This window comes from Trachurus japonicus, chromosome 22 (genome assembly GCF_045865225.1).
Source record: "Trachurus japonicus isolate A0001 chromosome 22, Traja_1.0".
NCBI classification, from domain to species: domain Eukaryota; kingdom Metazoa; phylum Chordata; class Actinopteri; order Carangiformes; family Carangidae; genus Trachurus; species Trachurus japonicus.
The window spans coordinates 13,414,618-13,531,424 of record NC_140928.1 but is presented as its reverse complement, the minus strand read 5'-3'; the positions used below and the strand labels follow the sequence as shown (position 1 = coordinate 13,531,424).

Below are 116,807 nucleotides of genomic sequence, written 5' to 3'. Positions count from 1 at the left end.
CTCTCTGGCTGGTTATTTCCTACATTTCCCACAATAGTTTTTGGGCAAATCCAGAGAGCAAGCCTGGACATGTTGAACTGAGCTACATGGCTTTATGTGGAAGTGGAAGTGCAAAAGATCTTCATGGTTTTGAGTCCTGGTCCCTGCCTGCAACGTATTCAGCTCTTATTGGATAGTACTTACTATTCTTTGTCCATATTAATTACATTAATCATCTCAGTCATGTGGACTATATCTTCCTTTATACGACCACTGACGGAGCTGAAATGCCAGAATTAACCTGGAAAAAGTTTCACTTCTTACTTTTCTCTTGAACATGATCTCAATAACCCACTGAGGGACTTTCTTCAATTTGGCAAACTTTTACTTTTACTTGGACTCCATGGATGAACTGACTAGTCAAGGTAACTGTGACCTCCAAAAACATATTTCTTTAGCCATAACTCACTTATTCTTACTCTAATTACAAAACAATTTGACTCAATTGAGTATGAAGATGAAACGATAAAAAGATGACATTTCATATCCAGGTCATCAAAGGTCAACTTCACTGTGACATCATAATGTCCTGCAAAAACACTTCTGGTCATTATTCAGCGGTGGACCTCAGGAAGAGGAGATTGTGACCATGTTTCCTGCAGCTTGGCTGGATGGTGGAGGCAAACAACCATGAGCTGGTTTTAGACTGACTGTTTTCTGGGAAGTTGTCACTAGTGCTAACAACTTCATATACATTTTTATTATTATTTAGATAAAAAAAGTCATTAGGAGTCTCCGCCATTTAATTTGTTTCGTGATATGTAGTTGTTTTTAGACATCAGCATTTTTTTTAGATTCATAAGATACAATATTGATAGTGATGATGAAATATACTTTTTTTTTTCCATAGAAGACGTTCTGATAGGTCACAGTATGCCATTTAGCTCAGTGGGTTGAGCAGGCGCCCCATATTGGCCCTGGTTCGAATCCTGAATCCGGTGGCCCTTTGCTGCATGTCATTCTCCCCCTCTCTCTCTCTCAACTATCATATCAATTAAAGTCAAAAAGCCTTAATAAACACACTAATATATAGATTTGAATAATACAACCTGACTACACAGTCATTGTTAACGTGATTATAAAGTCTGGACTTTCCCTACTATAAGTCAAAATGTCTGGTGTGAAAAAAGCCTAATGTAAATCCTGAGTACTTGTCTCTTATTAAAGTAATTAATCAAGTGATGAGTCAAAGGAAACTAAAAATATCACCTGTTGTCAAAGTTCAACGTCTGCTACACTTGACTAACAGAAGTAAGGGCAGGCCTCAGCTTGTTTGTGGGATGTCATGAGTAAAAGTGGTTGAGAGTCATGGGTTAACACCGTCTCTTGCCTGTGTGGTTTAATCTGTCCTAAGTTCAGATGCAGGGAGGTGCTACCCTAACACACTGGTGCCTGTTTGGACCCTGGTACTCGTGAGCCTCAGCACTGATGCCTGACCTGAATTAGTGCTGTGAAGTCAACCATAGAAATGACTCAGTGGCACTTCAGGCTGTAGGAGGAGGAGGAGGAGGAGGAAGAGTAGGTGTGAGAGTGAGACAGAGGTCTCACTGCCCACAACAGGTGTGAAATACAAGAGACCGAGTGGGATGCTGAATGTGTTCATACATCCTGAGCTGTTGAGGTCGAGCTTACAGCCTGAAAATAACTCTCAAAATGGGGATTTACGTAATTTAGAGAGCTGATTCACATTGTCAACATTATACAAGCGTGATTGCAAAGTGACGATGTACTGTAGTTCCTGGATTTTAACAGAGATTTGATTTGCATAATTACCAAAATGCATGTAAGAGCAGGTGGGAGGTGTTTGTGCCATTGAACGAGCACATTCCACCTCACACCTATAAATTACCTGCAATGTGCTCGGGCACGCTGCAGTCTCTCATCCACAGACCCACAGCTCTCCCTATCTGATGTTCTCTGTCTCTGCTTCTCTATCAAGTAATCAGTTGATGTGGGCTGGAGGCTGTGATGAGAAATAACCTCACCAGTCAACAGTTACACACTGCTCTGAGCCTATGGTTTACCAGGGAGGTGAAAATACCCGAGTGCTGGAGTCCAAAACCCCAGCTCAAATTACTGTTGTTACATCAAACATCTCCTTTGGTCACGATAATAATAACCACAGCTCTGGGGGAAAACAAGGCCTGTGACGCTCAAAGAGTGCATGGAAACAGAGGGGCACAGAGCCCTGAAATATAACTCCCCCAGAAAAAAACTCATAGCTCATGGTTGACCATTTTAATCTCTCCCCCTCATTCATCAGATCCCCCACTATGTGGAGCTGCTGCCAGGGACCCTCACCGGCCCCCCCTCTTCACACAGTACCACAGACCCTGGGAAGCAGCCAGACCTGCAGTGAAGGGGGGGGGGGGGGGGTCGCTGGACGGTCAGAGCAGAAGTAGCCATGTTGCTTTTGTACATACATGGATAAACATTGAAAAGTCCACATCTGCAGGTGAAGGAAAATGGTGTTCCACAACAAAACACACTGATTTCAATCTGCAGTTTCTTGTCTTTTAATAACAAAACAATTGACAATATAAAAAAAGTATGTGATGACAACCATAATAAAATACTTAAACTGCTATAGCAACAAAAACATTCACACTTCTTTTGACTTCTGTCTTTTTTTATCTTTTAAACTATTTTAACTACACTCTGCAACCTAAATAAGAGAAATTAAATTTACGAGGCATCGAGCTACAGCACATAGCAATGTTTTCAATCTTAAGACAACCAAAACGAGGCCTCTGGAATGACAGAGGGAAACATCTTCTGCCCAGAAAAGCGAGGACGGTTTCAGTGGATTGACACTGTGCTTCTGAGTTGGTCGTCTGCCTTGTATAATATCTGGTTGTAGGTTGTGTGTACGTTTAGTAAAGAAGTTTCCAGTCGTTCCTCGACGTTCAGGCAGGGACACATAAATAGATGCTGGTTTCTGAAAGCAAACTCCACATGGGATCAAATACACTGAATCACTCCAAGTACCAAAAGTAATGCCATGCTTCTCTTTTAGAGGAGAATCCCACATTTATAAAGTTTCAGATAGATTATTACATTAGCATGTAATAATTGAGATTTATCACCAGCCCAGTGTTTGTAGTAGGTTCCACCTGTCTAGTGAAATGTAGGTATACTGTGTATATATATATATATTTATGTGTATATATATATATATAAATACACTAACATCCCAAACTAAAAGTCTGAGTGTGCTCCATTGAAAGAATCGTAATTCCACATTATAAATACAACCAGGAAATAAACTCTAGACGTGTGTTTTAGTTAAAAGGCAAAGAGGCAACGTTGTTTCTGGGATTTCCAAGATCTTTCACATACAGAGATATCAACAGTCCATGGGTGACCGAGGTCGTTTGGCAGGGACCATCTCAGACGCTGGGGGTCGGCTGCGCCTGCTGGGGGTTGCTGGCGGCCGTGGGAGTGGCCTGTCGGGGAATCGTGTACATGGGGCCGAGGAACTGGTCTGCGATGCGTCCGGCCTCGCGGAGCCCGCTGAGCAGGGCGCCGTGAACTGTGGCTGGGTAATTCCTGATGGTGTGCTCGCCAGCGAAGAACAAACGGGGGACAGGCTGAGAGGAAAGAGAGAGAGAGAGGAAAAAAAAAAAGAAAAAACACATTGAGATCGATGTGGGATTGTTCTGACATAATAAAGCACTTAAAGAAAATAGGGGGACTGGTGAGAGGAGGGGGGGGGGGGGAGTGTGGTAGTAAAGTGCCAGAAGTCATCAGCCAGCACATAAATATGACTTGTTCGCATCCATCAGCGCGGTGCATCAAAAGAGCCAAAAAAACATCTGTGTTGGGAATAAACTGCTCAGCTTTGGTTTGGGTGAATACTGTGGGCAGGCTGGGATGCCTTCTCTTCCTCAGTTTCTCACACACGCACACACACACACACACACACACACACACACACACTCACACACACACACACACACACACACCCCTGTGTGGTTTGATGAGCATCAACACTTTTCTCCTCTCTCTCTACATTTACCTGTGATGCTCCTGGTATAGCGGGGCCAGGTGTGATGGGCTGTGCCATGAGGTCGTAGTCGTTGCCCGAGGAACCTGCTGCGACGTACGAGTACGATCCCCGTGCCCAGGGGTCGGCGCGCCAACGGGTGACCACAGTTTCTTTGGGCTGCCATGACGACAAACAACAACAACACATACTTTTTAAGGAGTTTCCATGATGACATTAGAGGGGACCTGTAAACAGCTGGATGGCAAACAGTTACGACGCTGGCTCCCATGCATATGATTTTATCCTATTTGAAACCATAAGCAAATGATTTATAATGACGGGTGGTTTGGAAACGGCTCCACTTGCGAGTGCCTTTCACATATGCTCTCTGTGTAAAGCTGTGCTGGTTGTGGGGGTCAATTCAGCAACGAGTTTGACATTCCACTAAAAGTACTGGAAAAACCAGAGAAAGCTCTAATGACTGAGGTTTAAAAAAATAGAAAAATACAGTTCAGTACTACTTTTCTGTAAACAAACACAATGAAGTAGTCCTTGAATAAAACTTTGTCAACTTATTACGCAATCTGGTATGTGGATAAGTGAAAGAGGAACTGAAAGAGCGAGGTCAAGGAGTAAGTGTCATGAAGAACATAACATCTATGAATGTGAGAGCAAACAGTGTGGGTCTTTGTCTGTCATGGGTGATGTAGAAACGTTTGTACCTGCGGTACAGCGCTGCTTCCAAATATTCCTTTGAGAATGGCCAGACAGCGTCCAACAATAACGTCATCGCTGATGTTCTCCATGATGCCAGCGGCCTCACCAGCCATCAGGGCCAGCAGGATTGGGGCTGAGGGAAAAGTCACACTCTGTTACAGACTAGTGAGTTTTATTGGAGAGTAAAGGGGGCAAATATGACCAGAAAATGTATTTCAGCACCATCGGGTTATTGTTTAATCTTCAGGGAATCGTTGAGAATCAGTGAGAATCATGAAATATAAAAAATTATATCAAAATCAACAGCGTGACTGAAATAACAAGTGATCTCCTGTCACCTTTGTAGAGGTTCCAGAAGAGGAAGAGTTCGCCTCGACTTGCTGTGGTGGAGCCGACGTGACCAAACAGGTTGACACTTGGATCCCAGAACACACGGTCAAAGCACAGCACCACCTTTAGGCAGAGGGGAAAACAATATACGGTATATAAATAACAGGCAAAGACAACCATAGGAACTATTTTAGTCAAAAACTCAGTTGCCTGTGAAGTACATCTCATGTTCAGCACATTTAGTGCCAAAACTAGTGACTGTGGTGTGAACGGTAGAGCTCCCTCTGCTGGAAATGAAGCCTTAGTAGCAGCCCAAATTGCATAATCATGCAGTAGTCTTTGTGCTGCAGCAGAATTAGGAGCTAAACTACACTGCTGCAGACGATGCTCAGCTACAGAGAGCCAGAGTGAAGAGCTGGTGGGTCAGGAGTGACGCAGAATGAGCACTCTGATCCGATTACTGACAAAAAGCATCCTCCGTCAGCAAGCAACAAGCTCTGACTCACTGTCAGTCTCTGTCCCACCACTGTCCATGTTACATCCAAGCAGAGAACCAGGATGAAGCAATAAAAACCCTCTATTTATAGAACAGAGGGGAATCCTTCTCTCTGTTCTGCATGCTAACACCTAGACTCTTTTAACAGGAGGGAGGAAATCTGTTGAATACAAAGCAGGATCTGAGAGAACGTGCATGGAAAAATACCCAGCTAATTCTGAATGCTCATTGTGTTGTTGGCTGCAGGAGCCTTTGTAGAAGCTGAAGGTCGACTTATCAGCATGAGGACACTGCAGCATGAGATCTCCCTGAGGAACCAACCCAAAGACCGGCTGGAAACACACTAAACGACTGAAAACACGGTCCTGGTTTTGACATGGTGACTCATCTCAAAACTAGAATGAGTTGCACGTTGTTCTGTGCTGAACAGCAAACCTCTGCCCTCCCACTTGACTATCAGACAATGAATACAGTTTAGGATAAAATCTGGACAAATGGGAATGTGATCCACTGGTTTGATCTGGAAGGAATGAAGGAAGATTGTTCTGATAAAGCTTAAGCACCATATGGCAATGTAAGCTGAATTAGAAGTCCAACCTTGTTGAGGTTGCCAAAGCCCATCCTCTGTATGGCAGATGTTTTCCACTCGGGCAGCGGGGGCACAAACTGCACAGCGGGGGGCTGCTGCTTCAACACACCGAGGGGCAGGGTGCACAGCACAGCGTCGCACTTGTATATGAACGTCTGGGTTGTGGATCGAGTGTTGACTGCTATCACCTCACAGCCTGGAGTTCAAACAGACGAAGAACTGTTATGCACACATGGTGCGTCCATATAAAGACATGAAGTATGAAATTCATTATAGAAGATGCACTAACAATAGTGAGCACGTACCAGATGCTGTGTACCGGACCTGCCGCACTGCTGTGTTTAGTTTGATGTCCAAGCCTTCAGCCAGAGCCACGGGAACACAGGAGTAACCGTTCCTCACTGTCAGGTGGCTGCCAGTAAACTCAAAGTCATCATCCTGTGGACAAATTAACAACCTGTCAATCAGGTACCATAATGAACATAGTAATTTATAAAAACACGACAGCAGGAGTGTCCAAGTCAAACTTGCAGGAACACACAGGTGACAGTTAAAGACTTTTAACTCTTTGCTGTGCAAGACTATTGTCAGGATAACACGGTTATGACTTTTTTTAAATGGGTACATGTGTATACCTGATCCCAGTGCTTGAGAGAAAGGGTGGAGAGGGGCGTAGCGTTGGCAAACTCCAAGTTGGCAAAGTGCCAGTCCAGGATCTGCCGATCCCTGGATGACAGGTAAACATCACTGTGGGAAAAAAGGAAAGCAAAGAGACATGGTGATGTATCCAGACAGCTATTCAGACATCAGTGACAGGTTTGCTCATGCACAGGCCAGAAAAAAAAAACACTGCTCATGCGCAAACACAACAACACATAATAACACACTAAAATGACATAATACTAACTGAAAACAAAATGGCAAAAAAAGGCAACAGGACATAACAGGTAGAAATGTGCTACTAAAGGCTGTAGGGCTGTAGAAAGCAAGTTGTTCATGAGACGAGCCCAGATAAGCAATACTGCTTCAAAATACCCAGTCTAGTATTTTTAGCCTAGATAGCTCCTGATTAAAACGACTAATAAAAACTAGTAACTGTTACATCACAGGCAAATGCACTCAGCCAAATGTGATTCTAATAAAGGATAGCGGGCAGACATGTCTGAACAATTAATTAATGTGTAAGTAAACAAACATTTTAACTAATATGGTGCCAAACAGCGTAGAGAAGGAACAGCAGCTGTTGAAGGAGTGTTTATTGAAACTTCCTTGGGGTGAGTTACCTGGGTGGGTTGGCCTCCAGCTCCTGCAGCTTCTCCTCCATTTTGACCTGCATCTCCACTAACTCATCGTACTCCTACACAGACACAGCAGACAGCGAGGAGATTAGATTAGATATTTGCACAATTGCTCTACAGCAAGGAAATCTTGTTTGTTTTCTTGAAATAACAAACACTCATTGATTGTGATCATATATCAACAATTTGATGACAAGCACTTACATGACATGAGTGCATTAAAGCAGAAGTAAGTGATATATTTGTGTTAATATAAGTCTTAAATAGTTATATCTTCCGACAGCAATCACTTACATAGAGTGTTTGGTCTGAATCACGGGTCTGTCAGTCCCTCTGCTCTGCTCTGAGCCGAGGAGAAAACATTTATCGTATCCTACAGTTTTTATCCAATGAGGAGAGAGAACGGCATGCAGGGCTGTGTGTGCAGCCAAGGAACGCCGTGAATGTGGTGACGTAGGGACGAGGACTGTTATGGTGCGTTCAAGGAAACTCGTATTTTTCCGACCGTGAAGTGGTACCAGTTCGATCTGGTACGAGTTCACCGGTCAGAAGTTACGAGTGGCCGTTATAGTGACTTTCACCGGTAAAACAGGTCGGAAAAACACGAGTGGGTTGCCTGAAACGCTACAAAGTTGTAAGTTGTGACTTGAAGCTGTAATTTACGATTTCAAAAGCCTGCCTGGAACGCAGCATTAGCGAAAACGACCGGACCACTTACTTCTGCTTTAACATCTTTAACTATGGCTGAGATGGAAGTGGATTTCACTGTGTCCCAATATTACTAATGTTCCACTTCTTTAGCTTTATACATTCAAGCTAACTTCCAAAAATGCTCTTTAATGACTTGGAGACTAAAATAGGTGGTGACATCTTAAACCAGGTGAGAGTGTTATGGAATGCAAATGCATGTTTGGGTGTGTGTACACGGCACACACCCAGAGGGTTTCAGGTCATGTAGAAAGGACAAGCCATCTCTACAGAAAGGGCTGACTCAACCTGTTCATCAGTTCACCACAACAGATTCAACTATGACAGCAACGCGGTCCTGGCAGTACCACCTACCACGCCAGGCCCCGTGACTCAGGTACTCCGAGGCCGGTTTACAACATTCGACCCATATACAGCTATGTTTATTTAGAAACTGCTGCTACAGCCATGACTATACTTCACCTTCACCTTGTTACATGTTGTAGTCATGCACATAAATGTCCATTCTGTCTTCCTGCAAATGTGTGTGTGCATCTGTAGACATAAAGACAGTCAGACCGTGATTCAAGGCCTTGAAGTGGTTTCTCAGACGGCGGATGGGCTGCAGACAAAATGCAGTTCAGACACCAGCTGTGTTTAAACCAACGAAAACCTCCCTCTAAAATACACACATGGCCGTAGTGGAGGTGATTTGTCCGCACCAAAAATAAAACAGCGGTACTCGCTCTAATAATACATCCCACCGGGGCATTAAACCACTTAAACATAGCCTGTCTCGTTTACTTAGATAGCACGGCATTAAAATAAATTCTGCAAGGCACCCTGACCTAGTAGTCCATAAAACATCCCCTTTACATGCTCGTACGTTCAGCACAACACTCTTCTTACAAATGTTATTTTTCAGAGCAGAAACACTGACTCCTCCTGGAAATTGTGGCGGTTGACCCTCTGACCTTTTGATACACTTAATAATGAACCAAGGAAATCTAATACTGCTTCAAAGTTGCTTAAACTACAGCAACAACACACAGGCACTATGTATTACCCACAACGCCACAGTTGGAAATAGTTAGCTCTTAAACCTAACTGCTGTGACCAGATTATTTTAAGTCATGCAGCCGGAGATCTGAGAAAGTAATGACACTGCCACGCAGGAATCCGTTCTGGACAACAACCAGTCTAGATAGTGGCTCGCAGCTTGAACATATCAGTAGGGAGAAGTGTGAGCTCGATTGTAAACTCTTCAGCTTTGTTTTTCTGAAATAATAATTGAGCTCACTTTGCAGAGCGCGGTGAGGTCACGGTGCTTGCTCTTCACCAGGAACTCAGCTGTGATGTCTCTGGGTGGTTTGACTTCGCTGGCCTCTTTGTACTGCTGATGGAGCTCCTTAACCCGTTCCTTACAGGTCACCATCTGACGGGGAAAAGAAACGAAAAAGGAAGGGTGAAGGGAGGGAGAGGAAGATAGTTCATGAGTTGACGGAGGATAGCAGGAACGAAGGCAGAATTTTAACACTGGATAACAGGTTCACTGTACTCAGACAAAGGCTAATTGGTTTAAAACGAAAGCAATACAAAGAAAACTTGCTCTCACCTTGTTGAGAAGATCCCTCAGATCTTCCTGAGTCTTCACAATCTTCTTCCAGTGTTCTATCTGCTCATCTTTTACGTGCTTCTCCTGCAGCCTGCACACACACACACACACACACAATTAAAATCAGTACTTGTGTGTATCTGTATACATCTCTTCTTTGTTTCCACATGTGCCGGCAGATACATCCGTCCCCATCTCCTGTGTATAACCTCATGTAGTGCGCGGCACACTCACTGTATGACCACCTCCAGGGCCTGTCCCAGAGAAACAGGTTTGTTGTTGAGGAAGTTGAAGTCCAGCTGGTGGCTGAGGTAGGAGGTGGCTTCCAGCAGTCTGTTGAACTCTTGCTCCACCATTTCATCCTTTTCCTTTGGCACCTGGACACACATGTTCAACCATATGAATACACTGTTCTATCAGTAACACTAAAGAAAGCTGAGATTGAAGGTATAGAAAATGAAATACATGGACTGAAAATAAGAGTTCTATCACTAGATGAATAAACTGAATTTCACAAAAACATTGTTATGTTTCGTCTTGATAGAATATACAGTATATTTATATTTATATCTATACCAAGTCAACATTTTAACTAAGTTAAAATTTATATCATAGTGTATGCTTGTGTTTGAATCAGCAATTGACCATAGCACATAATCAGAAGAAGCATAAATACAGTCATTGCCCAAAAAGACACCAAATCCCACATCTGGAAGAACATGCAGGAACAGACTTCAGACATGCTTCCAAAATTAAAAACATCAGATATGGACAACATGCAACAGTCTGAAACACAAATCCACATTTGACGACCTTGGTTGATTTGAATAGATATTGTCATCTCTATAATTACAATTTAGGCACAATGGTGCTATCAGATAACTTGTACAGTATTTCCATTAGTACCACACGGTGGTATTTAGAATGGAAATGTCTTGTTTGCATTTCCTGAAAAGTGTAACATCAACATATTACGTGGACATTAATATATAATGAATGGTAAATCACATTTATTGTAATTGTCCTACTCTTTTTTTTAATCTCATACATGGAGGTGAAATGATGAGTAAAATGAAAATGAATGGCGGTGGTTTGGTGCCTTTAAGAACTGACTGGATATTAGGTAAAGAAGGTATTATGTAAATAAACCAATACATACACTTGTGCACCGTTCACCCTATAGTGGTTCACCAAAAGATGAACGTGGAGGGGGTTGAGAAAACAGGAGGGGAGGGGGGAGAGAGAGAGAGAAAGAAAAATATTAAGCAAACACAAGTTTAACCTCAAACAGGTTTGCACAAAGTAAAACATGTACATTTAATTTGCCTTTTCCTGTAGAGGAGGAAACCAATTACACATGATGTAAATGCCTGAAGAGCCCTGCTGATCTGTCTCTACTTCAATGGAAGTGTCCTGAACGTGAACCTAAACATCCTACTACTGTTGCTGCCACTTGACAGAGAGAACAAAAAAACTAAAAGGGAAGAGCACTGTTCATTTCTAAGCTAATGACATTAGGTTATATCTGTTTTCTGTTCTGCTCTGAAAGGAACAGGAGCCGTTGTTGACGACACACTGGGGTAAGCAGTTAAAGGCAGAGTGTATCTGTGCCCCATGGAAAGCCAGATCCCTGCCTCGGGACAAAAACAGGCTTGGAAAACAGCAATAAACCCGGACACAGAGCACTTTAGTATCAAGAGGAAACACTTGTATATATATAAACATCACCTATTGAAGGAAGTAAACAACACAAGGTCCTGGGTTAAAACATGTAGTTGGGATATATCTGAGGCAGATGTAACTGTGCTGCCCTAATGCATGCTTATTTCTGAGGTTAGCTGTTAGCGAACTTGATCTAATGCAGAGGTGAAAGCATCAGTGAGACTAAAGCAGACATGTATTTTTCAGGCATGAGCGAGCTAGATTAAAACACGTGCATGCCTCCGCTGCCATTAGCCTCTCGCCATCTTTCAAGCTGTGAGGTAAATTTCTGGATTTTATGAGAATACCTGTGATTTTAACAAATAACAGAAAATGAAGCCTTTTTACAATGACGGTAAACATTTAAATCACTTGAAAGGTATGTCAGGATTCCACTTGTTAAAATGAGAGGAAATTCTTAGGAGCTTGGCTACGGCGGGATAATGGATGAGAGGCGCAACTCAGTTAATTCATGAAGATATTTCGTGATACTCACAGCCTGGCCATTGGCTTCATACAGTGGACATTTCTGTTTGATCTTGGCCAGCTCCATGTTGACCTGCTTACTGATCACTGCCATGGGATTCCCTCCTGAACAAGCAACAACACACAAAGCTGACAGTGAAACAGCGTATACGTGGACAACGTCACCCTCTGTAGGTGGACATCAGTAATTACAGCATCTCCATTATGTGGCTCTGTTAAAGCAATGACCTCAAATCATGTGGTACTGAGAATAAAGTGCATGTTTCTGTTCCAGCCAAACATAACACAGAACTTATACTTCAAAGATCAGCTGATAGATTATCCATGTGGAAATGAAAATGTATTTTTTTTAAAAATTGGTCCCCATATGATACAGCTGGAGACTTCAGATTAAAATTTTGACTCAACATTCATACTAGTATGAAAAAAAAAAGAATCAGATTCATACCCAGGCCTGTCACCACCATTGCTCCAAGATCAGCAACATAATTGCCCTTCCTAAATGTCGCTACTCTGCCTCCAACGCGGTCCTGTGAGGAAAAATTAAGTTCAAATTTATAATAAAGTATAAAGAATTAGATGCTAAACCTGTGGCAGTTATAAAACGTTAAAAATCAAGGTAAATCTAAGTCAGCTGATCAACTTAACGTTTAGAAAACGCTATTAAACACCTACCCTGGCCTCCAATACTGTAACGTCCATCCCAAAACTCTGCAGCTGCCTGGCTGCAGCAAGGCCAGACACACCTCCACCAATAACTATAACCTTCCCAGTCTTCTTAGCTGTAATGACAAACACATTAATTAGGTATCATTACACTAGGTATGATGAAACGATTGTAAACATGTGTTTTTTTTGGGAGGGGGGAAACAAGATGTTTTTGCTTTCCAGCGGAAGAAACTTTTATTGTACTGACATTTGGTAAATGCCTTGATTTTTTGTTTTCTTTTTAACCAGTGGAATGAATGAAGAGAACTCACTGGGTAAGGGCTTGACCCTCTTGTAAATGCCAAAGTTTATGAGCCCATGTCTTTCTAAGTAGCTGTGTATCCTGTGGACCAGCACAGCATCACCTAAACAGGGAAGAAAAATACATTACAATTTTCATATGAATGTCATGTTCTTTAAAAAAAATATAAACAAAGAACAAAAAATGTGGAGAAGTACAAAGAAAATATTATGTTAAATCCAATGTCTTACTGTTGTATGGAGCTTCTAGCTGCTGTGCTGCAGCCTCGAAAGTCAGCTGGATCTTAGGGTTGTCCAGCCACAGTTGGAGCTGGATGAGATTAATATGAATTAGGACAGTGTAGTAAATATGCATAAAAACTAGTATTCCACAGTCTTTGAACAATGAACATGTGTTGAGATGTTAGAAATGACACTTACTGTACGGTTGCGGATATAGAGGAAGACCTTCTGAGTTTGCTGGGAGCCACTGATGATATCAGGGAAGCAAGCGGCCTCCTGAGATGTCATACGGTCGTGAGGAAGACGGCTCTGGAAAGCAGCTCCCTCTACACCTAAGAATAAATGTGCATACCGCTGTTATTAACACTGAGTGTAATGTAGGGTCAATTAAAGATCAAAAGCCAGAGAATAAACGTGAGTTAGAAATTAACATATCAGATACCTCCAGTTTCAGACTCACCAGATGGCTCTTCTGGTTCACTGTCATTCTCTTCCTCTGGTGGTGGAGCTGGAGGGGGGATGACCTGCTTCCTCTCTTTCTCTGCTTTGGCGTTTCTCTCCTCCTCCGAGTAATATTCGTCTTCCGACAGATTGGCCAGGCTCTCGTCCATCTCGCGGTACTCCACCTGCAACGGTAGGCACAATAAAAGCATCATTAAAACCAGCATTTTTGGTACGGGTTGGTTGCTGTTCTCCCACCTTATTTCAAAGTGTTGAATCCTTTCCGGGAATGAGAAAAATATATAGTGAATATCACACAGTAAAATCTCAAGAAATAACTTCTCTTTCTAATCTGTACAATGTATGTCAGTGAGAAAATGTGATTAAAGATACAGAATAATGTTGCACCTATCCCTATCTTATCCTCGCGTAGCGTGCAGAAACCTAAAATGTTTACTTTTGTTCGCTTTCTTCGACTCGTCCTGCGGACTTCCGCTGAGTCCTGATCTGCCCCACCAGGGCCGGCTTGGTGGGGCAGAGGGGCTCCCCCAGGTTCCCCACTAGGGGATGACCTCTCCTTCTTCTTTGCCTCCATAGCTCCTCCAGCTGAGGCTGAGGAGCCAGTCTGGGCGTCAGATATCGGGGCCCTATCACCTCCTGCTGCACCAGCAGAGGATGAAGAGGAGGAGGAAGAGGAGCCAGCATCTGACTTCTTGCTAGACAGCATTATGGAGGATGTTGGAGGCCTCTCCTGAACAAATGGGAAACAGGAGTGAGATGAAACACTTATAGATAAAACATTAGCAACAGCAGCCCAGGTTACAATTTTATGTGAAATGGCTCAAATTTTAATGTTCAAAAGGAATATTACAAAAATATTAGATGAAAATGGGTTGTGTGTACTAAGAAAAAACAAACAGAACAAAACAAACAAAACAATTGTCTACCGTTTGTGGTATTCCCAATTATGAAGACAAATGTGTATAAAAACTATAGAATAAATTAGTTACAATATAAAACCTAAAAATCCTGCTGATTTATTCATTCACTAGTGCTTTGTTTGTCAAATACAAATGAACAAATATCAGAGATATGAGATTAAAACCCCTTAGTCGTCTGGTCACTTTGCTGTTGGGGGCAGTGAACGCACCTGCTACAACAGACTAACAACCACAAAAGACTGTGCAACATTGGCATCACCCAAAAATGTCATTGAAGTTTCACTAGATGTTTTAAATCATTTTGACTGTGCATGAATGTCATGGTTTTATGAAATGAGGGCTCCATGGTACAGAAACCTTGTCTTGTTTTACCCATTTCTCCGTGCACCTGGTAATATCCATTCAAACACTGAGAAATGAAGACAGAACCAGAAATAGTGTTACGAACAGGACCAGCTGAACAAAACGTCGGTCTTTTACACATTACCGCGACTGAAATTAAACGTGGATAAACGCTTTAAAAACCCAATTAACTGATTAACTTACATTGATAGGACCTAATTAATCATAATGCTTCATCGGCGTCAATTGTGATATATATTTCCAACTAAGAGTGCTCATTCGTTGAAACCTGAAAATATGAATGTTAAAACCATTTGCTGTGCCCAGACCGATAGTATTTCTGTGATTGATTTGATTAAATTGATTAACCTACGTTAAGCAGTACAATGCTGTAGCTAACGTTAGCTTGCTTCAGCTAACGGTTGCTTTGTTCTCAACGAGCGACGAGCGTATGGGACTTTTTATAACAACGGCGCGGTACTTTAAAATCATTATAACAAAAACTATACTGCAAACATAGATCTGAATCCATTCTACACGCATCTCCATTCAAATTTCATCCAACGAGACCATGCTACGTTAGCTTCCACCGCTAACAATAGACCGTGGCTAGCACCAACAGTGGCACTGCAGCAGGTGCGACCTAGTGAAAATGGAGGCGCAGGCTTCACTTGCAAATCGACCTGTTCTCATAAACTGGACACTGGAAAACTTCGTTTAGTCCCTTACATTTATGGACAGTACTTTGGGGCGATAAAGCCGAGAATTAAAACATTGAAAATACTAATATTACCTCTCAATCCTCCGAAGATGTCAACACAAAGATGGCACAGTAGCAGGTCAGCCCCCCCTCTCAGTGAACTCGTTCGTGATTGGTTGCTCGAAAACGTTACCCAACACCATGCAGCCAAACGATTGGTCAATATAACTGTCAATCAAAGAAGGGGGCGTGGCCAGACTGCTCGATAGATTTCTTCTTTTTTCTTTTTTTTAACTTTCTGGTCGGTCTAACCTTGTACATCGTTGGTGAGAGAAATATATGTGTTATATAAAAAGTGGAAATGTATCTTGTTTGAATGGGCATTTTGTGACAGCGTGACCGCCCCACTTGTTTTATTACATTCACAGTTTGAGAAACAGACTGATCCCAGATCTGGGTATGTCTGCCTGATAGACAAACTGACGTCAGCCTGGAGGAAGAACAGGAGTGGAGGGGAAGGTGGGGGTGGACAGGTAAAGGTGATCTGTTCCGTCGCGCCTTCGACTCAGGGAAGCTCGCCGATGTTTTGTTGATTTCTTTGTTTTCCCTTTTAGAGCCGATTCTGTGTAAGTAAAGCCTCAAATCCTGATTTTCATCGATAATATGTGTGACTGTGCATCAATTGAACAATTTCTCTTAACCAGAGAATTTAAAAGTCAATCATTTGATCTGTGTTTTGGGCTTGGCTGATTTTGGGTGTTGCTGGTATTTGAGATCTCGAGGTTTGCATAATGCTATGGGGCCTTTTGGGTGGTTGGGTTTTGTTGGATTGTTTAAGTCAGATATGTGCTCATCACCCTGCATTTGATCAAAATGAGAGGAAGACACCAAAGAAGTGGGGAAGTTTAGTCTATACTAGGGAGGGTTTCACACGTTTGCTGTGACTGTGATATAAAACACTAAAAGTAAGGCACTGTACACACTGTAAACAAGTGCAAACTGTTCAATATTCTTCACAACAGAAACTAGAAAATGGTGAAGGAGCAGGAATCAACCAACCGGCCTGACAACACCGCCTTCACTCAGCAGAGGCTTCCGGCATGGCAGCCCATGCTCTCTGCTGGCATTGTCATTCCAGGATTTGTCCTGATAGGTCTGGCATTCATCGGCATTGGCGTCGCCCTCCTTGTGACTTCACGGAGCATCCAAGTGATGGAGGTATGGTTAACCACTGGCAGTCTAAATTTGTTATTTGTTATGCAAAGAATTAGGGGTCTGATGCCACCAGTTTGTCTGAATGTAAAATGAAGCTTCATTTTTGTACTGGACAGAACAGCAGCATTGCCTTGGGGCTCTATAGATATCACTAAATTTCAATAAATTCATGTTTTAAAATGAACAAATCAGTCTATATTAAAGTTAATTTTATTGCTATCCTGTAATGGAAACGGCCTGCAGAATAGCAGAGTAATAGTCGGGTAGTCAAGTCATAGTCAAGTTGAGCTGGTAAAGTGGAAACGTGGCAATACTGTAGACTTGATGTGTTTTCAGTGTTGGGACAATAATTTTGCACAGAGTTGTCACCTGTAGCTAAGTGATATGTGTTTGTGAGTTTAAATGTGTTATCTGTAGAATGGAAATCAATAATAATATTTCTTGTTCTTTGTTCTTACAGATAGACTACACAGGTGTTGAAAATGACTCACCGTGCTTCAAATGCAGTGATGATGAAATTACGAACTGCAAATGCGAAATGAGGTTCTCCATTGACACTCTCTTAAAGGTAGATCTTTAAGGCGGTGGAGCTTTGCTCAACTCCACACACGAAAAAGTACTTTAATAATTTGTTAAGCCGAATAATACACCTCCTCCTCACTCTTGGTCGTTTTTCTGATTCTGTTTTCCTTAACAGGGGCCTGTGTTCTTCTATTATGGTTTGTCTAACTACTTCCAGAACTACAGAAAGTATGGTGCATCTAAAGATTATAACCAGCTGTCTGGAGATGTATCGTACTTTACGGTGAGTTAACAACAATTACATTTTTTTCCACTGCCCATCTGTAATACAAACAAAGGTTTAAAATTACACTGTTTTATGTCTCCTTGAAGGACCCCGATGCCGAATGTGCTCCTTATCAATATGACAACAACAAAAATCCGATTGTACCATGTGGAGCCATTGCAAACAGCATGTTCAATGGTACGTAAAGCCATGACTGCAACAAATTTGAAAACAAATGTATTTTTAATGTCAAGGGAGTATGACATTTTTCATTTGTTGTGTTAAAGACACCTTCAAGCTGTATCAGATTGTCAATGGGACAAATAAACAGGTGCCCTTGGATGGAAAAGGGATTGCTTGGTGGACAGACTACAATGTGAAATACAGAAACCCCACTGTCACACCTCTGAAGAACGCCTTTAACGGTAGTAGCCTATCTTGTTCATTTTATTCTAACAGTTACTTGCTCTGTTGAAGTCACGATGCTGGTTGATTATGTTTTGATGAGGGGAGAGATGAGTGTTGATAAAACATTACTAAAGTGGAGAAGGGATTAAATAGTCGGCTTATTCAAAGTGTCCTTTAGGAAACATTACATGAAAACTTACATTGTGGTTATTATAGTCAGAATTAAATTATTGATCATTGAAAATTGTCTTTCAGGTACTGTGAAACCCATATTTTGGCCCAGGCCTGCCTATGAGTTGGACCCCAGTGAGCCTGCCAACAATGGCTTCATCAACCAAGATTTCCTGGTGTGGATGAGGAGGGCAGCCCTGCCAAATTTCAGGAAGTTGTATCGACGAATCAGTGAGGGCGACTTCGCACAAGGTCTTCCTGCTGGAAACTACTCCCTTGAAATTGCCTACAGTATCCTTTTGCATGTCACATATGCAGTGGTGAGTTAAAGAAAAGAACTGGGGACCAGAATCTCATGGTTATATGTATGACATACTCATGCTCGTAGCCATAGAAAGTCTGTGGGACATTAGGATATTTTTTGTAAGTTTAGATGATATAGCAATTGAAATAATAATTTTTACGTTAAGCTGTGGTTTGTTTAAATGTTTTTAATGGTTTCATCCACATTGGATCATATCAAGCCAAAGGAGTCAGGCATTGAACTGGCGTGTCATGTTACACCCACAGCGGCTTTGTCTGACTTGTTTTACCGGTTGGGTGGGGTTCTGTTTTTATGTGAACACAATGACTAAGGAGTTCCTTCAAGTGAGAAAAGAGAAGGCAAATTTTCCAACATAAGTAAATAAGTTAGGCAAATAGATATTCACAAGATTGATTGGAGTCTACCTGGGTAACCATGCCTATGTAAACTCCTCTTTTTGCTTATCTTTTACAATGCAAGCAATGCAGGTGTTGACTTTTATACAACTTGAAAAGTTTTAGGACTACTGATGCCAAATTAAGCACTGACATTAATGTAAATCAATTGATGGCTAGAAAAACATTGAAATGGTAAAAGTTCTTTGTGTATAGCCTATAATGCACTTTAGAAAAAGTATTGTTGTGAAACTGATCTTATTTTGTCTTCTATACATCTCTGTATTTCCCCTTTTGGTGTACTTCCTTAACATTTTGTCCCCCAGACTATCCTGTCCTGAGCTTCGATGGCAGGAAGACGGTGGTGTTCAGCAATGTCTCCTGGATGGGAGGCAAGAATGAGTTCCTGGGTATTGCCTATCTTGTGATTGGGTCAATGTGTGTTGTCATGTCCGTAGTCATGCTAATCGTTTATGCTAAATTCAAGTTCCCTGAAGAGGAATAACCCACTGCTTATGGACTGCAGATGATTAGGGGTTATCTACACCATCAAAAAACTGTCATTACTTTATTCTGGCCATTAAGATGTGTCCTAAGCTAAGCTACAGAGGAAACCTGACATTGTTTTGTGAGTCAATACTTTTTTCCACTGACTGCAAAATAGGATGAGGCTTTGTGAAAACTGGTATTATTTGCATTTTGTAAATGTACTTGTCTGTGGTTAGGCTCTCTGGAGTGTCAAAACACCACAAAGTAAACTACCATTCATTGCCAGCAGAATAGCTGTATAAGAATTGTTTCTTGCTGGTATGTCAGATTCCAGTCCAAAACTGTGTTACCAGTATATGCCAGATTTATTAATTTCTATCAACATGAAGCCATCACCATGAGTTCTTGAGATGAAGGTAGAAAAGTGAGGGCAGAACTGGTGTGCACTGACTGATTATTGACATATGGAGACGTATATTTTTCTAAGTGGAAATGAAAGCAGCTCGGTTTATGCAACTTTAGTTTATTGTTGTTTTCCAGGTGTTTTTCTCAGGCTTACAGAAGTATTGTACTGCCTTTCTTTAACTTCTTTCTTAAAACGAGCTGCATTGATCTTAGGCCAGTAATAAAATTAAAGCCATAAATTGCCTACTGGACAGGAAGTTACATTTTACTGTATGTGTGAATTGCAATGCTGTAAATAAATTGCTATTAGGCTATTTTGCTCTCAGGGATATGGTGTACGCTATTCAGATGTTTTCTAAATGATTTTTATCAGTTTTAAGTCTGATTGGTCTTTGTAACTTTGTAACTCTTCATGCTGATATTTATTTAATAAATCGACACCAAAAATTTTTTTGTCCATTTTTCCTTGTCTCATCAATGGACAACTGCATATGTGCCATGTTGGATTTGATTTGTAATAGCCCTTATACCCTGTGTTGGATTCTATGGAAATGCAAGACTTCCATCATCAATGTTTATTTATTTCATCAATATTCTCATAGATCTGGATGATTAGGTTCATATGTAAAAGTAATATACATAATATTTGTAATGCATATTAAATCTACATAATTAATAATTTATTGGCAGAATGAGTCAGCAAAACGTGTACTTGTTATGCTAATACCTACCAGTCAAGTTGCCCCAAAGATGAACGTTTTTATAGAAAATGTAGTTATGAACAAAGAGTTTGTCATCACTTTGCTGGAAAAGCTAGAAATAGTTTGGGGGGGATCAGATTCAGCCACATCATTGGAGACAACCTTCTTTTTACAGTCTATGGAGACAACTCCCTTTCTCCCCCTATCTGTGATGCAGGGTCAGAAACAAAGGGAGGAAAAAAAGATCAGTTGCATTATGGGCATTGTAGTTTAACGTGTGGATAGCTCATTCAAACGCGCCTCCTTAGGAACCACAAGTACCACAATCCATTGCGCCGATAAATCTGACTTCCACTGTTGCGGCGTTTTGACAGCAGCAGCAGCGGCAGTTAGCGTCTGACCAGCCCAGCTCAGCAGCCACCGCAGTCAGCTAACACAGCGTCAGTTTAGTTTGTTTCTTGGATCATCTTTCCGCTCCGCTAACAGGTCGTCGTTGAGCGGCTCGAAGCAGCATGTCCGACGGCGGGGGGACGGAGGAGAACTCCGGCACCATGGAGGTGTCCGCGGTCCAAACGGTCGCCGACCCGTTGGTGCTGCAGAAGCACATTCGGAAACTGGTACCGTTGCTCCTGGAAGATGGCGGCGAGGCCCCGGCCTCTCTGGAAACCGCCCTAGAGGAGAAGAGTGCCGTGGAGCAGATGAGGAAATTTCTGGCCGATCCCCAAATCCACACCGTCCTGGTCGAAAGAAGTGCACTCAAAGGTACACAACGTTACATACATTCAACAATATGATTATCCAGCTAATGTGACGCGAAAACCTGGACTTTTTTTGTTCAACGTTTCGTTATTATGAACGCAACGTGTCTCTAACTATGCATTTCCATCACCAGAAAGGCCTAAAAACAAACAGCATTAGCTAAATTAATCTTTTTATGGGTTAGTTTTATTTGACAACAGGTTAGAAAACTATACAAACCTAGCTTGGCTGCTATCTCCAGCCATCAGGAACATGAAAGGTAACTACGCCACACTGGGTGGGGAACGATAACACAAAGCAGGTGCTCAGTGTTTGGCTGTGTAATTATATGTTTTTATGATGCATGTCAACTCAAGCCATAGCTGATCAAATGTTTGGACATCATCCTTGCGTTTATGTCAAAAATCAGCTTATTAAATAAGCAAATCAAATTCATAATCAATAGTGTTCTGCAAAAGAGAATAAAACAAATACACAGCGCTAATGAAACATAAAACTCCTCATTTTGGAGATTAAGAGACGCCACAAGGATCAAAATCACATTCATCCAAAGAGAATGAATCCTTTGTGGCAACTACAAGTCATGTTGTATCCACCTTCCTGCGGTTCTGTCATGAGAATCAGCTTGTGTCAAAGAACACATTATCTTTAGTTTCCTGCAGGAAAATCCAGGCCTGTTTGCCCTTAGTCATGTTTTATGACCGCTAAACCTTGATCCCTTGAAACAGCACATGACCAGGCAGACACAGAGACGGAGCCTGTTGGTTTTGGATTCCCAGCCACAGCCTATTCATGTTTTTGTGCTAAGAATACTGATGCTGCAATGCAGAGAGAGTGCAGTATCTGCAGATATCTATCTCTTCCTACAACTCATGATGATGACCTCACTTGCAAAGGATGGTGGGGACACAGATGGATGGAAGCAGACCAGACAGTATAAATGCACTGTCATCCTGCAACACCATGGCACAAAATACATAAATGAACTCATCCCTTGTCAGCTTTCCCAATAATTTATTTTTACCATCAGCAGCAGAGTAATTTTGTTGGCCTTGAGCAATAAACTTACTTTCTGGTAAATGTCCCTAAATACTGTACATGGTGAACAGCGCACTTTTTCTGATGCTCTGGCTGAGTGATATGGTGATAATAAAACGTAGATGTGATATTACAATTAAGCAACTGCTAACATCCATTTAACCTGACTGAAATGGGGCCTCTGGAGTTTCTGTTGACTTGTTAAGACATTGTTTTTTTATTTATTTTTTCTTCACAGAGGATGTTGGAGATGAAGGAGAGGAGGAGAAAGAGTGCATCACTTACAACATCAGCATCGACATACACTATGGGCTCAAGTCCAACAGGTAATTTAAGCATCTAAGTGCAAAAAGGAGGTCAAAATTGCAATCATACCATAGCATGCAATTCCATTTGTAAAATAAAGAAAACACTCTTTATATGGGTTTATTACAGTGACCCGGAATGGCAATGGTTTTTCATTGATCTAAATTCTTAACCCTGAATATGTTCATCATCTATTCCCTTCAGCTTGGCTTTGATCAAGAGGACAGGGGTCATTGATGCAGACAAGCCCATATCAACACAAGTTCGAGTTCTGACCTTGAGCGAGGACTCTCCCTACGAGACGCTGCACTCTTTCATCAGCAATGCTGTTGCACCGTTTTTCAAGTCTTACATCCGCGAGTCGGGCAAAGCAGACAGGTAATTCTTAAAATTAGTTGTATCATTTTGATGGATTAAAAAAAGAAAAAAAACTTTTATAAATTGAGCATTTATTTGTTAAAAGTGACATTTATACAAACAAATTCCAAACCACTTAAAAAACTCTATCACCTTCTAGGGATGGGGATAAGATGGCTCCCTCCGTGGAGAAAAAGATTGCTGAGCTGGAGATGGGACTTCTCCACCTGCAGCAGAACATTGAGATCCCTGAGATCAGCCTGCTCATCCACCCCATCATCACAAACATTGCCAAGCAGTGCTATGAGCGCGGGGAGAAGCCCAAGGTCACTGACTTTGGTGACAAAGTGGAGGACCCAACCTTCCTTAACCAGCTGCAGTCTGGAGTAAACCGCTGGATTAGGGAGATCCAAAAGGTGCGAGGCAGTTTCTGAAATTTTAAACAAAACAGCGCTGTGGTAGTTGATATAATGGTTGTTTTGAAAATGGTTTACTCTCATGCTTGCTGTTGGATTTATTTGTCTCCGATACCCATCCTTTTTTATCAGGTGACAAAACTTGACCGTGACCCAGCTTCAGGCACGGCCTTGCAGGAGATCAGCTTTTGGTTGAACCTGGAAAGAGCCCTCAACAGGATCCAAGAAAAGAGAGAGAGCCCCGAGGTTCTGCTGACACTGGACATCCTCAAGCATGGCAAACGTTTCCATGCGACTGTCAGCTTCGACACTGACACTGGTGAGTAGCAGCCAGTCAAAACTTCTTTAGTCTTTGCCACTTGCAATCTCTTTGAACAACGAAAAACATTTGTTTTGCCTCCTCTACTTCTCACAGGTCTGAAACAGGCTGTGGAAACTGTCAATGACTACAACCCCCTGATGAAGGACTTCCCTCTCAACGACCTGCTCTCTGCCTCAGAGCTCGATAAGATCCGCCAGGCTCTGATGGCCATATTCACTCACCTGAAAAAGATTAGGAACACCAAGTACCCTATCCAGAGAGCACTGCGTCTAGTGGAGGCCATCTCCAGGGACTTGAGCTCCCAGCTCCTCAAGGTGTTGGGCACCAGGAAGCTCATGCATGTCGCCTATGAAGAATTTGAAAAGGTGGGCGTAGTTTTGTCTCTGAACACGTTTACTTTTAGCTGCTCAAAGTATAATACATCCTCCTAAATCATCCTTGTGTTTGTTTGTGCAGGTAATGGTGGCTTGCTTCGAGGTGTTCCAAACCTGGGAGGATGAGTACGAGAAGCTCCAGGTGCTTCTGAGGGACATTGTGAAGAGAAAGAGAGAGGAGAACCTGAAGATGGTGTGGCGTCTGAGCCCCGCCCACAGGAAGCTCCAATCCCGCCTGGACCACATGAGGCGTTTCAGAAGGCAGCATGAGCAGCTGAGGGCTGTCATCGTCCGTGTGCTCAGGCCCCAGGTGAACTGACAAGAATATTTTGCCAATATTAAGTCATTTTTAGTAGTAATTTTAATGCTCCTTTTTATATTAGAGTTGACTTTCTTATTTCATTTGCCTCTACTTTAAACTTTTTTCTTATAACTTTTTGCACCCAGGTTTCTGCTGTGCCACAGCATGCTCCTGGAGAGACAGTTGAGCCTCAAGACATGAAGGTAGCTGGAGTTCTCTTTGACGCAGCTGATGCCAACGCCATCGAGGAGGTCAACCTGGCTTACGAGAACGTCAAAGAGGTCGATGGTCTGGATGTGTCTAAGGAAGGCATGGAAGCGTGGGAAGCTGCCATGAAGCGCTACGACGAGCGCATCGACCGCGTGGAGACCCGTATCACCGCCCGTCTGCGCGATCAGCTGGGAACCGCCAAGAACGCCAACGAGATGTTCCGCATCTTCTCCCGCTTCAACGCCCTCTTTGTGCGCCCACACATCCGCGGTGCCATCCGGGAGTACCAGACGCAGCTCATCCAGCGCGTGAAAGACGACATCGAGTCGCTGCACGACAAGTTCAAAGTGCAGTATCCTCAGAGCCAGGCGTGTAAGATGAGCCACGTTCGTGACCTGCCGCCTGTGTCCGGCTCCATCATCTGGGCCAAGCAGATCGACCGTCAGCTGACTGCGTACATGAAGAGGGTGGAGGATGTTCTGGGAAAAGGCTGGGAGAACCACGTGGAGGGCCTGAAGCTGAAGCAGGATGGAGATAGCTTCAGAGCTAAACTCAACACCCAGGAGATATTTGATGACTGGGCTCGCAAGGTATGGAGTTCATGAAACTAGTTTGGTGTTTCTTGATGCTATCCATATTCAGAAAATGTTAAAGAATATATCTTTTTGTTGTTGTTGACTACATTTAAAATATTTGTCATCCCTCTCTGTCGCAAACCAGGTGCAGCAGCGTAACCTTGGCGTGTCTGGCCGCATCTTCACCATTGAGAGCACTCGTGCCCGTGGACGCACAGGAAACATGCTCAAGCTCAAAGTCAACTTCCTGCCAGAGATCATCACCTTGTCCAAAGAGGTCCGCAACCTCAAGTGGCTGAGCTTCCGCGTTCCTTTGGCCATCGTCAACAAGGCCCACCAAGCTAACCAGCTGTACCCGTTTGCCATCTCTTTGATCGAGAGCGTTCGCACCTATGAGCGCACTTGCGAGAAGGTGGAGGAGAGGTCTTCAATCTCCCTGCTGGTGGCTGGTCTAAAGAAAGAGGTGCAGGCTCTCGTTACTGAAGGTATCACTCTGGTCTGGGAGTCCTACAAGCTCGACCCGTATGTTCAGAGGTTGGCTGAGACGGTCTTCAACTTCCAAGAGAAGGTCAGTGGGAAGTTGCATACATCCAGTCTAAAAACAGACTCGCTTCAAGCTTTCATCTCAGAGTGAAATGATAGATATTTAATCATTCCAAACAAAATCTTTTTCTTTTTGTTTCCAGGTGGATGACCTCTTGCTGATTGAAGAGAAAATAGATCTGGAGGTTCGCTCTTTGGAGACTTGCATGTTTGAAAACAAGACCTTCTCTGACATCCTCAACCGAGTCCAAAAGGCAGTGGATGACCTGAATCTGCACTCGTATTCCAATCTGCCCATCTGGGTCAACAAGCTCGACATTGAGGTTGGTACCACAAACTAGCCATAAGACACGGATTGCTCTCATTCAGTTTAATTTAATGCAGTAAAACGCAGGGAAACTGCTCTGAAAATTGTAACCGTTTGTTTTATTCACACTGATTTTGCTTTGTTTCCTTAGATTGAACGCATCCTGGGAGTACGTCTGCAGGCTGGCCTCAAGGCCTGGACCCAGGTGCTCCGAGGCCAGGTAGAAGACAAGGCTGATGTGGACATGGACACAGAAGCTCCACAAGTGAGCCACAAACCAGGAGGCGAGCCCAAGATCAAGGTAAGCATTGCGACTAATGACTTTGTATTGCTCTGGGTCATGTTATTTCATGTTTATACATTACATATAAGTCCTGAGATACTTTGCGTACCCGGACAGATCTGACCATTTGATTACTTCTTATCCCCAGAATGTTGTGCATGAGCTGAGGATCACCAACCAGGTCATCTACCTGAACCCACCTATTGAAGACTGCCGCTTCAAGCTCTACCAGGAGATGTTTGCCTGGAAGATGGTTATCCTTTCCCTCCCTAGGATCCAGAGTCAGAGATACCAGGTAGAGACACTTAAAGTAGTAGGACACATCTAAATGGCTGGGGTTTGATATTCATATATAGAGAAATAAACGGTGGAAATGAGTTTGGATATGTAGTAGGCCTGCTGACATCTTTTGCCTCAGACATGATGTGTATATATGAGGGACAACACATGACACAAGTCTCCTCTCCGTCACCAGGTGGGCGTCCACTACGAGTTGTCAGAGGAGGAGAAGTTCTACAGACATGCTTTGACCAGAATGCCTGATGGCCCTTCAGCCTTGGAGGAAGCCTACAATGCTGTTGAAGACATTGTAAATGAAGTGGAGCAGTACGTCAAGGTAAGAGCCTCATTGGTCTTAGAGCACAATTAAAATGTGCTATTATTAGTTGCCCTGCTGGTTGGACAACTCGATGATTGTCAAACATTTTCTTTTTGTGCTTGCATTTTCCCTTTTCTTTTTATATGTACATACAGTTTTACATTTTCCTCCTTCAGTCATTGACTTCTCTTTATTGGAACAGGTGTGGCTGCAGTACCAGTGCTTATGGGACATGCAAGCAGAGAACATCTATAACCGTCTGGGTGAAGATCTCACCAAGTGGCAGGCTCTGCTGGTCCAGATCCGGAAAGCAAGAGGAACATTCGACAACGCAGAAACACGGAAAGAGTTTGGACCTGTGGTCATTGACTATGGCAAGGTAATGATGATGTGGCTCTTGTGTTTGAAAGCCATGTGTTTGAAAGCCATTAATCACAAGACAATCTTTTAGAGTTCTTACAAAAATGACAGCCCCATATAAAATCTTATACTTGTGTATTAAAACCACTTTTAGCAAATAGGGAGGTCTTCTCACAACCTGTTTGTTGTAAAAATTAAAATGCAATATTATTTCGATAATATTGTTGTATTAAAATGTTTATTTTTCCCTGACAACAGGTTCAGTCCAAGGTTAACTTGAAGTATGACTCCTGGCACAAAGAAGTCCTCAGCAAGTTTGGACAGATGCTTGGCCAGAACATGCAGGACTTCCATGCACAGATCTCCAAGGTAATGCATCATATAATGGAAAAATTAAAAACATTATTCTCAAAGACAGCAATGAGAAGATTAGTCTGTGAACTAAAGAATCTTTTCTTCTCAACTTTTTGTGTTTTCTCACTAGTCCCGTCAAGATTTGGAGCAACACTCAGTGGACACAGCCAGCACCTCAGATGCTGTTAACTTCATTACGTATGTCCAGACTCTGAAGCGCAAGATCAAACAGTTTGAGAAAAATGTGGATGTAAGTAGTATAAAGCATTCAGTATCCTCTCCCTCATGCATTTTGTATAACTGCATGCTTTAAGGACAGTTTTGGGTTCTAATCCGATTTTCCCTCTTCCTCCCTATAGTTGTTCCGTAATGGGCAGCGTTTGCTGGAGAAGCAGAGATTCCAGTTCCCTCCCTCTTGGCTGTACATTGACAATATTGAAGGCGAATGGGGCGCCTTCAGTGACATCATGAAGCGCAAAGACACTGCCATTCAGCAGCAGGTGGCCAACCTCCAGATGAAGATTGTCCAAGAGGACAAAGCTGTGGAAAACCGCACAACTGACTTGCTCAGTGACTGGGAGAAGACCAAACCAGTTGCTGTAAGTCGCACATGGAAGTGATGCATAGCTTTTGCATAGAACTGTTCATTTTTAAAGTACCTTCATATCACTGATAGTAACCTGAGATAAATTAATAAAATGTCTCCATCCGTTCCATCAGGGTAACCTTCGTCCTGAGGAGGCTCTTCAGTCTCTGACCATCTATGAAGGCAACTTCGGCCGTCTGAAGGTTGAAAGAGAGAAGTGTGCCCGTGCCAAAGAGGCTCTGGAGCTCACTGACACTGGCCTGCTCAGCGGCAGTGAGGAGAGGGTGCAGGTAATGCCCGTACACACTCGCACGAAAGTTCAAGTCATTCATTATGCATGCGTTTCAGCTCCAACTGTTATACTCCCTCCAAGACAAGAGATCACCAAGTAAATGCCTATTGGGCCCCCTCTTCTGTGTTTGTGATGACTTACAGGTGGCACTAGAGGAGCTGCATGACCTGAAGGAGGTGTGGTCCGAGCTGTCCAAGGTTTGGGAGCAAATCGATCAGATGAAAGAGCAGCCGTGGGTGTCTGTACAGCCTCGCAAGGTAAGACGCAACAGCAGTCATTCGGATTACTATGTCTCTCTTGTATATTTTTAAGATGATCTTGTGTATGACTCTCCACATGCCTGTGTTCTGTGTTCGTAGCTTCGTCAAAGCCTGGATGGTCTTCTGAACCAGCTGAAGAACTTCCAAGCAAGACTGAGACAGTATGCCTCCTATGAGTATGTCCAGAGGCTCCTTAAAGGATACCTGAAGGTCAGGCACTAAGTTTTTAGCATTCATTTATGTATAAATATGTGCTAAAGGGAGAAAATAAATATTACGTTTTTAAATTCTCTTCTTACTCCTTTTTCTTAACAGGTTAACATGTTGGTGATTGAGCTGAAATCAGAGGCTCTCAAGGACCGCCACTGGAAGCAGCTGATGAAGCGTTTGCATGTGAACTGGGTCCCGTCAGAGCTGACCCTGGGACAGATCTGGGATGTGGATCTGCAGAAAAATGAGATGGTGGTGAAGGATGTTCTCCTGGTCGCCCAGGGAGAGATGGCTTTGGAGGAGTTCCTGAAACAGGTGAAGAGGGAGGGACCTCAAGAGATTATGTGGTGTCGCTGTAGTGGTGTCGCTGTAATGCTTATGGCAGTTTATATTCTTCATCTAAAACTTGTTTGTCACGCTTAATAATAATTCTATTTTTTGTCTTCTCAGATCCGTGAAGTGTGGAACTCGTATGAGCTCGACCTGGTGAACTATCAGAACAAGTGTCGTCTGATCAGAGGCTGGGACGACCTCTTCAACAAAGTCAAAGAACACATCAACAGCGTGTCTGCCATGAAGTTGTCTCCATACTACAAGGTAAACGGTTTAATATTCTTTTCTTTGCAACAATGTTTTAAGGTTACACAAATGTTTTGTTTTTCAGAGCTCTGTAATCACTATGCTCTTTTTTTCTGCCAGGTGTTTGAGGAAGACGCTCTGAGCTGGGAGGACAAGCTGAATCGCATCATGGCTCTGTTTGATGTTTGGATTGATGTCCAGAGGCGCTGGGTGTACCTGGAGGGCATCTTCACAGGCAGCGCTGACATCAAACATCTGCTGCCCGTAGAAACACAGAGATTCCAGAGGTAAATAAACCTTTTATTCAAAACAAACCGGTTTTATTTATTAATTCCAGCAGGCAGTCAACATTTAAAGGATTTTATGAACAGGCTTGAGGAAACAAATTGGAACCCCCTTCGCTTACTACTGTTCTACAACCTTAATGTTATCTGTCTTTATTTCACAGTATCAGCACCGAGTTTTTGGCCCTGATGAAGAAGGTGACAAAGTCTCCATTGGTGATGGATGTGCTGAACATACAGGGAGTACAGAGGTCGCTGGAGCGACTGGCTGACCTTCTGGGGAAAATTCAGAAAGCTCTTGGAGAATACCTGGAGAGAGAGAGATCCTCATTCCCGAGGTATGTAGATGACAAATATGCATTGAAACTGAGAACAATGCATATGCTCTTAGTTTGCAATATGCCGATTCGTGCATTCATCTATTCTCTTTGTCCACAGGTTCTACTTCGTTGGAGATGAGGACCTGCTTGAGATCATTGGTAACAGCAAGAATGTGGCCAAACTACAGAAGCACTTCAAAAAAATGTTTGCTGGTGTGTCCAGCATCCTGCTCAACGAGGACAACACTGTGGTGCTGGGAATCTCCTCCCGGGAGGGCGAAGAAATTTTGTACAAGACGCCAGTTTCCATCACAGATCACCCCAAGATCAACGAGTGGCTGACGCTGGTAGAGAAGGAGATGAGGGTGACGCTGGCCAAGCTGCTAGCTGAGTCTGTTACAGAGGTCACAACCTTCAACAAGGGCACGGCCGTCGACTTGAGCCAGTACATCAACTGGATTGATCGTTACCAGGTGGGCATTGAGAGCATTGATTAGACATGTAAATCTGGCAACTGGTGTGCAATAATTTACTTAACAGTGTCTTCTTTCCACAGGCCCAGCTCGTGGTCCTGTCCACCCAGATTGCCTGGTCTGAGAACATCGAATCTGCATTGACCAACATCGCTGGTGGTGGGGACATGTCACTGATGCAGGGAGTTCTGTCAAACGTGGAGGCCACCCTCAATGTGTTGGCCGACACTGTGCTGATGGAGCAGCCCCCACTCCGCAGGAGGAAACTGGAGCATCTGGTCAGTGAGATGAAAAGCTGTTTTCTTTTCAAAGAATGTCAGTATGATGGAAACTGTCTGAAGTCCTTCCTCTGCCCCCTGTTAGATCACTGAGCTCGTGCACCAGCGTGATGTGACCAGGACGCTGATCAAGAACAAGATCGACAACCCCAAGTCCTTTGAGTGGCTCAGCCAGATGCGCTTCTACTTTGACCCCAAGCAGACAGACGTCCTGCAACAGCTCTCCATTCAGATGGCCAATGCCAAGTTTAACTATGGCTTTGAGTACTTGGGTGTCCAGGACAAACTCGTCCAGACTCCTCTGACAGACCGCTGCTATCTGACGATGACACAGGCTCTGGAAGCCCGCCTTGGAGGATCACCATTTGGTATGAAAACCTGGCGTGGCATATTTTATTGCACACAAAAAATTGAGAAATAACTAAGCGAAAGTACAGTTTTACGCTGGAAAAACAATGAATTTCTGTCTGAACGTTTTGCTTTGTCATGAAGGTCCTGCCGGCACAGGAAAGACTGAGTCAGTGAAAGCCCTTGGTCACCAGCTCGGACGCTTTGTCCTGGTCTTCAACTGTGATGAGACATTCGACTTCCAGGTACATGACTCATTTCAGATTCTTTATTCATAGGCTAGTTTATTGTCAAGATGCCACAATACCAATGAAGATCACTATAATACTGTTACTGTTTTGTTTTTACAGGATTTAGCTCTCATGTTGATAATTTAACTTACTTATCCCTTTTTTATTGATCTTCTCTTTTCGCAGGCCATGGGTCGTATCTTCGTGGGTCTGTGTCAGGTGGGAGCCTGGGGCTGCTTCGACGAGTTCAACCGTCTGGAGGAGAGAATGCTGTCTGCTGTGTCCCAGCAAGTCCAATACATCCAGGTTGCTTTGAGAGAGCACAGCAATCCCAACAGAGACAGAAGTATGTATATGCAGTAGGAAAACATTTTTAAGCATAAAATCCAGATGAGATGGTCCACTGTCTCACCAACGGTTATAATTTTGCACAAGACCTACAGAGTAAATAAGATGTCATCTGTCCCCCTCTCAGGTGTGCCCGTCATGACAGAGCTTCTGAACAAGCAGGTGAAGGTGAGCCCAGACATGGCCATCTTCATCACCATGAACCCTGGCTACGCCGGCCGCTCCAATCTTCCTGACAATCTGAAGAAGCTGTTCCGTAGTTTGGCCATGACCAAGCCCGACCGGCAGCTCATTGCACAGGTCATGCTCTACTCTCAAGGTTTCCGTACTGCTGAGATCCTCGCTAAGAAGATTGTACCCTTTTTCAAGTACGTATTACATGAAGTCGGAGTAGCTTTTACAGGATATTTCAGATTTTTGCTTCTGTGAATTTATCCCTTGTGCTCTTTTTTATTTTTTATTTCAGGCTGTGTGATGAGCAGCTGTCATCTCAGAGTCACTACGATTTTGGCCTGCGAGCTCTCAAGAGTGTGCTAATCAGTGCTGGCAACGTCAAGCGTGAACGCATCCAAAGGATCAAAAGGGAGAAGCATGAACGAGGAGAGAATGTAGATGAAAATGAAATTGCTGAAAACCTTCCTGAACAGGAGGTATGTAATTATAATTGATTGCACTTGGAGATTAAGTTTCTTTGTTTTTATCATTGCATCTCCAGAAGTTTGAGCTTGAATGTTCATTTCATCCATTGTGTCCTGTTTGCTTTAGATTCTGATCCAGAGTGTGTGTGAGACCATGGTTCCCAAGCTGGTGGCAGAGGACATCCCTCTGCTCTTCAGCCTGCTGTCAGATGTCTTCCCTGGAGTCCAGTACCATAGAGGAGAAATGACCGCTCTGAGGGAGGAGCTGAAGAAGGTCTGCGCAGAGATGTACCTCACCTATGGAGACGGTGATGATGTTGGCACCTTGTGGGTGGAGAAGGTACGTAGCTCAACCCAATCTTTGTTGAATGTATATCTATCTAGAGCTTCTAAATGGTTACAGCCCCCACACAAGTTCCCCAATAATAGGATCAAGTTCCACAGTGTCCAGGTGACTTCTCTTAAACTTTGTTGCTCAACCTCTCCCAGGTGCTCCAGCTGTACCAGATCACACAAATCAACCACGGCCTCATGATGGTGGGACCCTCGGGTAGTGGAAAGACCATGGCGTGGAGAGTGCTGCTCAAAGCTTTGGAAAGGCTGGAGGGCATTGAGGGTGTGGCCCACATCATTGACCCCAAGGCCATCAGCAAGGATCACCTGTACGGAACCCTGGACCCCAACACTCGTGAATGGACCGATGGCTTGTTCACACACGTTCTCAGGAAGTAAGTCTGTGAGCCGTTTGTTATTGAGGGTGTAAATCTACTCAGCTAATGTTCATTTTTCAAAACAAAGCTTTTTAGAAAATGGCTGATACTGATTCTGTTTTTTCCTCAATTTCAGGATCATTGACAATGTTCGTGGTGAACTGCAGAAACGCCAGTGGATCATCTTTGATGGCGATGTTGATCCTGAGTGGGTTGAAAATCTCAACTCTGTGCTGGATGACAACAAGCTGCTCACCCTGCCCAACGGAGAGCGTCTCAGCTTACCACCAAATGTAAAAGCACAGCGCTTCAAGCACAGATGTCTCAGTTTAATCTGATCTGGTGGGAGCGTCTTTGTCTTTTTAACCCTGAGTTTCTATTTATCTCTCTCTCCACAGGTGCGCGTGATGTTTGAGGTGCAGGACTTGAAGTACGCCACCCTGGCCACCGTGTCTCGCTGTGGTATGGTCTGGTTCAGTGAGGATGTCCTCAGCACTGACATGATCTTTAACAACTTCCTGGCTCGCATTCGTAGCATCCCATTGGATGAGGGAGAGGATGAAGCTCAGCGCAAGAGGAAGGGCACAGAGGACGAGGAGGAGACTGCATCACCAATGCTCCAGGTAAGTCGAGGAAAATACACTCGGATGTATAAAAACAAAATAAGACCAAACATTTCATTACCGACATGCTGCTGTGTGTTTCAGATCCAGCGTGACGTTGCAGCCACCCTGCAGCCTTACTTCACCTCCACAGGCCTGGTGATCAAGGCTTTAGAGCATGCCTCCAAGATGGAGCACATCATGGACTTCACCCGCCTGCGCTGCTTAGGTTCCCTGTTCTCAATGATGCACCAGGCCTGTCGTAATGTGGCTCTCTACAACAATAACCACCCTGACTTCCCCATGCCCATTGATCAGCTGGAGAAATACATGCAGGTAACGTCCTGGGTTCACTTAAAGAAGCATAGATGTCTGATCTTTACCGTCTACTCTATCTACATTTTCTAACAAGTGAAATTTTGTGACATTTTCTCTCTACAGAGGTATCTCATCTACGCCGTGCTGTGGTCCTTCTCTGGTGATGGACGGCTGAAGATGAGGGCTGAGCTTGGAGAATACATCCGTCGCATCACCACTGTACCCCTTCCCTCTGCTCCCAATGTCCCCATCATCGACTACGAGGTATACACTCATGATAAACAACTATCGATCCCTCTCTAAGTAAATTTACTTGAAAATGCCTCTTTTTTTGTAACTGAAGGTTATGGAAGTACTGGAAGTTAAATGTATTTCCTTTGCACTCAGGTGTGCATCTCAGGTGAATGGCAGTCCTGGCAGGGCAAAGTGCCACAGATTGAAGTAGAGACCCACAAGGTGGCGTCGCCCGACGTCGTCGTTCCCACCCTGGACACTGTCCGCCACGAGGCTTTGCTTTACACATGGCTGGCAGAGCACAAACCACTGGTGCTGTGTGGACCTCCAGGTTCTGGAAAGACCATGACTCTGTTCAGCGCCCTCAGGGCCTTGCCTGATATGGAGGTGAGAGACGGGACTGCACTAACTTGTTTATCTCGTTAGCATATGCTGAATACAAATAAAAACAAATAAACTTTTGTAATTGTCAACATTTGTAATTACCAAATTTCCTCCTGTTGCGTTCCAGGTTGTGGGTCTGAACTTCTCCAGCGCCACCACCCCAGAGCTGCTGCTGAAGACCTTCGACCACTACTGTGAATACCGCCGTACCCCCAATGGCGTGGTCCTCGCCCCCGTGCAGCTGGGCAAGTGGCTGGTGTTGTTCTGTGATGAGATCAATCTGCCAGACATGGACAAATACGGCACACAGAGGGTCATCTCTTTCATCAGACAGGTATGATGCATTGTTTGCAGGTGGCCACAACCTACCCTGATCCAAATAACTTTCCCATGTAGGTTGGTTGGTTTACTTTATTAATCCCTCTGAAGGGAAATTGATTGTCACTCTGTACGTACAACATCCAACACACAATACTACAACATGACAAGCATTGACAACTCAGGCAGTACAATAAGTGCAATGCAATGCAGGTGACTAGTCGCCGAGCAGGGCTGGCGCCATACGTAAGATGTATTGTTATGTTTTTTCCCTTGCAAGGTTATTATAGTTTTAAAAATGTCAAAAGTTTTTATTTTTATTTTGTTTTACTCTTAGTTTTAGTCAACTATAATAACCCTGTTCCCTTGTTTTGTGTCTTTATAGATGGTGGAACATGGAGGTTTCTATCGCACCTCAGACCAGACTTGGGTCAAATTGGAGAGGATCCAGTTTGTTGGTGCCTGTAATCCTCCTACTGACCCTGGCAGAAAGCCTCTTACACACAGGTACAATAAACAGGCTTAATTTCTGAGTAGAAAATACAGTGGTAAGATTTATATCAGGATATTGATATTATTTTTTATATTTTTAAATACACTGTTTGTAAGAAATCTAATGTTGCCATGATGTTTGTAGGTTCCTGCGTCATGTTCCTGTGGTCTACGTGGACTACCCTGGCCCAGCCTCCCTCACACAGATCTATGGTACCTTTAACCGTGCCATGCTGCGCCTTATCCCGTCTCTCCGTACCTATGCTGAGCCTCTTACTGCTGCTATGGTCGAGTTCTACACCATGTCTCAGGTAAAGGAGATGGCAGTGTATTTTTCAGTGCTATATAATAGTCTGATCACATAACCCTTCAGTGACCTAATTGATACAATATGACATATCATATCATTCCCCCTCAGGAGCGTTTCACCCAGGACACCCAACCCCATTACATCTACTCTCCCAGAGAGATGACCCGCTGGGTGAGGGGCATCTTTGAGGCCCTTCGGCCACTTGAGACTCTGCCTGTTGAGGGGCTCATCCGCATCTGGGCCCATGAGGCTCTCCGCCTCTTCCAGGACAGGTGAGTGTTGCTTACAGAGAGGCTGAGCTTTATCACTCTGTCATAGAGGCTGTGAATGTAGTTACACTTTTTTTGACCAATGATATTGCAGAGCTATCAAATGTAGTGACTCAATGGATGAACTTGCACTTTTCCAGGCTGGTTGGTGATGAAGAGAGAAGGTGGACTGATGAAAACATCGACATGGTTGCTCTCAAACATTTCCCCAACATCGATAAGGAGAAGGCTCTCAACAGACCAATCCTCTACAGCAACTGGCTCTCCAAGGTGAATTAGAGATTTGTTGTCTCTACTATGAATTTTGCTTTGGTGATGTTCTCCTCTGGTCATTGGCATTTTACTTTCATTTTTCATCGAGTTTCTTGTGTGTGCATGTGAATGCAGGACTACATCCCAGTGGAACAGGAGGAGCTGAGGGACTATGTGAAGGCCCGTCTGAAGGTCTTCTACGAAGAAGAGTTGGATGTCCCGCTGGTGCTCTTTAATGAGGTGCTTGACCATGTCCTGAGGATTGACCGGTGAGTAAAAGCCTCTTGAGTGTTTATGCCACACTGTTGCACATTGACTTCTAAGAACTGGCATACCGTATTTGTTTTTCGAGCAAGTTTGTAAAAGTTTATATCCTTGTGTAGTATCTTCCGTCAGCCTCAGGGCCATCTCCTGTTGATCGGTGTGAGTGGAGCAGGAAAGACCACTCTGTCTCGCTTTGTAGCCTGGATGAACGGACTTAGTGTCTACCAGATCAAGGTTGGTAAAACATTAAAAAGAATTTGATGGCATACGTGTTCATTCGCATGTATGTATTCATTGACTTTTTGTGTGTGTTTTTCAGGTACACAGGAAATATACTGGAGAGGACTTTGACGAGGACCTGCGTACAGTGCTGCGCCGCTCAGGCTGCAAGAACGAGAAGATTGCCTTCATCATGGACGAGTCCAACGTGCTGGATTCTGGTTTCCTTGAGAGAATGAACACACTGCTGGCCAATGGAGAGGTAACTTGCCAACATCAGAGTCTGTTGCATCGTGCCAGTTCTCTGTTCTCATTGTGAAGATTCCTGAAATAAATCCATCTGGCTACCATACACCTACTTTTCAGGTTCTCAGTATGTCACTGTTACCTATTGTTTGTAGGTTCCTGGCCTGTTCGAGGGAGATGAGTATGCCACCCTGATGACTCAGTGTAAGGAGGGAGCCCAGAAAGAGGGCCTGATGCTCGACACACATGAAGAGTTGTACAAGTGGTTCACCAGCCAAGTCATCAGAAACCTCCATGTGGTTTTCACCATGAATCCCTCATCAGAGGGCCTGAAGGACAGAGCAGCAACATCACCTGCTCTCTTCAACAGGTACATGGATGCTGCATATTATATAATAGCAAGAGTGAATTTAACTATTAAGGGAAAGGCAAAACAAAAACTCTTCTACTCTGTGCCAGGTGTGTGCTGAATTGGTTTGGAGACTGGTCCACAGAGGCCCTTTATCAGGTGGGCAAGGAGTTCACCAGCAAGATGGATCTGGAGAAACCAAACTACAAAGTGCCAGACTACATGCCCATCGTCTACGACAAACTGCCCCAGCCACCATCTCATCGCGAGGCTATTGTCAATGGCTGCGTGTTTGTCCACCAAACGCTTCACCAGGTAATGATGCATATTTTGCATTGACATTGTTCAATAAAGTGTACAATTCAATTTCCTAATGATACTTTATTTTAACCTTATCAATTCTTCTCAGGCCAACAACCGTCTGGCCAAGCGAGGTGGTCATACCATGGCTATCACTCCTCGCCACTACCTGGACTTCATCAACCAGTATGCCAACCTGTTCAATGAAAAACGCAGTGAGTTGGAGGAGCAGCAGATGCATCTCAACGTTGGTCTCCGCAAGATTAAGGAGACTGTAGATCAGGTAAATAAAAATTGTATTTCACTTAATATGTTTGCGTACATCTAGCACCAATTTATTCCATCCTTTTGTCAATGCTTGCTCTCAATCCAATTCCCTGATTGTACTTATGCCTTGTCGTCAAGGTGGAGGAGCTTCGTCGTGACCTGAGAATCAAGAGTCAGGAGTTGGAGACAAAGAATGCTGCTGCCAACGACAAGCTGAAGAAGATGGTCAAAGACCAGCAGGAGGCTGAGAAGAAAAAGGTAGACATTTTATCTCCTTTGAAAAGAATCAAAAGATGTCATCATGTTTTACGTGTATAGACAAAATCCCTTTATCCCTGTGTTGCAAGGACTTAGATTTATTAATGCATTTATTATCACTGTTGTGATTCCAGGTGATGAGCCAGGAGATCCAGGAATCTGTGTACAAGCAGCAGGAGAAGATCAAGGACAAACAGCTGAGTGTCAAAGAGGACCTGGACCAGGTGGAGCCTGCTGTTATTGAGGCTCAGAATGGTACAGTGACTTGTTTACTCACTTCTGTTTCAATAGTGTGTTTCACTGATATGTTGTCATGTAAAGATATTTTTTTATACACTTTGCGCACTAGAATAAATGTATTAATACAGCACAGCATAGCTGGAAGAGTATTTTTCTGGCTTTTAGTCCACTAGTTATTTAATCGTTTTATCTTCCTCTCTTCAATAGTTTTTGGCTTTTCCCTTTTTAAAAAAAAAATTAAGATGTTGTCACACACTCACTTCCGGTCTGATCTCCGCCTACATCCTCCCATCACTACCTCTTCCTTTTCATAACCCACCATCCTTGTTCGCCTGATAATAGCTGTTAAGTCCATTAAGAAGCAGCACCTGGTGGAGGTGCGTTCCATGGCCAATCCACCCGCAGCTGTGAAGCTTGCCCTGGAGTCCATCTGCTTGCTCCTGGGAGAGAGCACGACTGACTGGAAGCAGATCCGATCCATCATCATGAGGGAGAACTTCATCCCCACCATTGTTAACTTCTCTGCTGAGGAGATCAGGTGAAATAAGAGAGAATGCATTGTGCAATTGTTCACTAAAAAGCCCCCTCTCCCTCTTTTGTCTCCATCTTTCGAATTCCTCCCCCTCTTCTTCCCCCTAAATGCGCCCCTTCTCCCCTTCCTTACTACTTTCTTTCTTTCAAAAACATTCCTCCTTCCACTTAACTAGCGGTGAGTTCTATTAAGCGGCAGCACCTAGTAGAAGTGCGGGCTATGACCAATCCCCCAGCTGCAGTCAAACTGGCCCTGGAGTCTATCTGCCTTATGCTGGGCGAGGAGACCAATGACTGGAAAAAAATCAGACAAGTTATTATCAGGGACAATTTCATCAGCAGCATAGTCAACTTTTCCTCTGAGGAAATGAGGTACCAGTGTCGAAATATGTGTTAAGTCTTGTAATGAAAGATGAAATGATACCCAATCAGTATATTAATCAGACCACACCTGTGATTATCACTTGATTTTAGGCGTCTTGAACAGTCTCGTTGGTCAATGTTTCTTGAATCAGAAAAAGAACCGATGACAACTTGTGGTTGACTTAAATCCACCGTCAGTGTCATGATTTTGCATTTCTCACAGTAAAAATGGTAGAAATTACACCCCATCCCCCAATGCTTTTAAAGTCACGTTTAATTTTTGGTGATTTATGATAATTTCTCCACAGTTCACATAAAGTTGTTGGACTGTAAAAAGTCCTGCTGGATTCTTACAACTTGGATTCTTTCTCCTTTATCCAGTGACTCCATCCGTGAGAAGATGAAGAAGAACTATATGTCTAACCCAAGCTACAACTATGACCAAGTCAACAGGGCCTCTCTGGCCTGTGGGCCTATGGTGAAATGGGCAATTGCTCAGGTACGAAACCTCAAACAATTAAAAAATGGAGATGACAACTGGGTAAAAAGAATACTTCTTCTAATGTAATTTAATTACGTTCGTCCCCAAATCTAGCTCAATTATGCTGACATGCTGAAACGTGTGGAGCCTCTGCGTAATGAGCTGCAGAAGCTTGAGGATGATGCCACGGACAACAAGACCAAGGCAGAAGAGGTGGAGCAGATGATCCGAGACCTGGAGGCTAGCATCGCTCGCTACAAGGAAGAGTACGCCGTCCTCATCTCAGAGGCCCAGGCCATCAAGGCCGACCTGGCTGCAGTTGAAGCTAAGGTAATTAGTCGTCAAAGAAATGCTTTGCCCCGTTGTTATGGGTCTGTTTCATTCCACTTTAAAGTAAAGAGTCTTGCAGCATTTTAATGAACTCTTGATCTCTACTCTCAGGTGAACCGCAGCACAGCCCTTCTGAAGAGTCTGTCCGCTGAAAGGGAACGCTGGGAGAAGACCAGCGAGACTTTCAAGAACCAGATGTCCACCATCGCTGGAGACTGTCTGCTCTCTGCAGCATTCATTACCTATGCTGGCTACTTTGAACAGCAAATGAGACAGAACCTGTTCACTACTTGGTCTCACCACCTGCAGCAGGCCAACATTCAGGTATGTGAAGCTCTGATATGCATGGCCACTTTTGATCACCACATCTATACTGATACTATGAGATATAAAAGATCACTGAAGTATACATATTTGTTGATTGCTCAGGGCATTCATAAGATGTTTTAATCATAAAGAGGACACGCCATAGTTTAGTCTAATGTGACCAACCACATTTGTCGAACGTACAGTTTGCATCCCCTGTCATCTGATGTCAGGTCCCTAACTCCCTGAATTTCTCTCCCAGTTCCGTACAGACATTGCGAGAACTGAGTACTTGTCCAACGCTGATGAGAGGCTTCGCTGGCAAGCCAACTCCCTCCCAGCTGATGACCTCTGTACTGAGAATGCCATCATGCTCAACAGGTTCAACAGGTCAGTATCTTTCATCAGTATCAGTATCTTTCAGGCAATGTTTTTGTTTTTTTTTACAAGTGTTGCGATAATACTGAGCACAAATTGATTTATTATATATCATTGTGCTTTCTAGGTACCCGCTCATCATTGATCCATCAGGCCAAGCCACAGAGTTCATAATGAATGAGTACAAAGAGCGCAAGATCACCAGGACCAGTTTCCTGGATGATGCCTTCAGAAAGAACCTGGAGAGTGCTCTGCGTTTCGGAAACCCGCTGCTGGTCCAGGTAAGAACATGTACTTAGTCAGGGCCAACTATGTGATCATTCTCCACTGCCCTTGAATTTGTCATGGATTCAGGGATGCAAACAGCGCGCCGAAAAGCGAAACCCGCTTTTTTCATGACCAGTTAGGTGACTTGTGTGAATCGTTCAGATCCGAAGAGTTTTGGTTTTTGGGAGGGGGGAGGGGGGGGGGGGGGTCTCAGCGTCTCAGCTGGGGTCAGTAAAATGTTTTTCTAACAGGCAGACCGTGACAATCACGTGAAACTGAGGCGAACTCATTCATGGTTGTCTCTGATTATACTGATAGCAGCCTACCTCCAATGTAGACGCGACATGCGCGCTCGTTACCCAAAGCGTAGCCGCGTGCATTCGATGCGACGGTGACGTCGTTTTTTCCCCCCGTGCACGTGGAGCTGTGCGCCGTGGATGTGCATGGTTCCCTACGTTGCTGTGTCAGGCAGGTGTTTCCCACGGAGCTCTGCCCCGTTTCAGAGGAGAAGGAAGCTCTACGTGGAAAGACCTCGCCTCCGCGATGTAGAATGTGTTCAATTCAAAAAGTGAAACTAACACAAATATATGTCCATAACACACTGAATGAAACATCCCATGTCTTTATTTATTCTGTTTATTTTAATTAATTATTATGACTAACATTCAGTGAAGACCTAAAATTCAGTATCCAAAATTGAAATATTGCAAAGGATTTTTTTTTTTTTAAGCATTTTTAATATAGAAATGTTGGCCTTCTGAAAACTATATCCATCTATATGCACTCAATACTTGGTTGGGGTTGAACTACTGGAAATGGACTTTTCCATGAAATTGTAATGTAATTATTTGTTAATGGTGAGCCCCCCCCCCCCATGCCAGACAATTCCTCTCTTTTTTGGTCCTGACCCGTTTGCATCCCTGTGGATTAATTCACCTTTCTTTGCCCTGAAGGATGTAGAAAGTTACGACCCCATCCTGAACCCGGTGCTGAACAGAGAGGTCCGCAGGACTGGTGGACGTGTCCTCATTACCCTTGGAGACCAGGACATCGATCTGTCACCTTCATTTGTCATCTTCCTCTCAACACGAGATCCAACTGTGAGTAGATGATCATTCAGGTTTCATCTGTAAGCTATTATTTTATCTACTAACACAGTCAAGTCTAGTGTTGGACTGAAGTAGAGCATTTCCTTCTATAATTTCTTATGCAAAGTTAAGTTTATATATGCTGTCTCTTGTTTACACAGGTCGAGTTCCCACCAGACTTGTGTTCTCGTGTGACGTTTGTCAACTTCACGGTGACGCGCAGCAGCCTGCAGAGCCAGTGTCTCAACGAGGTCCTAAAGGCTGAGAGGCCTGACGTGGATGAGAAACGCTCTGACCTCCTCAAACTGCAAGGTGAGACACAAAGTGGCAGATGTACTAACACACTGACAGGACACAGCTGGGCACGATGGTGATAACGGTGACGTTGACGAACACTGACAGGGATACGAGACGAGCTAAAAGAGTTCAGTGAGAAATGAGAAATCCCATCAATCACACTCCTCCTCTCTCTCGTAGGCGAGTTCCAGCTGCGTCTGCGTCAGCTGGAAAAATCCCTGCTGCAGGCCCTCAATGAGGTCAAGGGTCGTATCCTTGATGACGACACCATCATCACCACACTGGAGAACTTGAAGAAGGAGGCGGCCGAGGTGACCAGAAAGGTGGAAGAGACGGATATCGTCATGGCTGAGGTGGAGGCCGTGTCACAGCAGTACCTGTCTCTGTCCTCTGCATGCAGCAGCATCTACTTCACCATGGAGGCTCTCAACCAGGTCTGGATACATCTGACTTGTTCAGTAACTCAATCCTAAACTTATTTCAATACCAAGCTAACTTTTTTTTGCACCTTGTTCCAGATGCACTTCCTGTACCAGTACTCTCTCCACTTTTTCCTGGACACCTACCACACTGTGCTGTATGAGAACGCCAACCTGAAGAACGCAACTGATCATTCACAAAGACTTGCTGTCATCACCAAGGACCTCTTCCAGGTTTGAACCACACGTTTTCAAAACAAGAGGCAAAATTTCTTTGGTGTTAACGACTTGAACGGGTATATATAACGTGTCATTTTCTCGACTGTAGGTGGCATTCAACAGGATAGCGAAGGGTATGCTTCACAATGACCACATCACCTTCGCCATGCTGCTGGCTAAGATCAGTCTGAAGGGCATGACCAGGTAAGATGCCAATGTGAAACCAAATCTATCAGCGAAAAGTAGTTCCAACATGAATCTGAAGCATCTAAATCCATCTCTTCCAGCGAGCCCTCGTATGATTCAGAGTTCCAGCACTTCCTCCGTGGCAAAGAGATCGTCCTGAAGGGCATGTCACTGCCCAAAGTGAAGGGTCTGACCACTGAACAGAGCGAGGCCATGGTCCGTCTCAACCGACTGCCAGCGTTCAAAGACCTGGTGTCCAAAGTTGAGGCTGATGAGGTGAGTACTGCTGGTCTTGAACCGCGGCACACTGAGGATCTGAGAGTACATTTAATAATATACCACAGCACTGTGTTTGAATATGAACTGAATAAGTGATCTCTATCTCTTGTTTTTGTTGCTTCAGCAATTCTTCATGTGGATTGAAAGCAACACTCCAGAGCTGGCTGTTCCTTACCTGTGGTCAGAGGAGAAGCAGTCCAGTGAGTATCATATTTTGTACTTTATTTTTTATAGAAAGAGAATAAACAACATACAGAAAAACATAGAACAAACAGTTCATCGCCTACACGTTCATACAAATGTTATACTTATGGAGATACAAGTCAGTTCATAGAGTAATGGCTCAGTGAACATCTCTTGTGGTCACAAACGCAATCCATTTTCCCCGTATTACAAACACTTATCCATCCGTAGACTTAATGAAAAGGTTGTCCTTTCCAGATTTTGAATATTAGTCACGACATCTATCCAGTCTGTCTCTGTTGGAGGTGTGGCCTGCAACCATTTTCGGGTTACAGCTTTCTTGTTGGCCACTAAAAATATTTTATAAAAGATATTTGTCTCGCACCAGTAAATGGGTCATTTTTGGGGTCATCATCCAAAAATATTTAGTTTACCTGTATAATCTGGAATTAAATACTTTTATGTGTGTATTTCCACCTCAGCTCAAATTGGCCAGGCAGTGCATCAGCTGCTGCTGATTCAAGCCTTCCGTCCCGACCGTATGCTGGCCATGTCGCACATTTTCGTCTCGATGGTGCTGGGAGAGAGCTTCATGAACATCGTTGAGCAGCCTCTTGACCTGGCTAACATTGTGGACAATGAGGTAGTGTCTAATATTTCTTGGATTATTTTCACTCCAGAGGCCTTTTTGTCATGTGAAGTCACCGCGGTGCTGAATCCTCCTCTTTGTGTCTGTAGGTGAAGCCCAGCACCCCAGTGTTGATGTGCTCTGTACCAGGTTACGATGCCAGCGGTCTGGTCAGAGATCTGGCTGCTGAGGAGAACAAACAGATCACTTCCATCTCTATTGGTAAGGAAATGATCCTCTCATAACTGCTGACAAAAGTCAAAGGCTTTAGTGAAGATGATGTAACTCTGTGTGTTCTTCCATTGTCCACAGGTTCAGCTGAGGGCTTCAACAAAGCCGACCGAGATATTAACACTGCTGTCAAGTCTGGCAGGTGAGTAATGTTGTTTATGAGTATTTGTGAGAATGAAGACTTTGTTTTGTTGTGCTTCATCCTGATTGTCTTCATCCTGCAGGTGGGTGATGTTGGAGAACGTCCACCTGGCTCCTGGGTGGCTGATGCAGCTGGAGAAGAAGCTCCACTCCATGCAGCCTCATGCCAGCTTCAGGCTTTTCCTGACAATGGAGATCAACCCCAAAGTAAATGTCACTCATACAGTTTTTACCAACAGTTCATTGGCAAATAATCCTCACTTCTCATTCCCAGAGTTCTTGTCCTTTTACCCTCTTCAAAGTCTCACCACTGTATTTTCCTTCCAGGTGCCAGTGAATCTGCTTCGTGCTGGTCGAATCTTCGTGTTTGAACCACCTCCTGGTGTCAAGGCCAACATGCTCAGGACCTTCAGCAGCATTCCTGTGGCTCGCATGTGCAAGGTGACTGGAGATTTACTTCACCAAATTAATCATTGTGCCTTTTCACATTTACTATCTGAATAACTTAATTTCTGTGTTTCTACAGGCTCCCAATGAGCGTGCTCGCCTCTACTTCCTGCTTGCTTGGTTCCATGCAGTTATTCAGGAGCGTCTGCGCTATGCACCACTGGGATGGTCCAAGAAATACGAGTTTGGAGAGTCTGACCTCCGCTCTGCCTGTGACACCGTTGACACCTGGCTGGATGACACTGCAAAGGTTTCCAGAATATTGCAGAAATAATGCACTTATATCATACAGCTGAGCTCTAAATATCTGATTTACTGAATCTATCGGGTGAAATGCTCTAGTAATAGTTTTGACGTAGTGTGTTAAACTTGTCGTGCTATGTCTCTACACGTGCAGGGACGTCAAAACATTGCACCTGACAAGATCCCGTGGGCAGCTTTGAAGACCCTGATGGCTCAGTCCATCTACGGCGGCCGCATCGACAATGAGTTCGATCAGCGCCTGCTCATCACCTTCCTGGATCGCATTTTCACCAAAGGAAGTTTCGACAGCGAGTTCAAACTGGCTCTCAAGGTTGACGGACACAAGGACATCAAGATGCCAGATGGCATTCGGTCAGTTAATTGCTTCTCTTTTAACATTGTCACAATCACCGTCACCCCGATGTCGTTGAATGTTGAAGGACTCATGATGCCTGCAACCGGTAATGTTTTCATTCTGCTCTGTTACAGACGTGAGGAGTTCATGCACTGGGTCGAGATGCTTCCAGACACTCAAACTCCCTCTTGGCTCGGGTTGCCTAGCAATGCCGAGAAGGTCCTGCTCACTACTCAGGGTATGCAGCAACTGGCCGTCCTCATCGTCTGTAGTCTGGTGTTTTGTCACAGTAACTGGAACACAGCACATCCTGTTTCTTCTTCCTGTTCAGGATGTCATTTATCCACAGGACCAATCATTAACCATGTCTTCCTCTTTTCTAGTGTCTTACCTTTTATTTTGACAGGCTGTACCAGTGCAGTGGAGTGGTCAAGAGCATCTGTGTGTGGTGGCATAAAATATGTTGAGGATACTCCTGCTAATCTTATCTTCTCATCAGTTCACATCAGCAGTTTTCTGTGGTTTCAGAAGTAGCCCCTAGTTTGTCTTGTGCATCATCCTACGGTTTAGCTGCGTATTTCATAGCCATCGTACTACAAAAGGTGGATGGGTGTGTGTCACCTCACCCTCCAGCAGCTGTATTTCACAGCCATCATGTCGCTTTGCTGAGATTTTATCCCCACACCGCCCTCAGATCAGGATATAAACATCCACACAGTTCCCCCTCCTGTTTGCACCCCATGATACCCCTTCCCGTTTTTTAGATTCCTCTCCACACCTTAAAATTCCCACAATCCCAGTGCCTGAAGCATCTACCCTTTGGACCACACTCCATCTCCCCTTCATCCTTACTCCCATCCCTTAGTTTCTCCCAAACCTTAAACCCTCTATTTGTTACCTTTATTCCTCTTACAGGTCCAGTCAGTCGAGAATGCAGTTAATTTATCCATTTTTCAAACTCTTGAATGGCTACGTTTGATGTAAATGTTGCCTTAAGCCTTGTGTGTCTTTTTTTCCTACCCACCGTACTCTTGATTTGTTTGTCTGTCTGCCACAAATTCCTTTTATGTTTGTTCTGTTATCAAAACATCCTTGGGGTAAGATATTTCTTTGTTCCACTATTAATTTCTTCTCCTCCCCACCTGCCACCATGGCCTTGTTTTCCCACCTCTCCTCCACCTCCCTCCCTCCCTGCTCACTCGCTTCCTCTGCCGGGCTGCATAGGCACTGACATGATGGGTAAGATGCTGAAAATGCAGATGTTGGAGGATGAGGATGACCTTGCCTATGAGACGGAGAAGAAGGAGCGCACTTCTTCCACATCTGACACCCAGCCGGCCTGGATGAGGACGCTCCACACCACCGCCTGCAACTGGCTGCAGCTCATGCCTCAAACAGTCAATCCACTCAAACGCACAGTGGAGAACATCAAGGTAATGGCAGAGATAAGAGTGAAAGGTGGTTGGTAAGCAGACTTCATGAGACAAACCAAAAATTTGTTGTTTTGTTTTACAAGAAGCTGCATAACAGCCTTTCTGTTATGGGTAAGGTTGTTGTGTTTGACCCAACAGAAAACAGGAGGTAAAATGAAAAGTAAAGAGGTTTGAATTCCAGTGGATGAATGTGTACTTGCTCTTCTGTATTTGATTTAATGTCTTCTTCATCCCAACACACAACCACCAGGACCCACTGTTCAGGTTCTTTGAGCGTGAGGTGAAGATGGGCGGCAAGATGCTGCAGGAGGTCCGTCAGGACCTGACTGATGTGGTGCACGTGTGTGAGGGCAAGAAGAAGCAGACCAACAACCTGCGCACACTCATCAGCGACCTTGTGAAAGGTAAACTTTTTCCTTCTTTTTTTTTTTGCATAGGTTTAGTTTTATTACTTGAGTACAAAAAAGTAGTTCACATTTGCTATTTCAACCAGCAAGATGCTGTTGAATTGATTATACTTAAAGTATGTTAAAAATCTGTCTGTGCAGGCATCCTCCCTCGCAGCTGGTGCCGCTACACAGTCCCAACCGCCATGACTGTGATCCAGTGGGTGGCAGACTTCAGTGAGAGGATCAAACAGCTGCAGAACATCTCCCAGGGTGCTGCCAGTGGGGGTGCAAAGGAACTGAAGGTAGTTTGGTTAGCTGTTTCTGTACAGCATCAACCACAACCTTTGCGTCTTAAACAGTGTGACAAGTTTCTCAAAAATCAAGCAAAGCAAGGCACTCATAGTACTATTATTTTCCCCTGCTCCAGAACATCCACGTGTGCCTCGGCAGCCTGTTTGTACCAGAGGCCTACATCACTGCAACCCGCCAGTATGTGGCTCAAGCAAACAGCTGGTCTCTGGAAGAGCTGTGTCTGGAGGTCAATGTCACCACCGCCCAGGGGGCCACACTGGACGCCTGCAGCTTCGGCATCAAAGGTCAGAGTTTGAAAGATATAATAAAACAGATGTTAAAGAAGTTACAAAACATGGGCAGAAAATCTTCCTTTAAAAAAAATGTTATAAAGCTAAAGAAAAGAAACCTCCCCCCAATACTATAGCTGTCAAACTGTGATAAACTGAGTTATTTTACAACAGAATATCGTATAAAGTTTAGTTTCATTATTTCTAATATCAAACCTGCTGCATGTTTCTTTCAGGCCTGAGACTGCAGGGAGCTACTTGTGCCAACAACAAGCTGTCTCTATCCACCTCTATCTCCACTGAGCTGCCTCTGACTCAGCTCCGCTGGATCAAGCAAGGCAACTCTGAGAAGAGACATGTGGTATGTATATGAATACACAATTGCACGTCTTCCTATGTAAAGATAAACATTTCCAGAGCAATAAAAAGCCACAAGACCATTAAGTTGAGTTTTACTGACCTCATCTTCTTTTGTTCTTCCCACCACAGGTCACTCTGCCCGTTTACCTGAACTTCACCAGGTCTGACCTCATCTTCACTGTTGACTTTGACATCGCCACCAAGGAAGATCCACACAGCTTCTATGAGCGTGGAGTTGCCATCCTGTGCACAGAGTAAATGAAACAAGTCATTCCTCAAGACCAGAGAGTCTTGACGATTTAACCACACGTAATCTCTTACATTCATTACACTATTAACCACCATTTTAAAAAGTAACATGTAGCCTGTTGCATTCCAGTATAAAACATAGCAAAGTTTGTGAGGTAGTAATTAACAAGTGAACAGTCGTAGTGTTTTTTGGAAAGTGTCTTAGAAGGTCTGGGGGATGTTGTCGAAAGGTAAATGATGAGGAAAATGAAATGTGGTAAAGGAAGGTTGAAAGAAAAGTGTGTTTTTAAAAAAAATGAAAGAAGCAGTATGTTTTTAGGTTGAATAAAGTCTGTTGGAAGAACGAAGATGAACTACATCAATGACTTCAGAGTGGTCTTTGTGTACTAATACATGTTTGGTTTAAAGTCACTCGCATACATGGTACCTGTAACTGCCCCATAGTAAAACCTGTAGTTTAGGTTTGCACACTTCTCACTATATCCTAATAATTTCATTGAGACTCCTACTTTCAATGCTGTAGTCATGTATTCTCAATCATTGTGTTACTATCGAGGACTTCTTGAGAGTAAACTCAAAAGAAAATCACAAATTTACTGACAAGATCAAAGAGGAGAGGATCATATTACATCTTACATTAAATTAAATTGACATGACGGGCAAAAATCTCTGAGGGGAATGACTCATCTATGAGTGTGGGGAAAACTGATATTCAACAATATTGCAGAGAATTTACCTATTGACTCATGTAATTCTGCAGATGAGATGGTGTGTTGCTCCCACCTGCTGGTTGGAGGGATAAACCTTTAGAAATAAAAATTAGAAATGAAACTCCATAACTGCAATTAGAAAAAAAAATAGAAAAGAAAATAAGGTTCTCCAATGCTTGTTGAGTGAATGTAAGGTTTAAGGTCATAAGGTCTGAAATATGGGGAAAACCATCTTGTATACCGAATACCATTGACACTTGTATCTTCTTCTAGACTGAAGAAAATTGAGTTAGTTGTGCAATTTTAATTTGTCACATGGATACTATATTGATTTCCAAGAGGAATTTGCATGGCCTATAAATGGACAGCACTGCAGCCTGGATGATCGCTAAGGATTTGTTTTCCAGCAAGACAACCCCAGCCAAAGCTATAGGACTGGCATACAAATGATGACTGAAACAGGTGAATACTGAAAAATACTTTTCTCATGCAGACTAGCTTGTTGAAAATACTTTTCTACAACTCATCAACTGAATGAAAATTACATTAAAGGGCACCTTGATTAAAATTCAAATGAGGAACTGTAGTTTCTGAATGCCACATTAAGTTCAGACTCCAACCGTGCAGTGCTAGATATTCATTGATATGCAGACTAGTGAGGATTAGTCAGACCGATGCGTTACGAACTGATGAAGCCCCGTGGATAAGAGGTGAAACGTCTTCCTCGACAAACAGAAGTCCAGATGCCTTTGATTTAATTGTTGCCCAAAGATTCATATGCAATAATAAAAAAATAAACTCTATCATGTTTGTTTTTCAATACAGGTTTGCTTTTATTGGGAAAATTTGATTTTTACATCACCAGGTTGTACATTTGTCAACCATGGGCAAGGTTGCTATTGTAATTCCTCCCAACAAAAAAATAAATCACTATTGTTCAAAAAGATGCAATCAGCACAAAGTGTGACACCTCTGAGACATTCAAAATAGCTGGAGGTAGAAAAATAAACCAAGGTGCATAAAGTAACTATTTACAGCATTTAATTCCACCTTAAATCAGGGCATTTAATATGACTGCAGTTCTTCATTTTGCCAGTCCACATGGCTTTAACATGATTCAATGCGCAGAGTCCCCTGCCTCTTGTATGTCGTTCGTGTTGACGACACACTGCCTCTTCCTTTGCCCCACCTCTGCTCCAGGGAGCCCCAGCTTCCTCTTGTAAAGAGACCCCAGGTTACACGGGCTGGGGGATTTCTCAGAAGAGCTGTCCAGGTTCCAGGATGAGCTCCCTCCCACTGGCGTGTGAGGTGTGGAGGATCTTGTGGCGTGCAAGCCTGAATCATCAAGCTGCAGTCCAGTATCCATGCTCAGAGTGTGCATTGTTGAATCATCAGCCATTTCTGCTGTGACGTCTCTACAACTCTCCTTGTCACTGTGGGAGGGCAGAGTGTCAAGCTCACAGACCCACAGCTCAGAGTCACTCCCACATTTCATCTGGACATCCAAAACATGTTGCTGCTCTGTTACAGGATCTCTTATCCCATTTTTCATCACCTCTCTGAGAGCAACAGAGGCAGGGTGATGAAGGATGAATCTCCTGCTCCGCCCGGAAAACCGACATCCTCCGCCTCCTCCTTGTCCCTGCTGCCTGGTTCTCCTGGAGACGCCAACATCGCTGTTTGAGTCGTCCGAATCTTCCGAGCTCCCATCATATGGGTCCAAAAACTACAGTCACATTGTAGTTATTAGTTCATTCATAAACACCTTGAAGAACATAAATGAAATGAAAACAGAATGCTTACCAGAGAATAACAGCCATGCCTTGCTGCAGGCTTCAGTGGTAGTGTGCGACGTAATGTCCCACGCTCTGGTGCACTGCTTGCACATCCCTGTTCAATGAGGAAATCAGTGATTTTTGCATTGACAAGATAGTAGTTGTTTTTTTAATTAAAAATGTCAATGCACACTGCAACTGAGATCATGGGTAGCCACTTTCTGTGGAAGAAATTCAATTGAATCCTGTTTCAAAACAAAATTTGGAGTGACATATAATGGAAAAAGTCCTGTACCTGGACCAACACCATACATACATACATATACTTGTCCTCTCTTGTGCTTATTGTTTCATTGTGTGTAAGGTTTACACAAAAACAATACCATAGTGCTGGTGTCCGACCATCTTGGACTGATTTCTGAGTCTGTATCTGTGCTGGACTCCACTTTACACATCTCCTGGCAGAAAAAACAGTTACTCAAGTCCACATTCACATGTCAAAGTTTTTAGGGAATATTCAGTTTGAAATATGATCATATAATGTGCTTAACCAATCTCACCATGTATTTGAAAGCAAGTTGGTCCACATTGTTTGGTATATGTCTCTCATTGTGACCTTAAGTGGAGGGAGAAAAAAAAAAACATATAGTGGGATATTTATGCAACCAAAAGAAAACAATATACCAAAACAAAAACAGCTGAGTTTGCAAAATATTTAACTATAATAAAGATTAGCAAAAGCTCCCTCATGTAAAAACACCAAGAAAATCAACCCCTCAACCACATGTTAAACAAAAATACTGATACCTACCTGGGTGTGAGCGTTGTCGTCTTCTTCTACATGCCATGACATTTGAGAGCCTGGAACTTCTCTGGACCACGAGGAAGTAAAAATAGTGAAATAATGTGTAGTAGTCGGGCCAACCTGCAGATTAATTACGCACCTGAGTTGCAGGTGCTTCGAGTGGTGGTGTGGCCTCGCGGGTGAGCAGCGCGTGGGCACGGGTAGTAGGGTACACGGCGGTGACACGGACACGGACTCAAAAGCGCCATGAGTTTGCTCATTTTCTTCATTTTAACAAAATAATACGTCCGGTGTTTTGTTTTTGTTTTTTCAAAATAAAACTCAAATTGTGGTGGTTGCTGCTGAATGACATCCTTGTTGAGTTTGTCCTATAGGCTAAATATTGTTAGTTTTACCTAATTCAGCATCACCAAAGCAGTACTATTTTACATGTTTTTTGTTATCTTTTATTTAAAAAATTAGTAAAAAGTAGAAGGGTTTATTGGATTTAGCCTATCTAACTTAACATTTAAGTTAGGAGGATACCCTGCTGCCTTGGTTTATGTTTCCAAATAAAACTATAAACACATGAAAACTAGTTAAATTGACAATGATATAATAATAATAATAACTTATTGTAAAGCAGCTACAACTACCCTCCTCCACCAGTTCCTCGGTAAACCGATGGGGGGAACGGGAGAGCAGGAATGCCCGCTCCCCTCCTCCGTGCGTGCCGTGGCCGTGCCGTGCAGTGCCGTGCCGTGCTACTATGCGTAAGATCCGGCCTGGCTGGGGGAAAGGGATGAATGTTAATTTCAAAGATGGCGGCGGAGGGAGGAGGGAAGGAGATGAACGAAATTAAAACTCAGTTCACTACTCGGGAAGGCGTCTACAAACTCCTCACTCACTCTGAATACAGCCGTCCCAACCGGGTGCCTTTCAACTCGCAGGGCTCCAACCCCGTCAAGGTTTCCTTCGTGAACGTCAACGACCAGTCGGGCAACGGCGACAGGATCTGTTTCAATGTGGGCCGTGAGCTCTACTTCTACATCTACAAAGGCGTTAGAAAGGTAGCGTAGCGTGTGGGGGGGCTAACGGTGGTGGTTGGTGGTGGTGGGGGGGCTAAATGTCAGCGGGGATTTCGTGATACGGGCGTGTTAAAATTACACCGCCGCCGTTTGAACTGTCGTTGAACTGGAGCCGTTAACTAACTCTGGCAGGTGCTTGACTTGACTTTCAAATTAGCTGGCAGCTAAGTTAGCTCGGAGCTATGATGGAGCTAGCACTACTACTAGTTAGCCAGTTAGCCAGTTAGCCACTTGCTAACGCCAGCGAGCCAGCCAGCAGCTAACTTACAGACAAACCAAAAAGGGCCGGGGGCTAAATTCAGCCCCCAGTCCGTGACACTGTTTGAGTTTTGCGGCTGCAGTCGGTGTTAGGTTGGGGAGGCTGTGGTTACGGGTTATTAGAGTGAAGTTGTGTGTGTGTGTGTTTTTTTAAGGTTTGATTTAAGTTGTCAGGTTTGGAAGTTGTTGTTGCTGTAACAACAACAACTGGACGGTGGATAGTGATACTTCTCCTACGTTGCCACTCACCCACAACACCTGTCGACGCCCTTTGACTGACAGGTGTGTCGACACATCGCAGTGATGTCGATTCAACAGTATACGGACGGTGTTTTCCTGCTAGCAGGCTAGCTGCTGCGGTCATCATGAAGTGCAGTCCAGACTGCCCCTAAATGGGGGCGTTGTTTTTTTGTTTTTTGCCCCTAAAATTTGAGACAGTGCAATTTTTTGCCCCTAAAATTTGAGACAGTGCAAGTACATTTTTCATCTATTTGCACATGTGCATGGGCCAGTAAATTTGATGTTTGTCTTTTTAACACTCAAATAGTCTGGAATCTGCCATTACAGGTGGCAGGCCAATAAGGTTTGCGAAGATCAGGAATGAAAAGGAAAATTGTACATTTTCTGTCTGTGCTCCTAAAAGTTTAAGTTAGGGGCCACTCTGCTCCCAGTAAAAAGTTAGTCCGGAGCCCTGAAGTGTGACAGTAGCACTCATTGCTTGGAGATGTGTCTGCTGGGCCAAATTTATGACATGGTCAAACTTAGCTAACCACCTCTGCTGCTGGGAATACACTGTAAATTATAGGTCATGATAGTCCATGAAGGATCTGTTTCTTTAACAGTATATTTCTGTGCTCCGTTCAGATGTTGAGTCACTTCACAAGTAAGTCATGCCATTGTTTCAGCTGACTGGACATCACAGGTTGACTCAAAGCAGCTGACTGTTTACTTGAAGCAATGTGTCATCATAGCCTTTTTAAATATTCACACCGAACCATGTCCTTATCATGTGTGTGGTCATTCTTGTGTAAATCAGCAACAGACCAGCTGAACGACTAAAGATTAGAGCAGCTGTACCACAGTTTGTAGAAAAAGACCAAACTAATAGGACCTGTATGCTTCTTAATTCTCACAATTTAATTTTGGCCTGATATAACGGTAAAAGGAAATTAGTCACGTATCAGTATCACATGACATTATTGTATTCATATTAGATAAACTATATGTCATGTTATTGATGATTTGTCCCATTAGTGAGGTGAATGAAAATGCTTGTTTCATTTCTCTGGTGAAGGCTTGTTGGAGCAGATACATGGCCCGAGGTTTAAAGTAAATAGAGAATAATGATTCTGTCGTATGCATTATGATTTGCAGTTAATAAAAATCCATTAGCTCACAATGACCTCATTACTTTTTGTGCATATACATCTGTAGCATTGCACCTTCAGTGCCTTCATACTACTGTGAGGCTCAAGTGCTGTGCTTTTGACTGGTCTCTTGATTTAAACTGTTTTGGCTTGGTATTTTGTCCCTGAAATGGGACATAAACAACTCAGTGTCATATCTACGAGTCCTGAAGGAACAACTGAGTCATCATCTTAGGATTTTCCATTCTGCCAGTAGTGTAAACTACAGATCATTAACAATGAAACTACTGTTACAGTGGTGCTCTACAGAATGTGCTCAGGTGTCACATCTGTAAAACACTGTTTCGATGACATAAAAATGAAACTGCATGTCAAACAGTATATGACAAGCATCTACAGAGGAAGGGCGTACATCTATATGCTCTTCCTCATTTTTGCTCGGTGACTGTAAGTTCATTGATATGCATCTAGATGTCACACAGGTATTTAAGTTCAAATGTCACTTCTTACACCATGGTTACAAGACACCTGACCTAAGGTCTTTTGTCCCTATCAGTGCAAATAACATTGTCACCCCAGCTCCTCTTAATTCAGTGTCACTGTTTGAGATAAAGCACAAGCAGGAAAAAAACTAAACAATATGTATGCAGCTCCAGTGGTTTTATTACTGACAGTTTGACAAACAATAGGACAAAACTCATTTTAGATAACCATGTGTGTGTTTGTTGTTTCTCCCATCAGGCTGCTGACCTGAGTAAGCCCATAGACAAGCGTATCTACAAGGGAACGCAGCCCACCTGTCATGACTTCAACCACCTCACAGCCACAGCGGAGAGCGTGTCCTTGCTGGTGGGTTTCTCTGCAGGACAGGTACAGCTCATTGACCCCATCAAGAAGGAGACGAGCAAGCTCTTCAATGAAGAGGTAGGCCTCCAAAGAACAAATTGTAGCTTCTGAACAGTAAAGTTAAAATCAGGAGAGGCTCAGAGTTTTACATTTAGTTTTACTGCACTGTTAAACTTTAGCCGTGTTTTCAGACAGACATCTGCATGTTATTTCTGCCTTTGTGAGTGAAAGGTCATTAATTTTTCTGTCTCACGCGATTCTACAAACAGATTGTGCTGTATAAATTGTAATTAATTCTTTACATAACCATATTACTCTTTTACATCTTTTTATGTATGATTAAAAGTATCTGAATGAAGAGACGTTCAGTCTGTTTAAAGGATTTTCCATAACCTGTCTGGTACTTTTAGCTTTTTCACTGCCAAGTGAACTTAAACAAGTAATGAGTAAAACATAATATTTGGTCTACAGGCACTGAGAATTGAACAGAGCATTCTTCTACAGTAGGTTAAATTGTCAGTGTTTCCTGATGATACTGTACTGACAACTTCCCCACCCCCTTTCTCCCTCTCCCTCTCTCCCTCTCTCCCTGTCTGCTTCTCAAACCTCACCCCTCCTTCTGTCCTTGCAGAGACTAATAGACAAGTCCAGAGTAACATGCGTGAAATGGGTGCCAGGCTCTGAGAGCCTGTTTCTGGTCTCTCATGCCAGTGGGAATATGTACCTGTACAATGTGGAGCACTCTTGTGGCACCACGGCACCACACTACCAGCTGCTCAAACAGGGAGAGAACTACTCTGTACACACTTGTAAGAGTAAATCTACGAGGAACCCTCTTCTTAAATGGACAGTGGGTGAGGGGGCTCTGAACGAGTTTGCCTTCTCTCCAGATGGGAAGTTCCTAGCCTGTGTAAGCCAAGACGGTTTCCTACGGGTGTTCAACTTCGATGCTGTTGAGCTCCACGGCACCATGAAGAGCTACTTTGGTGGCTTGTTGTGTGTCTGCTGGAGCCCCGATGGAAAGTATATAGTTGCCGGCGGAGAGGACGATCTAGTGACTGTGTGGTCCTTCATGGACTGCAGAGTCATCGCCCGAGGCCATGGGCACAAGTCGTGGGTGAGTGTGGTGGCGTTTGATCATTACACCACCAGCGTGGAAGAGAGCGACCCGATGGAGTTCAGCGGCAGCGACGAGGACTTCCAGGATCAGATGATCCATTTTGGACGAGACCGGGCCAACAGTACGCAGTCTCGACTCTCCAAGCGTAACTCCACGGACAGCCGGCCTGTTAGTGTGACATACCGGTTTGGCTCAGTGGGCCAGGACACTCAATTGTGCCTATGGGACCTCACTGAGGATATCCTTTTCCCGCATCTTCCACTCTCACGGACACGGACGCACACTAACGTGATGAATGCTACCAGCCCCCCTGCGGGCGCTACAATAATCACTAACACCTCTAGTAACACTACTAATGGAAACAACAGTGGTGCCAATACTCCTGGCATTAACTCCCTCTCGACGACATTACCGCGCTCCAACAGCCTACCGCATTCGGCCGGCACCACAGCAACAGCAAACAACACCAACAAGGCCGGCGGCGGCGGTGGTGGCGGTGGAATCGGCAGTGGAATTATGGACAGTGCCATCGCCACGGGTGTGAGTAAGTTTGCCACGCTGTCACTCCACGATAGGAAGGAGCGCCACCACGAGAAGGACCACAAACGCAACCACAGCATGGGTCACATCAGCAGTAAGAGCAGCGACAAGCTCAACCTGCTGACCAAAACCAAAACAGACCCTGCTAAGACTCTGGGCACTCTGCTGTGCCCGCGCATGGAGGACGTGCCCCTCCTCGAGCCCCTCATCTGTAAAAAGATAGCACACGAGAGACTGACTGTTCTCATATTTTTAGAGGACTGTTTAGTGACTGCTTGTCAGGAGGGATTTATTTGCACATGGGCGAGGCCAGGCAAAGTGGTAAGTTCATTTTAATGCAGGAAATGTGGGGAAATTAGAAGTGATAGCATTGTTTTGTCAGAGATTAGTTGTTATGGAATCAGTTGGTGGGGCTGTAACCTTAAATCAAGACGTGTTCTTGGAGCTTAAAATAACCTACGGACATTTGGAATAACATTTTTAGCTTTTTATAGTCAGAATGTCAGTCTCTGCAGGCAGGCGAATAACATATCAGACTTTGTTTAATGTGCATTTCTTCACAGTGAAAGACCTGTTATCATTATTATTATTATTATTATTATTATTATTATTATGCTTCCGTTTCAAATATATAACCAACGCTATGAAAGAATTACAGGCTGGTTACATTATACATTCTGATAAGAAGGATTTCCTGTGTAGACCTGCGAGGGGAAGGGGGATGTTAATCCATACGAAGTGTTTTCATTGGTTCATCATAAAACATTCCACAATGCATAGCAGCATAGCTAAGAAGTCATCTGCATACACTCCCACTTTTCAGCTTTTATGCAAATGGCCACTTTGCCCTAAGAATCTCTGCAGTCTCTCACGCTTACAGCTTAATATTTGTATACACCCTTGTATACTCTGCTTTTGTCTGTGTTTTGAGAGCTTTTGCCACAACGAGGCACATAAATAAATGTCTGTATTTTGAACATAACCAGCAGTTTGAAGGCTAGTTAGTCCAATGAGTTGTTACTTTTAACCAGTTTGACATTAACAGAGGTTTGGGGCATTCAGCTCGGGTACAGTCCAGCCTTTGCAGTAAGAGTAATTTGACTGTTCAATAATAATAAATGGGACTACTGTTTTCTAATGGTTACTAAGGGTGATTTGAGGGATTGTCTGACTAAAGTATTCCCTCTAATGGCTTCTCTGCAAAAAATAGAACAAATAGGATGCAAAAATAATTGAATGCTTAGCTTGGGGCAGTGTAAAAGGTTGGCACCACAGCCTCTAGTGGGTATAAATTATGAATTTACACAAGCCACTTGATGCATAAACTAAACTAGTAGCGGTGAAGAGATGGTAGAAGTTGCAGCGGTCAAGGTCTGTGTTGGGGAAAGCATGACGAGTATTTAAGAACGAGCTTTAACAGACCATGTTTCGTAGCGTTAAGTTTTAAATAGGAGAAAGGCAATAAAAGTGTAACAATTGAGTTAGTTTGCCCTTGACAATCAAAGGTCAGATTAAGATGCTGGTGATAAAAAAAGTCATCGGTCTGGTCATGTACGTTAAAAGTGCCTTGATGAAGCAAACCTCTCAAAGACAGCATTAGTCTCACACTGTACACTCGGCATCCACTTTGACTGCTGTGCACAGCCTTTTAATTAAGTGCAGGGGACCGGGATATGGAAAGAGGAAGCTAGAGGCTAATTTTTAATGAGCTATTTGTTGCTTGATATCTTTTTTTGCTACAGTATGTGAACTTTCCCAATGCAAATCTCCTTGTTTTCCTTTTTCCAGGGTTTATTGTCATCCCAAAACCAAGCCAGCTCTCCCAGTGGAACAGTAGTATAGCCACAATATTTCTGCTGCTAAAGAACCCTGCAACCCAGAGTCTGATGCTGCTCTTCACCCTGCAAGCATTGCAAGTTTTCCTTTTTCTTTTATACCCTTCCTCCCTCCTGATTTTGTTTATGGCTTTTCTTTTGTTTTGTTTTTTTTGTTTATCACTCACTTGACCTAGAGGAGGAATGAAGCAAGAAAAGTTGTGGTGCATTTGTGGACTATTGCGCTAATGTGCTATTGTTCTCTGGAGTTTTAACACATTTTTAGAAATTTTTAAAAAAATCTTTTCTTTCATGTCAAATCTCATCAAACTGTTGTCCCCTCTGGAATTAAGGCTTGGCTTTGTTAGATGCAAACCAGACAACTGTGGCTTGAGATTAAAGGGATAGTTCATTCAATTTTCATTAATGAGGTGTAAACCCATTTTTTGTGATTTAGCTTAGGGTTACTGACTAAATCATGAGTTTTGAGTGAACTATCCTTTTATGACCAAGTGCGTGAGCATCTGAAAATTTTGCTTCCATCCACATTCACCCTCCACTTCTGTCTTTTCTTGAGTAGAATCTCCCCATTGACGACTTTGCACTGATTTTGTTAGTTATTATGTTGTTTGTTTGTTTTTATAACTACTCTAATGGAACAAAAAAAAAGAAGGTTGAGGACTGCCTTGTTACACTTGGCTTTAACATCCTCAGTCTTGAAATCTGAATCTATAAAGCTTGATGCTGCAATCATAGTCTTTTTAAAGAAAAAAATTGTTTGCACTTAAATTAGTTTATTAGAAGAAAATGGCTTTACATTTTTGGGTGTGCTCAGAACTCACAGATGGCTAATACAGTAGGTGAAGAAAATGATTAAAAAAAGAAAAAAAAACTATTAAAACCTTTATCTATTGAGCATTTATTTTAATATTATTTCAGATTCAAATCTGCTCTGTATCATAATGTGTATATTGTAATTAATTGATCTGATGGGGGCCTAAGCAAACTACCATTACTCCAGTGGAAGTTTTGTCATTGATAGTTATATTTCTAAAGCCTAAAGTATACATATTAATAATATTAAAATAATCTTGAATACACTGTTTACTGTTCTTTTTTTGTTCACCCACGTGCACTGTATTTAAATAACAAAGCTGTAATGCCTCGGGCATGAAATTCGCTGATTTGTCATATTAATGCAGTAGTTGCACAAAATGAGCTGTCAAGTTTGGAGGTCTTTGAAGCTCAGGAGGTTTCAAAGACAAGAGTTGAATCTCAAAAGACTCATCAACTTAGTTCAGGCTCTCTTTATGCCTTAGTCGACAAAACTATTTTGAGAAGAAACCACAGAACTTGATATGCTCCCGACTTCCTCTGAAGAATTTTAACAACAACCACATGAAAGATTTCAGATAAGGAGCAACACTTCTGTGATATTAATGTACTTCATTTCTGTGTAATAACCAATCATTGTTGTTGCCAAGAGTTCAGTGGTCCCTGCTCCAGGCAGAAAGCTGGAGACGAGGTAATCAAATTTTGAAGTGGGTAACATTTCCCTCTTTGATTTATTTAAAAAAAGATCTCATCAGTTTTTTTCCTCAATATTTTTGTGTCGGCAGTGTAAGAGGTCTGTAGTACATGATAATGACAACAACAGCAAACAAACAATACTTGACAACTTTTTACTCTGATTATGCATCACAAAAACCAGCACCATAAAGTGCATATCGAGTCACAGTCCATTTGAATGAGCTCACAGCTCTGAATGAAACGTTACATTTTTAAGCCACTATGTTTTAAATGAGAGGTGTATGAGGGTATGTGTAAAGCTACATTCTAAACATAGCAATAAAAAAAATCTGGTTTGGGACTTTTAAAGGCCCAATCTTAAACATTTGACTGTTGTTTTCACATATAGAATTGATTTGGAAGGAAAGTCATTTGTTCTTATTAACTGTTCTAGTTGTGTGTGTTATAATCCATGTGGGGTCGATTATTTAATTTACAGTGGGGCCATGTAATGTACCATTAAATCACTTATGCAACGGCAATTTTGTGGCAGAACAATTGTGACAGACTTAATGTGAATAGTTTTGCTGTTTGCTTTTGTGCAGGAAGACTTCTGCCCCTAAAATGAGTTTGGTCCAAGGAAGTGATTGACTATCTCAATACACAGTACCAATGAGAAGTGTTCAACTCTGCCCTTGGAGATGTTTTATTACGACTTTGAATCACAGCTGTGTGTAGTATTTGAACAATTTAAACTTCCTCCAACTCCTGAGTAAATTCTGTGAACTTGCACACATTTTGTGTTGTACATGTGTTTCTTTAGTTTGTGTTTTTGTCAATTGGTTTATAAATAATCATAGCCTAATCATTTGTGATTCAAAGTTGTAAAATAATACAACTGGAACAAGTCCATAGGGTGTGACAACTTTTATGAGATGCTGTATTATTTTCCAGTTGGCTGATCATGTTCCTCAGCAAACAAGTTCCACTATTTACTTCAACTCTGGAAATCAGCTGTTAACTTATCAAATATCTTATTGCTTCGCTTGTGTAATAGGCTAAGATTGAAGTATATTCCTCCACATTTGTAAACATGTAACACTTGACGAGGTCAAGTAAAACAGAGGCCATGGCTAATCTACACATTCTTAATCCAATGTGACAGAATCTATCGATATCTGTGTAGTGAACACACTGAATTTCATCATAACTATGAGGATTCAACAGTTTGGTGTAGAAGTCAGAACTGGTAAGTTGACAGAGTGAGTGGTCTTCGTTGCAGTTGCTTTACAGTTTTTAACATCAGGCCTGTCCAAACATTGTCCTTGCAACAATCTGTTTATCAGTACAGTAACAAGTGATTTCAAAACAAAGGTTGGAAGTGCTTTTGCCTCTCAGTAGCCTCCATGTTTCCTATCCAGAGGTGGCATGTAGAAGGTCTTGAAAGCTGCGCGGTGTGACTCATCCCGGGGCTGCAGAGAGAGGAAATGCAGGCTGAATGCCAAAATCAAAGCACCATAGAGGCACTTGTTTGTCTATATTAACTCAACAACATAGTAATATATTTAAAGCAGACCTGTCAGCTATGTCTTAATTTCCTCAGTGTCCTTAATGGTTGATGTGACTTCTAGCAGGCCTAAATGGCTGAATGATTCAGTAATATAAAAGCCTGATGTTTGTGTAACTCTCCTCTGTTTACCTTGGCCAGCTGTGACTGGCACTTCTTCGATGAGATGGCTGGCAGTGTGCCCCGGTGCGTGACGGTGAATGCAGGCATAGTGGAGACCGGGAAGGAGATTTGAGGTCCTGGTACAACCATGTTGAGTTTGGGCAGCTCTGTGGGGTAATGAGGGACGTTCCGTCTGACGAGCGGCTCTGCTACATGCTTCATGTGCTGCGAGGGGGAGAAAGTATCAGATGGCAGCAGCTGTATTCATGTTTCTTTGGACTCATGGGCCTTGAACACTTCTCTTAAGGTTAAACTTACGCGCATTAAAGGTGTTTGCCTCGTATGTCTTCCCCTCAGCTGTTTGCCGAGTCTGGTTGGACGCCAGATGTGCTCCAGGGAGCTGTGTGTTACACTACTCTCTACTTCATCCATAGTCCCAGAAACTCTGTGAAGACTGTCAGCTCTCTTCTCTGCCAGCCTGGAGGAAAAAAAAAAAAACCGCAAAGCAGGAATCTTTTAGGATAATATCTCATTTAAAATTTAAGTCGTTCCACATTTTTTCTCAGGAAAGTTTTTCCCACCAACTGCCAACAAAAATTTGTAAAATTCTGCACATAGTATATATTTAAGCACTTGACCTGATTTCCCTGAAGTATGTGTGTCGCAGGGCTGTTTCTGCAGTGATGCGTTCATCGGGATCATAGGCGAGCATCTGATAAAGCAGTGACAGAGCTGGGGCTGGGCAGTTTGGGATTAGTCGTGAGATACCAGAGCCTTTTTTTGCAGGGAAGTTGAAATGCATCGCTCTGGACCTGGAAGACATGAAGAAGACAACTTGAAATGTTTTGTTTTCCCAGATATTTCTCATTTTATAGATGCTGCTGCATGCAACAAGATGGCAAACTCTTCAAAGAACTTAAGAGGAGGACCTACTGCTTGAACTTTTGGAGAAGACTTTGGTCTGGCGTCCCCAACACATCATGGATCTTGGCAACCTGGTCCAACTCATTTGATCCAGGGAAGAGGGGATTCAAGCTGAAACACACACATGTGCATGGTATAACAATCTAAATGCCACAACAAAGCGTTTTACATGCTATTTGTTTGACATTTGTTTACGCTTGTGGTGGCGCACAGGATTGGCACAAGTACAAAGCTGGGAAAAGTGTTGCAGACTCAGGGAAATATATCATGTAATGTAGTTTAGATTAACCTTGAAGTGTTCACTCCTGCGCCCCCCTAAGAGAACTGTTGTCCTGTTTTATATTACAGACTAAATGATAAACCCTTCCCCTGAAGACGTACCTCATGACCTCAAAGAAGACACAACCGGCGCTCCAGATGTCCATCTTTAAGCTGTAGTAGCCATCGGTCAGGAGGCACTCTGGGGCTCTGTACCAGCGTGTGGAGATGTACTCTGTGTGCGGGGGCTTGGAGTACACACTCCGACACGAGCCAAAGTCCCCAAGCTTCAACACATTTTGCTGTCAAGTTGTACAAAACCATTTTAATAATGTGCATAAATCAAAACCAAATTAGCATTTTTTTTTTTAATAAGGCAAATTTATGATAACAATTCATCTCACTTTGATGAGAATGTTCTCAGGCTTCACATCTCTGTGAAAGATCCCACAGCTGTAGAGAGGTAAAAAAAATATTAACCTAGTTACATTTTATGAACATTTTGATGTGAACATATTTGTATATTTTCACAATCACCTGTGCATGTGTTCAAGTGACTTGCACAGCTGGTACATGTAATTCTTCACTGTGTGGTCAGGCAGGGGAGTTTGTCTTCCTGCAAAGAATGAAGAACCAAATATCAGCCCATAATTTATTTAGAAACTCTGTATAAAGATTACATCTATATCTTCAAGTTTCATTTTAATTTATTATATCCCTACACTCCATGGACTTACCTTGTATGAACTCATAGATGTTCATCTCCATCAGCTCACAAATTAAGGATGCAGTTCCAGTTTCTTTATCACTGAGAAATTGAATTAGAGTAAAGAAATGTGTCACACCACACTAGCTGGAGGCGATACAGTGAGTTGATACCAACACATCAACACTGCAGTACTCACAAGACCAGTTCATGTAGCTGGATGATGTTTGCATGTGGGCTCAGTCTCCTCATTGCCTGGACTTCCCGTAGGTTGTTGGCCTGCTCCAGACTGAAACACGCGAAAAAGGATAACATTTGCACAAATACTCTATTGTACAGTCACATGTGCACAAATGTTGGATGCCTTTTTAATATTAGCTTTTGTGTGGTGGGTTTTATGGTCTGAAATCATGCATTTGTGTATCACAGCTTCATTTGACAGAAGCAGTGGCTGCACTGATTTAAAATGATTGTGCACTTTATCAGCACTTGTAAAAACCACTTCACCTTCCTACAACTCACATTTCAAGCACTGTCTGACATCCATTGTTTCCTCATCACTACAAGGTCAAAGCCAGACTAGGTTGACATCTAATAGGATACTTAAGGCAGAGGGTGTCAGGCTGCTTGGTCAAGTTTCAGGTTTCCTGTACTAATTGCCTGCAAGGAGGGCAATATTCTGATTACATACCTGTTAATTGTCTGCTTCATGGTTTTACATGCGTAGAACTTCCCATCTTTCAGGCTCTGAGTTTTCACCACCTCTGAAAACGTGCCCTCCCCAATTTTCTTGATTACTTTGTAGCCTGCACAATAATTACAAACAAAGACAGGAACTGAAAGAATGAAATGCTTGCATGACTGCATTTCTATAATAGTTGAAATGTATTTGTGAGTAAGTGAACACAGCAGAGACACAAGCCTGTATAATGTGCATGGAAACCCTGTACTCCAGAGAGAGCAGAAAGTAGAACACACCCACTGGACATTAAAGCCCAGGATAATTTCATTGGGATGGGGAATTAATATTTTCTGACTGACAGCTGGAAGCCCTACATTCACACATAACAGGGCTGCAAATGAAGATTGTGTTCATCTCTAATTGGTCTGTTCATTATTTTATTGATTATTTTGGGGGGCCATGAAAAATGCACGCCATCATTCCCCAGAGCATTCATGTCTTCTTTTCTCCTAACAGCAACCTAAAAACCTAAAACAAATTCAGTCTTTTATAGAAGCATTTTGGTCAGAAAATGAATTGATCAACATCAAATAGATTCATTTTTCATTTGCCTACACTTTTAACATCTATCTTCATGTAAAAACGAAGTATGGAGAAAAAAAATGGCACTGTTATTCACATTATTTGCTCATTATTCCCTTGATTAATCCAAGAAAGGAAAATATTCCTATTGATTTATCACTGATTTGTAATCTATATTTATCGGTTGTTTGCAACTAACGATCATTTCATTATCAATTCATAAGGAAATTATTCATTAATTTAATAGATCTCATTGATTGATAACAACCAGCTGATAATAGGCAACAAATCATTTTTTTTGTAGAATCGCGAATTAGAAAATGTTTGGTTGGTTTGTTGTTTGTTTTTAAAAGGAGAAAAAAATACAAATATGATTAATGCTGTGCATTTTATTTTTCTGTTATGATGCATTGATTGTGCTTTATCACCTGATAAATCATCCGTGGATTGACTGATCGATTTATGAGACTAAAATTTGCAGATTGATCTTAAAAGCATAAAAATTGACAGCATCTTTAAACTCTTAAGCTTTTCACTTTTAATAATCACAACCCCGAAGAGCCATGACACTAAAGACTGTGACCTGTGATGTGTTGGTACATGATGTCTCTTTGTCATTGCCAGACTATTAACGTTACTACATGTGTTATACCGATGATCACCATCGTCGTTAACAACCACCACCAAAACCAGGTTCACAAACTATGGTGGAGAAAACGTAAAGGAAAAAAAGACGTTATATATGCATATGTTGTTATTACGGACGTCACGGTTAAAAGCCACCGTCTGCTCGCTAAACACAATAAAAAAAAAACAAACAAAAAAAAAACGGAGAGGTGAAATCTTTGAACGAGTGCGACCTCCTGTCAAAAGTCTTGACTCTCCGCTAACTCCGCTACTTACAATGCATTTCTCCGAGTCTTATCCGCCGCCGCATGGAAGTCGACGATGGTCCATCACGTCCGGACAGCACATTTCAATGTTAATCTTGTCAATACAATATTTTTTTTAAGGTATCGAGGTGTCAAACCGGACATTAAACTCGTCTTGTTACGGGCGCTGCTAGCTTAGCCCCGCTCGCTGGTGAGCTCTGGCTGTTAGCTGACCGTCGCCTTGGTAACGGAGCACGCCTTCGCCCTCCGCTCTGACCTGAGAGGAAACTGGAAACTCTGGCTGAGACTTTGTGTGTGAGTGTGTGTGCATATATCACATCAGTCTGGCCGCTAAACTCAAAATACTCATTGTTAAAAAGCAGCAACGCAGCTGACCATGATAAGAAAATGTCAGTCAAGCAGAATAATTTGCCGCAGGCCCCGATATTTGATGCGATTGCTTCCCTTTTTCATCATTCAGCTCCTTACCTTTTTTCCAGAGGTGCTCGGATGTTTTTTCATTGTTAGGCCGCGGGTTGTTGTTCTTCTTCACATCCACAGCAGTCCCCCTGTTGTTCCAGTCGGTTTTAGGTGGTGTTTTGCATGCATTTCGAAGGCTTGCCCTGTTTTTAACGCCAATAAGCCAGTTTGAGTAGTGCATCATTGATGCACTATTTAATGCTACAGAGCCTACCATGAGCTTAATGAGGTATACACGCAGACCCCGCAAGAGCACAGCGCCTAGTTCACTGCGTTCATGTTATAGCATTACGTTACCAGGTACCAGTGCATCCCAATACACAATCAATGCATTCTATTCACACAGCCAATGTGAGTGTGTATAAAGGCGTGGACCTGGGCGTTTTTGCTCCACGTAGGCTTCCGTAGAGCCGTGTGTTTACTGCGCATGTGCAGAGATTCCCTGCATGTTTCTCTGCTGATGTTGCACAAGAAATGTGAATGTTTTCATTCAGTGTTTACCTTATTTTTTTTTTGCATTTGCAACCAGCCTTTAAGTCATCATGAAGACAAGGTTCACCACTATGGATATCAGGGCAGTTATTGCCGAGATCAATGCCAAGTACGTGATATGTTTGATCGTCTCCAGCCGGGTTGCTATTTGCTAACTCTAACTTAGCCTGCTCTGACTGTGCTACTGCTAACCAGCGTTAATGTAGATTTGTTTACACATGTTGATCGGCCACTCATTGATTTTGCTTTCTTCTTTTACAGCTACATGGGCATGAGAGTAAACAACGTGTATGACATCGACAATAAGACATATCTCATCCGGCTGCAGAAGTGAGCACTGTTTGAAAAGTTCTCTCAAAAACTTCCACTGTTTTTATACGTTACCAAGTAGTAATCCTACCATGAAAAGAACTGTCTATAGATATAACACCTGTAAAAGTAACTTAAATGAATCCATAGTTATTTAAGTGGTCATGTGTTTTGGATGAAATATCTGCGTCTGCAAAATTGTCATGTATACTAGTATGAAGTGAGAAGTACATTATAGAATAAAATGGAAGAGCTTGACAGTACTAGAATAAATATACTTGGTAACTTTGCACAGTCAGTCAGTGTGTATAACTGAGTGTCACATTGTTGTCTCAGGCCTGACAGCAAAGCTATTCTCCTCATCGAGTCTGGGACTCGTATTCACTCTACAGACTTCGAATGGCCCAAGAACATGATGCCTTCGGGCTTTGCCATGAAAGTAAGAGCATTTATTTAAATAGCCTGTTGCGGTTGATTAGGACTGGATTACATGGTTATACAGTGCAATGTCATTTTTCCCTGTACTGACATTCTCTTTGAATGTAATGCAATTCATCTGAATGTTTTTCCCATCAGTGCCGAAAACACCTGAAGTCACGTCGATTGACTCAGGTTAAACAGCTCGGTATCGACAGGATTGTTGACATCCAGTTCGGTTCTGATGAGGCTGCCTACCACCTGATTATTGAACTGTATGACAGGGTGAGAATAGTACACTTGAAATTGTGACATTTCCTTTTGCTGTTTTGCGTAAAAGCTGAGTTGTAGGTCTGTCTGTATCCACTTTCAGGGTAACGTCATACTTGCAGACCATGAGTACACCATCCTGAATCTGCTGCGGTTTCGCACAGATGAGGTAGAAGACGTTAAGATTGCTGTGAGAGAGCGGTATCCTGTGGAGAATGCCAGGCCGCCTGAACCTCTCATCAGTCTAGAGCGGTAAGCAGTAATCTGAAATGTGCTCGTTGATTTTGTGGATAAAATCGACATCAACTTTATTATTGTTTTATTTTTCTTCTAAATATAGACTTACTGAAATTATCAGCCAAGCTCCAAATGGAGAACAAGTGAAAAGGGTCTTGAATCCTCACCTTCGTAAGTATCCAGGCAACAAATACTCATTTAAAATATATTGAAGTTCTTTTATGTAAAGACCCAACCATGTTTTGTGTCTTTTCCAATTTCCTCTGCAGCCTATGGAGCCACTCTGATCGAACACAGCTTGATAGAAGCTGGACTCTCGGGCTCTGTCAAAATTGACAGCCAAGTTGATGCTGCCCAAGGTAAAGCACAGCAATTGGAGAGAAGGTTTCTGGCATGTTTCTTTAGTGATGGTTTTAGTTTTAGATTTTATTTAATAGTGGCTGTAATCCAAAGTGCTGGCAACATTTGGTCTGTTTGCTTTTTTCAGTTGCACCTAAAATCCTTGAGGCCCTTCAAATAGCAGAAACATACATGGAAAAAACTGAGAACTTCAATGGCAAAGTAAGAAATTTTCCATGTGAGTGACAAATCTTTCAGGTCCTGTAATGGATTTTCCCATTCACAAACCCTGCTTTGTTTAATTTAAGGGTTACATCATTCAGAAGAGTGAGAAGAAACCAAGCTTAACTCCTGGGAAACCTAGCGAAGAACTGCTCACGTATGTTTTGTTCTGTTTAGACTACCATTCATACTTTTTAACCTGATTTCCTGTAATATGATTGGTTATGATGATGTCCATCTGCAGATATGATGAATTCCATCCATTCCTCTTTGCTCAGCATGCAAAGAGTCCCTATGTGGAGTTGGATACTTTTGACAAGGTGAATATTAGCTCTTTTTAGTTATTTGGTTTATTCCTTGATGCCTTGTTTTGTAAAGAATATTAGTACCTTCTCTGCTGCAATGTAAATGAACATTTTGTACAAAATGTGATCCTCTTACAAAGGCAGTGGATGAGTTCTTTTCTAAGATGGAAAGCCAGAGGATCGACATGAAGGCCTTGCAGCAGGAAAAACAGGCGATGAAGAAGTTGGAAAATGTGAAGAAGGACCATGTGCAGAGGCTGGAGGCCCTGCACCAAGCACAGGTTAGCAACACAGCAGCTTTTATCTCTGTCTGCCATAAATAAATGTTGCATACACTGATTCCTTCTCTTCCTCATGCATGCATCCATCAGTCACAAGTTGTGCTGATAAGAATTGAAAGCAAATTGCATAAAGATCAATTTAAGTTTGAATTTAAAAGTGCACACAGACAGCAACTGGGTCTCATGTGTTGCAGGAAGTGGACAGAATAAAAGGCGAACTGGTGGAGATGAACCTGCCTGTGGTAGAGAGGGCGCTGCAGGTGGTGCGCAGTGCACTGGCCAATCAGGTGGACTGGACTGAGATCGGCGTCATCGTCAAGGACGCTCAGGCCGCTGGAGACCCTGTGGCCTGTGCCATCAAGGAGCTGAAGCTGCAGACTAACCACATCACCATGCTTTTAAAGTGAGACCATCACAGATACAGATAATACCTAGACCGCTCTGCTCACTGTTACTGTAACATTTCATCTCTGTGTCGTTTCCCCTCTAGGAATCCATACATCTCTGAAGAAGACCTGGAAGAGGAAGAGAAAGAGGATGTGGTGGAAGAGAAAGGGAAGAAAAATAAAAATAAAAATAAAGACAGGGGTCAGAACAAGAGGATACAAAGGAACAAGCCCATGTTGGTGGATGTGGATCTTGGCCTGTCGGCTTATGCTAATGCCAAAAAGTAGGTTTACACATATAAACCTTCAGACATGGAATTGAACATTATATAAGGAGAGAGGCACAGGTGTTATCTGTAGAGTTGATGGATTGTGTTGTGCTTTTAGATACTATGACTTCAAACGCAGTGCTGAAAAGAAGGAGCAGAAAACCGTTGAAGCAGCAGATAAGGTGAGAACCCTGTTATTACACAGTCCAGTTTGATGGTGGGAAAGATCTCTGAGTTGTCTTTGATATCAAGGCAAGGTGGTGTTTCTAAGAACATAGTTTGAACACTTTGTAACCACAAGACAGCTGTAGGAAGTAAGACTGTAGGGCGGCACTGTGGTGCAGTGATGAGCACCTAAGGTTCAGGGTTCAAATGCTTTCCTGTGTGGCTTTTACAGGGTTCCTACGCAAGTATGGAAAGTATGGAATAATATGGAATTTGATTTCATACATTTCCAGGTCTTGAAAAGTATGGAAAACAGAAACTAATGTATGGAAATATATTTATCTTAATACTTATCTGGGTTTGGTCTTATTCACATTATTACTTTGTAGCCATATGCGCTATTGTACGTAGCTACAATATCCTGGAAATGATTTGGTTTCATAATGGCATACAAATTCAGAATAATGAAAACAAATGATTAATTGCATGCTTTATTAATGTGAAACACATCTATTTACTCAAATGTCACAAATTATTTTAATTTTTTTTTACTGAGACACTGCAAAAACTCAAAATCTTTCCAAGAATATTTGATTTGCCTTATTTCTTGTCAAAATGTCTCATTTCTAGTCAAAACTAATCTCTTTCCACTTAAAATAAGACTTGTCACGTCACCTAAAAATTTACTTGTTTTTAGATAATTTTCACTTGTTTCAAACAAATTTTCACTTGAAATAAGTAGAAAAATCTGCCAGTGAAAGCAAGATTTTTGTGCTCGTAATAGAAAGAAAAAACTTGATCCACTATCTGATTTTTCTATTTATTTCAAGCGAAAAATCTGCTTGAAAGAAGTAAAAAGTGTCTAAAAACAAGCTGCTTTTCATGTGATGAGTCTTATTTTAAGTATAATGAGATTTGTTTTGACTAGAAATGACATTTTGACTAGAAATAAGACAAATATTCTTAGTAAGAGTTTGAGTTTTTTGTAGTGGAAATCCAGAAATTAGGGTCTGGAAAAAGTATGGAATTTGGAAATTTAAAATGTGTAGGAACCCTGCTTTTATACCACAGGTATAAATTGTATAGCTAATGTATGGATGGATTATTAAGAATAAATGTACAATTAAGTTTTTTCAATTTTACATCATACTAGGCTATGAAATCTGCAGAGAAAAAAACGCAGCAAACACTGAAGGAAGTCCAGACAGTGACCACCATTCAGAAGGCCAGGAAGGTCTACTGGTAAGATCCACTTTACCATGTGTTATTCACATATCCAGTTTTGTTTGTACTTGATAACCAGTGTCTCCTATTTTCTCCTTGTGGCAGGTTTGAGAAGTTCCTGTGGTTCATCAGCTCAGAGAATTATCTGGTCATCGCAGGAAGGGACCAGCAGCAGAACGAGATGATTGTCAAACGATACCTCCGGGCTGGTAACACAACTAACTTACACATATGTTCCTTCTCTCTTATACCTTAAAAAGTAATCATCCTCAAAACGGAGCTTATCATGTCTACATTTTTGCTTTGTCAGGTGATATCTATGTTCACGCCGACCTCCATGGAGCAACTAGCTGTGTCATCAAAAACCCCTCAGGTATCTGTCCCACCTCCTCTCTCTCCACAGTTTGACCCAATTTGCTCTGATGATAGTTTATGTTAGTTTAGGTACTTTTAGATCATTAGTTAATTGTTTGTGTCCCTCTCCACCTATCAGGTGACCCCATCCCTCCTCGTACCTTAACAGAGGCCGGCACTATGTCTGTGTGCTACAGTGCTGCTTGGGATGCCAAGATCATCACCAGTGCTTGGTGGGTCCATCATCATCAGGTGAGTTAGGAATATTACAATGTCAGATTGACCTGGTTTATCTTTCTGATTCTGACCAAATTGCTGAATCCTGGTGGTTCCATTTCTCAACAAACAAACAGCCAAAGAATTAAACTGTGATTTTTAATTTGTTGTATTTGTTCAGGTGTCCAAGACGGCTCCCACAGGAGAATACCTGACCACTGGAAGTTTCATGATCAGAGGTATCGAACACAACTAAACTACACACACACAACTAAAAGTATATGAGTTTTATTAGGCACCAGGACAAAATAAAAGAAGAGCAACAGAGGACTAAACTTTTGTTGTATTTCTCTCCAGGAAAGAAAAATTTTCTGCCACCTTCGTACTTGATTATGGGCTTTGGATTCCTCTTCAAGGTAAATTACACCATTAAGATGTGAATTATATTTTAACTACTTGTCATCCCCTTACAACAAAGTGTTGTTCTTGCCTGTGTGCAGGTGGATGAACAGAGCGTGTTTCGGCACAAAGGGGAGCGAAAAGTGAAGACCGTAGAGGAAGACATGGAAGATGTCACATCCAAAACTGCTGAGCTGTTAGAGGAAGGAGAGGAGCTGATAGGTAGGAGGACACATTGACTTCAGTTTCTATGTTTGGAGATGCAATATCCAAGCTAGCGCAGTGACAAACTCTGTTGCCTTTGCAGGTGATGACAGCAGTAACGAAGATCAGGGAGAGGAGAGAGGAGAGGGTGATGGACGGAACAAGGAGCTGACACAGGAAATAAAAAAGGAGAACAAAGAGGAGGGGGTTGACGGTGCAGAGCAGAGCAACATGGAGGCTGAGGGAGAAGAAGAGGAGGAGAACGGAGAGAGTGAAGAATTCAGCTTTCCAGATACGACCATCTCCCTCAGTCACTTACAGCCCAGCAGGTAACGTCACCACCGCTACACACTTTTACCAACTGTCTACCCAATTAATAAACATAACTGCACAAGATAATGACACGTTCTTCATAAAATTGTCTCTCCCTATTTCTAGAAGTGTTCAGAAACCTGGCTTCAAAAAGGAAACAACCCCTCAGGTAATTACTTACTGCCGTTTGCTAGGTACATTTAAGTCAGTCAACCAAAGTCTAATGATACATTTACAGCTCTGCATAAAGTCAGTTCATTCATGTCTCTCCAGGCTGAGGCTGACTCACAGGTGAAACACATGACTGCCAAACAGAGAAGGTGAGTGAATGAAAGATTTGCATTTTTAACACAAACATGCTTAAATAATAGACTTGAGGTAAACATCTAACTATAAAAGGCAAAGGCTTTACATGGCATCATAACAACATCCTCTGTAGACTTTAAATATTAAGAGAAAAAAAATGATTTCAAACACAATGATAGAGTGAATATAATCGACATATGTTCTTTCATAATATTCTTTTTCAGATTAAGAAAGACATGAGAGACGGACACTATTGACCAATTAGTATTTAGCACCTATTCTACCAGGCCCAAAATGAGCTTTAGGCAGCAGGTGGTGTTGAGATATTTGGATGGTTTATTGAATTTAAAAAAGGGTGGTAAATGTATTGTTCTTTAAGCTCTGTATTATCAGGCATTGATGTAATTCCCAGGTGTTTTTGTCCTCGCCCTTAGAGAGGAGAAGAAGAGGAAGCAGAAACAGGAAGGTTTTGACACTGAGGAGAAGCCTGAGGAGAAGCCCGAGGAGAAGCCCGAGGAGAAGCCCGAGGTTTCATCAAGTGGATCGGCAGCTGATCAGGGCTCCAAAAGTGGAGGAGGCCCCTCCCAGCAGCCGCTGAAGAGAGGCCAAAGGGTAAGAATGAAGTCCAAAGATAAAACGACAAAGACAAACTGCCAGAGTTTATCTGGAAGGAGAGATAAAACCCCAGAACTGACATACTAAATTTACAAGACATTAGGTGGCAAATGAGACAAGTGTATTAGTTGAAAGCATCAGTAGGATATATGTTGAAGAAATGCTGTATTTTTGAACAGTATTGATTGTCTGTTTTTGGGGTTTTTTTTAAAATATAAGGAATTTGCTGCTGTGTTTGTGCATGAACAGTAACATTGCAAAAGGAAAGAGATGAAAAAGGATCAGAATAAACAACAAAGTAATGACAATACTTAAAGAGGATCTATGCAAGTCTGGTCCCTTTCGCTGTTTAGCTAACCCTCCGCCTGGCCATGTGCATTTGTTTACAACGAGGCCAGCGAAAAATCAATACATGGAGCAGTGGATAACTTACATAACACATAAAATGTTACGACGTGTCTATCTGTGTAGTCTTAACTGTCATAAACAAAAGATTACGGGTTACGTAACGTTACATTTTAAGATGATACAGTACTAATGACTAATGACTCTGGTCTGTTGATGTGTTTCTCCCTCAGAACAAACTGAAGAAGATCAAAGAGAAGTACAAAGACCAGGATGAAGAGGACAGGGAGCTGATGATGCAGCTGCTCGGTGTAAGGATGAATAAAAACAACCATGCAACACATGGTAACTGTTACCGTTGCTCTGTACAGTGTCACGGTCATGACACCACCTGCTAGATGTTGTGTTGTTGCAGTTTGACAGGACACAATGTTTGACATTCGCACCACAGATAAGATCATGACTGTGTTTCCTCTTCAGTCAGCCGGTCCCACTAAGGAGGAGAAGGAGAAGGAGAAGGGGAAGAAGGGAAAGAAGGGGAAAGGTAAAGACGAACCCGTCAGGAAACCGCCCCCCCAGAAACAACCCCAGAAACCTCGCAACGTGGAGACTGCTGCGAAGAAACCAGAGCGGACAGCGGGAGAGGAGGGGGGGGAGGAGGAGAGGCCGCCTGGAGAGGAGGGAGGCGCTGCTGAACCAGAGGAGAAGGTAGACAGCAACAACACTGCACACTGAATTGGAAAAGGATCAATACCACTGTTGGAAATGTTCGACTGGTGATGTCAGAAAAACATTTAAACGCCCCTCTGTCTCTTCAGTCCAGTTTTGTAGGTAATTAGTATGGCAGCTGGGAGGGATCATTTTCTTTTGAAGTGAAGTGTGTTTATTTCGAATATGCAAGTATGTAACACAAATGTATAAAATAGAAAAAGGATGTGCCATTAAAACATGGCAGACAATAATCAAATATGCAAAACAGATAAATAAGTTGCATACTCGAAAAGGAGTGTATGAATGTATTCGCTCCCACCCCTTCTCCATAAAGTAATACATGATAGGAATACTACTTACTCTCCATTAGCCTGTGTAAATGTATATACATGTACACATCTCCATAAGTGCAACAATATCCTATGCCACCTAGTAACTACCAACATTTACCTGATTCCTATTTTTCATATTCATTTTCACAACAAATAGATTTAAATTTATATTGGTGATCTGTTCTGTACATTCAACATTATTTTGAACAACCATGTATTTTGAATTATTTTAAACCATCAATGGTATCTTCTCTTTCAGGAGGATGATGTGGACCCGGACAACCCTGGAGCAGAGGTGGGTTCATAAACATTAACCTGAGCACCATTTACCTTGTTATTCAACCCGTAATACTCTTAAAAAATTGTTATTAAAAATCTTTTTGTGTGTGTCGCCCCAGGAAGCAGAGAATCTGCTCACCTCTTTGAGCGGCCAGCCTCATTCTGAGGATGTGCTGTTGTTTGCTGTGCCAGTGTGTGCACCATACACCGCCCTCTCCAACTACAAGTGTGTGGAATTAATCTTTCTGTGTGTAAGAGACAGACTATGTGAAGAGTGCACAGGCTAATGAGTCATTTGTTATCCACAGACACAAGGTGAAGCTCACACCAGGTTCACAGAAAAAAGGAAAGGGTAAGAACAGTGATCAATTCTGATATATTTCTAAGCTCATTACTTAATGTTTTACAAGTGAAACATATTTTAGAATCAATGGCAATATTAGTTATTCATTTTCTTTGTTCCTACCAGCTGCTCGCACCGCTGTTTTCAGCTTCATGAAAGCCAAAGAGGCCTCAACCAGAGAGAAAGACTTGTTCCGCAGTGTCAAGGTAAAGGAGTCAAGTCCAATCTAAACTCTGTCAAGTGTTTAGTCAGTTTCATGTCATGGACGATGACTCACAACAGTTTGTAAAATAATCTGCATTCTCTCAAGTGATTCAAGACATTTATTGAGGAACATTCAGTTTTCATCTTCTTAAATGTCAAGATTTGCCACTTCTGTTACATATCAGTAACTGTATTTTAGACTGTTTATCACACAACACAAGTAGTCTGACTTTATCACCATTTTATTGGCTAAATGTATTATTGATTCATCTGTAATCAGTCTTTAGTAACAGCGTCTATTTCTTGGTGTTTGTTGCAGGATTCAGACCTCTCCAGAAACATGCCAGGCAAAGTTAAAGTGTCTGCTCCAAACCTGCTCGCTGCTAAGAAGAAATGAGAGACAGGTGAACATAGACCTGGCGAGATCTGCACTCATTGATTTATTCCACTTTGACGCTGCCAACTTCATGTCATTTCAAACACAAGGGTTAAGATCAGAGCCCTTGTTTGAAAAAGAACAATATTATTTTTAAGACTGATTGTATTTGTTGACCAACAATGTTTGAAATGGAAATATGTAAATTAACAAAGATGAATAACAGAACACAACTGATGGTATGTTTATTCTTTGAGTACAAAGTAACACTATGCATTAAACCCTACAATAAAAAAAACACCAAGGGCGCATTGTGCAAACCAGGCAAAAACAAAGTCCTACTGACATGAGGCATTTCAGTGCATTGTGGCTAAACATCCAATATACTTGCAGTATTTCAAGTTATTAATAAAATTTCAAATCTACAGGAGCCACTCTTCACAATTTTTGAGAGGCTTTTAAAGCCTGTTTCAAAACACAGAACCCACACATTTCCTTCCAAATATATAAATAACTATATATACAAATAAAAACTAAAAGTTTACTTCCAGAGTCCATGGCCTCGTGTAGCATAAAGCACTAGTTTTAGGTCTGTGAGAACTTCAGCAAACTACCGTATCCAAGATCAAGCCCCCAGATTGTGATTGTGCCAAACATTAGTTAGAGGAATCAGTAAATTAACAGGCTGCATTAAAAAAAAATCTGTACTGGAAGCAGACTATTTCAGGTTTGCACCACTGATTTTAGTGTTAAGACAGTGGAAACTATTTAAGTTGGTTAGATAAAATGAAGATGCTCAAGTCTTCATGTGTCTTTCCTCCTCATTAGCCTCTAATCACAGAATTTTCTTAAAGGGTTTCTTTCACTGGTCGTCCTGAAAAGTTGAAACATTTTTTTTTTTCTGTCCATAATGTTTACATTTACAACCACACAGGCTAGTACAAGATTCTCAAATGTTAACAAAGATGAAAGTCCTTTTCTTTATAACACAAACTGCTCCCCCTGAGCATGCTCATTGTAGTTGCAAACAGAAATAAAGTAAGCAACATTTGCCTAGAACAGTGAAAGATAAACATGAAACTCATTCATTTAACAATACGGACAGAAAACCTCTATCATTTTCAAATTTTTAGAGGGAGTCTTAAAAAAAATCCTTGAAAAAACACTGAGCAAAGAAAACTGAATGAGGACCAACTTGAAGGTAGCGTGGGACTCCTGCTCTTTGATACATGCTGTACCAACAACTGGCTCAGCTACTCCACTGACGGCTCAACTGGCTTAATAAGATACATAATGATAAACAGATGATGATAAACAGCCTCCAGGGTGTGAACGCTAGTGTGCCAGTGAGGGACCATTACCAATAAAGCCACAGCTCTTCGCTATTGCTTTAAGACCGTGTCCGCAAGTGTCCTCACACACTAAACTAATGCTCCATCAGAACTACCTGCTCTAAGAGTTAACAGTCACCTCTTCCACACATACATACTCTCCCTGTAATCCTCTGGACTAGATTGTTGGCCGCCTCCTCATCTACGAGCCCAGTGTGTTGACACGTGACATTCTCTGTTTGAGGCTGTGCAAGACAGGTTTAGGCAAGCAGTCCCAGTAACTTGACAAACGCTCCCTGTGCTGCAGAATGGCTTCCATACAGAACCTGCAGCACAGGAAACATATACATGTGAGCGCACACCAATGAATTGATCAATCTTTCAGTGTTAAATATGAAACAAGTTCACACTATCTGGGATTGTTTTCACTCACCTAGCTAGTGATTTGGGTTGAACATTGAAAACCAGTAACTCGTTGCTGTGAGCCTGTCATGTAAAAGGGAAAAAAAAGTGAAATATAGTGGCAGAAATATAAAGAATATATGTCGTATAGAAGTATAAAAGTACAGCTTACAGCTCTGTGATGAGACAACAGGTTGTTGGCACAACCTCCAAACACGAACATCTCCCCATCAGGACCGGAGCACGCCGTGTGCCACAGCCTTAAATGAGACAAGCACGGTGTCAAAACATATCTGCATTCATCGTGTTCCCTTTTTCCACAAACACATAAGCCAGATCAGAGGAGCTCATCCCTCATCAGTTCATTTAGCAAAACATTGATCTGTGAGCACACAACCAAATGTTTCCAATCAGGGCAGATAATCACCTGGGGCTCTGTGTGTGGTTGTGTTTGAAAGGCTTCCACTCGTTTCTGCTGACAGAGTACAGCCAAGCATCACCTGAATCACAAGCAAACAAACAAAAAAAAAACAGAAGTTATGTCAGGCATCATTTGGAAGCGATTGTGATTATTTCCCCAACTCAAGTGTCGTCAAACTCACTCAGTGTCTCTCTTTCTGTGGTGAATCCTCCAAAGAGGAAGATGAGGTCAGACGACACAGGGGTGAAAGAGTGCCAGGACCGGCCCACAGGACACTGCTGGGGAGCGCTCCTACAGGAAGGGGGAGAGTCAGGCAGGAATATTTGAGTATGGAGAGAAAAGACGTATGTTCATACAGGAAAAGTGGATTATGGTTCACAGTTGAGGATAACAAGGCCTTGTTCCCCTGCAGACATGCCCTGATTTTAGGATGGCTTTCAACAATCATCCTCTCAGATTATTAGCTAAATTAGTTGGAAGTGAGTTTATTACACAAGGACAAACTCCTTAAAAAGCATCGTGTGGTTTCGAAGTGGGTCCTTTTATTCTGTGATAAAATCTGCATTGAAATCTAATTATTTGCATGTTTAAGGCTCACAAAATGAGAGTGGAGCTGAGTAGAATTCAGAGTAAAATAACAATAACATCAAGACTCTCCAGACACAATTTACAACATGTATAAAAAAGAACAACTTACATTTCATGCCACTCCCATGTGTCCAGATCAATGTAGTACAGGTCGTTTAGTCTGAAGCTCTGTGGACCAATGGAAATTTACTATCATTGGCAAAATCTATTCATAATTCACTCATAACTGTGAGAGCTTAAGTGTGAGGCAATGTCATGCTTATGAATGAACTCACAAAAAAAACAGTCTTACCTTGTATCGCCCCCCAAACACATAGCCTCTGTTGCCAACTGTGGCACAGGCATGAGCTGCTCTGGGCGATGGGGTGTTCCCCTGGAATTGGGCCATAAACAGAACAAGTCTATTATTACCCCAGGAGTGTTTAAAACCTTAAAGGGATAGTTCAACATTTTGGCAAATTGGCCCATTGCCATAATTGCTATAGTCATAGCAGTAGGTTCGTTACCTTTAATTGTAGGTGTAAGCTATTTTTAGTACAGCGGAGCGCAGCAGCTGGCTGCTCAGAGCTACGCTATGGAGGCTAAGGGAATTTCTTGGTTTCCCTCATTAAACTCATCAAATACAAAATCCCAAAACTCCACAGCGCTTTTGTAGACAAGTTGTGAGCTGCACAACCACCACGCTATGAGATAATGACGGAACGATACGAAACGGAGCCGTTTTCGAGGTAAATTCATACAAAACCGCTGATGCGCGTTGCGTTCAGGGACAGTTTTTCAGCAAGCAGTCTCCGTATTTACCCTGTATTTACCTCGAAAACGGCTCCGTTTCGTATCGTTCCGTCATTATCTCATAGCGTGGTGGTTGTGCAGCTCACAACTTGTCTACAAAAGCGCTGTGGAGTTTTGGGATTTTGAATTTGATGAGTTTAATGAGGGAAACCAAGAAATTCCCTTAGCCTCCATAGTGTAGCTCTGAGCAGCCAGCTGCTGCGCTCCGCCGTACTGAAAATAGCTTACACCTACAATTAAAGGTAATGAACCTACTGCTATGACTATAGCGATTATGGCAATGGGCCAATTTGCCAAAATGTTGAACTATCCCTTTAATATGGTGAGCTAATGACCTGACCACTAGAAAAAGTGGAGGAAAGTGGCCTCCACCAGTGTGTGGGGGTGTGGTTGCCATGTGTTTACCCTGGTGACAGGCTGGCTCCATGTATATGTCTCCAGGTCCAGGATATGGATGTGGTTGTTCCAGCCTCGCCCGGGGCTGTCCCACTGTAGCACACAGACACCATTTAAATTATTAGTCATGCTACTGCAATGACTCTGATAAATGAATCAAATGTCTTGCACTGCAAAACAACAGTTATTACGTAACAGCGTATTAAACAGACCATCAAAATACGTAATTAAACCATGAAAAACTTCTATTAATTGTAATGTGAAAACCATGTTTGTCTACAAACCATAAGAGAAGATGATTCATCAAATTCAAACGTCCCTTGATGAGATCCCTGTGCAGCGTAGCCATAGCCTCCAAAGAATATAAGTCTGTGAAAAAAGTTCAAGATGAAACGGTTTTTACGGTTAAAAGGTTTTGAATTAAATCTGTCTCCAAATTCTTGACAACTACATTATGTTTTAAATGTGTCAAAACACTGAAAGTCACAGATAACTAAGGAAACTGAATGTAGTGTAGTATTTTTTGACACCTTGCAACAAGAAGACATTTAACCAGGTTGTCTCGTTTTTTCATGGAGATAAAAACACATCTAAGATATTTTGTGTAAAATCATTCATGTCTTAATGTCTGGATCTTTTCAGAAAATCAAAAAGGGAAAAGGCATTCACTCCTCACTTGTTCTTCTGAACCCAGCACCCCAACTTGTCCTTGGCTGATGGAGGGAGTCCTTTAAGATCAGTCATTTCCTCCCACACAAGACTGGGAGCTCTCAGGGGCAGACGATAGATCTATGATAATTCACAGCACACAACAGTTCAACAGATAGTTCTGAATGATGATTAGTAAGAACAGCAGGCGGACATGCCTCGAGGTCTGATGTGCAAACATGAGGCAATAATTTGGAAATACCCAGAAGATGTTAGGACATTTGCAACAAGCAGAACAAACTTACCCTGTTTGTGTTTCCCCTGGCATGATGACCTCCGAACAGGTAGAGGACTCCGTCAACACACACCCCACAGCTGCCTGACATCGAAGTGTGTAGGTTACCCCCGGCTATATGCTTTGTCCTGCAAACATGGAGTGTGTTTTTTAATATATTTGTCTGCTTAATGTGTAAACGGACTAGATGATAAACTCAGTGCAGATTACAATGGTACCAATTCTCACCATACACCTGACTCCATGTTGTATGTCCAGATTTCCGTTCTTGGTAAATACAAGTCAAAGAATCCGTGATTTTGAGCATTCTGGTACAGATGAGAGATCGAATATAATTAAATAAAAACATTGGGAACTGATAGGGTAACAGGAATAAAGGGAAAATGCCTTTTAGGGGAAACACAACACACTTACCTTATATCCACCCCACACGTACATGACATTTCTGTCAACAACTGCTATATGACCACTGCGCTCAGCTGGGGTGTCCAACTCAAAAGATTCAGATGCTTCAGTGTCTAATGGCGGCTCATCCTCCAGCTCCTCCGCCTCCTCTTCCTCCTCGTCCTCATCCATGTCGTCATTCACAATCCAAGCAAAAAGTCTTTCATCTTCCTCTCCTGAGTCATTGTCTTCCTCTCCTGATGGCATATCCCCAGCTTCTTCCTCCTCCATCTCTGCCAGGAACCCCTCAGGGTCAGCCATGCCAGCCTCTCCTGTCTCCTGTCAATGCAAGAAGAGAGAGAGACAGAGAGAAATCATCTAGGGTAGTGCTGATAGGATTATTTTATTAACTGATTAGTTTGACCAATTATCTAAAAATAGGCTAACAAGACTACCCACATTCAAAACACTAGAAATTATGGCATTTTCAGCTACTCATACGCGAACAGGACACCGTAGCTTCTGCATATTATTTTTGTATAAAGTGTACAGTATTTCCTGGATCCACGCCTTTAGCTTTTTTTTTTTTGTCAACTTCACTTTGTTAAATGATATTTCGGATAATTCAGGACAACGGACCACACCACACAACGTTAGCCTATCTTGCAGCACGATTACTGCTGACCTACTTTGCTAGCTTAACTATTTAGGTTACTGAGAGACCATCGGCTATTAGCTTCGCTTTTGCGTTAAAAAGAAGGCGAGCTAAACATGAAAAAAAGGCAGACAAAGCAAAAAAAATGAGCTTGGAGCACTTAGCTAGTCGCTCCAAACAGCTGTTCAGTTAGTCAACGTCAATGTGGCCATTAGCGACACAACGGTTGTAAACTTCACAATGCAAATGCACTCGTTTCGGAGAAAGAAACGTTGTAAATTTTTACTCGGCACGATGGTGTGTAAGCTTGTCTACACGCAAATTCAGCGTTGATGAAAAATATATGCGCAGCTGTCGTTCTTTTACCTTGTCAGATGTTTGTTTTCCTGAGGTTTTCAAAAGCAGTACGCCATTTATGTGAGGTCATCACAAGCATTCTGGGGGCACGACCGGAAGTTGTCGACTGCTTAAATGCGCCATCTTCATAGGGTCAAGTAAAAAAAAAATATATATAGCTAAAACGTCACTTCCTAAGCAGCGTACATATCAATATTTTATTTATTTATTTATTTTTTACACTTGACAGTGTCCAAGACCTCCCAATGGTCATATTTCATCTTCCCAACAAACCCAGTTAATTCATAAAGAAACCAAAAAAAATTTCAAAATAAAAGTTACCATTACTTGCAAATATTAGATATAGCACCACCACAATGTGCGTACACAAGAATATCAGATTGTTCAGTATGAAGATAAAATCTTTATTAATCATGACAGAAAATACATACAACATTAAAAAAAACACTACAGTGGGCTGGTTACAAATCCATTTTTAAAGATACAGTATCATACAAAGGCAATGTACAAAACAAATAAAAACAGCTGCACTTGTGAATCACGATTTGCTTTAGAGTCCTTGAAGTTTGCTGTAAGAACACAAGAGAACAGTATGATCATTAGTGGTTGTTAAAACTACTGCATTCTGTAATGACTGACTTTAACAAAGATGAACAGCACGTCTAACCTGTCCTCAACAGTCCTGTTGGATGGGTAATACACCTTAAATGTGAAGCCACTCCTTGGGAATGAGCCCTGTCACAATAAATGAACGACAAAATATATTAACGATAAATATGGGATAATGCTGATGTTGTAAAAATATTTTTGTTAAAGTTACTTGGAAACACAAATTTTCCAAAGATAAAATGAATACACACTTCAGTTAAGCTTATTTTATTTCATACCGGGTTGACACAGAGGCAGTCTGTGTTGGTGATGCTGAAGGGGTCATATTTGTCTGCAAAGACCATGACATCAGGGACCGGATAGACAGACAAGGAGTAATCATACGCCCAGAACACAGGACTGACATACAGAGGCAGTGGACTCAGGTGACCCTGAGAGAGGATGGTCTTGACAAACTGGAAAAAGAGAATGAAGAATGAAAAAGTCATTAATTTGTACACACACAATAATAATAGTGTATGTGTGCGGAGTAATGAACAGGTTTGTTTTAGAGAAGCGGAAACCCACATGGTTGGGAATGTCAAGATTGTTATTGGGCAGGCGCACACAGTTTCTGCACATCTTGTTGACCAGGTCTTCCCTGATGATCACGATCTCCTGGCTGCAGTACTGAATCCTGACAGGAGAAACATGCCATGACAATGAAAGTCAGTTTTACAGTGCCTTCTGTCATGAATTTGGTCACATTTGTCTCAAAGCCTTAAAAATCAACCTATAGTAAAATCATTCAAATTCAAATATAATAGAAGCCAGATAATGTTTCACCTGCACGGGTTTGTTGTGAACACAGAAAATGGCACCTTCTCTCTGAACTCCTCTGTGATGTGGTCTGCCAGAGGAGGCCTGTTGGACACAACATTTGTCCACATCTGTTCAAACTACTGAACACAATTTATGTCAAAAATCACATGCGTCTCTATGTTTACCTTGGCAGGATGGCGCCTGGACCAGGGTCTTCGGGGCCAGGGACAAACACAAAGCGACTACTGCAGATTCAGGATGAACAAATGTAAGTCAATGGTAATGAAACATGAAGTTTGGAATAAACCAAGGTAACAACTTCCACAGATCCTACCTGCTGTGGATGGTGGGGTATGAACATATGGCATCAGCAAGAGCCCTCAGTGACTCTAAAAAGAGAAATATAAATCAGATACTGAAATGCGGTTGTTCATCCCCTCACGCTAGATAGAAATAGATTATGTGTGATGGGGACCCAAAAGTTTCACCTTTGAGTGATCTGATCTGTGCCTTTCCATATGGGGCAGAAGAAAAGTTTCCACAGAAAACGAAACAAGTGGGAGGCATCGCAGCATAGCCTGTAAGAAAAAAACAAAGTGAAGTTAACTGTGACTGGTGTCTCATGTATTGTTGTCCTGTAACAACGTTGATGCAGTACCAGACCTGAAAACATGACGTTGATCTTTTCCATCACTTCAACGCTGTCCAGCCACACATCGGAAACAATAACGAACATGGCGTCCTCATTCTCCTCCTCCAGCTGCTTCAGCTTAGCAGAAGCCTTCACTGAAGTGGTGGATGGACCACCAAAGAAGTTAATGTTGCCGTAGTATGCCCTGGAAATGAAGCAAGGATCATGCTGTGAAAGAGCAGGGACTGGAAAGCTAAGTTCACTTTAAAAGATGATAATTAGCGTAAGTGGAGACAGCCTCCATACTAAGTTATAGAGAACTCTTTGCTAGTTTGTGCCTGTCTGGTTGACATGGCTGATTTCAAAACTTAAAACATATGTTTGTTTGTTTTTTCCTTCGTGTTGCTTCACTGGCATTTTCACCAACAAAATAAGATGACTTTATACACGCACAACAAGCTACAGATTCACCACAAGTCTAATGTGAGGTTGCATATATGACAACACTGAAAGCCTGCCACTTCTTCTTGAAATGAGCCTGTCTAAATGTGTTTCTTCAAACCCACTGACCTTGTGGCTGATGACGGCTCTGTTGGTGGAAATCCAAATCCATTGACGTGGAAAACCGAATCCTCATACCAACCTACAGGACAAAGGCAAAACTTGACCTCTAATAACGCATTATTATATTAATCTTGATGAATGCTTGTCTTTTTCTCTCTCATTCTGTTAACTGCAGTTGTATTAGTAGTTATCTTACCCTCCGCCAGTACAAAGCAGGATTCGGTGTACAGGCCATTATGGAACTGGTGATTAGGTTGTTAAGGAATACATCTGTTTTAAAAGCCACAACTAATTGCAAAAGATATATCACTCTTTGATGATGGGCTCTGACAAACAGATTAAAGGATATTGCTTTGGACATGTCCAGTTGTACTGTTCCACTTGGGTCCTCCAGGTAGAATTTACCCTTAAAATTAGTTTAGAAATATTTCAGATAGACATTCAATTTCATAATTTTCAAAAAACTACAAAAAAAGTCAAATTTCTTCCATGTGCACTTGAGACAAATAAACTAAACTGGTCACTAGCTCACCTCTTTCATTTGTGTGATCATCCCGAGTACAATCACCTCTCCCAGTTTAGCTGTGCTACCAAGCAATGCTTCAATTGTCTTCAGCTAAAAAGGACAAATGGCAACAAAACATTATGTGAGTAAGATGCGAAACAGTAAAATGGGTTTAATTTTATATAAATACTCATTGAGATTCAATACCTGAAATTTGTTTTGACCTTCGTCAACAGCAGCTCCGATTGCAGGTGGAGTGAAGAGCTCATGCCGATGTGTACGCTAGGGAAAACACATCTTTATAAATACAACACACAATACTAAAACTTTAAACAGCCAATAAATCTATTTATACTAACCTGTTGTAAGATTGTGTAGCGCTCCCTGAAGACTTCAGCTTTGTCTCTGGCCAACCCACACACACTAGGGACTGGATGTCTGGTCATACTGATGCTGAAATGAAAAGGCAAAAATAGAATTGAAAAAACTTTGCTTCCCACAACATGTAAGTCTATACACTAGATCTGACATCAGCAGCATAAAGAAAAACCTTTCTTAAATATTTCAGGTACGTTATGGCACAAAGGAGAAAGAAATAGTCACTTTACTCACGGTACAAATTTCTTCCGCTCCACGCTGTATATGTATCTGGGTACATCGAACGCTCCAATGATGTTGAAAACATTATCTCTGTAAGAAAGTTAAACAGTTCATATAGAAAAGATTTCCTGTACAGCACAATAGTGGTCCTTGAATTATGAATATTTTTTTAAGATTTGTTTTTAAAAAAGCCTGGTACATATTTGTTCATACAACAATATGTAGAATAGAATAGAATAGAATAGAATAGAATAAACTTTAATGTCCCATAGGGGAAATTTGTTGTGGATGTGCATGGTAAAAAGCTGCTTTAATATACATAAAAATACATAAATGACAGTTGACATGTACACACACACTCATGACACACCCAGTTAAGGGTAAAAAAAGATTAAAAAGTAAACAAACAAACAAACAAGCATCAGTTATTGCACATCTCCCAGATAAAAAATAAAATAAAAACAAGAGTTATTGTACACCTCCCAGGCCTCAGCGTACACCGTCTACAGAGCTATTCAAAAGTTTGATGTGGGTGGGTACGAAAGAGAATTAAAAACGATTCAGTCTGCATTTAGGAAGTCTATACCTTCTACCGGAAGGCAAGAGCTCGTAATTTTCTAGAAGGATATGGGACGGGTCTGACAAAACCCTCCGTGCCTGCCTGACTGACTACAGACTGCTCATAGATGGACTGGAGGGAGGGTTTGTCAGTCCTCCCCATCACCTTCATAGCAGTCTGGACCAGGCGCTGCAGCTTGGCTTTAGACTGTGCAGAGAGGTTGCCATACCACGCTGTTATGCCATATCTAATAACACTCTCTATTACTGCCTGATAAAAAAGAAACATAATGTTTTGACTGACCCCGAACACCCTCAGCCTACGTAGAAAATACAGCAAGTAACATAACTTGTATCAGGATAAAGTCAAGTAAGAGAGAAAAAAGATAACTCAACCCAAAAATTAATTGTTAAAAGTTGTCACTTACATGGTTTCGTCACAAGACTGAGTGCAGTCCTGTACAGCGGTTTCCACCACAGACAGCTCAATCATACTGGAGGACACTGTTGGAAAACAGACAAACAGAAACACACTCAGTGCTGCGTACAACTACAGAGAGAACAAGTCAATGGACTGGCTGCGCTGTACTTACATGGCTGTTTTTCCACCGCATCCAGGACTTTTTCAATAATATCATCCAGTTCAGAGGGACTGACAGACTCCAGCACCTCCACCAGGTATTTGCTGGCTTCACTGGAGCACAAAACAGCATGATGGGAAATAATTTTACTTTATTTGTCAGACAGGGCTGCAGGAGATACAGCTGAAGCAACATAAAAGTTGCAGCTGTACTACTCTAATTTATCAGTTACTACAATGTACTGTAGTTATTTACCTTAGATGTACTATAAGTTACATTTTGATGCTCATACTTATGTAGCCTACTGTACCTAATATTTTGGATGACACTTCAACTAGCTGAGAAAATGAAAATGTTGAAAAATGTTGAAAACACTTTGAAAACAACTATTGGTTAAAGTGAAATTAGTGAAAGCAGCTGAATCCTTCACTTGGGTACAGAACAACATAAAAGCACGAAAACCTGCTGGTGTCGTTCTTGTTTATTCCCCCTTTTCACTAGCATACACATATCATTATAGTAGAAGGTATGGAGCAGCTGTCCGTGCACCTCAGTTGAGGGATCATACACTCGAGCTCACCGCGCGTAGCAGAAGTTTTAACATTTCCACAACGTTTAACAACAACTATAATACATACGGTCGCAGTATAAGTCCCCGCATCTTGAAGCCAGCCGATACTTTCGTCTTTATTTTGCGAGCAACATCCATGTTTGTTTCTGTCTCTCTGTCCAACTCAAGCTTTGGCGCTAAATGCCCACTTCCGCATACATTTCATCACTTCCGCCGAATCCTTTTTTTTTTTTTTTTTTTTTTTTTTTTAGCAGATATTGATTAACTGATAAAAAATAACGAGCTATTTTAATGACATTTTAAAATGTATTCTAACATTAGATATGTAGTGGCCAAAGTTAATGTTATTAATAATGATAATATAATATTGATTGCCGCTAGAACAGTAAAAGAAAAAAAAAGCTACAAATCTTTTGGATTTTTTTCAAGGTCGGTATTAAAATATCATGTTATTTTTCCTCACATAGTTGTTATTTGGAACATTTATTTGACATTGCCGGTGTACGGCAATGATGATTTTATTTTGAAAAGGGAAGAGGACCGGAAGTGTCATATAATTTAACGACACAGCAACAAGAGCAAAGAAACGACGGTCAGCTGCTGTTTTTACGTTTCATGGACGAAATGTTGTGGTTTTCACCATTCACAACATGAGAAAAAATTGTAAGACCGACTGAAAGTGTCCTGTACCCTGTGAGTATGTAAAATGTCTTGCCATGCAAATATTTCTCTGTTTATGTAGTAAGCCTACTGTGTTTACTGTGTAACCATATGTGTGTAACCTTATGTTACACTTTGTAACCTTACGTTACATAGCTTATGCAGACTAATTGTGTACAAATAGACTACAATTAATCTGCATAAGATATGACACTATTTGAAATAGTGTCATATCAGGAGCAATTAACTGTCATTTATCTTAACCCTATAACAACAGTATGGTTATCTGGTTTAACCCTATAACAACAGTATGGTTATCTGGTGTTATATACGGCTCTGCCCGCAGTTCACTGTCACTCCCTTTACTCAGGTAGTAAATACTACTGAGGACGTAGGTGACATTTTTAGACAGATTCTTATTATTTCTGGCTCAAACACTCGCTTGCCCTTTCTATTAATAACAGCCAGTCATGGATTCCGCATTTGAGAGGCACTGCTCGGAGCTGGTGGCCCGAGAGAGGAGCGGGCACACGGCTGTGGTGGAGGGGAACCTGCTGTATGTTTGGGGCGGCTACATGGTGAGAAAATAAACAAACAAAAAAGTAACATCAAGCGAATTATATGATAAAAGACCCTGTCTGAGTCAGTCAGATCAGATGTACATTCATTATTAATTGATAATTAAGATAGATAATTTTTTCGTTTGATTTACTAATAAATCCACCAGCTAGTGTACCTGTATACTAAATGTTATTTACATGTGAGTGCAGGCACCAGTAATAATGCATCAATAATAATCCAGTAAGAGAATATGTACAGGCTACTATACGTACTGTATATAGACCTATTTATTAGCAACACAAGAAAACAAAATGTTGAGATTTGACAGGAAACATCGTGTAACAAGTATTTCCTTCAGTTGTCCTAAAACAGTTTTGCAATTTGGTATTTCTACTTCTGCTTTAGTTTAACGTACGTACGGATTTCAATGTAATAGACACACATTTTCTCTACAGTCAGTTGCTGATGATGAAGTTTTCCTTCCCAATGATGAAATCTGGGCATATGACTTGCAAGAAGGTGTATGGTAAGAATATTAAATATTCACCCAACATAGATTCACTCTCTTTTCTCTTTCTAGTGGTTGTCCCACACACACACACACACACAAACATACAGTGTAATATTCAGACCATGTTTGGACTGATGCATTGCATACTCTCCTGAGGTGTTTTACTGTCAAGTGTCATGACTAAAGTGTATCTGACTAGTATATCCACATTTTCTATCTTTTCTTTTTTTTTATGAAGGGAGGTGTTTCACATGTCAGGGGAAGTCCCTCCCCCCATGTCTGGTACATGTGGCTGCTCCCTGAATGGACACATGTACATATTTGGAGGTTGTGATGATAATGGACAGACAAATCAGGTGAGGTTGATAACTGGTGCTGCACATTAAGAATATCTTTTTTAATTGAATAAGTGAGTATAAGTATTTACCTTCGAACAGATCTACTGTGTCAACCTGACAGATGGTAAATACACATGGAAGAAGATCATGCATGAGACAGGCTGCCCGCCCTCGCCTCGAGACAAACTATCCTGCTGGATTTATAAAGGACGGTAAGATCTATCAATTTCAACCAACTGCTATTTCCTCTACTTTGATAAAGTGTCAGTGTAAAGTAAAGTGAACTTTTGTGTAAAGTGACTTTTTGGGGATGAGTATAAGTTACAGTATTCTTTTGAATATTGTTTCCAATAGTTCTCTATTGAATATGCATCACTTCACTTCCATGTTTTGGTTTATTTTTATTATTCCATATGTGACATGTATAATTGTAAACATAATAGTAATCATCTTTCTTTAATAAAACCCAGAATAATCTACTTTGGAGGATACGGCCACAAACTACTGACTGATGTTGACAGCAGGAACAGAAGCTTCATTGTAGATGAAGCTACATGGGTAACTTTTTTTTTATTGGCCTCATTTCTATATTAGATTTTGTACTCGAAAGCATCCGCCCTCGAAGAGAGATGTTTCAGCATCTGGTCTAAATATATCAAGGAAATCAGTTTCTTTGCCTTTGTATTTGGTTTTCAGGTGGAGGATGTCTTCTGGGGATGGAACAACGAGGTTCATATATTTGACCCCGTGCAAGCCAGTTGGAGTGAACCACAAACCCACGTGAGTTAGTTAAAGATATAAGAGAGAGATTTACATCAGTGATATTTAGGACACAAATGAGTGAGCACTGTTGAAAGTCTGCAAAGACAGCTAAATTGTTAAAGTACCCTCAAGATAATATAGTGATGGTTTTGTGTCCAGGGCCGTGCTCCTGCCCCACGGGCAGCACATGCCAGTGCAACACTTGGCTCCAGAGGATACGTCTGTGGAGGCAGAGTTATGGTGAGAAGAAGAACTTCATTAGTTCTTCCCTCATGCGTACTCACAGTCAACGATATACATAGATATGAGTCAGATCCTGCATTTTGTAATTTGTTTTCCTGTTTCTTCAAATGCAGGAATCCAGGACAAGTGACGTTCACTGTCTGGACCTTGAATCATGGACGTGGTCAGAAATGTGCGTATGTGACTGTGACCAAGGGGAATCCCATCTTATAAGAATTGTTATGCTTTGTTTCGCCTCCATCCTGATTTTCAGGGATAAAACTTTAGACGGTGCAAAGAGAATGCAAAAAACATACTTATTTTCAAAGTCAAACCTGGCTAAAACAAAACAGTAATTATTGTGCAAAATATATTTTCCAGAGTCCCAATGTTGACCAATCCAGTGGGCAGATCGTGGCACACGCTCACAGCAGTATCAGACAACACCTTGTTCCTGTTTGGAGGTCTCAGTGTAGACTGCAAACCAATGAGTAAGAAAATGCACACACTTTTCCCCCCTCACATTTATTTACGCTACTTATGTCCCTTAACTGTTTATATTAAAAAACACACTTTCCTCCACCAGGCGATGGGTGGCTGCTTGATGTTGAAACAAAGAAATGGAGAGAAGTCGAACATCCCTATAAGAACAAGCCAAGGTAATAATGTCCCCAATGTAGGGGGGACAACATCTGACAGTACACAGTACAGTTTTATGATGTGCCCCCCCCCTGCTGTACAGGCCTCTGCCACCTTGGTCTCAAATGTTTAGAAACCGTTCCTAAGAATATGAGCAGTATTTTAAATTGTAAGTATTTTTTACATTTTTTTAACATCTTTCCTACTCAAGGTTGTGGCACACAGCATGTCCAGGGAAAGACTCTGATGTCATTGTGTTTGGTGGAAGCTGTGATTACATCCTCCTTGTTGACACTGTAAGTATCACAGGCAGTAATAGAAAATTGCAGGTAAAAGCTAAATTCTGTGTGTGTGTGTGTGTGTGTGTGTGTGTGTGTGTCACAGTTTATACTCAGTTTTGTAAAATGCATGTTGGTTAAAGTGCTGTATGCTCAATAAAAAAACAGTCCCCCTGAAAACTGACAGAACTCAGTATTGACCTTTGCAAACCGTGCATCCTTCTCTACAGGGCCACTGCAATGATGCACTTGTTTTCCAGATGCAGCCATATCCTCTATTCAGGTAAAAACTGTTCTGTGTTTTATCTTTAACAACAAAAAGATTCATTGTTAGTGCTTTTATTTTTAATTTATTGTGTAATCTTTTTCCTAAAATGAAAACAAGACAGTGACAGGCTTTATCTTCTGACAGGATTTGTGAGGATTACATTGCCAAGAATGTGAGGAACAATGAGACGCTCCGAAATCAACTTCCTCTGCTGCCTCCTAAACTGTTGACAACAGTACAGGGGAGGATGTCTTTCTACAGGCCTTCAAAGAAAAAACAGTAATAATGAAAAGAATGTCCTAAATGCCAAGAACAATGCAATATCATAAAGCTGTTTTTATTTAAGTACTCCCCTCAGTGTAAACATCTTACTAACACTGTAGGGCAGCAAGTTTTATTTTTAAAATATATTGTCCAGGATATTTTATGGTGTTCTATTTTATTGTTTTACAGATTTTAATCTTATTTTGTACACTCTGCCTCATGAAACCCTCTGACTAAATGACTCTATAATGGTGATTAAATGACACTGAAATGTGTTTGGCTGATGTAGATTATTGGACTAATTCATTTTAATTTGGAGGTAAACTAAGCAATGAAATATGACACCCCAAAAAATACAGCACAGTCAGTTTTATTTACAGTAGAAAAGATTATTTTACAAAATTTGGTTGATATGTTGCTTTTTCTCAAACAGTGACTGGTGGAGCATAACACATAAGAGCACTTGAATCCCCACTACTCTTTTCCACCACTGAGTGGCAGCAGACTGTATGTTTGGCTGACTCATCAGCAGAAAGGTGGCAGTGTTAAAGTGAGCCTGACTGAAAGTCTCCCGTTCTCGTTCGCCACACATTCCTTCTTCATCAGGGTAGAGAGGTGGAGCAGCTGTGGTCAGGAAGGAAACCTTGAATAAACAGTCCCAGCTTTTACCTTTGCTGGTCTGGCATTTATGGAAAACTCAAACCCTATGTTGTGCACTTAAACTGGTGGAAAATGTTGTCTCAGCATATACCATATAAGGTCTTAGAAATGTGATTTTAATGTTTAAATTGTGCAAAATTGTTGTGATTAAGCAATCAGAGAAACGCCCATGTTCTCCTTCATCTATGAACAGACAAGTTAAACTTCAGAAAGTAATAGGTAGTTGTTGCATGCTCTGTGGGAGCCCAGCAGCAACTGAGAGTGTGACAGTGACACCTCAGCACCACAGATAAGGAGGCGTGTGTCTGTTAACAGCTTTGGTCTCTTGAGAGGAGAACCCATGGCATCAGTTCAAGCTGGTGCAATTACACTGCCTCTTGTTGTTAAGTAAGACTTGAGTAGATGGAAAGGTCTGGAGTACAGCTGTTTAAGTTCAACACAAACAATGTTGGATGTATCTAGGAGACCCTGCATAATACAGTCCAATAGCCTTCCTATGTAGCAAGGAATTTGTCACAAAAAAACCCTGGTTCCCTTTCTCTTTTTCAATTTTTTTTTCTAACTATCAGATCCCATAAAGACAGCTCCAGAGCTGAGCTGCAGAGTTCTCAGCTGGGGGTCAACTGAACTCTCTCTCAATAGTGTCCATCAGCTCCTCCTCTGACCCATCGTACAGGATGACCGGTGTGGTAAGAGAAGAGCCACGGCAGCTGCCAAAGGTCCTGGGGAGAGGTTAGACACATGTCAATAAAATGTTGGTTTAAAATAGGGATGTGTGTGGACCTGTATAATTTTGAGTGCAATGATCAACAACAACAACATTCAATCAGTTATGTGATCAGCTTATGTTGCATTTAAGATCCATCATAGTGAAATGGCCAGTGAACGTACTTTGTAAATATAAGTTCATGCTCACCACCAGCAAAGCAGCAACAACAGATGCTTATTTGTTTCTGTGCTGTTGCAGACATTTGACTAATCTGAGCTGCACTGAGAACAATGGGCTGGTATTATGATACTTTCAAGGTGAATTTGATCTGGCCCAGCTCGGCTTTTACTACTCCACTGAGCTCACAGATCCATTATTTATTAGAGTTGTCTACTTACGATTGTTTTTCTGATGTGGGAACAGCTTCCAGCAAAGCCTCTCTTGTCAAAAAGCCCTGTGAGGAGGACTGACAGAGGAGAGAGAGAGAGAGAGAGAGAGAGAGAGAGAGAGAGAGACCATTATGTGTTTTCATCTCAGCTTTGGGCATTTCTCCTGGATTGTTGTTATTTTAAAATCACTCTGCTGTTGATCATCAGTTATAAACTTTGTTGGACTGGAACAGAAATATGTCTCATCCATTATAGCTAATGATAAATGCAAATAGTAAAATTATAAAGTCCTCACATTCTGCTGACTGGGGCGCAGAGGTGTGCTGTTCTGTAACTGTGTGAAAGCATCATTGCTCCTCTTGTTTACTGATCCACCGCGCGAGCCACGTGGCCCCTCGGCTCTTCCCGACGCACTGGCTCGAGGCGCTGCAGAGCCCGGCTCGTCCTCGGTGTCCTCCCGGCTGAAGTGGCACAGTCCGTAACTTCTGGATTTTATAAAAGTCTTCTTAGGCCCGTTCTTCTTCACCACAGAAAGCTGCTCGTAGTCTTTCAGAGCCCTGTCCAGCTCTCCATCAACATCATCGTCCTCCGCGGAGAAGTCGGAGTCGTGCCCCTCGCTGTTGCAGTCCGGTGGCGCACGGTTGCGCGCGTTGGCCAAAATTGCATGGATTTTGAGAGGCTTGAACGGACGGCTGTCCTGTTTGGGTGAAGTGACACCCGCAGCTGTTTTGGTGGAGTTCACCTCGCTGACACACGCAGGTGCAACTTTCTTCTTGCTCGGACCGCTGCCCATGATGTCAGTGTCTCTGTCACAATCTAAAAGAAAAGTCCCATCATCTCCAAATTCTCCTTCACGCACAGCAACAAGCTCCCGGAGTTGGATATTAACCCGCACAGACTTGATGCTTGGCAGAGTTTAAAGTCAAGTTTGAGGCTGTTAAACATTTCTTTGGCTGAAAATAACCTTCCCGCTCTTCATCCGCAGTCAGGCTACTCACAACTGCTGCCTGTAAACTTTCGAGTAACTCCACATCAGATGAAAAGCAGTGTATCCGTTACATAACACCAGTTTAGCTCTGGACCTCAGGGAGAAAACTCCGCCTTCTTATAGTGGGAAACACGCACCCTTTATGTTTCCAGTGTTTCCAATAGAACAGGAGTAACATAGACTTTTATTTTGGAAGCTGGACTTCTTCATCTAGTTTTGCATTAAGTTACAATATTTCTCGTTGTTTTTTTCTTTTTGTTTGTTTTGTTTTTTAACAGAGGGAGACAACCTATAGGTCACATTTACAGTCACTCCTTGGCACTTGGCACTGAGATTACATAAGCGTTTAGACAGCATGCAAGATGAGGAGGCAATTAGTGTGAGTTATTTGTATCACATCAGCAACAATGACCAGCCTATTGCCTGTCTGGGTTCAGCTAATAGATTTTATTGAGCCAAGTGAGGTCAAGAGTGAGTGAGTTCCTGTCCGCCCGCCGGGTCTGGGAGGCCCCCAGCTCACCAGCCCCTCTGGTGACTGATTAAGACTGAAGCCCTGAGCCACAAGAGAGAAGGGGGCATTCCTTTCCAACAGCTTGGGCTTCCCAGAGATTCCTCAATAAGCTTTTGTTTGGTCCACTTGCACATACAAAAGACACAGTGGGGGCATCTCCCTGCCCAGAGCTGTCCAACAAGAACCCAGAGTCCACCCAAGTAAAGAAGCTGTTTGCCATCTTTCATTAAATGCCTCTTTCGCTCTGTCTTTCCTTGCACACATTTGTGTGTGTGTTTGTGTATGTGTGTGTGCTCCAGACAGCTGTGCAACCTGTTCTCTCTGGAGGATGACCAAGTCAAAGACACCTGCTGTTTAAGCAACTGCATTTTTTTCTAACTGAGTGTGAGAGATTTCTCATTGAGGAAATTCCTGCTTTGCTCTTTGACTTAGATTTTACAAAAACAGGCTGTTAAAGCTGAAAAATATTCACGTTACACGACAAAAGAAACTTCTGCAGATTGCTCAGCTCCAACTGATCATAACCATAAGTGTGATTGCTGCCCAATAATCAACCCACCTCCCCAAAACATCCTCAGATAAAAACTGGAAGATGCTCCTGACTGTTCCCCATAATTTTACAATAGTGCAATGCTTCTTGCTGAGTCTTGTTTGTGTTGTTTTCAGCCTCCATTTCTGTTCTTCTCTGCCTGCTTCAGCGTATCATTAAAAAGATCAGACAGGCAGCCACATCTGGTGAAGAACTCAACAGCTTCCAGACGAGGGGGAGGATCTGCCGCAAGATGGAGGCCACAGCCCAGCTCGCCACATAACTGTGGTTTCTCTAACTTCGCCCTGCTTCAACAATATTCCTCCTCTGTGAATGGAGACTGAAAGACGTAGAGAAAGTTATGTCTGTGTGTAAGTATGGCTCCTTATTCTGCACGGTTTCAGATACTGCATCATGTCCTTGCAGGGTGCGTGTCAAAGTCTTTTCTCTGGTCTCTTTTGTGCTTGTTGCTTTTGCACTGTTAAGGATACTTTTTTCCCTCTCCTAACAGCAGGAGAGCATATGCGAGAAGTTTTAATTGTCATGACTCAACTGCTCCATTTGCAGGGAACAAATAAAACTATTGTTGCCATCTTTGAGCTAAAAACAAAAACAAACATTTCTCCCATATGTCTCAAGAGAGTATTTAACAAGCCAGCTGCCCACTGAGAGGCATTCCAGTTAAACTGGCCGGGGCCCCCTAACCCCTCCAGGTACACAAACATAAACACAACACACAATTTCAGCAGGGTTTCGTTTGAGCTCTGTGATAAACAAAATTTACAATGACATTAAAATATATTAAAGACACAAATGTAATCTTGGTCAATTACAATGAATATCTTGTCTTTTTAGTAGATAAAAAAGAAAGGTCATTGCTGGTTGCACGGGTTGAACAGTGAAAGTGGCTCTAATTCCAGTAGATAAAACATTAAAAGTATCTCACTGTGCCACAGATAGGCGTATATTTCCAAAAGGGGGTCCTCATATCATGTCTAACTAACTCTTACGTATTGCCTTCCTTTGAACAAAAAGTAGATTATGTTTACATACTGCACTGTAAATTAGGTAAAACATAAAAGTCATCCTCTTTGTAGTCAGACATTACATCCATCGAGGCACTGCACAGACGTAATCAACTGACCAGATGAGCGGAGCTGAGAAAGGGGAATATTGTAACTCTGACACAGTGACATAAGGTTGTCAGGGTAACGTTCAATGCAGCCAAGAGGGGTTCAACTGTAGTAAAAGAAACCGGGTCAGCCCTATTTATCTTTGAGCTATCCCTCTTAATCTGCTAGATTACCAAATGTAAATTAAGACCCTGGCTGTTTTGTTGACGTTGAAAGTACGTCACAGAGATGATCTTTTGACCTTTGGAGGAGGTTTTGTGGGAAATCTTTTCAGTCCCCTCCGCAAACCTTCTATTGCCAATCAACACATCAGTAGTGACACGCCTTATATATCTGTCTTCGACAGTTTGCTGTAACAGATGTGTTTCCGACCTGCTTCCAGATCTGTTTCTCGGTGCCAACAGAGCTCATGGTGAAAGGTGCATTAAGGCCGCAACCAGCAGATGGCACCAGTATCCAAGAAAAATAAATCACACTCACCCACTTTCCTATTGATTATTTTGCAAATAAAAAGGCTTCAGGGCCCTTCTACAATAGAAACACTCACTTCATCTTCAGCTTTGATTTTAATAATAAAGATGTGAGAACAGTTCTGCTGAGATCATTGGGAAACTTGAAATGTACTAGTGTGAGGGTTTGTTTAATGCCAAAACATTCTGTACTGATTTTCTTTATCTTGATTTTCTTTTCTTAAAAAAAAAAGAAAAATCAGCTAATAACGTTGAAAAAGAAAAAGAACATTGCACAACCAAAGTTGACCATTGTACAGTTGAGGCAAAGAAAAAGCTAAAAAAGAAACATAAAAGAAACCAAATATTAACTACTACAAGGCACTGAAGAATGGGAAGCAAAATGAGGAAGCAAATGTGTAAATATAGGTAATACAAGAAAATGCTTGTGTGGTGAAAAATGATAATTACTGTTATTGGTGTAGCTGTAGTAATAGATCAATCATGAAGTCTACATTATTTGCTTAGCTGTCGTTAGCACACTGATGTGTAATAAGTGTATTAATTAAACAAACATGTTGTTGTTTTTTTATTATTGAGTTCATAGTTTTTAATTGGTAGTAGAGATAATTGTATATTTCTTATTCTTAAACCAACATTACATCGTTTTAATTATTTCCAATAACCTCTAATGACATCACATCACTAAGATGAGCTTGTCAGCAGAATGTTGTTTTTACGTAGCAGCACAAGCTTTCATTTGGAGTTGTATTTATGGCCACTTGTTGAATGCAATGAATTCTTTTAGCTCTGTTTTTGGTCTCCACCAACTCCTGAGTTGAATTAGATATCTGTCCCTAAGGTAATAAATGCTCTATTATGTTAACCCGCTGGCTTCTAACTGTGTAACTTAAAAGCTACTGTAGCGATGAGCTGAGACTTGTTATCAAGCTCTTTAAACCTGAGGCTAACTCTAGAGTCAGGTGATAATTCAGTGTAGGTTAATCATAGAAACAACTCCTTTCACATTGTTATAGTGTTTTGCCACTGTTATTTGTTACTATGTCGAATTTAAAATTAAATTCCCAAATACCATCCTCTTAAAGCAACTGCAACTATTGTATTTAACACAAAATACAGCCCTGTGTTTGAAGATGAAATCACAGTGTGTAACTATAACGTCTCCATGCACTGACTTCCCCACATATTCCCATATGTTTGTATTCGTAGCGGTGCTGTGTACTGGAGGGTCTACTCATCTCAGTCTGTGGTCACTACTGCAGTGACCCATTTTTCTGTCAAAAGGCCATGTAATCAACAGAAAACAATTACTGCCTCTCTCAAGCACTCACAGCGCTCGATACCAGCATCTGTTCACTTCCTAATTACCTACTAGGTAAGAAGCTTCATTTGGAGAGAAACTCACAGCAATCAATCCTTGCATTATGCTTGGCTTGTTTGTCAGCATCCTAATGTGTTGGATTGGATGTGTCAGGTCTGTTCAATGCAATTCTCTTTGATTAACTTTTCTTTTACCTTTATACCTTTTATTTAGATATAATTTTTTTTTTGACTCGTTGCAACTTTTCTCTAATTTAATCGAGTGTAAACTTGTGACCTGAAAGTATATCAGGATTCACTCCTTAGGCTCATTTCACTCGATTTCTCCCAGGGTAAGTGCTAACCTGGTGCTGCCCCCACAGCACACTATTTTAAATGCATTTTCTTTGTTTAGAGCCTTTTTTCTCCAGCTATTCCAGATACCTCCTCTGGCAGACAGTGTGTCATGTTGATTAGAGCAAGTTACTGTGAAGCATTGCCTCAGTCAAGTCCTGGCTCCGTGGATGATGTGGAAGAAATACACCAAGGTGAAGCTGTGGTTTAGCCCGTTTCTTAGAAGTTTTCTCAAATTCTCATTGGCTGGATTGTGTTTTTGTTCTCTCATAATGGTGTGTTTAAAATGACAGAGTTAACAGTGGATATGAAGAGTCAAAGATGTATAAAGTCTGATTCCTTCACAATTTTGCTTGTTTTTAGCCATGCGAGTGAAGGATGGCTATATTGGTCTGTCAGTTTACTGCCTTGGTCTAGACTGAAATATCTCAACATCCACCCGGGTAGATTGCTATGAAAGTTTGAGCAGCTGTTCATGTTCCGCAGAGGAGGAAACTTCATGACCTTGGTGATTGTCTGACTTTTTCTGTAGCACCAGCAGCACGTTAACAGCTGTAGTTGCAGTGATTTAGAAACCTTAAGGATTGCCAAATGTGGTACATACGTTACCCCCCTGGGGAAAATGTTTTGGTGATCCCTTCACCTTCAATTGTAATGTTTCTATACTTAAGTCTTATCTCCAAAGTGTTTCATTTCTAGCGCTCACAGCTTCTTAAAAAAAAAACATAGCTATATTAGATGTGGATTAATACTACTTTTTCTCTGTGAGCAGCATGGGACACTGCAGCCAAAGCAACCTTTAAATAACTTTAAAGCAGAAGTAAGCGATCCAGTCATTTTGGCTAATGCTGCGTTCCAGGCAGGCTTTTGAAACCGTAAGTTACAGCTTCAAGTCACAACTTACGACTTTGTAGCGTTCCAGGCAACCCGCAACTCGCGTTTCTCCGACCTGTTGCCTGTGAAAGTCACTATAACGGCCACTCGTAACTTCCGACCCGTGAACTCGCACCAGATCGAACTGGTACGACTTCACAGGTCGGAAAAACACGAATTACGGGCTGCCCTGAACGCACCATAACTTCTTGTCAGCCGACGGAGTTAGCAGCCCCCGCCCTCGTCATGGATCTATTGGTCCTCGTCCCTACGTCACCACATTCACACGCATCCCTTGGCTGCACACACAGCCCTTCATGCTGTTCTCTCTCCTCATTGGATAAAAATTGTAGGATACAAGAAAAGTTTTCTCCTCGGCTCAGAGCAGAGCAGAGTGACAGAGAGACCCGTGTTTCGGTCCAAACACTCTATGTAAGCGATTGCTGTCGGAAGATATAACTATTTAAGACTTATATTAACACAAAAATATCGCTTACTTCTGCTTTAAACACGACCCTGATAGTTAAACTACATATTGATACCAATGAATCCTTAATATGAAAAAATAAATATTATGATGCTATTATTCTGTTGACAAAACCAGCTGCTGAACAGCACCTCAAAAAGTTTTTGTCAGGGATTTTTTCTGTCTTTTCTCTTTTACTCTCTGTCAGAACAACACACAGAATATGAAACTTGATCTTATTCCTCTCCCTAGGTATTTCTGTTCCAAAACATTTCGAAGGAAGAGAAAAAGAACAGAAGGTCCAGAAGACGAAGCAGCAGCGGTTTGATGCTGTCCGTGGTGCTGACAGGCCACAGGTGGCACTGAATGGACAGCTGAACTATAAACCTTACTTTTTAATTGACAAAGTCCCATGATGCCACGGTTTCTCTGCCTCTGGAGAAGCCCATAGATCTTTAAAATTTATGTGGATTACAGTAACATTACAGGTTCTTCTGCAGCAGATTTTCAAGGGTTGTTATGCAGCAAACACTTTGTTTTTTTTTTACTGATCTGTTTAAACATTCACAGGTGGCTGAACAGGAAAGTAACATCCATGTTTGGTCTGGTTGCAGAGTTGTCAGACAACAGAGCATGTGTGGGTTGCAGAAAGATCACTTTTCACAGTGTATTTTTCCCCGCTGCAACAAGCATGGATGCACTGCATGACGTACAATAACACAGTTCTGTGTTTACCGTGTGTGTGGATGCTTGTACTTGGCCTCAAGCAAGCCTTCCAGACGCGGGAAAAAGTATAGTGTAAGTGTGCTGCTGAAAAAAGTGCTATGCATGTGCCCCCCCCTCCCCATCCCCTTCCTATATTCCTTGTTATGTAATGGGACTGTTGATGGCTGGCATCATTATCGGCCCTGTCTACGCCGGTCTAAAAATATGGTTCAGGACTCCAACAGTATGTGGCATTTATGTAACTGTAGAGAACAGGAGAGGGGTTTGGATCACAAGCTGTTTCTATGACAGTCCAGAGCCAAGTGACAGTGAGGGCGGGCGAGGAGGAGAGATCCATACTAGAGTAAAAAGAGAGCATGAGGGAATTGTGTGTGAGAGTGTGTGTGAGGGGGAGTGTTGAAAGAGAGATGGAGAGAGTAGAGGCAGAGGTGTGGAGGAGGTGGAGGTGTCTCAGCTCCGTTATTGTGCACATTTTAAATGTCCCTGCAAGAGCCACCTACAAAGAAACTTTCACACATCTGCAGCACATTTCTTCAAACTGTGGTTTATCTTCTGCTAATGCAACAGTACGTTACACAAACAGCCTCATGCAATTAATTTTGCAACCCTTAATGGTATTATGCCTTTAATGTTTATTGCAAACCAACAGCACTCTCTGATGAACAGAGAGAAGAAATAATTCAATTTCATCTTGTAAATAAAGTTCATCAAATTAAAGTAACAGCCCTAAATATCAGTCAGGTCACGGAGTCAATGGAGAATAAAAAAAATAGCATTCACTTTCACTTACTAATGGCTTCTTATTCTAACTGACCTGACATAAAAACATATTCCTCTGCCAGTTGAGCTCATAGGGCTTGAGATTACAATACCAGGATTAATCTGCACTTTCTTGATATCGGGTGGATGGGGTAAAGACTTCATCTGGGTCATCAAGTGGTTTATGGTTTAATAGGCCCATGACACCTCCAGACGGCTCAACAGCGACACCTGGCATCTCAGGTGTGCTCTGCTCTCCTATTTTCCCTCTTCTTCATCATATTGCAGCCCAGTTGGGATCCTTCTTTTAACATTCACATGGACAATAACATGGACACTTATGCCAAAGAACTTTGTGCTTGCTTTTAATTGTACGTCTTGCCCTGTTTGGACTGTTTACCTCACTGCCTCTTCTTGCTACCGGACTTCAGCGACCACCAGCTTTCTTCTCCGGGTGGATGTTGCCTTATGCCATGTTTAAGAATGAGAAAAGTTTTTTTTCCACAAGTAATTTCCGTTTTTTTGTGTTTGGTCTTTCCTCTTCAATGGTTTGATGTGGTGAAAAAGGTGTCACATACTTCAATGCACCAATCAAAATTTAGCAACACCTCAAATCTGACCGGTGCGGACTTGTTTGCTCCTGTTGCAAGTCCACTGTCAATCAAATCTGAAGGAACCACACCCACACAGCTATGAAGTGGATTCACTGAGTTTCGAGAGCGTGACCTTGAAGCGACCCCTACTATGAACAAAGATCAAAATGTCATTACACCCTATCTTCTAATTTCTCCACATTCCAAAATATATGCATGGGGCTCGTGTAAGGCAATACTTTGTACTTTTAGACTTATGAGAGTTGTAGCCTCTACAAAAAACTAAGACACAAGAGCAAAATACCAAGAAACGTTGTGTTTCTGCTCTGATGTAAGCTGCAACTATTAGCTTGTTCCTACAATACAGTAATAAAAGAGAATTGCTTCTAAAGCAAGCCCTTCCTAGGATCGTATAATTTGCTAACTCCATTATTTCATGGGATTACGGATTAAGTTATTATGAAAAATAAAAAAATATATATCACTGATGTAGCATGTGCATATCAGGTAGAAGCATCTGGATGTACTGAGGTAATTCCTTGTTTATTTATTAGAGTGACGTTCTCCGCTCTTCCCTTCGCTGCATCTTGAGCTTACAGATCAGACTCCAGGGAGGGAATCTACTGAAGTGTGATTAGAGCAGCATTATTGGCTAAACGTTTCCCTCGATTAACATGCTGTTAAAGTCAGTGGTACGACCTTATTGTCATTTGCTGCATCCATGAGCCCAGATTATTTATTTTTTCCCCCTTACACTTCTAACACACACGTGACAAGCTGGTGCACACAATGCCATGTACAGTCAATAGGAATACATTATGCAGGCAGTTAGCATGTCATTAGTATAAAAGGCCTAAGCTGTTTCAGATAATGAGCTCTTTATTTAGCTCCCAATTGACCTCTTGGTTAACTCATACTGCACAGAGGACTTCACAGCAGTAAATGGACATTATTACATACACTATATAAACAGCTTTTTCTTGTTTTGGACTGAAAATATCTTTAGCTTGTTGTTGATTTCTTACTTAAATTATTAAATTCTTATGGAGCTTAAGTTATTAAATCTTGTCATTTGATTTATTGGACTAGACTTTTCAAGTCCAGATCAATTGCTTTATAAAGTAAAAGTAGCAATATAAAAATTCTTCCTGGAAAAAATACATTAGTATTATCAATAAAATATTTACAGGATGAAAAAAAAAGCAAATCCATCTAGTTACATATAAATTGGAGATTTTGATTCATGAAAAACATACCATTATGGTTATGTAATCATAATATCATAACATAATATACTGACATGCTGTGTTGTTGTGATATTGGTTTTGAGACACCTTCCTTCAGCAGCTCTGCCATGGCCTGATGTAGTGATGCCACACTGAACACCGAACCCTGACGGCTGTAGCAAGCTACTGAAGCAGAAGGCCGCGCTCTGTGTGGAATAGAGTTACCCATTCTTGACAAATTACACCTGGTAAGCAAGTCTGAAACACGTTACCTCAGTGTTTGTAAGATTTATGAGCACCACTGCATCCACATCTAATTCACTTGGATCAGGCAGACACGGCAGAAAGTCCATGATGAGAAAAAAAGAGATTTTCTCAACAGTTTTTTGTGAAGACGTGTGCACTTCCCTGTCATTCAAAAGAGGTTGTAAAAGTTAACAACCTCTGCATATAATAGGAATGCAGTAAACATACTCTGACATATGGCAGTTTATGCTGATCAAAGCCGTACGATGGGGTTTAGATGCGGGGCAAGCAGAGGGGGTTCGAGGTTTCAGCGTTTCTTCACTTTATGACATTTTTTTTAAATCTGAAAATCTAAAAGAAAGCTTGTAATTTTTGAGACATTTGACATATATGTAAATTTCATTTGCAATTTTTTATGGGAAAGTACCCCACAAAAATGTTTTAATCTGTTTGCACAAGAGGCGTTCTTGTCTGTGTACGCTCAGGGATTCATGGCATTTCTTCTTTTCACCTTGCTCTGATCTAAAAAAAAAAGAAAAAGAAAAGAAAAAGAAAGTGACTGAGGCTAACTCTGACTCCAAACATGGTGTGAGGTACTGCCCATATGAGCTGATTTGGTTTGCTGGCTGTCTTGCAAAACTCATATATGCAGCTGTTGTTCTGCTTGTGTTATCAGAGCTCAGCGGACTGGGCTGCATAATTCAAGGCTCCTAGCAGCACCTCTCGTTCACTCTCTCTCTTCGCACCGACCTAGTTTACATCAGGAGTATACAGGTTGGGCTGGGGGCTGGAGACTCGCAGCCTTACAGCTGTGTCTATCAACCCAGGTCAGGAAAAAGAAGGAGAAAAAAAACACCTGGTCAGGTTTTTGACAGCAATGAAAATTTAAGTCAGAATACGTTATTAGAAGTTGTTGACTGTGTTGCACTGAAGCTGTCTAAATGTACATTTTTTTGGTCAATTGGAATTGATATCGAAACAACAGTTGCAGCTGCACAAGACGAGAAGCCAAACAGGTTGCAGGACTCCAACTTTGAGCTCCATCCAGAGGCGTAGTGTTAGTTCAACCACCTGCCAGGCTGACAGAGGAGAAATGTTACGCCTATTAAACAGACCTCCAACATCCAAAAGCTCAGCTCAGTGACAAGCCTGGTGGTGCTCATAGTGTGGCTTTGACCTGCCAAGACTGTTGAGCCCAAATGAGCTTAAAACGCGGCATGAAACACAGGCTGTCGACACTCATCTGCGAGTGGGAGTCTGTTCGCCACAAGCTCCAGATACAAGAGTTGTTGAGAGGTGACAGCGCACATCTGTCACACAAAATTCATGTCTTAAAACACAAAGTTTTTAGAAATTGTAAATGTATGTATAATGCCTTTCCCTCCGTGCACTGACTAAGGGCAGTGCACTTACATTTGTACATAAATTGACTTTTCCTTTTTTCTCCTTTTAAATTATTGGTGGAACAACAGATGCCAAGCACCAGAGTAAAGAGTTAATGAAATTTCCCCTCGGGAGAGAGATGAAAAATCCAACAAAGAAAAATTGAATTGGGCAGCCTCAGGTTCAGGCAAGCCAAGGTTAAGGAAATGCAACAAAGCAGTGTAGTGTTTTCATAGAAAATCAATAGTGTGTCTCTCATTAATGTCCTCGTACTGCTGTGTAGAAGACAGGTCAGATTTTTCAACATGCAGGAAACACTCAGGGAAAGAGAGATCAAACAGAGTGCGGTATGTGTCAGTATTAGAGCTCAGAGCAGACACTCGACGGTCAGGTGAGAGGAATGCTCTTGCTGCAAATACACAAATTTCTACCTCAAAAACAAAGCAGACGAGGAGCTTGTTTATCATTTCTCCCCTTCAAAGATCTCCTTTAACAGAAAGAGTTTCCCCCATTGCACCCAGAGATATTTTGGCAGCCTCATTACTCTCACCTCCCATGTCCGCGGCACATCTCCCACTTTCCTCTGACCTCTGGCTGACCTCCCATTAGCAGCAGCTATGACAGTCTGTGGTTGCAGCCTGACATGGATATCACTGCTTCAGGTCAATATTCAAATCGCACCTCGGATGTGGAGTGGCCTTTCCTGCCAAGTCTCTCTTAATCCATTCTGGGCAAAAACCAAAGAATTATATCCCCATTTGCCAAAAAAACTCTTTCCTAAAACACTTGTGAGAGGTTTTCTTGGAATACTGATTAGATGTGAAAAATTAGCCGCCATGTGGCTCAGTATAACTAAAAATCTCTCTTGTTAGACTCAAATAAAATGTTTCATTTCTGGAATATTGTTAGTTACGATTCATACAACAGACATATTTGCTAAAAATATAACATTGTCTTTCATTTATGTCAACAATTTACCACTTGAAATTCTTAGTCCTTTATGAAACAATGGTTCTTAATCATTTTCAAATAATAGGTTAACGTAGCATCTCCTTTTCTAGGTCATTGGTTATTGATTTTACTACTGTTGCTCGCTGCTAGGTGGCCAACTCAGATTAAGTTATACAGTGTTTGCCACAATCACCAGTTGTTGATACATAGAAAGATAGAAAAACTCTGTTTCTCACTGGCATGACTTACTGGGACACTGGGACATAAAATAAAAAGTGAATCATTGCTGCCCCCACGGTTTTCCACTCTGACAAGTACAATGTCTGCTGTGAAAAAGGTTTATTAGTGTGGCGCTATTAAGTCCTACACTAAAGTACAATATGATAGAGGGAAGATATTTTCTCTCTATCATAACAATGCTTGGTTGATTGGCTGTTTAGCTGCTTAGAAATCCAGACGGGTTTGATTACGGTTTCCATGATCAAACGGCATATTTCATTAAAACGTAAAAGACAAAAGGCCTCTAGCATGAAGCCTTCCTCGTGCTACAATGGCACAATCTCAGATGAGCTCCCTTGCTTCCACAAAACCAACACAAAAGGATATAGCTGCCAGCGTATACAATATAGCACTTTCATACAACACAGTTGATGTGTCAAGCTTTTTTGAAGATAACTTGTAAGATGTGGGTCTATGAACCGCACTGTTGCCTAAGTGTTAAACTACAGTAACTAAACTAAACTAACTGGATACGCTAACATTTGTAAAAACACTATTTCTATTGATTTAGGCTACTTTAATAAAAGCCACCACGCTCCAAACTCTATACAACAGCAGATTTCACTTTAGAAAATAGCCACAGTTATGTGTTTGTGTTTTTTTGTTTTTTGTTATGGTTAATAAACCTAATGCCATAATTTGTTATTTAACTTTGAGTAACGCAGGCTCGCAAACAACATAAAGAAGAACATCCCTACTGCTAATAAACACAGCTGAAGGTCAAAATACCCCCCTTGTGCAGGCATCCCAAAACAAAAGACTACACATTACCTCTGTAAGTGCTCCCAACTATATGTCACAGTAAATTAAATTTCCTCCCTACACAGGCTGGAGCCGCTGCCTTATCCCCTCAGACACTGACCTCTCTTTGCCGGTCAGTGCAGTCAGGCACAAGAATGAAGCGAACGAGTCCCGGCCACAAAAGGCCATCCCTGCTTAGCTCGCAATCTGCGCTGGCAGGGCTGACATCAGAGGTGTTATTACCATATAAATGAGATAAGGTCTTTGATAATTGCTGGCTGAAATTAAAGCCAAATAGTCAATCCATTGGAGACAGTTTGTCTGCATGTGGAAGGAAATCGTGATGCCCAACAGTAGACTGACATGGTTCTCCTGAATTAATGCATTTGTAAATGGATATCTCAGATTATACTTTTTTAAAATTTATTCCACAGCTTTTGTCTTTGTTGAAATCAAATGTGGTTCATAGGGACAAATCTGCTTTATAAAGGTACCAGGGCAGTTTATTAACTTAAACATCTATCTATTGCAAAAAAGATGGGATTGTAGTGTTGCCATATGGAAATCAAACATGTTCATATGACCAAATGAAAACATTACCACAGCTAAACAGCCTTATTTAGAATCCAGTTAATCCCCTTAATGCTATCTGATTACAAAGAACACTAAAACACCAGACACATCCAAATTAGTACCCATATTAGCAGCGAGCAAATTAGATCTTGGTAAGTCCTGCTAATTACATCTGCGGTGAGGTGCGTGTCGTCCGTTGATTTTTATGAGTGTTGTGTCATATTATCTTATGGTGCTTTGGTGCTGAGAGAGGGGCAATGGCATTTATTAGTTGATGGAATAGCCCACCTGGGATAAGAGTAGCCGTGACATTTCAGCAGTGGAGCAGGGCAATTACCCCGAGTGTCAGCAGCAATAGAGCAAGCTGGCCTTCTGTTGTAGTTCAACTCATCTATGCTTTGATTTGTACATAGATTTTACTGGTTGGACATTAGGGAATGAAAAAACCCACCTGTCTTTGTTCTTTAGACCTAAATCTAATGTAGTGTCTTAGTGGTTACAGCTCAAAGATTGATTATGGTGTTTTGACAATTATGTGTAGATATTAGTCATGTCACAAAAAAGAAAACAACAACAACAGATCATCTAATATTATAGGGTATTTTGGCTGCACTATCGATCATTATTTGGATAAAAAGTGGGGATAAAACTTACGTTTTTTTTCCCGTTGGTATTTTTTCAAACAAAAAATGATCAGATCTTGTGGCATTGACACATCTGTGGGATAGTGGATGGTCAGAAAGTTCATTAAGTTTTTCCCAGCCCTCTCAGTCTCAATATTGGCCCTCAGTGTGTGCCTGTCATTTGGGATGCACATGAGAACATGCTTCATGTCTGCTCTGGGATTGGGCTTGCTAGCTAATTACAACATGTAGGCTAATCGACCATCACCGGCACATCTTCCCTGTCTCCATGCATGTAAACATACACAACACTCACTATACTGACTGAATAATTTGGTCATTTAGTTTCTCCCTTATAAAAAACAGATAAGATGCTCTGCCTTGTATTGACAGACTTTTAAAAAGACTAACTTTGCTGTGCCCTTATTAAACCTATATGCCTCTGGGCCAGTGAATGCATCTAAAAACATGAGGAGTGTGTAGGCTACATCTGATGATCACTTGATAGGGAAGAAGCTGTAAACTATTGATCCTCTAAACTGTGATACCACAAAGGGTCAGAACAATCTCCCACTATAATTTCCTGAATTTCCTGCAACTACTTATTTCTTTTTCTTTGTTTATTTATAAGAAACTTTCTTTAAAATCTGGTTCACATCCTGGGACATCCAACCATGTTCACTATTTTGCTGTCGTTACCATCTGTGATGCTTCTGAACCAGTCAGATCAAAATGAAAGACCCCAGCTCTGTCGCGACCTTTCACTACCACAAAGTCACGAATAAAAACCTCCACTAATCACGGCACTGTGTTTCAATTACCCTCACATCATAACAGCACACTTCTCTTCCCAGAATGCCACTGCCTGAAGGTCATGGCAGCCTTTTAGTATTGCATGCTGTCTAGGACTTTTGTGGTTGACCTTTCACTGTCTGTCACTTTGCAGGATAACACCAATCACTATTCAAGGATTTGATTGCATGCAAGGCAGCATCATAAAGCACAAGGCACATGTTCTGTGCAGTACGTTAGTCATGCAGTCTGTTTATTGTGGAGTCTCTCTTGTATACTTGAGTAAAAGTACAAGCATCTTACCAGAAAATGACTTTGGTAGAAGTTATGGTCACCTTTACGAATATTACTCTTGAAGTATCTAATATTTACTGTTCTTATCTTAAATCTCAAAAGTCAAAGTCAGGTCCAGATACATGAAAATTCTACTTATACAAAGTAACAAAGTATTTGCACTTTGGTACATTACAACACTGGAGTCTGTCATCTTGTCTGTTTTATTGAGAAAATCCACAATGAGAGTGGCAGACTGAGAGAAAGAAGGAGGTGATAAGAATAAGGCAAGACACCAATTTTCCCTGTGATGCCTGAGCTTTAACTTGACTGATTCCTTCCTGACAGAGTCCTCTCATTAATCTTTAACATCTTGCCTGTAGTTATCATTACTAAGAAAAACGTCAGGCTCTCTTCCCTTATTTTGACAGAGACACTTACTTTCATCTTCACTACAAGAACGGGGGTGTGGGTGTGGGTGGGGGGGGGGTTCTCTTTGTTTACCAGCTTCCCACCCACCACTGAAATTCTGCTGTGTTTAGCAAGTCATCTACTGAAGGACAAGTCTGGGCAGATGAGCAGTGAGCACCTCTTTTCTTTTTCAGTTTTTCTGAAAATGTGAGTTGCACAAGATTCTCCATGTCTGATTTTTATTTATTTATTCGTTCAGTCACAATTTTTGCAAGTTATTTGAATAATTTTCAAAATAAAATCCATTGAGTGTTATTTTATCCATGTTTAAATGATTATTAGGGCCACGGGCAATCGCACCGGGCACTGGTCCCAACAGCTATGAAACAATTATTGTGTGGATTTTTTCCTAGTTAGTGTGAATGCTGGAAGCATTCACACTATTGTTATTCGGTTCGGCCATTTTCTGCCTTTCTTCGTCATGTAACTAGTCCTTCATACTTTGTGCTATTTCAACAATTCAAATATCAAAATGTTCAGCCTTTTCGGGACAGGTGTGCTATGTCTTTTCTCTTTTCAACTATTCATACTTTTTGCAATATTCAACTATTTCTGATTTTTTTTCCCCCATAGAGAATGCATTGGAACAGTCTTGAAACTCTTCAAATCTTCTTACTTCTTTCAGCCTTTAAAGCGTCCACATACTTTCAGCTAGAGACTTAATTCAAATTCTGAGCTGTAGACAAACTTCTAATGTATTCATCCTGTATTTACAACTTTTTCATAGCTTGTACCGTTTTTGAGATAAATCCTTTAAAAGCACATGAGGATTTCTGACAAATTTCACACTTTTCAATGAGTGTGTATGGGGTTGGGTCAGAGTGAGTGACATCATCGTTAGAGTGAGAGGGATCGAAAAAACATTCAGGATTTTTTCTGGATAAATTGCCAGCACGGCCACAAATTAAACTCTAGACACATGATTTCCTCACTGGTTTGTAGCCACACTTGTCGTGTCTCATTTAATGTGCTCAAAACAGCAGACAGACTTACAGAATTGTCTCTATGAGCCTAATTGTGCAGCTAGACCCGCTCCAGTGGCTCATCCACTTCAATATAAAAGTAGGAGCTGATTTTTTTAGAAAAGCAGAAATGCCCCCCTTTTCTACCTTGCGACCCTGAGAAAAGTTTTTGCCCTACAAACATTTAATGCACATCAATGTGCTCAGGAAGGTCTCCTTGCCCCGATGGTCAGGACCACATTCTGATAAGAGGTATACGGTTCTCTTTTTATGGGCTGTTTTGGGAAGCTGCACAGAGCTCAAATCTCTCTGCTCTGCTCTGCTCTGTGTGCAGTTGGTCCAGCTGTAGCGGCCAGCTCGTTATCAAAGTCTATAAATAGAACAGGTGCAGGTGCAGCCTGGCCGCTCGTTAAGATGTTTTTAAACACAGCCCCACACACACACATGATAAACCAGACTGACAGAGGATGTCCACGCACAAACACAGGCATCACACTCACACAGACAGACACACACAGACACTCACACACAGTCACACATGCACGCATACACAAACAAACAATTCCATCCCATTCTTCATTCTTCCATTCTTAGATAATAATTTTAAATATTTTTTAAATGCAGCCAGGGAGCTCTCTGCTCTCATTCAGCCCAATGCATTTTTTTCACAACAGCAGGAGAAGGAGCTCAACTTTGTAACTTGCTGTTAAGTGCTTTTTAATTCATTTTAATTCACCAAAAAATAGTCACAGGTCACAAAAAAGTCCTCTTCTTGCTTGGTGTGGCTAATTTCTGCACTTTCCTTACTTTTCTTTTAAGCATCATTGAAAAATCTCACATTCATGAAAGTCTCAACCTCTTTTGCACAACTCCACTGTAGTGTAGGGGTTAGGGTGGCCGCTTGCCAACCCCAAGGTCACTGGTTCGAATCCAAGGGAAGAACTCTTGTTATGTTATGTTGAATTCTGCTCTCCTCCACCGCCTTCAATTGGTTACAGGTGTTTGTTATCTCCTTGATTACTCATACCAGTTTGCAGCACATCATCACATTACAATGAATGACAACAGTCTTGAAAGCAGTGTGCTCTCTGTAGCCGAGTGGCAGAGTGAAGGCTTAGTGATCATAAGGTCATAGGTTTGATTCCTGCCTCAGGCATTTCACATCATTGCTTGACTTTTGATTCCAATTATTCAGCTGTCATTGGACAGTCTTTGATTCCTCATAGTATAAAGCTCATTGTAACTCAGGTTCTCTGTGGCCGTATGGTTAGTGTGTTAGGTTACCACTCATGGAGTTGTGGGTTCAATTCCTTCCATGGACATGTTTCTTGTATGCCATTCCGCATGTCTTTGTCAATTTATTCTGCTAATTCAGCATGGTTCAGCATTGGGTTTCAGCATTCACACGCATGTTCCGTTAGGAAATGCTGTTTCTAGTTAGTCACTATTGTTCTTCTGTTCGGCCATTTTCTTTATACTTTTGACACTTAACTAGTCCTTCATACTTTGTGCTATTTCAACAATTCTCACATCAAAATGTTCAGCCTTTTCGGGACAGGTGTGCTATGTCTTTTCTCTTTTCAACTATTCATACTTTTTGCAATATTCAACTATTTCTGATTTTTTTTCCCCATAGAGAATGCATTGGAACAGTCTTGAAACTCTTCAAATCTTCTTACTTCTTTCAGCCTTTAAAGCGTCCACATACTTTCAGCTAGAGACTTCATTCAAATTCTGAGCTGTAGACAAACTTCTAATGTATTCATCCTGTATGTACAACTTTTTCATAGCTTGTACCGTTTTTGAGATAAATCCTTTAAAAGCACATGAGGATTTCTGAGAAATTTCACACTTTTCAATGAGTGTGTATGGGATTGGGTCAGAGTGAGTGACATCCAGGTCCAGCTGTAGCGGCCAACTCGTTATCAAAGTCTATAAATAGAACAGGTCAGGTGCAGCCTGGCCGCTCGTTAACATGTTTTTAAACACAGCCCCACACACACACATGATAAACCAGACTGACAGAGGATGTCCACGCACAAACACAGGCATCACACTCACACAGACAGACACACACAGACACTCACACACAGTCACACATGCATGCATACACAAACAGACAAACACACAAACACAAACACAACACTGTTCCACACAGTAAAATGTAAGCAGTTAGTTGAGTCGCCATGGTAACTTCTGAGGGCAGGCTGCCACGCAGGTCTAATCAATCAGATCATTAGGGAGAGAGGAGTTCTGTGGCGCTTATCAACAGTTTTACTTTCTGCACATGTACACGCAGAATAATAAACTCTCTAAACTCTAAACTCTCCAACAATTTATATTTTTCTCATGAATTTAAGTTCAGACGTTTAGTCTTTCCAACTCTATTAATAGTAGTACAATTACAGGTGGAGCCAGGACATATGATGCAGCTTTTAACATGTGTCCTATCTATCTATCTATCTATCTATCTATCTATCTATCTATCTATCTATCTATCTATCTATCTATCTATCTATCTATCTATCTATCTATCTATCTATCTATCTATCTATCTATCTATCTATCTATCTATCTATCTATTTTCAAACCCTTTGTCTCTTTTTTCTCTCTTTTTCTTTCTTTCTTTTACTCCTTCATTTGTATTTTACATAACTTCTTTCTATCTTTCCCTCTCTATCCATCATCCATCCATCTACCTCTCTCTATCTATCATCCCCCTCTCTCTTTTTCTTCTTTCTTTCTTTCTTTTACCCCATTTCTTTTTACTTCTTTGTTTCTTTCTTTCGTTCTGTCTTTCTTTCTACTCCTTTTCTCTTTCTTTCTTTCTTTCTTTCTTTCTTTCTTTCTTTCTACCGCTCTCTGTATATCTCTCTCTTTCATTTATCCACCCCAATTTCTTTCCTTCTTTCTTACTACCCCTCTGTCTCTTTCATTCATTCTCTATTCTCTTTATCTTCTATTATTCTGTTTTTCTTACCTTTTTCTTTCTCTATCTACCCTTCTCTCTGTGTCTTATTTCTTTCTGTCCTTTTGTTCTTTCTTTCTTTCTTTCTTTCTTTCTCCATCTACCCTTCCCATTTTCTTTCTTTCTTTCTGTCCTTTTCTTCTTTCTTTCTTTCTTTCTTGCTTTTTTTCTTTCTTTCTTTCTTCAGCTCATTCAGCATTGTTTCAACAATTTCTTCAGCTCATTCAGCATTGCTTTCAGCATTCACACCATTTCCATTCTTGGAAATGTTTTTTCTAGTTAGACACTATTGTTATTCGGTTCAGCCATTTTCTGCCTTTCTTCGTCATGTAACTAGTCCTTCATACTTTGTGCTATTTCAACAATTCAAATATCAAAATGTTCAGCCTTTTCGGGACAGGTGTGCTATGTCTTTTCTCTTTTCAACTATTCATACTTTTTGCAATATTCAACTATTTCTGATTTTTTTTCCCCCATAGAGAATGCATTGGAACAGTCTTGAAACTCTTCAAATCTTCTTACTTCTTTCAGCCTTTAAAGTGTCCACATACTTTCAGCTAGAGACTTCATTCAAATTCTGAGCTGTAGACAAACTTTTTAAGTATTCCTCTATGACTCAGCTTATTGATATCTTCAACAGTTTCTGATATTTGGCCGCTTTAAAATCATTAAAGCAGAAGTAAGCGATCCGGTCGTTTTGGCTAACTTCCTGTCAGCGGATGGAGTTAGCAGTCCCCGCCCTCGTCCCTACGTCACCACATTGACGCGCATCCCTTGGCTACACACACAGAGAGGACCGCCCCTTTATGCCGTTCTCTCTCCTCATTGGATAAAGGTTGTAGGATACAAGGAAAGTTTTCTCCTCGGCTTACAGCAGAGCAGAGTGACTGACAGACCCGTGTTTCGGTCCAAACACTCTATATAAGTAATTGCTGTCGGAAGATATAACTATTTAAGACTTATATTAACACAAATATTCCGCTTACTTCTGCTTTAAGTTTTTTGACAAAATCCAGCTTTATAATGGGTGTGTGTTGCGTCTAACGAGCAGGGCTTAGAGTGAGTGACATCATCGCTAGAGTGAGAGGGATCGAAAAAACATTCAGGATTTTTTCTGGATAAATTGCCAGCACGGCCACAAATTAAACTCTAGACACATGATTTCCTCACTGGTTTGTAGCTACACTTGTCGTGTCTCATTTGATGTGTTCAAAACAGCAGACAGACTTACAGAATTGTCTCTATGAGCCTAATTGTGCAGCTAGACCCGCTCCAGTGGCTCATCCACTTCAATATAAAAGTAGGAGCTGATTTTTTTAGAAAAACAGAAATGCCCCCCTTTTCTACCTTGTGACCCTGAGAAAAGTTTTTGCCCTACAAACATTTAATGCACATCAATGTGCTCAGGAAGGTCTCCTTGCCCCAGTAGTCATGGCCACATTCTGATAAGAGGTACGGTTCTCTTTTTCTGGGCTGTTTTCGGAAGCTGCTCAGAGCACAAATCTCTCTGCTCTGCTCTGCTCTGTGTGCAGTGGCCAGCTGTTGGGGTCAGCTCGTTATCAAAGTCTATAAATAGAACAGTGCAGGTGCAGCCTGGCCGCTCGTTAAAATGGCCTGTTTGGTTTTTGGTCATTTTCTCCAAAACCACCGGCCCGATTTCAACCAAACCTTCTGCGTTGGACTCCCCTCGGACCCCCAGATGATATATCCGAGTTTGGAGAAATTTGAAGAAATTTTAATTTTTGGTCAAAAAAAAAAAAACGTAAGTCGCGCGCCTGTCGTCTTTTTAAAAGCGCCTGTTTGGTTTTTGGTCATTTTCTCCAAAACCACCGGCCCGATTTCAACCAAACCTTCTGCGTTGGACTCCCCTCGGACCCCCAGATGATATATCCGAGTTTGGAGAAATTTAAATTTTTGGTCAAACAAAAAAAAAAAGTAAGTCGCGTGCCTGTCGTCTTTTTAAAAGCGCCT

The 116,807-nt window shown here is 41.8% G+C and overlaps 11 protein-coding genes across 20 annotated transcripts; 5 read left to right on the top strand and 6 right to left on the bottom strand.

The window, feature by feature from the left end:
• Positions 1-2,539: 2,539 nt before the first annotated feature.
• On the bottom strand, positions 2,540-15,760 carry kdm1a (lysine (K)-specific demethylase 1a). Of its 3 annotated transcripts, none has more exons than XM_085766647.1 (22): positions 15,655-15,736; positions 14,892-14,928; positions 14,036-14,329; positions 13,598-13,763; positions 13,336-13,469; positions 13,147-13,225; positions 12,927-13,019; positions 12,622-12,728; positions 12,395-12,476; positions 11,957-12,051; positions 10,919-10,936; positions 9,994-10,136; positions 9,760-9,850; positions 9,445-9,579; positions 7,443-7,516; positions 6,795-6,906; positions 6,465-6,597; positions 6,168-6,355; positions 5,083-5,197; positions 4,750-4,877; positions 4,058-4,204; positions 2,540-3,629 (listed from the first exon to the last, which is right to left on the bottom strand). In XM_085766647.1, exons 2-22 carry the CDS (start codon positions 14,919-14,921, stop codon positions 3,429-3,431), a joined length of 2,565 nt encoding a protein of 854 aa, XP_085622773.1. In that variant the 5' UTR covers positions 14,922-14,928; positions 15,655-15,736; the 3' UTR covers positions 2,540-3,428. The 3 variants fall into 3 exon arrangements, with proteins under 3 accessions (XP_085622773.1, XP_085622772.1, XP_085622774.1); XM_085766646.1 differs by having other exon boundaries at positions 14,877-14,928; positions 15,655-15,717; XM_085766648.1 differs by lacking the exon at positions 14,892-14,928 and having other exon boundaries at positions 15,655-15,760.
• Positions 15,761-16,064: 304 nt separating this feature from the next.
• Positions 16,065-19,461, top strand: tmem30b (transmembrane protein 30B). Its single transcript, XM_085767806.1, has 8 exons — positions 16,065-16,187; positions 16,584-16,779; positions 17,237-17,344; positions 17,474-17,581; positions 17,671-17,761; positions 17,851-17,988; positions 18,227-18,433; positions 19,168-19,461. Exons 2-8 carry the CDS (start codon positions 16,594-16,596, stop codon positions 19,344-19,346), a joined length of 1,017 nt encoding a protein of 338 aa, XP_085623932.1. The 5' UTR covers positions 16,065-16,187; positions 16,584-16,593; the 3' UTR covers positions 19,347-19,461.
• Positions 19,462-20,816: 1,355 nt separating this feature from the next.
• Positions 20,817-49,159, top strand: dync1h1 (dynein, cytoplasmic 1, heavy chain 1). Of its 2 annotated transcripts, none has more exons than XM_085768384.1 (78): positions 20,817-21,198; positions 22,472-22,559; positions 22,744-22,917; positions 23,057-23,312; positions 23,445-23,631; positions 23,728-23,999; positions 24,091-24,318; positions 24,456-25,109; positions 25,240-25,662; positions 25,781-25,960; positions 26,096-26,245; positions 26,376-26,522; positions 26,703-26,843; positions 27,028-27,204; positions 27,444-27,554; positions 27,670-27,789; positions 27,899-28,138; positions 28,260-28,415; positions 28,561-28,674; positions 28,777-28,887; positions 28,993-29,202; positions 29,338-29,484; positions 29,587-29,753; positions 29,915-30,088; positions 30,189-30,543; positions 30,627-30,821; positions 30,907-31,189; positions 31,314-31,414; positions 31,586-31,745; positions 31,875-32,115; positions 32,214-32,397; positions 32,513-32,725; positions 32,875-33,113; positions 33,232-33,388; positions 33,494-33,718; positions 33,803-34,033; positions 34,139-34,279; positions 34,403-34,636; positions 34,761-34,967; positions 35,337-35,458; positions 35,589-35,754; positions 35,862-36,025; positions 36,163-36,292; positions 36,410-36,543; positions 36,658-36,772; positions 36,858-37,019; positions 37,159-37,373; positions 37,463-37,667; positions 37,762-37,935; positions 38,058-38,177; positions 38,312-38,432; positions 39,125-39,320; positions 39,693-39,810; positions 39,907-40,122; positions 40,234-40,446; positions 40,691-40,818; positions 40,934-41,087; positions 42,027-42,173; positions 42,323-42,473; positions 42,639-42,892; positions 42,977-43,111; positions 43,206-43,300; positions 43,384-43,558; positions 43,686-43,761; positions 44,227-44,387; positions 44,483-44,594; positions 44,685-44,745; positions 44,828-44,951; positions 45,072-45,185; positions 45,271-45,441; positions 45,589-45,806; positions 45,924-46,027; positions 47,014-47,222; positions 47,473-47,626; positions 47,771-47,913; positions 48,039-48,207; positions 48,429-48,553; positions 48,682-49,159. In XM_085768384.1, exons 1-78 carry the CDS (start codon positions 20,949-20,951, stop codon positions 48,808-48,810), a joined length of 13,923 nt encoding a protein of 4,640 aa, XP_085624510.1. In that variant the 5' UTR covers positions 20,817-20,948; the 3' UTR covers positions 48,811-49,159. The 2 variants fall into 2 exon arrangements, with proteins under 2 accessions (XP_085624510.1, XP_085624509.1); XM_085768383.1 differs by lacking the exon at positions 39,125-39,320 and adding an exon at positions 38,760-38,955.
• A 1,174-nt stretch (positions 49,160-50,333) lies between these two features.
• LOC146963674 (uncharacterized) lies at positions 50,334-52,354 on the bottom strand. 2 transcript variants are annotated; one of them, XM_085767063.1, is made up of 5 exons: positions 52,098-52,354; positions 51,847-51,902; positions 51,670-51,741; positions 51,315-51,401; positions 50,334-51,237 (listed from the first exon to the last, which is right to left on the bottom strand). In XM_085767063.1, exons 1-5 carry the CDS (start codon positions 52,132-52,134, stop codon positions 50,629-50,631), a joined length of 861 nt encoding a protein of 286 aa, XP_085623189.1. In that variant the 5' UTR covers positions 52,135-52,354; the 3' UTR covers positions 50,334-50,628. The 2 variants fall into 2 exon arrangements, with proteins under 2 accessions (XP_085623189.1, XP_085623188.1); XM_085767062.1 differs by having other exon boundaries at positions 51,670-51,744; positions 52,098-52,353.
• Positions 52,355-52,863: 509 nt separating this feature from the next.
• wdr20a (WD repeat domain 20a) lies at positions 52,864-60,201 on the top strand. The gene is made up of 4 exons (XM_085766872.1): positions 52,864-53,140; positions 55,525-55,707; positions 56,261-57,610; positions 59,078-60,201. The coding sequence occupies exons 1-4, from the start codon at positions 52,877-52,879 to the stop codon at positions 59,129-59,131; spliced, it is 1,851 nt and encodes a 616-aa protein (XP_085622998.1). The 5' UTR covers positions 52,864-52,876; the 3' UTR covers positions 59,132-60,201.
• Positions 60,202-60,650: 449 nt separating this feature from the next.
• On the bottom strand, positions 60,651-67,137 carry mok (MOK protein kinase). Of its 2 annotated transcripts, none has more exons than XM_085766875.1 (12): positions 66,337-66,579; positions 64,861-64,975; positions 64,369-64,458; positions 64,201-64,271; positions 64,001-64,079; positions 63,868-63,916; positions 63,587-63,765; positions 63,215-63,316; positions 62,920-63,093; positions 62,600-62,759; positions 62,312-62,506; positions 60,651-62,084 (listed from the first exon to the last, which is right to left on the bottom strand). In XM_085766875.1, the coding sequence occupies exons 1-12, from the start codon at positions 66,368-66,370 to the stop codon at positions 62,007-62,009; spliced, it is 1,326 nt and encodes a 441-aa protein (XP_085623001.1). In that variant the 5' UTR covers positions 66,371-66,579; the 3' UTR covers positions 60,651-62,006. The 2 variants fall into 2 exon arrangements, with proteins under 2 accessions (XP_085623001.1, XP_085623000.1); XM_085766874.1 differs by lacking the exon at positions 66,337-66,579 and adding an exon at positions 66,795-67,137 and having other exon boundaries at positions 60,773-62,084.
• Positions 66,576-77,241, top strand: nemf (nuclear export mediator factor). 3 transcript variants are annotated; one of them, XM_085766870.1, is made up of 33 exons: positions 66,576-66,620; positions 67,315-67,386; positions 67,539-67,607; positions 67,923-68,025; positions 68,163-68,288; positions 68,377-68,525; positions 68,614-68,681; positions 68,780-68,869; positions 68,998-69,071; positions 69,158-69,228; positions 69,316-69,391; positions 69,517-69,657; positions 69,852-70,060; positions 70,148-70,327; positions 70,431-70,494; positions 71,631-71,719; positions 71,807-71,910; positions 72,012-72,074; positions 72,195-72,307; positions 72,453-72,510; positions 72,629-72,687; positions 72,772-72,892; positions 72,978-73,203; positions 73,313-73,355; positions 73,460-73,506; positions 73,927-74,104; positions 74,686-74,763; positions 74,933-75,160; positions 75,755-75,790; positions 75,894-76,000; positions 76,083-76,126; positions 76,244-76,323; positions 76,641-76,930. In XM_085766870.1, exons 2-33 carry the CDS (start codon positions 67,328-67,330, stop codon positions 76,716-76,718), a joined length of 3,231 nt encoding a protein of 1,076 aa, XP_085622996.1. In that variant the 5' UTR covers positions 66,576-66,620; positions 67,315-67,327; the 3' UTR covers positions 76,719-76,930. The 3 variants fall into 3 exon arrangements, with proteins under 3 accessions (XP_085622996.1, XP_085622995.1, XP_085622997.1); XM_085766869.1 differs by lacking the exon at positions 66,576-66,620 and having other exon boundaries at positions 67,206-67,386; positions 76,641-77,241; XM_085766871.1 differs by lacking the exon at positions 66,576-66,620 and having other exon boundaries at positions 67,206-67,386; positions 74,686-74,761; positions 74,937-75,160.
• On the bottom strand, positions 76,918-83,087 carry klhdc2 (kelch domain containing 2). Of its 2 annotated transcripts, none has more exons than XM_085766876.1 (14): positions 82,976-83,087; positions 81,985-82,293; positions 81,799-81,878; positions 81,581-81,698; positions 81,304-81,416; positions 80,912-80,996; positions 80,637-80,720; positions 79,732-79,812; positions 79,549-79,607; positions 79,033-79,142; positions 78,858-78,930; positions 78,603-78,690; positions 78,462-78,514; positions 76,918-78,354 (listed from the first exon to the last, which is right to left on the bottom strand). In XM_085766876.1, exons 2-14 carry the CDS (start codon positions 82,273-82,275, stop codon positions 78,231-78,233), a joined length of 1,359 nt encoding a protein of 452 aa, XP_085623002.1. In that variant the 5' UTR covers positions 82,276-82,293; positions 82,976-83,087; the 3' UTR covers positions 76,918-78,230. The 2 variants fall into 2 exon arrangements, with proteins under 2 accessions (XP_085623002.1, XP_085623003.1); XM_085766877.1 differs by having other exon boundaries at positions 81,985-82,286; positions 82,976-83,085.
• A 259-nt stretch (positions 83,088-83,346) lies between these two features.
• pole2 (polymerase (DNA directed), epsilon 2) lies at positions 83,347-88,598 on the bottom strand. The gene is made up of 19 exons (XM_085767339.1): positions 88,454-88,598; positions 87,828-87,928; positions 87,663-87,738; positions 86,689-86,766; positions 86,436-86,529; positions 86,284-86,358; positions 86,104-86,187; positions 85,921-85,977; positions 85,768-85,816; positions 85,578-85,650; positions 85,040-85,212; positions 84,865-84,954; positions 84,711-84,765; positions 84,562-84,621; positions 84,401-84,478; positions 84,143-84,251; positions 83,854-84,030; positions 83,634-83,701; positions 83,347-83,535 (listed from the first exon to the last, which is right to left on the bottom strand). Exons 1-19 carry the CDS (start codon positions 88,522-88,524, stop codon positions 83,517-83,519), a joined length of 1,587 nt encoding a protein of 528 aa, XP_085623465.1. The 5' UTR covers positions 88,525-88,598; the 3' UTR covers positions 83,347-83,516.
• Positions 88,599-88,921: 323 nt separating this feature from the next.
• On the top strand, positions 88,922-93,164 carry LOC146963668 (kelch domain-containing protein 1). 2 transcript variants are annotated; one of them, XM_085767110.1, is made up of 14 exons: positions 88,922-89,079; positions 89,511-89,624; positions 90,063-90,133; positions 90,357-90,474; positions 90,556-90,668; positions 90,927-91,014; positions 91,153-91,236; positions 91,378-91,458; positions 91,575-91,633; positions 91,822-91,931; positions 92,027-92,099; positions 92,291-92,375; positions 92,588-92,640; positions 92,770-93,164. In XM_085767110.1, exons 2-14 carry the CDS (start codon positions 89,517-89,519, stop codon positions 92,906-92,908), a joined length of 1,182 nt encoding a protein of 393 aa, XP_085623236.1. In that variant the 5' UTR covers positions 88,922-89,079; positions 89,511-89,516; the 3' UTR covers positions 92,909-93,164. The 2 variants fall into 2 exon arrangements, with proteins under 2 accessions (XP_085623236.1, XP_085623237.1); XM_085767111.1 differs by having other exon boundaries at positions 88,952-89,083.
• On the bottom strand, positions 93,075-95,685 carry LOC146963667 (uncharacterized). The gene is made up of 3 exons (XM_085767112.1): positions 94,943-95,685; positions 94,657-94,724; positions 93,075-94,271 (listed from the first exon to the last, which is right to left on the bottom strand). Exons 1-3 carry the CDS (start codon positions 95,438-95,440, stop codon positions 94,169-94,171), a joined length of 669 nt encoding a protein of 222 aa, XP_085623238.1. The 5' UTR covers positions 95,441-95,685; the 3' UTR covers positions 93,075-94,168.
• Positions 95,686-116,807: the final 21,122 nt, after the last annotated feature.

Excerpts from the sequence above, each read along its gene's own strand:
- kdm1a (XM_085766646.1), bottom strand. The coding sequence starts at position 14,921 with ATGGATATTACCAGGTGCACGGAGAAATGGGTAAAACAAGACAAG. Across the intron at positions 14,330-14,876 it reads AATGGGTAAAACAAGACAAG|GAGAGGCCTCCAACATCCTC; the intron begins GTTTCTGTACCA and ends CCATTTGTTCAG. Across the intron at positions 5,198-6,167 it reads GCTTTGGCAACCTCAACAAG|GTGGTGCTGTGCTTTGACCG; the intron begins GTTGGACTTCTA and ends CTCTGCCTAAAG.
- tmem30b (XM_085767806.1), top strand. The coding sequence starts at position 16,594 with ATGGTGAAGGAGCAGGAATCAACCAACCGGCCTGACAACACCGCCTTC. Across the intron at positions 16,780-17,236 it reads GGAGCATCCAAGTGATGGAG|ATAGACTACACAGGTGTTGA; the intron begins GTATGGTTAACC and ends TTGTTCTTACAG. Across the intron at positions 18,434-19,167 it reads CTCCCTTGAAATTGCCTACA|ACTATCCTGTCCTGAGCTTC; the intron begins GTATCCTTTTGC and ends TTTGTCCCCCAG.
- dync1h1 (XM_085768384.1), top strand. The coding sequence starts at position 20,949 with ATGTCCGACGGCGGGGGGACGGAGGAGAACTCCGGCACCATGGAGGTG. Across the intron at positions 35,459-35,588 it reads AGAAAGCCTCTTACACACAG|GTTCCTGCGTCATGTTCCTG; the intron begins GTACAATAAACA and ends TGATGTTTGTAG. Across the intron at positions 43,762-44,226 it reads GTCAGAGGAGAAGCAGTCCA|CTCAAATTGGCCAGGCAGTG; the intron begins GTGAGTATCATA and ends TTTCCACCTCAG.
- LOC146963674 (XM_085767062.1), bottom strand. The coding sequence starts at position 52,134 with ATGGCATGTAGAAGAAGACGACAACGCTCACACCCAG. Across the intron at positions 51,903-52,097 it reads ACGACAACGCTCACACCCAG|GTCACAATGAGAGACATATA; the intron begins GTAGGTATCAGT and ends CCTCCACTTAAG. Across the intron at positions 51,238-51,314 it reads GGCATGGCTGTTATTCTCTG|TTTTTGGACCCATATGATGG; the intron begins GTAAGCATTCTG and ends ATGTGACTGTAG.
- wdr20a (XM_085766872.1), top strand. The coding sequence starts at position 52,877 with ATGTTAATTTCAAAGATGGCGGCGGAGGGAGGAGGGAAGGAGATGAAC. Across the intron at positions 55,708-56,260 it reads GCAAGCTCTTCAATGAAGAG|AGACTAATAGACAAGTCCAG; the intron begins GTAGGCCTCCAA and ends CTGTCCTTGCAG. Across the intron at positions 57,611-59,077 it reads GGGCGAGGCCAGGCAAAGTG|GGTTTATTGTCATCCCAAAA; the intron begins GTAAGTTCATTT and ends TCCTTTTTCCAG.
- mok (XM_085766874.1), bottom strand. The coding sequence starts at position 67,002 with ATGGTAGGCTCTGTAGCATTAAATAGTGCATCAATGATGCACTACTCA. Across the intron at positions 64,272-64,368 it reads CAGCTACATGAACTGGTCTT|TGATAAAGAAACTGGAACTG; the intron begins GTGAGTACTGCA and ends TCAATTTCTCAG. Across the intron at positions 62,085-62,311 it reads GCCAGTCACAGCTGGCCAAG|CCCCGGGATGAGTCACACCG; the intron begins GTAAACAGAGGA and ends CTCTCTCTGCAG.
- nemf (XM_085766869.1), top strand. The coding sequence starts at position 67,328 with ATGAAGACAAGGTTCACCACTATGGATATCAGGGCAGTTATTGCCGAG. Across the intron at positions 75,791-75,893 it reads CGGACAACCCTGGAGCAGAG|GAAGCAGAGAATCTGCTCAC; the intron begins GTGGGTTCATAA and ends GTGTCGCCCCAG. Across the intron at positions 76,324-76,640 it reads ACTTGTTCCGCAGTGTCAAG|GATTCAGACCTCTCCAGAAA; the intron begins GTAAAGGAGTCA and ends TGTTTGTTGCAG.
- klhdc2 (XM_085766876.1), bottom strand. The coding sequence starts at position 82,275 with ATGGCTGACCCTGAGGGGTTCCTGGCAGAGATGGAGGAGGAAGAAGCT. Across the intron at positions 80,721-80,911 it reads ATGAATCATCTTCTCTTATG|TGGGACAGCCCCGGGCGAGG; the intron begins GTTTGTAGACAA and ends TGTGTGCTACAG. Across the intron at positions 79,608-79,731 it reads TGTTTGGGGGGCGATACAAG|AGCTTCAGACTAAACGACCT; the intron begins GTAAGACTGTTT and ends ATTGGTCCACAG.
- pole2 (XM_085767339.1), bottom strand. The coding sequence starts at position 88,524 with ATGGATGTTGCTCGCAAAATAAAGACGAAAGTATCGGCTGGCTTCAAG. Across the intron at positions 86,530-86,688 it reads GAGCGGAAGAAATTTGTACC|CATCAGTATGACCAGACATC; the intron begins GTGAGTAAAGTG and ends TTTTCATTTCAG. Across the intron at positions 85,978-86,103 it reads TGATCACACAAATGAAAGAG|GGTAAATTCTACCTGGAGGA; the intron begins GTGAGCTAGTGA and ends ACTAATTTTAAG.
- LOC146963668 (XM_085767110.1), top strand. The coding sequence starts at position 89,517 with ATGGATTCCGCATTTGAGAGGCACTGCTCGGAGCTGGTGGCCCGAGAG. Across the intron at positions 91,237-91,377 it reads GGAGTGAACCACAAACCCAC|GGCCGTGCTCCTGCCCCACG; the intron begins GTGAGTTAGTTA and ends TTTTGTGTCCAG. Across the intron at positions 91,932-92,026 it reads TGTAGACTGCAAACCAATGA|GCGATGGGTGGCTGCTTGAT; the intron begins GTAAGAAAATGC and ends TTCCTCCACCAG.
- LOC146963667 (XM_085767112.1), bottom strand. The coding sequence starts at position 95,440 with ATGGGCAGCGGTCCGAGCAAGAAGAAAGTTGCACCTGCGTGTGTCAGC. Across the intron at positions 94,725-94,942 it reads TGCGCCCCAGTCAGCAGAAT|TCCTCCTCACAGGGCTTTTT; the intron begins GTGAGGACTTTA and ends CTCCTCTGTCAG. Across the intron at positions 94,272-94,656 it reads CCCACATCAGAAAAACAATC|GACCTTTGGCAGCTGCCGTG; the intron begins GTAAGTAGACAA and ends ACCTCTCCCCAG.